Source organism: Meles meles, chromosome 2, assembly GCF_922984935.1.
Source record: "Meles meles chromosome 2, mMelMel3.1 paternal haplotype, whole genome shotgun sequence".
NCBI classification, from domain to species: Eukaryota; Metazoa; Chordata; class Mammalia; order Carnivora; family Mustelidae; genus Meles; species Meles meles.
The window spans coordinates 74,637,383-74,781,561 of NC_060067.1; the positions used below are offsets into that span (position 1 = coordinate 74,637,383).

Genomic DNA, 144,179 nt, shown 5'->3' on the forward strand with positions numbered 1-144,179 from the left:
TGGGAATCTATCTTAAGACTGTAGCCCATAAATATGTAAGGGTACATACAAAAAAAATATGTGAATCATCACTGTGTTCTGTGATAAAAACTGAAAACAATCTAAATTAATTCATCAATAGAGAAATGTTGAAAAAATAATGCTGTAGTTTCTGTCCAAACTGCAGAATATTACATAGCTCATCATAATACTGACATCTATGAGATATTAGTAAGAAGAAAATAGATGCAAGAAAAAGGCTAATTTGTAGAACAAAAGTTCATACTTTCATAAAAACAGCAATAACACATTCTAATGTTTAGGAATCCACTTTTATTAGTCTGTGTTAACATAGAAGTTAGGAAGAAAATATGCCAAGTTATCCAAGCTATTGATATTGGAATCTTAATGGAGACAGTGATAAGAGAAGACAAGATATGTCATATTTTTCTTTACTTGTATTTATGTTATTCTCTATTTAAAATAAACATGTGCTGCTTTTGTGGCTTGAAAATAAATTCTAATAAGGCATAATCATAATAAACACAACATATGTGAAGGCCCAAATTCCCCAGTAATCAGAGATTTTGTAGTATGTAGTGAGTAGTGATGTGTTGTCTTATAAGGGTAAGACTATTCAAATAGAGCCACATTTGTTTATTAATGATGATTGACATTCATTAGTTTATAATACAAGTGTGTATGAAACTATTTTTCTAAAATTAAGTTCTTATATTCGTATCACATGTCTGAAGGAGCTCTTGTTGTATTTCTGTTTTTTGAAAAGTTTGCAAATATATCAGACTAATCTTAATACAATTCCTTAAAGTCTTGCATAAAAATATCTTTTTGTTAACATTTCCATGACTAATTAGAATATTCTCAAATCATTCCATCAGATTTACTTATACAATTCCTACTTTTTATTATACCATTCTTTTTATGATAAAAAATAAAAACTAGTCTCTTAACATAAACCGTAGTCTGAGAACAGCTGCGCAGATAGAACACAACAAATATTGAGTGATTTATTAGAATACTTTGCTAAAATGGTACAGATTTGTTTTATTTTTAAATTTATAATAGACGATGCAGAAGTTTAGAAAGAATAATCATTCTGAAGAATAGAGAATGTGGTTAGTGTAAAATAACATTAAATGAGTTGCGTATTCTGTGCATACAACACTGTTTCCTTTCATGTTCTTCAGAAACCTCTGTTTGTTAATTTCCTTTTAGAAAGGGTGGCATGAAATTGTGGAGAAGTTAATTTCCAAATTCAATTATTTTTCTTAACTCTAACTTATTTAGTATTGTTTGCAAACCTGGATGATTTTATATTTTCCTGTCATGTATATGAGTTTTCTCTGACTGCTGTTAGCAAATTACCATACTTGCTAGCTTGAAACAATACAAATTTATCATCCTACCATCTCATTGTTTGGACTTGTGGAGGTCAAAAGTCCAATATAGGTCTCCCTGGGCTAAAACCAAGATGAGGTCAGGGTTGCATTCCTTTTTGGAGGCTCCAGGACTGAACGTGCTTTTTTGCCTTCTCCAATTTCTAAAGGTTGCCCCACATCACTTGGCTCAGGCCCACTTCCGTCTCAACGCTGGTAATGGCTATTTAAATCTTTTTCATATTGTGTAATTCTGACACTGACTCTTCTGCCTCCTTGCACACTTAAGGACCCTTTGTGATTAAATGGGCCCATCTGGATAATCCAGGATACTCTCTCTATTTTAAAGTCAGCTGATCAACAACCTTCATTCCATCTGCACAGTTAATTCCCCTTTGCCATGCAAAGCAATACATTCACCGGTTCTGAGGATTAGGATATAGAACTCTCTTGGGGACCCATTATTCTGCCTACCACATCATTTTGTTGTATAGGAACCATAGACTGAAATGGAATAGAGAGAATCAGAGAGATGACCAAATTTTTAAAAGATCACACTCTAAATTGTCAGTTCTTATATTATTTGTTTAAATTTTGCTTTCAAGGGAGAAAACTGTGCTCCTGATTATGAAATAAAAACAATTAAAAACAAGAGCTAATTATTTACAAAGATACTAAATATTCTTTGAGATATAGGATTTATAAAATTTACTTTGAGATGTTGACATCAGAACTATGCATAGTCCCAAGCTCTGTAATTATTCATATTGGTGATTATCCCTGAATTATTGCCCCCTTTTAACCAACTTATATTTTAGAAATTTCTTTTACTATATATACTTAAAAAGAAGATATATTTGCCCTTCAGATAAAAGGGTGATTTAATTCAAAATGAATAATTACTTTTTCTGAAGTACATTCTGTTGGCAAAGAATTGTTACAAACCTGTCCAGAGTCTTATTTATCTTCTCCTCTCATCACTGGTTACTTCTGCTGCGGATACACTGAGCTAGCTATAGTACACTCCCTTAGGCAACATCTACACAGTTCAATGTACTCTCAAAAAAAGGGATGTTAAGCACCCCCTGCCCCAGTTTTTCTGTTGCAAGAAATAAATGGATGAAATGGAAGGCTGTGCTTGGACACCATTTGTGCTCCTCAGGAGCTTGTTTAAACTACACTTGGGAGCAGTACGAACTAGGGGGATAGGGCACAAAACTTGTGGTCCTTACACCTTCTAAAATCTTACTATTTAAAGATCTCTCTCTTTTTTTTTGAAGACTAAATTCTACTTAGTCTAGAAATTGACAGTTATGATCATAGTTATCTAAATAATTCTTCTCACTATGACTATATCATCCTTACTAATTGTCAGTGGGAAGGACTACCGTCTTCTCAAAAGCCAGTGATCTAGGAGGTATTTTTTTCCAGGTAAGAAAATCCCAAGCATACAGAGTACCCCTTAACATGTTTTGAGCAATGGTTTTCTTGCAATTTCATGGACACTATTCCATGCCTTTGCTTCCCTAAGCTCACCCTACCTCTGTCAGCCCAGGTAGCGACAACACCTACCACTCATAGAAGGATCTCTGCCCTGCAGGTCTTTAACAAAATCTCTCTTGGTGAAGCTTGCTGCCTGTGTGTGCTTTTCCAGAAAGGAAAGCTAGCACATCCTGCCTTGAGGGTAATATTGGTCTCTGTGTGAGAAGATAAACAAGGAAAAGTTTTCAGCTTGTTTTTGGAGTTACTTGGTCAGTGTCAACAAATACATTTATCTCGCTAAAATACACACACAAAACCCAAAAACCATAACAGAAAAGAAACTTTCCATTATTCATGGGAAGAAACAAGGGGGCTTTTCTATATACTGGTGCTTTCCCAGTGTGGAGCCATGAGGGGGTGGGGTGGGTGGAAATCTCTGTTCATCAGCTTTCTGGGAACCTAGGGAGAAGTATGACTTTGTTACTTCTCACATTCATGTTGCCTTTCTCCAAGATTTTAAATTCTTTCCTTTCTGCATGTTCCAGGGATTCATTTTGCTTTTCCTTCCTGTCAGGAAAAGAGCCACTACTCACTTTGTACTTAGAGGATTCCTTTCTTCACAAATTTGACTGATAGGTGGAATGCAAATATCCTTTATAGTAAACACACATTTATTCACTCATTTATTCACTTGCTTGTTCAGCTTATAACTTAACTCCCTAACTCCTTTGAGCCATTTGGTCTCTCACTACATTTTCCCTAAATGGATTTCTATTCAGGGGCGCCTGGGTGGCTCAGTGGATTAAGCCTTTGCTTTCAGCTCGGGTCATGATCCCAGGGTCCTGGGATCGAGCCCCACGTCTGGCTCTCTGCTCGGCAGGGAGCCTGCTTTCCCCCTCTCCCTCTGCCTGCCTCTCTGCCTACTTGTGATCACTCTCTGTTAAATAAATAAATAAAATCTTAAAAAAAATAAAATAAATGGATTTCTATTCATACCTCAAATATGTCAAGGTCCTTTTCACCTCAAATCATATCTCATGCTATTTCAACTGTCTGGATTGCTCTTCCCTTTTGGTGTTTGCTAAGACTGACTTCTTATCCTAAATGCTACATTCTTGGGAAGGGCTTCTCTGACAACTTTGCGCAGTACAATTTATCTCTATCCCTACAAGTTAGGCCTTCTATATTATCTTTCACTTTCAGGTAGAATCCTATCAGTTCATAAGATCAGCCAGGTTGGCATCTCATACCTGAACACTCACTCAAGGAAGCAGGGTCGGCCTGTCTGATTTACTGAGTCTTAAGCCTTTGAAATCATCCCTGAATAATGTTCCGAGAAGTACTCATCTGTTGCACTTAAAGCCCTGCCAGGGATTTGTGTGACCGTAAACTCTTTATTTTTTCCCTCTTTCCATCTTCAGTGACTTTGACCTCCCTCTCTTCCTCTTTCCAAATTAGCTTCATTAATTTCAGGAATATAGTGGGGTTGCATCTCAACAAACTGTTCTAACTAGGGCTCCAAAATTTCTTCCTCTGGGACAAGTTCAGAATTACCTATAATTTTATGTCTTCCTGGTTTTCACAAAAGACTGGACAGCACACTCTTCTGACCCTTCTATGAGACAAGCCTGTTTATCTAGTGGTGTGCCCTTAACACTTTAAGGAGGTTTGTCAGGCTGTAAGAGGTAGACCATTCTTACATAGTTTTTCCTTTCTTTAAGAAGAGGTTCAGTCTTAAAAAAACAAAAAAACAAAAAACTGAGTGTCTGAGGTGGTGTTTAAATATCACTTTCTATACATCCTTCTTTACAAGAGCTCCTTGGAGACTACAGAGGAATCAGGATGGTCAGAAGCTCTATCATAACTGCATTCATTTTATTCCCACTTGATCCTCTCGTCAAGTGCTTTATGTCTGCATAACAGCTTAAAGAAGAGACTGGAAAGTCCCCATATTCGTCACCATCTCAACTGTCTGGTATTTCCCAAGCTTGGACTAATGTTTGAGAACCTATGTCACAACTCTTGCCTCTATTCTCAAAGAATGGCATAGACATTATTTCAAAAACTCATTGCAGCTATTTCTAAGGATGGCAGTCATTAGTCCCTGTGTAGATAGATATGCTTCACATTAGAATTAAGGATAGCCCAAGATTGAATTTGGACGTTTTATCAAGCTCTGGGATTTAGTTGTCTGGTTCAACAAGCCTGAAATTGATGGGGCACAAAAACATGAATATGTTTTACTTTTTCTCTTTATCACCATTTAAAGAGGTTTATGTAGACTCTACAACTTTCCCAGTTTGATCTAGTCTGATCTAGAAGAGTCTAGTCTAGTCTGATCTAGAAGAGTTTAGCATTTTAATCTCATTTCTGATCTAACACTCTCTTTTCTCCTCCCCTTACTGATCAGCCTAAAACAATGGTATGTGAGGGTAGGGCTGGGGAAAGCTCTAATCAGAGACACTATCGCCTTCCTATTAGGTTGGGAAGACAGAGTTACCAAAAACAAAACTAAACTAAACTAAAAAATGCAAAACATCTAGTAAGATTTGAGTTTAGTACTTCCTAGTACATAGTTACGCTAATTGTTTTGTTACTGTTGATCCAAAATTCAAATTTAACTGGGCATTCTGTGTTTTATCTGGTGACCCTACTTTTATAACCTCTAGATCCTCCAGAGTATTGGCCCTTGGAAAAAGGGAAAGGAAAGAGAAAAATATCTTTTGTGTAATTGAGCACATGTTAGGCGATTTCTTCTTGATAGATTCCTTAGGTTCTTCTTTGCTTACCTGAGTGGCAGAAGCTCATATCGAGATCCTTTCATGGAGCACATGCAGAGTCTTGGAGGCTCTGCAGGTGATGTCCCAGTGTTCAATTCCTTGACCCAGGGAGTGAGTTCTTGTTTGACACCTGCTGAGTTCCCTCAGGTCTATCCTCTGACAGGAGACCCCACAGCATAGAGGGAAGATAACAAGTCCACTGAAAAATCAGAAGTCCGAAGTTGTTCAGAAACCCATTTCCCTTATTGACTGAATCTAATCTCTTTGAGTGGTTTTCTTAAAGTCCCCCTCACATGGTTTTGGTAGACATTAGTTTAAGTGACAATAAAAAATAGATATCACATTCAAAATGGTCAAATGAGAAGTTTACAAAATTTAAAAAGGGACAAAATAACTATTTACTCTATATTTAAGGTTGATGATATTCCATTGTGTGTGTGTGTGTGTGTGTGTGTGTGTGTGTGTGTGTGTATAACATTTCATAGTATTTAGCTGTGATGGGCATGTGTGTGTGTGTGTATAACATTTCATAGTACTTAGCTGTGATGGGCATGGGTTGTTTCTATGTTTATTTTAGCTATTATAAACAGTGTATTAGAAACATGGGTATACAAATATTTCTTTGAGGCCTTGCTTTCAATTCTTGTGGGTGTATACTTAGAATTAGAATGGGTACATCATATGGTAATTGTATTTTTGATTTTTTAGGAGCTGTCATATGTTTTCCACAGTGGCTGCACCATTTTAGATTTCTACCAACCGTGCACAGCATTCCAATTTCTCCACATCTTCACCTGTACTTTTTTGTTTCTTTTTTTTTTTTTTAATAGCCATTTTAATGGGTTGTAAGGTGATATCTCATTGTGGCTTTTCATGTTGTGTTTGGTCATTTGTATATGTTCTTGGGAGAAATGTCTAAATGAGACTTTTGAGGGTTTTTTTTTTAATTGAATTGTCTGTATTTTTGGTAGTGAGTTTTTATAGTTCTCCATATATTCTGGATATTAATTCCTTATCAGATATATGATTTATAAATATTTTATCCCATTCTATAATTGCTTTTTTAAAAAAAATTATTTCTTTGACAGAAACCACAAGTAGGCAGAGAGGCAGGCAGAGAGAAAGGAAGGGAAGCAGGCTCCCCTCTGAGGAGAGAGCTAGATGATGAACTTGATCCCAGGACCCTGGGATCATGACCTGAGCCAAAGGCAGAGGCTTTAACCCACTGAGCCATCCAGGCGCACCCCTATGATTGCTTTTTTAGAGACAGGAAGTAAACTGGTGGTTGCCAGGGTGGGTGGGAGGAGGGAAAAGGGACAGTTATTGTTCAACGTGTAGAGGGTTTCAGTTTCACCAGATTTTATGTAAAGAGTTCTGGAACTGTATGATGATGATGGTTGCACAATGACACAAATATATTTGAAACCACTGAAATGTACACCTAAAAGTGATTAAGATAGTCAATGCTGTGCATTTTATCACACACAAAAAATTAGAAACAAAAACTCTTCTGGGAAAACCTACAGATGAGAAAGTAAAAATTTAACTTGTTATAAAATGATCAAAGTAAAACAATAAATTTCATTTACTCATTAAAACATGACTATTTAAAAAGATGTGAAAGGGATATGAGAAAATCAAAAAGAAAAATTCAGTACCCTTAAATTCTTACAGTCACTATCCCTAAGACTGAAATACTAAGGAGAAAGTGGTTTGTTTTTTTTTTTTAAAGATTTTATTTATTTATTTGACAGAGCGAGATCACAAGTAGACAGAGAGAGAGAGAGGGAAGTAGGCTCCCCGCTGAGCAGAGAGCCCGATGCGGGACTCGATCCCAGGACCCTGAGATCATGACCTGAGCCGAAGGCAGCGGCTAACCCACTGAGCCACCCAGGCGCCCCAAGGAGAAAGTGTTTGCTGAAGCTGGTCATCCAACATGAGTTGTGTCCTTCACCTGCTAGTTACAGTCAGCTTTTGGTAACACAATAACTCTCCTTCCTCTTGTCAATTTCATGCTCTTTGTTCTCAAGAGTGGTACCCAGCAATAGCCAGAGGGCACGAGAACCCATTGATGTAGTCCACACTGGTCAACCTCTCCAGGGTAGGGGTTCTGGGGTGGAGAGGAGGGGCTTGGTGATTTGGGAGTAGGGTGGAGAAGGATTGGAAGGTGGACCTGCTGGGGAGGAGAAAAGCACATTATATTCTCTCCTTAGGCAAATGACTCTTGATTCTTACTCATTCTGTTTGAATTTTTTAGTCTGCTTTTATGTAAGTCTGTAAGGGTGTGTAATGTTTGGAACAGCAGACTGAACCTTTAGTGGACACATGGAGATGTGTATGTTGGCAGTCTCTACAACGTGTGATCTTAGTACTGATAGTCCTCAGCTTTGGGACATTAGCAGAAATCTCAAACTATTGGAAGACCCTTATTCAGCATCCTGATTCAGGTAAAAATTAAAAAAAAATATATTATTAATACACCACTTGGAGCAAGATAGAAGTTTTGTGGAGCCTGAAGTTTATCTAATTTTGTAGAAACTCTTTATGAAAAGGATATAAAAGTGTGAATACAAATGTAGCTATGAAAGAAACTACTGATATGGAATTCAAAAACCACAACACATTTTAAATAGTTGACTGATGCTGAGGACATTACAAAATCCCCACACCACTGAGATCTTGTTTTCTGTCCCTTTGGGATGAATACTCTGAACACTTTTTTATTTAAGAAATATTATATAGGGCGCCTGGGTGGCTCAGTGGGTTAAGTCGCTGCCTTCGGCTCAGGTCATGATCTCAGGGTCCTGGGATCAAGTCCCGCATAGGGCTCTCTGCTCAGCGGGGAGCCTACTTCCCTCTCTCTCTCTCTGCCTGCCTCTCTGTCTACTTGTGATCTCGCTCTGTCAAATAAATAAATAAAATCTTAAAAAAAAGAAGAAATATTATATAGTATTTTCTATAAAATACAGAAAGACAATTCAGCCCTTCCTCTGAGATAGTTGATTAAAATTTGTTTTTATTGATATTTTCACCACTTACCACTGATACCATCATGCCAGTTTTTAGAATTTAAGAAAACCATTATATTGTATTTATAATTGTATGCACTTACCCATCAAGCACATTCTTGACATAAGTCAATTCTTTTTGACTAGATTCAGCCCTTCCTCTGAGATAGTTGATTAAAATTTGTTTTTATTGATATTTTCACCACTTACCATTAATACCATCATACCAGTTTTTAGAATTTAAGAAAACCACTATATTGTATTTATAATTGTATGCACTTACCCATCAAGCATATGCTTGATGTAAGTCAATTATTTTTGACTAGATGTCAAAGTGAATTAAATTCTCTGCCTACAATTTTAACTTATGATTAGAAAATTTTCCCACAGTCCACCTTCTGGTTGTGTACACTTCACATCTTGCTTCTTTCCTGCTCAAATACTCTGGTTCCAGGTGCTATAGAACTTGCTCACATTGTGATTTGTCTTTTGGACCTGTATGTTTGTGTTATGAAACTAGGTGTGTCTATATAATAGTGTGTTCCTAAAGGCCTTTCCCAGCTGTCAATAACCTAATCACACACATGAATGACTGAGAACCACAGAAATATATCTCATTGAACTCAGTGTACCTGACTCAACTTCTACTTCATTGTATCTCAAACATGCCTGTAACCACCCCAACTCCAGAGAAGGCTGGGATGTAAGGAAGTGGCAGTCTATAGTAGTTGAGGTTAAATGTCTTATTTGTGCTAAATTTCCCAAAATTCATGACATCTGAACACTTCTTTAGACTCTTTCAGCATATTGAGGGCCCTCGAAGCTTAAATCTCATTTGCTTCATGGTAAACCCATCTCTGTTTCCTGATCTTTTAATCCTGGAGCACGCAATTGCTTCCTTTATGATTGGATGTGGTGAGTTCTCCTGCCATGTTGAGGTTATCTTATTAAATCCAGCATCCTTTGGTGTCTTCTTCAGCCTTTATAAAGTCAGCTCTCTCAGAGAAATAGCTTCTGTGAGTATTGGGTCCCTTGGCTCCCCTGCTCCCAGCCCCATAGTCTTTAGCAGTTATTTAGAAGGACAAAGTTGTAAGTTTCATTTTTCCTCCAGAAGGCATCTCAGGTCTCAGGTAAACCTACAGGTATAACTTGATACTTGGGGGTGAAGTCACCTATATAATGCAGAGATTTGAGTCCCAGTCTTCTGTTGGCCAGGAAACCCAGGCACATGATTGACATAGGAAACCTCAGGATGACTAGGACCAGGATGCCTTAGACTGTCTATCTGCTCAGGTGACAACTATCAGGAGGGCTCTTGAATAATATTGGCCAATATTGCTTATATATTGCACATCTTTATATTAATTTCATTTTTAGTCATCTGGATGAAGACTTAAATCTTGAAATCACTTCAGACTACTGATGATTTTACTATTAAGTCGTTTGAATGCTCTGATAATGCTTGTAATTTTAAGTGAGACCAGCATCTAAGGAATCTCAGATTAAAATTGTTTCTTTATTCCACCAAATTATGGGAAGAACATCAAAGTCAAAAAGTCTTTGATTTGGAGAATGGAAATCTGCTGTAGCTTATTTTGCATTTTTAAATTTGTTATTTAAATAGTTACAAATATGCAGATGTGTGCTGCATATATGACATGCATATAAAGGATTTCTGTTCTTTCAGCCTTTTAAACAAAACCAATATTATGTCCTTACTAGCAGTGAATGGTCTTCCCATACAACTAACCATACTAGTGTTCAGATATTTAAGACAGAGATTAAGGTTAGACCGCTAATACTTCAACTATAACTTGAGACACATATTCATATAAAGTGAATTCTTTATGACTTCCCTACCAGGTTAAGGTCGACTTTTTTCTTTCATTGTCCAGAGAAAAGAACAAGCAAAATGCTAGATGACAGCAAAAAGAAAAATTAGAATACAGGGGATGCTTAAGATGTATAATAATTACCAGCTTACCTATAATATGTGGGTGTTGTGACAGTCCAATAAAGTGGAGTACATTAAAACATTTTGGAAAATGTTAAAATGCTATAGCCAAACATAATTATGTTTGCGTTTTACAATTATGTTTTGCTCTATATAAATATAAATATTGACCCAATAATCTGTGCATAGCAGGAGTTCTTATTTTAAAAATTCACAAAGACTTAAATGGATTCAAAAAAATTTCTTGGAAACCTCATGGTTCTAATTATTCCCATTAAGTTGAATGTGGTTTTCTAAAAATACTGCACTTTAGAACTATGCAGATTTTAGCAAATATTATGTTTGAAGATCGTTTTTACTGGGAAAAAAATTAAGACCAATAAAAACATACTTTTGAACAGTCTTGAATAAATCCAGTGGAATAAAATGCAAGGTAAAGATTTACTTCAATACAGTGTTAGCTTATGTTTTACCTTTTCCCTCCATTCTTATCTGCCTCTTGTTAACAATATTGACAATGTTAATTTCCCATAAATTTTATTAAAACATTCTTCTCTGTAATGGAAGACAGTGATCACAGATGTTGATAGTTCCTGGTTACATCTTTCCCCAAACTTTACTTTGATATTCTGAATGAATTCCACAGGATTAATACCCAGAAAAAAAAAAGAAAAAAACTCCAATTCTGATTATTGTATATGCCTATATGCGGTTCATATGTATACAAATTGTCAAACTTTGGATTTAGCTTACAAACTGTATAATATGCACACTATTGTTAACTTTTAGTGTGCAACATAATATATATTTAAATGTGGATGGATATATATGTATATATATAAAAACAATAAATGTCTACCTATATTTGTGTAAATAAATTTTTAAACATTGGACCATAGAAGACGAGACCTCTATTTTGCTATCTTAGGATGATGTCCCAGTATCAAGAGTAGGGTATAGTTTATAAATAAAGCATTTTATTTATCAGATTACTTGAATGGTGGAAAAAAATATTCCCTTTGCTTAAAATTATTGAGGTCTAACACCTGTAAATACTTTTTAAACCATAAAAAATATAACAGAGTTGCTCTCACAGCTGAAGATCAAAGGAGTATATCAAACTAAAAAACAGACATCACATCTGATTTTTAATTCTAGCAAGACACAGTCCATATTTTGGTTTATGTTTTTTCTGATTGATCCAGCAGGCCTGACGCCGAATAGCATATAATATCACCAGTTTGATGAGGTGTGACCTCTCCTAAGGTCACTGAATAACTGTAAAAAAAAAAAACTCTGCACATACTTTCTCAAGTCTTGGGCTTCAAAATTGGATGGTATTATTTGAAAATATATTAAAAAATGATGTTGCCAATTGCTATGCACTTTTAAGGTTTCCTTTGCTGAAAAGAATATTCTTTGGAGTAAATAGCAATATTAGAGACAGAACCAGGGAACATTCGTAATAGGAAATATTGAATTACTGTAGTGCAGCAATGATTTTTGCATTTCATTAATGAAACAAAAATTCCTTTGCTCTAAAATAGACAGTTGAGTTAGAGAATTATGTCATTTTCTTTCTAGCTTTCAAAGTCTGTAAGTAAACAATAAAGATCAATACTGTAGAAAGGAAAGCAGCAGAGCCCAATGGAGGCTTCCTTCTCATACATTGTAACTTGGATCTTTGTTCTGGCTTTCCCTTTCAAATCATGTTTCCTGTCAGTGTATTAAGTCCTAAACAAGATCATCAAGCTTAAATCAAGCAAAAACGTGGTAATGAGATAAACCAGGAGATATTCAGAAAGGTATCTGATGTGTTTATAGTCATATCATTTTTGTTCATTCTCCTTTGAAAATGGAGTTATTTGTATGTCACTAGCAAAATCCTTAGCAAAATAACCTCTGAATCTGTTTTAAAGTGTTGAAAGGGAAGAGCAAAAAATGATTTGATTTCCACTCTCTGATATTTTCCCTTCCATTAAAAAAAAAATCCATTAAAAAAGTGTTTAAAAGCTCTTGTTTTTGACAGCATTGCCAAAGCAGGTCCTACAGCTGCACTCACACAACTGTTAGAGAGCAGGACCTGGGAGCATCTGGTTGAATAAATCTCCAGAATGATCCAAAATGATTATTTGCAACAAGTCATTTTTCCTCCCTAGCATCCTGGTCTGTAGTGTAGAATGACTTTCCAGTCTGAAGATGTTTTCTAAAATCATTGATAAGCAGAGGTGATGTGGGCAGAGTTCCTTATAAAAAAATAATCTTCATAAAAACTGTGCTAATGGTGTGTGCTGTGAAGTGTGTAAACCTGTCGATTCACAGACCTGTACCCCTGGGGATAAAAATACATTATATGTTTATTAAAAAAAAAAATTTGGAAGGGGAGGCGAACCATGAGAGACTGTGGACTCTGAAAAACAACCTGAGGGTTTTGAAGGGTCAGGGGTGGGAGGTTGGGGGAACAGGTGGTGGGTAATGGGGAGGGCACGTTTTGCATGGAGCACTGGGTGTTGTGAAAAAACAATGAATATTGTTACGCTGAAAAAATAAATAAAATGGGAAAAAAAAAAACTGTGCTAATATCCATGCTTGGAAATGGGTATGATTTGTGTTTGTGCTCTGGTATGTCTCTCAGTTCATGCAACATTTCTAAGTGGAGCATAGAAAACAGAGCCCTAGAAGCAAAGGGGAGGAGAATTTGGTAGGAAAATTTACATCCTAATAATAGAATAAAACACTCCCGCCTCTCTGAAATGTATTTAAGTTTTGTAACCACTTTTAAGAAATAGTTAATTTTTAAAAATGCCCAATAGAAAGTGATGTGCAACATTTGCACATTTTCAGTTTCTTCCCTAAAGTTTTCTTAATAGAGAGATTATTTTTCTATAAAGATCAAGGGAATACTTATTATAAATATATTCCAAGTAGGATAAATTACAAAACTGCTTAGAGTAGCATAGCCTAAAATATAATTTTATCAAGAGTATAACACTGTAGCACTAATTTTCAATTATGAAAGTTTCAGTTATGAATATCATAGATATTAAATATACAATCTGGTAACTAAATTAAATCATCCTTAGGAATATTATTTTACCAATCTTTTGAAAATTATACAGAATATTTAGGGATTTTGATAGGGTTTGGAAACGAGTCGGGATTCTGTCAACCCACCCATTTTGTAGATGAGAAAATTGAGATGGTGACAAGATAAATCATCTGCCTCATATCCTAACAGGACTTGTAGAATGGGCAGCAAGACCGTTGGTCACGGATCACACTCATGCTCTACAGCAGGAATCCTAGGATGTAAGACTGACATAGTAATATGTATCAAATGTAAATCCAGTGCCAGGAAATTTTTACCTAACTTCATATTGAAAACGCGTGTAATATTTCACAGTCACTCTGATGTAGCATAAGTAAAATATTTTATGATTCTAATGAGGGTTTTGATTCATAGCACAATACTTTCTAAATACTGAGGTGATTTGTTATTTGAACATAGCACACTCCTCATGTCATTGCACATTCTATTTCAGTTATCAGATGCACAGCATAAATGTGTTAGTAGATAGAAGGTATGCTTTTGCTTTTGAACTTATACCTGTTCAATGGAGAGAAAAAAAATAATTTTATAGTTATACAATATTTAGTATATTTAGGAATTTGAATATTGCAATCAAATTTTTAAAAATCGTTTTGTTTGATAAGAGTATCATTTTGAGGACATGTTGGCCAAATTGTAGCTTCCTGATGCAGGTGTCCTCAGAAACTTACAATCTATAATAAATTGGAGCTTTGTAGAGAACAACAACTGAGATTTCAGATACAGTTGCTACTTCCTAAAAATCCAATAGAGAGAATAATAGGTATGTTTCCAAGCATACTTCTCAATACAAAAGGAAAAAAAAAAAGAAGAATATTAAGAGGTCAGGGATTATCCAGTTAGGTTAGATATTGAAAAGAGGTGAAGTAATCTTCAGAAAGCTGAAAATGGGTGGATGTTGAAACACACAATTAAGACATAAGATGGGAGATGCATTCCTGGAAGTAAGGAAGAGCTTGTGAATGGACTCAAAGGTGTTAGAAGCAAGAAAACATACTGTCAGAGAGGGTATGAAATGGAGGTTAGTGAGAAAAAATATCACGAGAATAGAAGTGTATGGGAAGGGAATTGGATGTTAGAGAGATGGTCATCCTCTCTTATGCTCATGATTTCTAATTTCATACAATTCACACTAAACACAGAATTATGGACAAGATCAGATTCTGGGAACTTTATAACTTAAGTGCTCTCTCTGACTTTAAAATGTGGAGAATAATTCCACTTACGAAACAGTACTTTTTGAAATCTTATTATGAGCCAAGATATAAACACTTTTCACTTATCAATTTGTTAGACCTCAGGATAACTCCCTGAGGAAAGTTCTAATGCTCTTGTTATGAAGATTAAAGGGACAATTAAATTTCCTGCATTTAAGTGAACGTAAAAAATTGCCAAAGGTTAGCAGTTAGGGTCATCTTAGTGAGATGATCTTCAAATTATAAAAGACATACATTTAATTTAAATCTAGTAAGTCATTGTTAGTCATGATATTGCCAATGTCAAGAGAGTAAATGAACAGTTACAGCTAGAATTATTTGTGAATTTGAACTTCATTATAGTATCTGAAGATCAAAATAAATCATCCCATCAATGTGGTGATGCTCCACATTTGTAGGTCAACTATTTTTATTTGTTCCTCGTTTTTCAGGAAGTGTTTATTTTCACTGTACACAGATATGCCTTGAGGATGGGTTTTCTAATGAAAATGTTCTTGGCTAGTTGCTTCTGTTTAAAATAAATGTAATTTGTAATAAAGCGTGTTAATCTTATGGTGGAATTTAGTTGATTCCTTAAGGATTTACACTTCTTGTCCACAGTTGTTTTGATGATCTTTCCTCACTGTGGCAAGGCCTATCAGAAAATCTCAATCTTCATACCAGAACTTTGCGAAATAATTTGGGCTAAGGTTCTCCAACATGTTGGAACAGGTGCTGATCCTAAGGGACTGAAAGTTAATGAGTTTAAAAAAAGCTGAGACTTGCTTCCACATCTCCCTGGTCTGTGACATAGAGCAGCTAGGGTTAGGTAAGGTAAATATACTAATCTACTATAACATACATGAACTGGTGATTATATCAATTGCAAATGAAGAAAAGGGCAAAGGTCAATTCCTCCTGAAGAATTACCTTAGATAAGAAAGAAATAGATTTGTCTTTCACGTTAGATTTTGTGGTTTTTTTGATTGAGGAGTAATTGTCACTTTAAAATCTTTAGCTTTTTCTTGTTTTGAGATATTGGTATATTATAATTTAGTCATCTTAATAGCTGTTAATCAATAAATGCAATATGAAGTGCAAGATAAAGTGATTTGCCAATTAGGTACATGATTACTCTCTTGGAGAAAACTGTAATTGTTCAAATATTAGGGATATATTTTATTTTATTTTATTTTAGAAGAATGAACTTTTTTACTTAGTTGAGAGAGAGCACTAGAGAGAGAGCAAGCATGAGTAGGGTACAGAGGGAAAGGGAGAAGCAGATTCCCTGCTGAGCAAGGGAGCCCAACATGGGGCTCCATCCCAGGACCCTGAGATCATGACCTAAGCCAAAGGCAGGCATTTAACTGACTGAGCCACCCAGGCACCACAGGATACATTTTAGATTCCTTTCCTAAGTAGGGGAATAGTATGAATCCCTGGCTACAAAATATCCTTGGAGATTGTTGGGGGTTAATTTATACAATACATTCAACTCAACATGAAGGTCTATTTCTGTTATGATTATGTTGCAACTTTTTTTTTTTTAAGATTTTATTTAGTTATTTGACACAGAGATCACAAGTAGACAGAGAAGCAGGCAGAGAGAGAGAGAGAGGGAAGCATGCTCCCTGCTGAGCAGAGAGCCCGATGTGGGACTCGATCCCAGGACTCTGAGATCATGACCTGAGCCGAAGGCAGCGGCTTAACCCACTGAGCCACCCAGGTGCCCCATGTTGCAACTTTTTAAGGCTTAACTATTAAAGATAATATGCTAACCTGAAGAGCGTATTATAAAAGAGGAGAAATTAAGCTCTGATACTTTTCAGAAACCCAAAAAATGAAGAAGAGGAAATAAATTTTGAAAGATGTTTGGCTAAAATAATGATCTCAGTAAAAATGCATGAATAAAATATAGGTTATGTTCCTATAAACTAGTAACCTCCTTGGCTGGGCTTCAAGTAATGCTCTTTCTGATTGAGTATTTTTTCTTTTACAAGATGTAATATACATGTTGACTTGTCAGACTAATCAATCCCTCTAGAATCCATTGATAAGGATTCAACTCTTAACTCTGAGTGTTAGGGCCAGTTTAATGTTAAAACCTGTTTAACTATTAGGGCCTGCTTAGCCAGAGCAACTCCATATTGCCTAGGTAGCCATATTGTTTACATCCATGGACTTCATTCTGGGAATAAAGGCCCGAGTAGTTCCTGGTATGGTTCCGGGTATCGATTCCGGGAGTAAACGCCTTAACAATAGAAGCCACATACCTTGGGTCTGCTGTTATGCCCTATAAAACCAGCCTGTGAGATCAGGAGGGGGTCACTCTCTTCAGAGGTGGCCCTGGCCGGTCAGTCTGACTTCTAATGGCATAGAATAAAGCTTCACATAACTTTCACTTTGTCTCAGTCTCGTTCCCCTGGCTGGTCAGTCTAACTTCTAATGCTTGGCATAGAATAAGTCTTTGCATAACTTTCACTTCGTCTCAGTCTCGTTTCTTTGATATCAGACCCCAACACAGAGCATTATATGAGATCTGATATATTCATCCTGAAGGTTTCTTTTTCATACAGAGGATGTTATCTCCATTCTTATTTTAATTTCTTTCTCTGTACAGAGAATCTATTTTGACCCAAGTGGGTTTTTTTTTTTTTCTAGCCTCCTTATCAGTGTGGTCTATATTCTTTTGAGAGTGACTCTTTCAGTTGTTGACTCACTAATTAGTCAACTTTATAAGTCAGTTTCTACTTGGAGTCAACTTGAATTTTAAGTGTATATACTGATGATTTTTATGCCATCCCTTTAACAGCAGAAGGGATGACTGCCTTCTGCCGTGATACAGAGAATGTTTTGCTGCAAAGCTGTATTTGAAGTTTGTACATTTTATAAGAAACAAAAACAAAACATTTGTCTTTATGAGAAATTGTACAGAATAACAATACTTTCACACACCTGAATACCTTTGACATTGTTCTAGGTAAAGGGATAGGGCAATGAATAAAAGAGACAAAATTTCCTGATTTCTCAGAGTTTATATACAGATGAAGAGGATAGACAGTAGATAAGATAAATAGGTAAAATTTAATGTATAATAGAAATGGAAGAAGTTCTTTGAATAAAAAACTGAAGGTGATAAGGAATGCTCAAAAGGGAAGGCCTTTTGCTCAAGATGTGAAAGAGGGAAGGCACTGGTAAATCTCTGGGGCTAAGTGTTCCGGACAGAAGAGCACAGGTCAATGCTCTGAAGCACGAAGGAACTGGCATTCCCATCATTAGCAGGAAGGTCAACAGGGGGAGAGGCTAAGGGGGATGAGGAGTAAATGCCCTCAGAGAGACTGCAGAAACTTCTAGGCCATTGTAAGGACTTCTGCTTTCACTTGGCATGAGTTAGAAACCAGAGGAGAGACCTGATAGGACTTAACATTTTCACTTAACCACAACACTCTGGCTTCAGTGTTTCAGATTCTCAGTGATCTATGAAGATGATAGGGAAGATGATTTATTTAAAATCTTAAAATTTGTATGGCGCCTGGGTGTCTCAGTCAATTAAAAGTCTGACCTATGGTTTTGGCTCCGGTCATGATCTCAGGGTAATGAGATCGAGCACTGAATTGGACTATGCTCATTGCAGAGTCTGTTTGAGATCCTCTCTCTCTCTCTCTCTCTCCCTCTGCCCCTCCCCCTGCTCATGCTCTCTCTCTCTCTAAAATAGATAAATAAAATAAATCTTAAAAATCTTAAAATTTAAAACTGAAGAGTAAATGATAAGAGTAGTAGTATGTATTTTTTGAAAGATTTACCCGATGGTTAAATCTTGCATAGATTTCATGTTACATAATCTCATTTAATCCTCACTAATGTAAGAGGTGGTGCATATATTATCCCCATTTCACAGAGGGGAAAATGAATTTATAACTCATTACAACTAAGATCATAGTGCTAATGAGTCACATGGAGAAGATTTGATTCTAGAATCAGAACTTGAATATGTCTCTCTTTGTAGGACATTAGGTGGGATTTTTTTTAACATATATCACTATTTTTTTTTCTTTTCAGCATAACAGTGTTCATTGTTTTTGCACCACACCCAGTGCTCCATGCAACACGTGCCCTCACTAATACCCACCACATTGTTCCCCCAACCTCCAAACCCCCGCCCCTTCTAGACCCTCAGATTGTTTTTAGAGTCCATAGTCTCTCATGGTTCACCTCCCCTTCCAATTTCCCTCAACGCCCTCTCCTCTCCATCTCCCCATGTCCTCCTTGTTATTTGTTATGCTCCACAAATAAGTGAAACCATATGATACTTGACTCTCTCTGCTTGACTTATTTTGCTCAGCATAATCTCTTCCAGTCCCATCCATGTTGCTACGAAAGTCGGGTATTCATCCTTTCTGATGGAGGCATAATACTCCATCGTGTATATGGAGTGTATATGGAGTGTATATCTTCCTTATCCATTCGTCCGTTGAAGGGCATCTTGGTTCTTTCCACAGTTTGGAGACCGTGGCCATTGCTGCTATAAACATTGGGGTATAGATGGCCCTTCTTTTCACTACATCTGTATCTTTGGGGTAAATACCCAGCAGTGCAATTGCAGGGTCATAGGGAAGCTCTATTTTTAATTTCTTGAGAAATCTCCACACTGTTCTTCAAAGTGGCTGCACCAACTTACATTCCCACCAACAGTGTAAGAGGGTTCCCCTTTCTCCACAACCTCTCCAACACACGTTGTTTCCTGTCTTGCTAATTTTGGCCATTCTAACTGGTGTAAGGTGATATCTCAATGAAGTTTTAATTTGAATCTCCCTGATGGCTAGTGATGATGAGCATTTTTTCATGTGTCTGATAGCCATTTGTATGTCCTCACTGGAGAAGTGTCTGTTGATATCTTCTGCCCATTTTTTGATATGATTATCTGTTTTGTGTGTGTTGAGTTTGAGGAGTTCTTAATAGATCCTGGATATCAACCTTTTGTCTCTACTGTCATTTGCAAATATCTTCTCCCATTCCGTGGGTTGCCTTTTTGTTTTGTTGACTGTTTCCTTTGCTGTGCAGAAGCTTTTGATCTTGATGAAGTCCCAAAAGTTCATTTTTGCTTTTGTTTCCTTGGCCTTTGGAGACATATCTTTTTTTTTTTTTTTTAGGTTTTTAAATTTATTTATTTATTTTTTTCAGTGTAACAGTATTCATTGTTTTTGCACAACACCCAGTGCTCCATGCAATACGTGCCCTCCCTATTACCCACCACCTGGTTCCCCCAACCTCCCACCCCCGCCCCTTCAAAACCCTCGGGTTGTTTTTCAGAGTCCATAGTCTCTTATGAGTCACCTTGGAGACATATCTTGAAAGAAGTTTCTGTGGCTGATATCGAAGAGTTTACTGCCTATGTTCTCCTCTAGGATTCTGATGGATTCCTGTCTCATGTTGTAGTTATTAGTTTTTAATAAAATACATTGTCTTTCATATTAATGAACATGAGTACATGAAAATATTTTCACATTTCTACCTAGTATATTTTGTCGCAAGGACTGAGGGTTAGCAGTTTTCTGTAAGTCACATGAGATATTACTTAAATTAACATACAAATGCTAAACAAAGATATGTAAAACATTGATTCATAAATGTATGCTCTTTATGTCTTGACAGTCGTTAGCTAGTATAGGTGAAACAGACATGCTGGGTTTTGATGTAAAGTGTATTCCTTTTTTTCATTTTGACACACACTTTGGCATCCTAATTAAGCCTTTCCAGGAAAACAGCAGATTTTGAAATGGCTTGAAATGAATAGATATTTGCCTTTAATCTAAACCTTGTCTCATCTTTCAAATGTCTTCTGCTCAGGTTCTAGTGTTATAGTTAAATTCCAAAGTGCAGTGACTGTTTTCAAAACACTAAACGTTTTTTGAGAGCCCTGAGAAAGTGGTTTAGTTTATTTCCTAGTGAAAATATGAACATAATAACCCATCATAGCTTTAAACAAGTGGAAGACGTATCTTACTTTGGCCTTCATACAAAAAAGTTGGTTCTTCATGTGCTCTGTGTGATAGGCTGAATAATATCTCCCTCAAAGGTGTCCAAATCTTAGTCTGAACTTTGTAAATATGTTACCTTACACTGCAAAAAAAGACTTTGAAGATGTGGCTAAGGATTTTAAGATGGGAAGTTTATTTGGGAGTATGTAGGTGGGACCAATGCAATCACAACAATCCTTAGAGGAGGGAGTCTGGAGATCAGAGAGGAGTAGTAGATGTGATGACCAAAGCAACAGTTAGAGTGAACAGAGAGTAGCCATGAGCCAAGAGAAGAAGGTGGCCTCTGGAAGCTGAACAAGGCAAGGGAAATGGATTTTCCCTTGCAGTCTACAGAAAGAACCAGCCCTGGTGACAGCTTGAGTTTAGCCCAGTGAGGCTGTTCTGACTTCCAGAAATGTGAGAGGATAAATTTGTATCACTTTAAGCTAGTAAGTCTGTAGCAATTTACTATAGCAGTTTTAGGAAACTACCACACTCCTGTATTTCTTTCCAGTCTCTGTTCCAGTGTTCCCTCACCGCTGAAGCTTTTCCTGAACTCTCTACATAGAACAGCCATGCTCTTCCTACTAACCCACCACCTCCGTAGCACCTTTCCTCTTCATTTGGTACTCCCTGTGGAGTCTCACTTTAGTGCAGTTTAATCTTGGAAGGCAGCTTCATTTGGTTGCTTTCAGGAGTCCATGAGGTGAAGCTAGCTCAGCACAGTCACAACTTATTGTGACCCCATTGCTGTCATCCATAGAGCGAAACCTGCAGAGCCCACTTGAAGTTTTGTGGCTGTTTATAGCTGGCCTTAGGAAGCTTTCCAATGAGTATTTCTTGGCAATATTTGATTTCTCAAGTTCTCAAGGCCTTCAGAAATCCCCTGGGCCTTACCTCTATTTTCTCCTCAACAGTTTCAGATGCCATGTGGTTCTTCCCACTTTTGATGGTCTTGGGGCCACTGACTCATATTTTGGGATTTGTAATGATACTCTGTCACTTAGTTTTGTTGTAGATATTGTCTGAGGGTTTTGAGTCTTTGCTTGTTGTTTATGGGGGATTCAGGGAGATTCCAAAACTATGCCTCCACTACCATCTCTTCCCAGAATCTTCTAATATCATTTTAAATATTCAGAAATCTGGGAATGGAGCTTTGTATTGTTGTTTTGCTTTTTTTTTTTTTGTTTTATTTTTTTAAAACAAGTTTTGGAGAAACACAGAAAAAACAAATATGTATTACTTAGAGATTTTGCACCTAGAATTTTTGATTGACATTTACTGAATAAACTATTGGCCCAGTACAAACTTCTACTTAACATTTTCTTATGACAGACCACTCTTATTTAGAAGGGAAGTCAAAGCTATTTCATTTACTGTATATTAGGTGCTGTGTGGAGTAATTGGTGTACATTTGGTCACGTATTCTACATAGCCTTATGAGGGTATGTTAGCCACATGATACAGATAAAGAGACTTGGGCCGAGTATGTTTGGTTTGCTCAAGGTGGTCAGGGGGGATGTTTACAGAACCCTGGCTTCTGAGTGATGCAAAGACAAGGGCTCCCAAGAGAGATGTAGTCAGGGTAGGGCTCTAATTACAGCAGAAGAGAACATGTGGAGTAACAGGCAGAAAATTATTTGCATGGGCTGGGCTAGCATGTTTCAGGTTTGGAACTTTAGTAACAGGTTGGGCATGTGGATGAGCAGGAACCACTCTTGCTGGTCTATGGGGAAAATGGGACAAGGCTTTCTCATTCTAACTCCTGAGTGAGTGAGGCTGAAAATTCACAATTTGTCTTCTGTAGTGCCTGGAGTGATTAAGAGAGGGACGAGTGCTGTGGAGACAAGACAAGGCCAGTGTGCTGCAAATAGAATGATATATTATTGGTTTTTAGCAAGAATTAACAACCTGTTAGAAAATCTATTGAATTAAAAAAAAAAAAACCCTATTGAATTACTGTGTAATTACTCTTAAAATACATGGAGTGAGACTACTCTGTCAGAGTGAGCAAGAGGTGTTTTGGAAGTTTCCAGGCCAAACAACAAGCAAAAACAAAACAAAATGAGACAAATAGACAAAAAGACCTTCCGACACATGCCATACCATCAATTGATTTTAGTTAGAAAATATGCCTTTAATGTCTGGACTTGTATCAACCCCATCTGTACTTAGTATGAATGTCTTCAGACAGATGGCTTTTTTGATTGTTATATATAAAAGAATGGGAGTTTTCATTGGAGAAAGGATTATTTTCTGTTATGGGACTCTTTAGTGAAAAGTGAATTTAGCTGGGGGATTTCAACAGATCAAAAATGTAACAAAATATTCAGCTAAAAGAGGGAAAAGGATGACCAAAGGATGCCAGCAATAAGTTTTTTCCTCATCTACCATTTTCCTAAGTGCGCCATGGGGAATTTTCTCTTGGGAAGACTCTGTATGCCACAGTTTGCCTGTACTTCATCTTTGAAACCAGCAAAAATATTTTGATTCTGTCAAAATTATAAATATGGTTGATTATAGTTTCTTTCTCTCATATTTAAAAAGTGTTGGAGATGAATGAGTTATTATAATTAGACACTTTCCTCATATGGCATTCTCAATGAAAATGACCACAAAACATGCAGTCATGTGTATATTTTCAAAGAATGAGCTGCTTCATTCTTTCTTTCCTCTTTCCCTCCCTTTCCTTCCTCCCTCCTTCCCTTTCTCTCTCTCTCCCTCTCTCCCTCTCTCCCTTCCTTCCTCCCCTACTGTTCTTCCTTTTTCTTTCTTAAAATGCAAACTAACATTGATTTAGTTTGTTAGAAAATGATATATGACACTAACAGGTACTGTTTGAATCCTTATTTCTTTGGCATGTTGAATACCAAAACTTCGAAGTTATCATTGGTCAAATTTCGTATCATTCTTATTGAGAAATCCACGACACCAAAATGTGAAAATAATTAGTTATGACAAATGCACTGAATGTTGCAGCTGGATACATGCATTCTGACTCAACACTAGTGGAGGGAAAAGGCTTCTTTGCCAAATTAAAAACTTACTTCCAATTTACAGGTATGTAAATTTAAGTTATTGCCAATCATGCTGCATTTGAGTATATAATCCCTAAGCATAGCATAACTACCGGTATTAATTCAATATTTTTAACCTACTCTGAGTCTGAAGTCAGCTTTACTTCATCTTCCCTTTTTCAACCATATCATGAACACCTGTCAGGTCTTGATACTTTTTGCTTTAACAATTTTCAAAAAGGGTTGGTTCCGGATTCATTGACACTTTCCCAGGCCATGATACATGTTTGGTTAGCTCCAGCCTGGCTTTCTTTCTTGGTTCTTTCCCAAGACATTGTGCATTGGATCACTGTAGGGTTGAATGGGACAGACTGCTAGGTTGTGGTTTGCTCATTAAGTTGGGTGATTAATCACTTCAGAGTTTCCATGGAAGGCGGCACAAATGTACCACACTGGTGCTTCGTGTGGTTGTCATTTCAGTGGTTACTTTAGCTATTCTCACATTTACTACCCTCACCTTTTCAACCAACACCTCTCCGCCCGCCCGCACACCCCCCCCACACCCACCCCACCAACAGACTTGGACAATGTATTTAACTTGCAGGAGTCATCATTATGCCTGTATTTTTGAGGTTTCTGCCATGGCTTGTCTGTTAGCCGAAGTCTTAACATTCCTTTTCTTTTTTCCTCATATTGTATTTTTGCCATATATTAGACTTTTTATTGCTATTTTAGAAAATGATGTGTACACACCACACATATATAGTGTTAGATATAAAACTGTATTTGTTGGAGGGAATTCCATTATAATAATAATAATTATTATTATTATTTCTTTTTTTTTTAAGATTTTATTTATTTATTTGACAGAGAGAGATCACAAGTAGCCAGAGAGGCAGGCAGAGAGAGAGGAGGAAGCAGGCTCCCTGCTGAGCAGAGAGCCTGATGCGGGACTCCATGCCAGGACCCTGAGATCATGACCTGAGTCAAGCCAGAGGCTTTAACCCACTGAGCCACCCAGGTGCCCCCATTATAATTATTTTAATAAAGCACTGTTACTACAAGGCCCTAGCCAGAACTTTTAGACATACTTATTATAGCACATTTTTCCTTTCAGTATTATTCCTTTGAGATTGATTTATTTGATTTTGTTTTATTTTTATGTACAATTATGCTTTCAAAATTGTAACAAGGAGGAAAAAAGAACCTGTTGGCTTAAGGGCGAGGAAGGAACTCCTCTGCAGTGAAACAAATAAATTTCTTAAGTGTTGCGCAGGACCATTTGGTTTGTAGAATTATGTCTTTCGGTATAAAAATAGTCTGAGCAAGAGGTACCTGGGTGACTTAGTTGGTTAAGTGTCTGACACTTGATTTCAGCTCAGGTTGTGATCTTGTGGTTGTGGGATCAAGCCCCATGTCAGGCTCTGTGCTCAGTGTTGAGTCTGCTTCAGACTCCCTCTCCCCTGACCCTCCCTGCTTGAACTCTATCTTTCAAGTAAATAGATGAAATCTTAAAAAGGAATAGCCTGGGCTAGGATTGAGGCAAAGGCAAACTGGTGGCTCTGAATGACAAAATAAGATGTTAGAGTTTCTCTACACATCCTGAAAATGAGACAGAAGATGAAACTAGGTGAGGAAAGACAGGACAGTTAGCAATTTTCCATGTGGAAGGAGGGTGGCCAGGCAAATTTTCCAGTGCCAAGAGTACCTAAGAGATTTGAAAAGCATCTATGTCTAATGTTTGATTTCAAGTTGTTCTCTCTATTGCTCTGATCAGTAACCCCCACCTCCAACTGTGATTGCATCAAAATTTCACTCTAGTCTGCTAGATGCATGTAAGTAGATAACTTTGGGTGGTTGATATTTGGGTATGTGTGTGAAAGGGTTAAGGCAGTGTCCAAATAGGATGGGATGAAGAGGGGAGGAAAATCAAAATAATAAGCAAAAGCCGAAAGGTGATGTAAAATTCAGCAGAAGTAACCAGTGCCAATGGCAGTTGGCAGAAATATAAGTGCTGCCCTCTTCTCATTCCAAATCTGTATGTGACACACCTGATATGAGAGCTTTGGTAGGCCTTACTTAAGGGACAAGGGGACCTCAAAACTCTGAAGCAATTCTTGCATCCAGGGGCTGATGTTTGCATTGCTGTGCAGTCTGTATGGAGGAAGATGTCTGCTTCTAGTAATACCATGATACAAGTTTTAAACTGTGCATGTATGTGTACTGAGGCCATAGAAGATAAAAAGGACACAAGGAGAAAGGTGAAAGAGAGAAGGGAAAAAACAACAGGAGGGAGGAAAGGGCATGTCAAAGTTCTCCCGTACTTTTAAAATTGATCCTGAACTTGCCGGTGATGCTCCTCTCTCCTTCCACTTTTATTCCTTTTTAACTTTCTCTTCTTTATTCTCTTCTTTCATTCCCTCCTCTTCCATATGCTTCTGCTCTCATTTTCTTCTTTGCAATAAAAGGGAACAGACTGAGGGGTAGGAGTCACATGGAAGAATTTGGAAAGAAGATAACCTTCCATTGGCAATCGCTGCTTCTCTTGGCTTTTTACTTAAACGACACAAGGAAATAACTGTGTCAAGCGCCCATAGCAGTCTCTGTATATTAAATGGATGACATATATTTGGAAAATTTGAAGATGGAGCCAGACACGGGCTCATTATGAAAGAATAGATCAGGATGTGGGGAAGAAAAGGGTAAGAGGGAGGAAAGGGCTGAGTAAACCTATAGGGGTATGGCCTTGGCTTCCTGAGACAAGCTGTATGGTGCGACTGGAGCAAGGTAAAATGATGGCTGGAAACCGAGAGTGTTCTTGTGCCTTCTTGGGGGACCTCACCCCAGACTCAGATCTCTCCCTTGTTATTTTGACTCCCAGAAGATTCCTTTTTGGTATGTATTATAATTGTAATTAATTTATTAGTTGTTCCTTCTCTACTAGCTTGTAATCTTCATGAAAGTAGGAATTATGGAGTGCTTATACAGTCTCTGGACATAACATCACCATCATCCACTAAATATTCCCACCTAGTATGTGTATCACATGGAGAAATTTACTGAATATTTGCTGGAGGAAGAAATGAACGGACAGAGGCTCGGGAGGAGAGCACAGATTGAAGAGGTGAATGAATGGGCCTGGGTCTTCCAAAGTGGATATTCTCATCTAAGGGCTGTATATAGTCAGGTATGTGACTGTATGGTATTTATATGCCTTCAAAGGATGTTCAAAGTGAAAAAAGGATTTGTTTAGCAAAATCAATTCAAATATTTACTAATATAAACATATTTAAAAAGTAATTCAGTTTTAGCAAAAGAATTTTATATTTTTTGATTTTACAATTTATTTATGGTTCTTTGTGACACCTGCTATGATGAGTCAGCCATTTTATAGAAATTGTTTAGGCAAATTCTGACCTCGAATCTCCTGAATGGGGATTTTCATATAATTTCATGACTGAATTAGCTAGGCTTGTTTTCACAATTAATTAGTTATTTTGCTTAATAGATGAATATGTACATTTATTTATGTTCTAGATAGGATTCCACCTTACCCTCCCTTCAGGAATGCTTTCATTTTATTTGTAATTATTCTCTGGCAAATTCCTTTAATAAGCTTTTTTCCCAGTACAGAATATGAAGTACAGCATCTCTAAAAAATTATTCCAGTGAATGCTGGCATAAACCATATTGTAGAGATGCCATCAGTAGTAATGCAGGGTGTATCCTTTTCAGAGATTATAAGATTTCCTGCTTCTTGAAAGAGGAAGGAGTAGAAATCCAAGTTGAGACTTGCCCGTAGCTATTGTGATGACTCAATATCATGGTTGAAATCAAAGCACATATTTTTTTTTTATAGTATCAATTACTGAAATGGAAATACCGTGAGAATCATGGTAGTTCAGTTGTACACATGACCCATATTTAAATGTATAAGTTACATTTATAATTTCCCCTCCATTGCTTCTGAAATTTTCTCTGGAGCTCATATATTTTCAAAAAAATTGCAATAGAAAAATTGAAGATTTTAATTACTTTAAGTGTTTTGAAATTGCTCATCTATGAATGATTTTAGTTTGTTTAGTTTTAATATAACCTCAACCATCTGTTATAAAAAAAGTATTTTCTGCTATTCCCTGATGACTGATAAAAATTTATATTATAGGAGGACAAGTAATCTTACCAAAATCTCTTTCATGTCACAGTTTAGGCTAAGTTGAGTCAAATAATTACTAACAAAACTGGACATATCGTACCATTCCAAGGATTCCAGTGATTCCCTTCTGTGTGTGCTACAAATTCTTAACTAGAGCTAATCATGGTTATTGGGACTTTAGGTAAAGGTCAAGATGTCAAATTATTTTGTTACAGAATTCAGTGAAATTTTGTTGTTGAAATAATTCAAACCTACAGAAAAATTTAAAAAATAATGTAACAAACACTGGGTACACAATTTGGATTTAACAGGTATTATTTTATCATACATATCATACATATTTATCATACATATCATTTTTTCACACCTTATTTTTATTTGAGAGAAATGAAACATTAAAGATCCCCACAAAGGGAAACCACTCTTCTGGAGTTAGTTGTATCCGCCTATGTGTTTTTGGTTTTCTACAACACATGGACTAGATTCATAAACAATATGCAAAATTGTTTTGTGCACTTAAAAAAATATTTATTTGAGAGAGTGTGTGAGCTGGGGGAGAGTCAGAGGAGAGAGTGGGAATCTCTTCCTGGTGAGCACAAGCCCAATGTGGGGCTTGATCTCATGACACTGAGATCATTGCCCTAGATGAAACCAAGAATTGAATACTCAACTGACAGTCCCCCAGGTGCCCATGCATTATGTACTTTGAAACTTTACATAAAGGGAATCATACTGTGTGCATCCTACTGCAACTTCACTTTTCTCATTTAGCTTATGTTTTGGAAATATTAATGCATGCAAATTTAGTTCACACTTCTTACCAGTTGTGTAGAATAAACTGCAATTTATCCATCTCTTTGTGATGAATATATGGGCATTTCCACATTTTTGCAGTTGTAAACAATAGTGCAGGGAATGGTCCCCTTGTACTTGTCTCCTTTGAGCAGTTGTGAAATGAAATTTCTAACTCATAGGGCAAGTGCGACTTTAAATTTTTTAGTATTTCTATATAGTTCTCTAAAATTGTATAAATTTTTGCTCTCAGATTAACATTAAGGTTTATTTTCCCCCTTATCTACACCAACATGTGGATGTTATCCGTCTTAAATATTCGTCAGCCTGGGAGGATTGAAACATTAACCCCCCTTTATTTCATTTCCCTGCATAAAATATCTGCTTAAGATTTGTTCTTAGAAGAGCAGAAGATAGAGCTACTCCCCTTTATTTCCTAGGATCTTAGACTGAAAGAATTGCATTTATTATATTCCTAGGTTCATGATACAAAAATCATAATTAGTCCATGCCTGATCATATTTTTATTTGCCTGTTTATTTACAGATAATGTTGTGGACACTGCTGAACTTTTAAACCTCTCTGTCTTCTATAACCATGAATTTTAAGGTGTTTATCATTTCCTTGTTTTTTAGGAAATGTGCATTTGTGTGTGTGTTTGCTTTAGCTTTTTTGAACATCATGAAGAGAGTATCATATTGAACGATTTTGGAGACTTAATCTTACTTAACATTAAATAAGATTCATCCATGTTGTTGCAAGCAGTTATAGTTTCTACTTTCTCACATTCCATTGTGTGAATAAAATGTAATTTTATTTTTTTTATAAAATGTAATTTCAAAAATATTCTCCAGCAGAGGGAATTTGCACTGTTTGTAACGTTTTGCTTTTTGATTGTTTTTATGAGCATCTCATAGTGCACATGTGTGAGCAATGCTCTTAGCTAAACTGCTGTGAGTAGAATTGACCAGTTGTACCGTATGCAAGTTACCAACTGTACTAATCTTTGGGAGTTTAGTAAGACTCACCTGTGAAACCATCCTGATCTATGTTACTCTCTTAAGATTTTGCAACTCTCCGGTTTCCTTAATAGTTACAGTACCGTTCAGACATTTCATGTCATCACAGATTAGTTTCGTTAGGCTAGCTTTCTCTAATATTTGTCACCTAGGTTTTCATTACATTTGAATAAGGTTGTTGATAATATTCTCATATTACCTTTTTATTTTATTTATTTATTTATTTATTTAAAAGGTTTTATTTATTTATTTGACAGATCACAAGTAGGCAGAGAGGCAGGCAGAGAGAGAAGGGAGGAAGCAGGCTCCCCGCTGAGCAGAGAGCCCGATGCGGGGCTCGATCCCAGGACCCTGAGATCATGACCTGAGCCGAAGGCAGAGGCTTTAACCACTGAGCCATCCAGGCGCCCCGGCATATTACCTTTTTAATTTCAATTGTATTATTAGTATTCTGTCTCCTTTATCATTGATATTATTTATTTTTCCCTTTCTCGTCTTATCCCTCAGTATTACAAGAGGTTATACTTCCATGTTGTCACCTTTCAAAGATCTGACTTACACAGTGTATGGAGCATTCCTATTTCATCTAATGATTTCCTTTACTTTCTGTGAGCTTCTTATTTGTTTCTAATTTTTTTGTTAGATGTTTACTCTAATTCTTTAGTCTTCTTTTCTAACATGAACAGTTAAGGCTGTGTATTCTCTTCAGTGAGACCTTAACCAACGTCCCTAAGTTTAAATATAGCATTTTTATTTTTATTAATTAATTTCATTTTTATTAATCTCTACAAATTTTTAAATTTCTTACCATTTATGTTGTGACTAATGAGTTCTTAATGGGTCTTTATATTTCCTATGTGCAACTTCTAACTTAATTGTGTTGTGGTCAGAGAACATGACCTGTATTATACCTTTCATCTGAAAAACTGTGGGATTTGTTTTACGGCCTAGTGTGTGGTCAACTGTGGTAATCCTTGCATATGTATTCAAGAAGAATGTGTTTTTTTTTCCTTCTGATTCGATTTTGGATGAAACTATGTTAGCCTAGGGTGGGTGAGGAAGCTGGATGAAGTTAGTTCATGTCTAGGCGTAACGCAGGGTAACTTGCAATCATATTGTAGATTGTATACTTCTGAGATTGATGAGATAAACCTTGCCCAGATGAGGTGGTTTTGACACTTACCCAGATTAGTTCACATGTAGAAGTAGTCCAGGATTATTTATGTCAGGCGAGGTCTGGAGAGTGAATGTCATGCAAACAGAAAGCCAGGGGGTACCTCTCTCATTCATATGTTCTGTTCTGTCCCTGGTAAGCTGGAACCTCCATCGCTGTTGAAGAATGTAGCTGACATCTCTGAAGTAGGTCTTGGGTGCACTCGCTTCCTTCTTTGTGTTTTAGGTAGGTAAGCCTCACTTGATTTTTCGAAGCAGTGCTGGAAGTGGCAAAATTACTATTACCATTTGTCAGTAAAGTGATTATGTACCTAACGTGGTACACCATGTTTCTTGCCTGGTGGATCTTCTTTTCTGTGACTAGTCTAATTAAATCTTATCTTTCATCATTTTTCTTTTCTTATAGATTTGCACATATCTTTATATATTTTGGACTTTAAGTCCTTCTCTTAGGGGGGATGTAAATATCTTTCAGATATGGCTTATTTCTATGTTTATGAAGATTTTTATAGAAAAATTTTAGCTCACTGTGGTTAATTTATTAATACTTTTTAAAGCTTTTTTTGTATTTTTATAATTCTACAAATGTTATTGAGAGAATATATGAGCTACTAGATCTTGGGAAGAGAGGACTGAACACTATAAAGTTCCTACTCCCATCTCAATAGTGCTACCAGTTTCTGTGATGACAACTAAAACAGGATAATAATATTAGAGAATATCAAGCGTCAAGAATGGGGGCCAGTATTCTATATCTGGTGGTCAAAGAAGGCCTTTATTATAAGGTAACATTAGAGCAGAGAACTCATCAAATGTGGAAGGAAGCCATGTAGATATCTTTCTTGTGTAAGAAATCTGTCACTATGCGGTGACATAAAATTTACTCCTATACATTCTTGTAAAGTATTTTTTAAATTTTATTTTTATTGTTTAAAGCTTTATCTGTTGAAATATTGTGTGTGTGTGTGTGTGTGTGGTGTGAGGTAGGGGTATAATTTCAACCTTTTCTGCATAGATATCTTTTCCTACACTGTGCATTAAACAGACCACTCTGTCTCCACTGTGCTGTAGTGCTACCTGTCAAATACCAATATATAATATATTTATATATGATATATATATTATATATGATATATATGATATATGATATATATAATATATATTATGTTTGTTTGTTTGGTTTATGTTTTTTGTTTGTTTTATGTTTAGAAATGTAATTTTTTATATAATGATCTTATATCCAGCAAGTGAACTGAAAATTTTTATTACTTTTAATATTCTGATTTGTAGGTTCTCTTGGGCTTTTTGTTTAGACAGTAATATCACCTATGAATAACCAGGATTTTTTTAAAAATAATTTTTATACATTCAATTTCCTTTTCTGTCCTTTTGTGTTGGTTAGGAATTCCAATAAAATACTGAATAGAACATGTATGTGTATATTTTACTATATAAGCATATATAAATATATAAAATAACATACATAAAAATGTGAAATTTATAATTTTTAGCATCCACTAATTACATAATTTAAGATTTGCACTGATTTTTCTGTTGTTAAACTAACTTTATATTATTGAGATCACATAATTCGATTATTATGAATTGTTTAACACATTATTGATTATAGTTAACTAATATTTAATGATTTATGTTAATACTTCAGCATGCATTCATCAGCATGCATTCATCTGTGTTTCAAGTAAAACTGGACCCTCATTTTCCTTGTTTTTACTGTCTTTTTTTTTTTTTTTTTTTGAGATTAGTTTTTCTCTTTCTGCTTTGGGAAACAATTTGCTTAAGACAGAAAGTATTTTTTTTTAAGATTTTATTTATTTATTTGACAGAAATCACAAGTAGGTGGGGGTGGGGGGAAGCAAGCTCCTTGCTGAGCAGAGAGCCTGATGCGGGGCTCGATCCCATGACCCTGGGATCATGACCAGAGCCAAAGGCAAAGGCTTAACCCACTGAGCCACCCAGGTGCCACCACAAAGTATGTTTTATTTGAATGTAGATTTTCCTATATTTACCTGTATATTTTTTGTTCATTCTTTATATATGATTTTTAAACTGCTGATTAGTTTCTAACTATTAAAGAATTCAAAATTTCTATTCTTGAGTCATTTTGGTGATGGTGATTTTTCTGAAAAGTTGTGTTTAATGTGATTTTTTTCAAATGAATTAGCTTGAATTAGGACCACTTTATTAGTTTTTAAGCCTGTATTTTGTTGGTAGTTAAGACCCCTATATTTCTTTCATGAAGATTTGCTTTTACCTTGTTTGTTTATACTTTAATCCATCTTGTCAAAAGTATGCTTAGCTTGTCAGTTTTTCATAGAATCACATAATGTTTCCTTTGTTTGTTATTATCATCATTTATGCCAATTTCTGTTATTGCCTTATTATCTTCTTTTTTTCTACATTTTTTTGAGCTTTCTCCATTGTACTTTGTTAAAATTGTTGTTGTTGCTACAATAAGTATTCATTCACAGTGATTAAATATCAAATGGAACTGAAAAAAGCATATAGTGAGAATTTCTTTCCTACTTTGACCCCATCTACTCAATTTCCATGCGGAGATTTTATGTAGTCATATTTATACACACATCCACACAATGATTGTTCTTCCTTTGTTACTTATTAGCATATATAATTTAGAAATCTATGTATCTTGACATTAAGAAATTTGAAGGTTGGAGTTTTTAAAAATAGCTGGCTAGTATTCTGTTGTATATTTGGATAATTATTTGACCATTCCAGTTCCAATGGGCATTGATGTTTTGAAACATTGGCTACCACAAACTATAACACAATGTTAATATTTTACTGCATTTCACTTATCTCTCTATACACATATTTTTGCTGAACCATTTAGAAATACATTGGATATATCGTGATACCTTACCCATATATATTATGTATTCAGTCGTGAAGAAAAATTATATTCTCCCATGTAATCACAATTCTATTGTCATACTTAAGAAAATTAACAAAATTCCATATATTATCCAAAATATAATTGCTATTCAAACTTCCTCAGTTGTTGCAAATATATTTCGTATAGCCTTTTTAAAAATCTGAGGACCAGTCAAGTTTCACAGACTGCCTTAGGTTGTAACATCTCTTCAATTTCTTCTAATACGGAATAGTCCCCCACCTCCCTTGTCTTGTATCATCTTGAATTAAAAAAACAAAAATCATAGGTTACTTGTTAATAAATGTTCTCTGATTATGGATGTTTCTAATTTTTTCCCCATCACTGAATTCAGGTTAAATATTTTGGGCAAGAATTCTACATAGGTAATATTGGATTATCAGTACTGGTTACATCTCTAGGCCCTACTGATGTTATTTACTTTGAACACTTAATTAAGGTAGTGACAGTCATATCTCTGTGTTTGTAAAAGGTCTGTTTCCTTCTTTGAAAATTATAAATATTTTTTGGAGAGATAATTCAGGATTATGTAAATATTCTGTCTTTCAACAAGGTTTCACCTGGTGGTTTTTGCACTCATAATGATTGTTATATGAATCAATTATTGCATTGAATTGCAAAATAACTGATTTTCTAATTCTTCCCTCCTTTTACGTATATTAGCTGTGATTCTTTAAAGAACAAATTTCCTTTTTTTTTCTTCTCTCCCTTCTCTCTTTCTCTCCTAGGAAAACTACACTTAATCATTTTTAAAAATGATTTAAAAATTTTTTTAAAAATTATTTCTCTTTGCAATCATTATCTTTCATGATGCTCAAATTAGTCCAACTTTTAACAATAAGAGCTGCTTCAAGAAAACTTCTCTTCTTGACCAGCTCTACTTATTATTAAGCACACCCTTGATTTATGGAATTGCATTTCTCTCAATATAAGTAAGCTTGAGCGTCTTTTCATATGTATGAAAGCCATTTGTATTTTCTTTTCTCTGAAGAATTTATTAATATCCTTTGCTAATTTTCCATTGGGTTTGATATCTTTTTTCCTATTGACTTGTATAAAGTTGTTAAATTTAAAGAGACTAGATCTTTGGCTGTAATATTAAAAATATCATCCCATTTTCATTTTTTATTATTTTTTTGCAACATAGGTTTTAAAATTTGTATTCACCTAATATTATGATTTTTTTAATGGTTTCTGGATTTTGTGTCATTTAGATAAACTTTTTCCACTCTTAGATTCTACAGGAATTCTACTATGTTTTGTTATAGGACTTCTGTAATTTCATTTTTACATTGACATCCTGGATCTATTAGGATTTTATTTCTGTTGTAAGATGTGTAGGACTCATTCAACTTTATGTTTTTCTAAATGATTATCTAGCTTTCTTCACTTCATTATTGAATAGTTCATATTTTCCTTTCTAGTTTGAGATGAAACTTTCATCACTTGATAAAGTCTGAATGTATTTAGGTCAATTCCTAGGTTTTGTATTCTATTCTAATACTCTGTTTTTAAAAATACTGATGCCTCAAAGTTTTAACCACTAAAGAGTTATAATACATCTTGATTGATCCCTCAATGCTCTTATTTTTCAGGATTAAGAAACAACATTCTCATATAACTGCAGAATCACTTTTTCTAGTTAAACAAATATTTGGCATTTTCACTTGGATTGTTCTATTTTCAAATTAATTATAAAAATTTGCAGTTTTATATTAGTCTTCCAATCCAAGAACATAACATACTTTTTCATCTGCTTAAGCCGGTTTTTTAAGTGTATGCTACCAATTTCTTGTTAATTTCGTTTTAGTTTTAAATTCATCATTGTTATTTTAAATGACATAAGTGCTTTTCTTATTTCATATAATTGTTTTTGTATATAAACACACATGTATACAATGTATGAAATTTACTGCTTTTCTGTTCATTTATTTTTATTCATTACCTTACAATACTTTGATTATGGTAGGAATTTTTCATTGTTGTTGTTAAATGTTTTATTTTTTCCAGGTAATTAAAAAATAGTGAGGATTTTTGCCTTCATTTTTCATTTTTTTAATGCCTAAGTTCTTTTTCTTATCTAATTGAAGTGGCTAGTACCAAATAGATATTTAATGATAACAGTAACAGTGAATTTGTCTTATTCCTGACATTAAGAGGAATGTTTCTACTGTTCCCAAATACCAAAGAGCTTGTGCAAGGCATCCCTTTCCAACTGTGCTTTATCCCAGTTCACCTCAGGGGAAAGTCTTAGCAATTGCAATACAACAGCCTGACAGTTGATGTAAGTATTCTACTTGCCTCTAGTGTTGGGATCCTTACTGCTATTTGACAGGTGAGTTAAACTAATGTAAAATCTCTTTCTTAGAATTCAGATTCTAGACTACTTTCAATATCAACCATCTTAGATCAGATTCTCCAGACAAATACTGTGAGATGAAGAATCACATACAGATGATCTATTAAAGAATGTGTTTTTTTTTTTGTTTTGTTTTTTTTTTCCATTTTATTTATTTTTTCAGCGTAACAGTATTCATTCTTTTTGCACAACACCCAGTGCTCCATGCAAAACGTGCCCTCCCCATTACCCACCACCTGTTCCCCCAACCTCCCACCCCTGACCCTTCAAAACCCTCAGGTTGTTTTTCAGAGTCCATAGTCTCTTATGGTTCGCCTCCCCTCCCCAATGTCCATAGCCCGCTCCCCCTCTCCCAATCCCACCTCCCCCCAGCAACCCCCAGTTTGTTTTGTGAGATTAAGAGTCATTTATGGTTTGTCTCCCTCCCAATCCCATCTTGTTTCATTTATTCTTCTCCTATCCCCCTACCCCCCCATGTTGCTTCTCCATGTCCTCATATCAGGGAGATCATATGATAGTTGTCTTTCTCCGATTGACTTATTTCACTAAGCATGATACGCTCTAGTTCCATCCACGTCGTCGCAAATGGCAAGATTTCATTTCTTTTTTTTTTTTGTTTTTTAAAGATTTTGTTCATTTATTTGACACAGAAAGAGAGAGAGAGATCACAAGCAGGCAGAGAGAGAGAGAGGAGGAAGCAGGCTCCCTGCTGAACAGAGAGCCCGATGTGAGACTTGATTCCAGGACCTGAGATCATGACCCGAGCCGAAGGCAGAGGCTTAACCCACTGAGCCACCCAGGCACCCCCTAAAGAATGTTTTAATGAGTACTCATAAGAACATACAGAAAGGAGGTCAGGGAGGATACATAAAATAAAGATACAATTTTAGATAAAGTCCTTGCCTGTTCCTACAGTAAGAATTTTAAGTCTCTTAAATAACTTCTCTAAGAAAGAAATTATTTAGTTCATGAAAATGTGGTAGGTCTTACATGTAAAACAAATAGGGCCTAATTTTTATTTGTTGTTGTTGTTTGGTTTTCTTGAGTCAAGCATATCTTTGATTATCACTTTAAACTGTTATTCAATTTTTCTTATTTATTCAATGTTTCTATTTCAGTGTCATTTCAAATTCTAATATTTGTTTTCCAGAATATGTCCATTTATATTAGGTTTTCATATTATTTGCCATATAGTTGTTCATGATATCCTTTTGTTATTTAAAACCTTCTAGCTCTCCAAGATATTTTCTCTTTTTCATTCCAGACATAATTAACTTCCTAATTTTTTGTTGTTTACTTTTGTCAGACTTTTATCTATATTGGTCTTTACAAATAATTAAGATTTGCCTGTGGGAATATTTTCTTTCATCTTTTCATTCTTAATTTCCTGATTCCTTGAATTATCTTTTTCTTCTTTAAATATAGTCTTTTTCTCCCAAATTTTGTGTTGGATATTTGACTTATTTGATCTAAATTTTTCCTATTTTTAATTTTTTAAATTAAAAAAATAATTCCAGCATAGTTAACAACAGTGTTGCATTAGTTACAGGTATACAACATAGCGATCTAGACATTACCCAGTGCTCATCCTGATAAGTGTGTTTTTAATCTCTGCACTTATTTCACCTATCTGCCCTTCCACTTCCCCTCTGATAATCTTGTTTGTTCTCTATAGTTAGGAGTCTGATTTTTAGTTAATCTTATTTTTTTTTAATTTGTTCATTTGTTTTGTTTCTTAAATCCTGCATATGAGTGAAATCATGGAGTATTTGTATTTCTTGGGCGATTTATTTCACTTAGCATTATACCCTCTAGATCTATCCATGTTGTACAAATGGCATAATTCCATTCTTTTTTATGGCTGAATAATATTCTATTATATATATTATATATAGGTATATATGTCTCCTATATATATATAATATATGTATATAAACATATATGTTAATATATCCCCTCTTTATCCATAGACATTTAGGCTGCTTTCATAATTTGGCTATATGAAATAATGCTGCAGTAAACATAGAGGAGCATATATCTTTTTGAATTAGTGTTTTCATATTCTTTCTGTAAATAATCAGTAGTCGATTACTGGATCCTTTGGTAATTCTATATTTTAATTTTTATATATTTAATTTTTTGAGGAACCTCCATATTTTTTCCCACAGTGTTTGCACAAATTTGCACTCCCCCCAACAGGCTTAAGTGTTTCTTATTTTTTGATTAATGTAACTTACAGCTTTAAACTTTTTTCTGTCTTTATTTTTTACTGGGTCTCACAAATTTGAACATATATTTTCTTTTTTTAAGTAATTTGTATATTTTTCTCATGTTTCTTCTTCAATGTAAAGATACATTGATAATATATTTTTTAAATTAAATTAAAATTAAATTACTATAAATTAATGTAAATTTTTTACTTTCACAGTTGTTATTTTTAATTTTGTTGCATTGTGATAAGAATGTAGTGTTGGCATTAATTCTTTGGAATGTATTAGGGTTTCCTTTTATCATAGATCTACACAGTTTCTTCTGTGAAAGCTTTATATACACTTTAAAATAATCTGTATTTTCTATTTGGTGGATAGGAAGTTCTCTATAAAGCTACTATCCTAAGTTTATTAATTATATTCTTCAGATTTTCTCATGTTTTGCTTATTTAATCTGCTTCATCTGTTTTTGAGAGGCTATTATAAATTTTCAACTGAAATGCTTATTTTTTTTGAAAAATCGAATTTTGACATAGATTCAGTAAAGTACAAAAATGCAAGTGTACAGCCCAGTGAATTGTCACAAAGTTGAAAGACTACTGTAATTACTACCCAAGTTGTTGAATAGTACATTACTAGGACCCTAGAACTGCCTTTGTGTCCCCCCCTCAATCACTAGAATCCAGTTATCTCCAAAGACAACCATCAAAGTTTTTACCCTATAGTCATTTGCTTGTTTTTATAAATATGTTAATTAAATTATATAGTATTTTATTTTGAATACATTGTCTAATATTATGTGAGAGTTATCCATATTATTGTACATAGCCATTGTTCCTTTTTTACTGTCTTGTTGTATGTCACTGAATAAATACAACAATACATCTATCCATTCTACTGTTTGTGGATTTTTGTGTTATTTTTATTATTAGGCATTATGAATAAAGCTACTATGAATATTTTTCATCCATATCTTTTGGCGTATGAATGTCCTTCATTTTTTGGTTTATATAGAAATGGAATTTATTGGTCAAAGCGTATGTGTATATTTAACTTTAGTAGGTTTTACTAGTTGTGCCACACTCTTACTGTTCCAGGTGTTGTCATCTTTCTCATGTGGGCCACTATGATCGTGGGAATTAATACCACATTGTAGTTTTAGTTTTAATTCCCCTAATGACTAATGCGGTTTTGCAGTTTTTAAAAAAATTTATTGGCCATTTATCAAGTGTCTGTTCAGATTTCTTGTGGATTTTCTATTAGGTTGCCCATCTTATTCCTATTGATTTGTAGGAATTTATTATTTATTCTGGATATGAGAACTTTGCCAGTTGGAAATACTCCCTCTTATTTTATGGTTCACTTTTACAATCTCTCAATATGTCTTTTGATGAACTGAAATTCTTAATTTTAATATATTTCAATATATCTTGTTTTTGTGATTAGTACTTTGTATGTCCCTTTTAAGAAATCCCTTCTTACACCTGTTGAGAACATATTTTATGTTTTTTCTAGATCAGCACTGTCTATTAGAGATATAATGGGAGCCAGATATTTGTACCACGTATATAATTTTATCTATCTATCTATCTATCTATCTATTTATTTATTTGAGAGAGGGAAAGAGAGAGGGCGTGGGGTTGCGAGGGGCAGAGGGAGAAAGAGAATCTTAAGCAGACTTCTTGCCTACTCTAGAGCCCAACATGGGGCTCAATCTCACAACTCTGAGACTGTGACCAGAGGTACAATCAAGAGTTGGACGCTTAACAGACTGAGCCACTCAGGTGCCCCATGTACCACATGTATAATTTTAATTTTAATTAGCCTCTTTAAAACAATGGGAGTAGGTGAAATTAATATGAATGATACAATTATCAACCAGAGTTTTTTCTTTTTCTAAAAATAAAATTTCAAATTCTAGTGACTGTTTTACATGTATAGCGCATCCCAGTTGGCCTAGCCATGCTTCAGTTGCTGATAATCCCATGTGCTAATAATCCTATGTCTAATGAGCATCATAAATCAAACCATTTGAGAAGCTTTAATGATACGCCATTTACATTTAGCTCTACAACCCATGTCTCTGTTTTGTGTGTGTGGTGTGAGGTAGCATATCTAACAAGGAAACTATGTAGCTTCTAGAATTGAAAGAAAATCTTCAGGACCTTGAGCCAACCTGGGTCCCTTTGGAACAAAATCAGGCCTTGATGATTCGGGACTTTGAAAGTGTCTCTCATCTCTGCATATTCTCTTTTGTTTCATGAGGACTTACTCAACACGGCAGAGCACATGGCCACCATTTGTTCTGGGTCATCTTTACAACTTCTGCTGGTTGAGAAAAGATAAATCTCGTTTTGTTTAGTAATGTCCTGGCTCAGGTTACATTCCTATACCTGGTAGGCAGGAAGAGGATGATTTTTGGCCACATCATTACATGCCCATATTTATAATCATGGGACAGAAATTATTACCAGAAAAGGGAACCAACTACAGTATATCACATTTGTTTCTTTCCTAAGATACTTATAGAGAGCTGGGGGTATCCATTGTGCATAGAGAGCACTGGCTAAATATTTGTAAATAGCACTAATTTGACAGGAATGCTTAAAATGAAGCCTGAGTTAGGAGGAATATAAATGCACTGGCTTAGGACTCATTTTTATGATACACACGTATTTGAAGACTATAAATTCTTAGTTTACAAAGTTTAGGACTGTAGATTATAAGAGTTCATTAATGTTGATGTTAACTCAACATTTTCTTTATAACCTGAATTTTCTGCAAATTTGTGGGTGGTTGGAAAAGGTATATTGTGTCTTTGGTGATTATCTGAAGCTTTGCAAAATTTTTGAATATGAATATGGCTCTCTTATATGATAGTACAGTCTTTTTGGTCATTAGTCAAACTTCAAGTTTTTTATAATACTACAAAAGAGGAGAAAGTTATTTGATATTAAAAGGACAATTTTTCTTCTTTTAGAATTTACCTGACTTCCTGTCTGAGTGGGGTCATAGTCTCAATTTATTAGTTCAGTCATTTAGCACAAAATTTAAAATCAAAGTGTTGTTCCCTGTGAGGTAAAGATGAAAAGTTATTCCCTGGGATTTCTAGTGTCCTAATTTTAACTTATATTTCTTCAGCACTAATCAGTTCTCTATTTGGGGGAAACACAAAACTCTATCTTCACTTGTGTGAGAGGAAGGATAGGTAGGGAGAGGGGAAGTGAAGAAGAATCTTCCTTTAGCTTCCTTTTTTTAAGGAGTGTCCACAGATTGAATGGGGGAAACTACCCATTTTTACTTCATGAAAGGCGTGACAACTGAGAAAAACTATTTATTTTGGCCGTGTAAAAACCCTGACTTGGGATACCTAAAGCAAATTACATAGGATTTAGGTGGGATAATATACAAAAGAAGTGATAAAAGCTCAATTATTTGGATGGAAGAGCATTGAGGTGGTTGAATTTTCTCAGGTGCCAAAATAACAAATGATTCTGACCTTCTCTGTGCTACTTTCCTAGTGGCTATTTCTTTCTTGCATCCTCCTGAACCTCCCAGCCACCTCATCTCTACTCTCTCTCACATTTTTTGTTTGTTATTCTTGTTCAGACATTTAGAAGTGTATTTAATAGTGTTTGTACATGTAGTTTCAGGGTAATGATAATGTTAAATTCTCACTGAATCCGAAACCTATAACCACATCCAAAAGGAATCTAGGATTTTCTTTCGGTGTTTGTTTTATGGACACTAAATTAGGAAAGTTAGTGGGGTTTAAAATGTTTTGTTTTTCTTACTGTTTTGAATAAACATTTTAACATTAACTTATATTTCCAATTCATTTTAAATTTATAATCATGCTATAACAAAGTTTATACACTTTAGAAAAAAAAAAATCATACATATCACACCTTCCCAAACTATTATTCTATGTATTCCTTTTCAGGTTTTTGCTATATGCATAGTTTAATGTCATTGTAATCATTGCTTAATTTTGAAATTAATTTTTTTGGAAATTCAATGAAACAACATGCAAATGAAGAATATGTATCTTTTACTTAGTTTAGGAGATGACTAGAGCTTAGGAGAATCAGAAAATGGCTATTTTCTGGAGTCATGATTTTTAAATCTCTTACATTCAGGTGGTGGTTTTAAAAACACATTTATTACAGGTAGCAAGAAATCATTTTTATCTTTTAATGTTGAGTAAGTCTCACAATTGCTCTGTGTGTGACAGCAGCTACGCAGAATCATCCTAGCTTCGTAAAAACTAGATTTGTCTATATTACTCAGAGACCGTCCCCCCCACCAAAAAAAAAAAAAAACCAAAAAAAAACCTCAGCAGGAAATGTTATGAAATCTAAAAACTTTTTGTCATAAACAATGCAGCTTTGGGTTGTGTTCTATTATCAAAGCTGTTGCATGTGAAATGTTTCACCCGTAAGTTAAAAAAGAAACTCCTCACAAAGCAGTGATCATTTCCTGTTTCATTTTTCATTTTCTTTTCGCATGAAGAGCTTTTGTCCCTCACTAAGAGTTGCTTTAAATCTCTGGGAAGGTCTGTTCCGAATTTACTACTTCTGGATTGGTTAAGATCCCTTTAAAGTGTGTGCTTTGTTCTCTGCAAAGCTTAGGTCAGTTGAGCAACATGCTGCTGTGTTTTTTTTTTTTTTTTTTTTTTAAAGAGCTGAGTAATGCTGGAGCCTTCTCATGTGGCTGATGCAAACCTGGAGAATTTGCATCATCATTAAGCTGGAATAAGTTGGTGTGACAGGCAGGAGCTTAAATACCAGCCCCTGAGGAAGCTGAGCTGGTCTGTAATCATAGGGCGGTAACAGCAGCCGCAGCAGCAGAGGTAGTCTGAGGTGGTGGAGGAGCGGGAGCACCATGAACACACAGGTGTTTCTGAGGAGTAATTAGATAGCTGTGAAGGGGAAAATACACCTTTGAGTTCCCACCTGTGAACACAATAGCGCTGAAAGAGACAGTCTGAAAGCAGAGAGGAAGAGGTTTGGTCAGTCCCACCAAGAGACACAAAGTTGAAAGTTTGGGGGTTTTATTTTTATTTTTTTTCCTCCATTTCATTTTTCCTGTGTGTCACTACAATGGTCAGAAAGCCTGCCGTGTCCACCATCTCCAGTGGAGGTTACCTGCAGGGGAATGTTAATGGGAAGCTGCCTTCCTTGGGTGGCAAGGAGCCCCCTGGGCAGGAAAAAGTGGTGCTGAAGAAGAAAATCACTTTGCTGAGGGGCATCTCCATCATCATTGGCACCATCATTGGAGCAGGAATCTTCATCTCTCCCAAGGGCGTGCTCCAGAACACGGGCAGCGTGGGCATGTCTCTGATTATCTGGACAGTCTGTGGGGTCCTGTCACTATTTGGTGAGTGCAGCTTCTTCTCTGGGGGGTATGTCTGTGATGCTGGGCAGTTTACTTTCTGAGAAAGCAAAGAGTAATTTTTAAGGAGTGAATGAATGGCACAGACTACGTCAAACTTTCTGATTTTTGTTTAAGTGTGCGAACTACCCAAACACGGTGTTCACTGTTGGCAGGACGCTGAATTCCACCACGTTGCTTCCTGCAGCCCGAATTCCCCTTTCCTGACTAAGACAGACTGTTTTCTGACTTCCCTGTGGCGATGAGAGCGAAAGCTAATTGATGACCCAGTAAAATCCGTGCGAACTTTCTGTACCAGGCAGTATGCTTCGTTACGTATGTTTGAGGCGTCTTGGAAGCCGGCACGCTGAATGAAACACCTGTGAAGTGAAACCCGGCGTGGCCTATTTCGACACAGAACTGAGCATTCAGCAGAAGTGTTATCATGTTTTTATTGCCAAAACAAACCATGGGGGATGGGGTGCAGTCTTTTTAACTTTTTAACCTCGCGTGCTTGTCAGTTCCTAATGTCTTCTCAACAGTCCCTGCCATGATACCGTGTGTGGTGGCACATAACTTGATTCCTGTGATATTGTTATCACAGGAATATTGTAAAGGTCTGAGCATATTTCAAATTTTTTTCAATCTTTCACCTCTCCCTAACATCTGTAAACTTTTAAAGTATAAACAGTGAAATTGGAATTGGGTGTTAGCTTGCCCAGATCTGTTTCCTTCATTTATAGTTCACTGGGTCTCCAGGGACATGGATAACCTGTCCACCTGTCCACCTGTCCGCCGAGTCAGTCTGAACAGAACTAGTACTAGAAGTATGATGATCAATTTTGCTTCCAAATCTAGATCTCTTTTATTGATTGATGTTAATAGCAAATAATAAATGTCTTTTATGGGGTTGGCAAATTACTAGAAACCTACCTGAGGTAGTTATAAAGGTGACAAAAACTGGTGGACGGTCAAAAAAATTTAAGTTTTGCTTACACTGTGCGGTAAATGTCTAAGATATATTCGCTCTTTTGTGGCAACTAGTGTATTTTAATTCTAAAAGGCTCTACTCTGTAAAGGTACTAACACAAAGTTTTGCCCCAACTCTAGGGCTGAGTCCTATCTCTTGGTCTTATGTGTACCCATCTCTCCATTCTTAAGGCCTTGTCATGTTTTAATGTGTTACTTTGGGTGTTCATCTAGAGAACCTAAATATCCATTATTAGGAAGAAAGTACTTCAAGGAAAACTTATCAAAACAGAGCCTTCGTATAGAAAGATCTGTAGAAGAATTGTTTTTCAGGTTTTAGAAAGTTTGTGGTATTCTGTATGGGTCTGGCATGTACATCAATAGACAAACAGAAACCTAACTCTTGTGCTTTTTAAATGACTTTGTGCACACTCAGCCTTTAATTGCCTACAAATACTTGGTAAATTGAGAATAAATCGATGTCCAATAGGAAAAAACCAATTTCCTGGACTTTTCATACTTCTATACATGCAGCTCCTACTCTGTGATTTGATGTGTGTACAAAATAAAAAGTTATTCAGGTATAATAAAATGGATTGGGCTGAGGATTGAACTAGTTAAGATGCTATTGTGCTATGAAAGTATGGTTCTGTGTAAGTATACCAACTCAAGCAGATGCTCAGGGGAAAAAAAGTTAAAAGGACTCGCTAGGTGACACTTGAGTTATTCTTTGGTTACTAATCACAGGGCACATGCTCCTGTATTAATCTACTTATCTGTATTTACATTTTGTCATTTAAGTTCCTAGGAGTTTTTGACAGAAGTGCCTTCCTAACAGGAAGCAAAGCAAACTGTAAGGAAAACAAATCTTTTTCTTAAAACTCTAGAACTCTGGGACTAAGAGTAAAGAATCTGTGTATTTGGTTTACAATTTTTTTAAAGCCAGGGTCACTACATGGATTTTTACATCCTGTTCTGCACCTACGGCAACTATCCTGGAGTTTCAGCAAAGCATACACAGGTCTAGGTATTGATTCTCTGGCAATAAATTCTGAGGTACTTAAGACTTTCCAATAACATTTTGTATTGGAAGCTTTTTTGTACAGGCTACCAACATGGCGACTGGTTTCCAACAGAGTAAAATGCAGGTTGTTACAATTAGTTACAAATAAACAAGCTATATTAGTGATCCTCAATATCAATATCAATCTGTAGATTAGTTACCTTTAAAATCATCTGTACAAATTTTAAAATAATAGATTTCTCTGGATCCCTCTATTGGAGATCTGGACTCACTTGGTAGAGAACAGCTGTGGGGCCATAGAGTCATTCCTTGTGTGTATTTAAATAAAAATTTACTTCCAGGTGATTCTGATACAGAGCTAAGTTCAAGAATAGGATAAATGATAGTAAGATTTCACTGAATATCCAAATTTCGCTCCTTTTGGACAGTTCAGCCTGAAGCTTTTCTGATCAGTAATAATTTCCCACACTTTTAGACTCTGAAATAGCTCAGCCAAAAATTGTGTTACATTTGAGTATTTTGCAGTATGAACAGAACCTTTTACATAGTATCAAGATGTATTTTTCATTTTCTTGATAGTTGGTTACTCAAATTAATAAGTATATTTCATGAGGTGTTCTCAATGTATCAGACCCAGTACTGTCTTTGGAGCCCATTATCACATAAGTACTCACAACTCTCTTATGAGGTGAGAATTGAGATTTTCCTTTTACCAAGGAAGAAATATAGTTGTGGGGAGGTTACATAACTTGCTCAGGTCCATGTGAATTGTATTGATAAATGCTGAAATTGCTAACTGTTTATAATTAATTTTACCTAATATACATAAGTTATAACATCTCTTTTAAACAGTATGTTATTTCAATAACCCAGAAGTGTGCACTTCAAAAAAGTCCAAGAAAACCTTTTCTAGAAATAGAATATGGGAGTCAAAATTCATTTTGTTGACGAACCATATCCTACAAATTAAGTGAGGTCTTGCAAGGCCTAGAGTCTATACTTTTATGAAGAACAAATTAATCTTGTTAATTTTGATGTGCAACAGAAATATCATTAAAAAGGATTCTTAATATAATGAGGTCAATTTGAGACAATTCCTTGTCTTGGTGTGACTTCCTTTAAAAATAGGTTAGTGTTACTGGCATCTATCTTCCCTTTTCCCAGGTTTGAGATTAAAAATTCTTAATAATATGATGCTATTTTAGAAGTTTATCTTTACCATTGCAAACAAAATTATACTGTTTGAATACAATGAACTAGATCTCAAATATGAGGAAGATATAAAAAGATTTTGGTGGCTTTTAACAATCAAATGACTGTTTCTTCTCCTGAAATAAGGATCTCATTCAGACCAAATCATGTAGGAACATCTCATATAACATAAACATTATTATATAAATTCTTCTATCGGATGACTTGGTACTATTTTAACTTCGTACCTTTTTATTATGTACAATTTCACAGGAGCCTTGTCCTATGCTGAATTGGGAACAAGTATAAAGAAATCTGGTGGTCATTATACATACATCCTGGAGGTCTTTGGCCCATTACCAGCTTTTGTACGAGTCTGGGTAGAACTGCTCATAATACGGTAAGAGCATAAATAAGAAAAAAAAATATTAAGGAAAAATAAATCCATTGATTACATCCTTTCTAAATCATCTTAATTATTTTTAACTGATTAGGAATATGCATGTCATGTGACTATGTTGTAAACATGTCTGTTTCAGGGTTTGAAATGTGTATGAAATACCTCTGTCAATTAATGTTAGTTTAGGCAGTTTTGTCACTGGCAGTCGTTCTCTAACCATGCCAGACTTTTAAGGTAACTAATTTTCTTTAATGTTCAATTATTCTCTGACATTTCTAGAAAATATGTTGACCTGAAAGGATATGAAGCATGAAAATCTGACTTGATAAATCATACCTTTTGGCTGGCCAGACAAAATTGAATGCTGTGCCAATACTTTTCTTCTTGCAGATTACGTCGTTCTTTAACTTTACTCTGTATCGTGACCAGGAAACTTCTGTGCCTAACAACTTACTGTGTCACTGAGTTTACTACTTTATAAAAAACAAAACAAAACAAAGCTTGAGTGACTCACTTCCTCTTGTTAGGCAAATCAGTGAACTACAGTTGCGAAAAAAAAATTTATTGCTGTAAGATACATTCTCCTTTCTAATTATCTTGGCTTCAGTTCAACCCAAATAGTGCTAAGTCACTCTGAATAGCAAATTTCCTTTACCTTTGTGGGAAGTCTTTGATAAGACTTCATCACACACTGAGAAGTGTGGAGTATCATAGTTCTTTAAGCCTGACTGCTACCATAAAATGTGACTTGCACATTCTGATTACAGAGTTTAACAGAAATAACTGAAGAAACTTGCTCTTACTGTAAACTTATCAGACATATGCAGCCGAGAGCTCCTGTGAGCTTTTATCCTAACACTTGGGGCATAAGGGGAAAATGCCGAGTTAATAAGTATCAATTTCACACTACGCATGATTTTTATAGTCGTAAGTATCTCTTTTCTAACAAAGAGCTTAGAATAGTATTTACTTCTATAAGTCTGTTCTCATTTTAGACAATTCAGCATTATTTTAAACTCATTATAATGAAATAATGATAAAGAAGTATTTTTGTCCTTTTCTAAAATCTGGGATTTGCCTGGGATATATACCTTCTGCTCTTTTTTGACTTATTTGAATACTACTCTTCAAAGGTTAACTTAAATCCTGTCTTTTCCATAGTTCATTTTCTGTTCACCCTAGTTTATATTTCTTTTCTCTCTTAATTCTTCTGAAAAAATGCAGTGTCTCCTTTGACATACAGCATATCTTGTATTCTTACTTAGTATTTCCAGGTGTCTATGTTCTGTTTCTCCCATCAGAACTGTGGGCATTTTAAGTACATAAAACCAACTCTCACACTTTTTGAAACCATTATACTTCTTAATCAGTGTCCTGAGTATCACAGATAGCAAATTCTTTTTGAGCGGCAATATTAAATTCTTTTCAAATAATTTAGTTCTTTTTGACTGAAGGTTTAAGTTTCAATATTTTGAATACAAACATTCTCAGTATTCAAATGAGGGCACTACTTATTCTGAGCAATGGCCTATCAGGATGGTGGGCTTTGTTGCCTGATGTAGCTGCACCTGAATCCCTCTGCAGCTATGTATTTGTTGCATGGCTTTAGCTCATTGCTTAGCATTATAGTGAGCATGATCTCTCTGTTCACAGTAGCACAGATACAGTGCTCATTCACTTATTTATTTATTCCTTAAACAGCTACTGAGTGCTGAATGGTATGTTAAAGAGATCTTAAAGTGGAATGAGCCACAATTCCTGTTCCCAAGTAGCACATAATTAAACCTTAATTTAACTGCAAAAGAGCTGCTTCATGATGTGTGTGTGTGTGTGTGTGCACGTGTGTGTGCATGTGTGTGTGTTTGTACTGACAGAGGAAATAACCTAGATATATTCTAGAAGCTTATTATGAAGGGTTCATATAGTCCTTTGTAATAAGGGACTCACAGTGCTTAGTTGTTCTTCCAAATAAGCAGAGTAATCAATGACTTGAGGATTGACAAGATGCCTAGGTACTTTAATATTTCTCATCTGTTGACAGCACCCATGGTGTCTAAATACTTAAAATGATGCTTCAGACTTGCCAGGAATAATCTGTAGAACACAGATTTCAAGAAAAAAAATCATACATCAGTACATAGCAGGGGTCATTAGAGTGAACTCACACATTAACCATATATTCAAATATTTATTGGGTTTCTATTTAGGACAGATACTCTATTAAACACTGGGGATAAAACAGTGATTAAAATGGACAGAGTCTTAGAGGCACCTGGGTGGCTCAGTTGTTAAGCATCTGCCCTCAGCTCAGGTCATGATCCTGGGGTCCTGGGATCGAGTCCCATATCGGGCTCCTTGCTCAGCTGGAAGCCTGCTTCTCAGTCTCCCACTTCCCCCTGCTTGTGTTCCCTCTCCCACAGTGTCTCTCTCTCTCTGTCAAATGAATAAATAAAGCCTTAAAAAAAAAAATGGACAGGGTCTGGAATTCACTTAGCTCAGGGTCACATGAGGGAAATAGTTATCGATCAAGAATCACATACTGAGGATAAAGTTGCTACTGCGATCAGCACCATGAAAGGGAAACCATGAGACTCAGTAAGAGGGTGTACTCATGGAGCTCTCACCCAATCAGAAGAGTAAAAGAACTTTCTTGAGCATAAAAAGATTGAACAAAGATATGAGGTATAAAAACATTGTCAATGAGTTGCAGGGGCTCCTGGCAAGGAGTATTCAGGTCCTTCTAGCGGGAAGAAGCAAACCAAGAGGAAGGGAAAGCTTAGACCAGATGACGCTGTAACTAAAGGATTTTGCATATCCTGAGCATGTTTTAAAAGCACTAAAATGATGTGATCAGATTTTAACTTATACATTAAAAATTTGCAAATGATATAGAATAAGAAAAATCATCTTTTGAGGGTGGAAGAGGAGAGGGTCTTTAGGAAAAGAAGAAAATCAAAAACGTATATGGTGCTGTCTAGTACAAGCTGGCCGACATTGGAACATAATGGTGGTTGGTTTTTCTGACAATCTAGGGATTGAGCATGGGTGCTGAGGAGCTATGAGGAGAGAAGCTGAAAGTGAAGATTGGTATGAGAAATTAGATAATTCCATGAACTTGCCTGTGTATCTAAAGAGCGTGCATTCTTCTAGAAGTGTATTTAAAGGCATATGCAATTTTCTCTTAGGAATACTTGAAGAATTAAAGTAGAATGGTTTGTTACCTCTTTTATTATAGACCTGAACTTATTTAATTTTCTTGTCTCATGGGTATTTTCTCAATTGTGTAAAAGCACAACAGCATTTCTATTTTTCAACTTATACTTTGCATCTGAATGTTTCTATGAAATTAAGAATAATCACTTGGCTCTTCAAGTTTTGTCCGTACTGGAAAAAAATAGGAAGAATAGAATACAATGTCAAGGTCAAAAGCATATATTTTCAATGAGCACTTATTAATAATAATTTTTGAAGTTGGGTTTTGTATTCATTCTCCTGACCATGGTCCATTCATTAGCACTGTACCCTTACCCCATTTGTGCTTGAGGGTGGAGTTTAGTTGTTGACTTATTGAGAAGACTGCTTCTTGTAAAGCCCAGCTCCATCAGGATCTCAAATAATAAACTAGATTTTTAAGGGGGGGGGGAAGTCAGATCTAGGAAAGCAGGGACAAAATTGATAGGACCCAGTCTTGCTTTCATGCATCTGAGAAGTTTAAACTAACCACCAATGTTATAGGCCATATTTTACTCGAAATGTCTGTGACAACCTAATCAAGTATGAAGTTTGGAAAATTACAGGATTTTATATTTAACTTGTTCTTTATGTTGAATAACATTACCTCAAGGTAGTAAAAGTTTAATGAAGATGCTATTTGTTTTTTCCTTTGTTAACCAATATTTTTTTCCCCCAGCCCTGCAGCCACTGCTGTGATTTCTCTGGCCTTTGGACGCTACATTCTGGAACCCTTTTTTATTCAATGTGAAATTCCTGAACTTGCAATCAAGCTCATTACAGCTGTGGGCATAAGTAAGTATCATAGATATAAATAAGAAAAGGAGAAAAAAAAGCAAAGGTGATTAATGATGAAGTTTCCATTGACTTTTTGCATGATAGGACTGCTCTCCACATCCTGCTCCTTTGGCTTCAGTTCCTTGCCAAATTTGTGTTGGAAAATAAAGAAAAAAAATAAGTGTTCAGAGTGATCCCTGGTATTACATTACATGCTAGTTTTGCAGTGGATCAATAGATGTGATGGGTAACCTTCTGATATGGTCAAACAAAAACCACCTTGTTCATAGAATTTTAAAGATGAAAACCCAACGATTTAATGGATTTTTGAATTAGAAATTATCCTTCCTCACGGATAATATGTTGAATGATACTCCTTTATCTTCCTGGAGTGCTGTTCATGTGTTGGTTGTGTATGTTGTATTCATGCATTTTATAGTGTTAGCCGACTCTCACTCTCAGTGTTGTGGTTTTAGCTGCCCATGGATGGTCATGATAAAATTCTACTTTTAATATGTGATTATTAGTACCACTTCTTAGATGAGGTCTCCAGATTGGGAATTTATTCATTTTTATCAATGTGCACAAATATTAGACAAATTTTGAAAGAAATAAAAAAAAGGAAAATATACAGCATTGCATAAATGATATGAAGCCAAACCTTTGAATATTATGGGAAACAATAAATTAAGTCCAGGTGCTAATTAAATCAGTTTTAAGAATCAATATGGTCATGTTTGAATAAGAACTGTCTGGAAATAGTAAACAACGCAAGAATAACTGAATTGCATACTCATGAAAAAAATTTCAGTTATGCATGACTAAAGTGTTTCAATAGAACAATGAAGAGAAAAATGCATATTTGCCAATAGAGAGGTGAGTGTTTTGTTTACAGGAAAGAGCTAATTACATATAAAAATATTTTATGTGTAGATACATATATTTTGAACTTAGGCTCATTCTGGATTTGTACTTTATCTGCAAAACATGCACACACTATTGTTCTGTGAAATCTTTGAAGAAAGAAAAAAAAAAAATACTCGAGGTAGACATTTCTGAGTTCTGGAGAGGTAATGGCAAACTTAACTCATCATTCCCTTAACACACACTACAGATGTGAGACTCAGGGACAAATCGTTGAACCTTTCCACACCTCAGTATTCTTACCTGTAAATCCTCCGGAGTCTTCATAGGGTGTTTTGTGAGGATTAAATGATATTAACCGAGACAGTATATGTTTAGTGGTTTGGGTAATGCCTGCAATTTCTTAAGAACAAATTGCAAAATGGTAGCTATTGATACTTTTGTGAGAAAACATCATTGGATGTTCCATGAGACCAAGGGCCCTTTCACTGCTGTATTTCCAGCCCTTCACATGGCTCTTTGTGTGGTGTTTGTGTTTAATAAATATTTGTTGACTGACTGATTCTATGAGAAGAGGTCTAAGAATTTTTCTCTAGCAGGAAAATCTACTTGTTAAACCTGGAGGATTAAATATCTTCAGTTTTCTCAGGCAGCAGGACAATGGTGGTAAATTAAACAGAATTTGTTCAAAGTGATCTTCGGATCTAATACCATAAGCTTTTGTGGGATGAACTGTCTTAGCATAGTAGTTACAGCTTTGGCTCTGAAGGCAAACAGGCTGGAATTGAAATTTATTTGTGACAGTTTCTTAGTTTTGTGATTTGGAGCTAAATATTAAAGCGTCTTAAGCATTACTTTTATTTATTGGCAAAATATCTGTGAAAAGGCAATCTGTCTTAGATGGCCACAGAAAGATGAAATTACATCAGATTTTTAAGGCCTTTAGCAAAGTGCCTTATCTGTAGAAAGTGCTTGATAAATCTGGTGTCCCACTTGGACTAATAGCCATTATTATAACCATTATATTCTTGTCCCTCAAATGACTGAGGCAGAACCATACCAATGATTATTATATGAAAAGAAGATAGAGGTAATGTTTTTGAGAGGTTTGTAAATTTACAATAGAAGTTTTAAAAACTATATCTATTTTATGCACATGTATTTATGTATTTATCAACTTAAGTAAAAGAATTAGCAAACTTTCAGTAGATTTTATGTAAACATTTACAAGTCTGCAAATACTTTGGACTTCAAATGAGATGGATAATCACTACATACTACTACATGCAAGAGTCTGGAAGACTCTTTTTGTTTATCCCAGTGCTATTAACTTTTTGAAGGGAAAATTTGCATTTTGGAGGAGAAAATGGAAACTGTTCAAAGCAAAGTTTTAACGCATTTATAGGTAAGGCTAACTAAGCAAGTTGCGGTTTATCAAACTCTTGAAGTAGAGATTCGTGATAGAAGAGTTCACAAAGCCTGAGTAAATCTTGGATGAACCTGAACATTTTCTTCACTTTCGCCATTAGTTATAACATTAGCTTATAAATTTTGATGTTCTGGAAGTTTGCAAGCTTGAGATGCTGAGTAAATATATTCCTATAATTAGAGCACTGAAAGAGAAAACAAGGAATTGGTATGATGCAGTGGTAGGTAATGTAAGTCAGTGGCCTCACTGGGAGAGCGAGACTCTTCTTTAAGAAGAATTTAGCTTTAATGGAGTAACGGGGTAGACATGGAGATGGAGAAGGAGAAATTTACCTGGGGCAAGTCTCTCCTATTCTGTATTCCTGAAAGTGAGTTTCAGTGATTTTCTGCCTGTGAAGGATGGAAGGTTAGTCAGATATGGAAACAGAGCTTAATTTCCTGAATTGCTTCCCTGTATTTCTTAGGGGAAGAAAGGGTTTGTGGTAGTTTGAAATCTCTAGTTCAAGCATAGAAGAAGCTCAAACCTGAAGGATCTTGTTAGAATCAAGTCACAGAAAAAAAATGGATTTCAGGTTTTGTGAAATGTTAACCAACCATTTGAGAAATGATAGTGGGGTAGGAGTGGGTAGTTACTAAATGCTCATTTATCTGCCCTTTGTCGAAAGTACTCGATTTCATTTCTGTCAGTTTAATAAAGATGGAAAGTTTTTGCTTAACCGAACTCCTATCCATTTGGATAAACATGTCAGGCACAGGGATGTCTAGCTGGGAAATCTTACACATTCACACGAGGTGCTCTCCTCTAGCCCAGTCTGAACATCACACCTGTGCAACGCCAGCAAGTTTCCCTGTCCATGGAGCTTTGGCAAGCACTGAAAGATGTTCGATATGTAAAATGATATCCAATCTTCTGTTCTGGTCTCCTAAAACTCTTCCCTATATAGTATACACATGAATGGCAGAATATTATAACGAAAATACTTTCTTTTTTTTTTTTAAGATTTTATTTATTTATTTGACAGAGAGAGATCATAAGTAGGCAGAGAGGCAGGCAGAGAGAGTGAGAGGGAAGCAGGCTCCCTGCCGAGCAGAGAGCCCGATGCGGGACTCGATCCCAGGACCCTGAGATCATGACCTGAGCCGAAGGCAGCGGCCTAAACCACTGAGCCACCCAGGCGCCCCAATACTTTCTTTACCATATGAAATCTCATCCCAGATCCATTCCTAACAGTCTCCGAGCATCATTTCCTTCCTCATTTACTGTGGGTATAGGTGCGTAAAGAGCCCCACCCTGCTTCTCACACCTGGTGAGAATAATTAGAAGAAGCAAAGAAAATAACACTTGTGACTGCATTATAAGAAAAAAAAATAAGCCAGTTCTATTCTATATCACTATACTTGCTTTTCCCATACCATTTTCCTGGCATTGTTGAATTACATGAAAGAAAATGAAGGATCAGTTCTGGGCCAGCATTTCAAATACAGCATGGGGAGTGGTTTTGCTTAAATATTCTGAAGTCTGGCTCTACCCATCCCTTTTCTACCATACCTAGTAGATATACATGGTATTGAAATATATAAGCACTGAAAATCAATAACCATGTCCTTCAGAAGGATGACAAATAAAATGTAGGATCAAAGTATCTTGAAATCCTTGCCAAGATAAACATGTATCTTAACAAAGAGGCAGGGCCACTAGGAGTTTGAAGGAACTAGGTATACTAGTGAGATCATGTGTGTCTTTTGAGCGACTTCCTCATTGTTACTTGTGAGCTAGGGATAAAAGTGTGGACTCTGAAGTCAGTTTACCTAGGCTCCAGTCCTATCTTTATGCTTATTCTGTGTGAATGTAAGCCTGTTAAATACTAACCCAAGTTTCAGCTTCCCATCTGGAAGCTAAATTCAATGATAGTATCCCCATCATAGAGAGATGAGGATTAGATAACATTTTCCATGTAAAGTCTTTGTACAATGACTGCCACATTATAACAGTTTGCAATTATTTAATGCTTACCAATTTTATTCTTAATATCAAGATCCTCAATATAGACTGTCTGTCCTTTATAAAGATGTTTATGGCTAGAGGTGTTTATCAAACTCTCTGAAATCAATACATCCAGGAAATGACTGCTAACAAAGAGAAAGGTAACCCAGGCAGCTGTTGTAAAAAACCATGAAATGATGACTTTAACCCACCATATGGCATACCTATAGTGTCCATATATTTTATCAATTTAGCATGAAGCAGTCAGAAGTAAGAAACCAGAGAGAACCTGAACCTGGGAGAAAAACCTGTATATCCAGGCTCAGTAATCTTATTCAACAAATCCAAAGACGGACTTGAATTATAGAAGTACAGAAGGAAACACTTGCCAGTCCTTCACATTTCCTTAAAGATCCTTTTCAGAAACAGCTCTCTTCAAATATGTATTTCTTATCTCCAGGATTTATACATATAGCTTTCATGACTGTGTTTCAGTTCTTAGAAAACTGCACTATAAATAAGTAAATAAAAATTATGTCTCCCTGTATTTTTATTCTGGTAAGAAAAAAGAGGCCAAAATTAATATAAATATAGTTTTTAATGTGTGAATTTTGCATTTATTATTCAAAGGAAGTAAAGCTAGGGGGGACCACAGAACTTACTCAAATTTCTTTTATTACAATGTGGGTAGATAGTCTATAAAAAACAAAATAGATATTATTCGTTGCAGAAACCCAGAAAGCTCTTGCATTTTGTGAATCCCAAAGTCCCTTTTCAATATTGTTGGATAAGCGACATATGTAGACTTAAATTTCTGTGTGAAGACACATGATGAAATAACATTTCTAGTCACTTGAGGGCCTTCATGGTCCCTCTCTACTGGTTGCCTTGTTACTTGTTAAGCCATATACTTCAGCGTCATAGACGTACATCTCAGCTAGAATTAGGTGTACCAAACAATTAGTATTCCACTATTCCACTCATTATTAAGTATCCTCCTTCACTTCCTCCTTCCTCCCCTCCCCTCCTCTTCCCTCTCCTCTCCTCCCCTCTCTTTTCCCTTCCTTTTCCTTCCTTTCCTTTCCTTTTTCCTTTCTCTCTTTCTCTTTCCTTTGTCCTTTTTTTTCTCTCTATACAACAGCTCTTTTCTATTGTGGAGTACTTTCAGAAATAGTGTTTTAGGTTTTAGGAGCTCTATTTAAAAGGAAACAGTGCTCTTTTGTTGGTGGTGGGAAGATGAGTCCAATTTTTTCAGGCCAATGCTGAATCTCCTTAACTAAAAAAATAATGCTTTCATATGATGACTCATTTATCACAGAGTCATTTGCATAGAAAAAAATAAAAGAATAACTGGATGATGAAGTGGAGAGCAGGGTTGCATTAAATTATTTTCAGCACATAAGTGCTTTATGCTGGAGAAAGAAAAATAATTTTATTTTTTATCCTTCCTCTGATAAAGTAAAGCACTCTGCCATTAACAATAGACCTGTCTTTCTTCATGTGTTTAACTTCAAACATAGGCAAAATATTTCTGTTAGCCTTCCATGGAGATTATTTGAGGTTCCAGCCTTTCTGATCATTCTCATCATTACTTCTAGAAACATTTCATCATTAGTAAACCCTTATTTAACTTTGTATGGGATCTTCTGATTTCTTATTTTCCCATCCTTGAATTTTTCAAAAGTTAAAATTGTTTTACTGATTTTCACTTAAAATGCTGTATGTTCATTATAAAAATTATTAAATACAGAAAAAATAAATAAAAATAAAACAAAATGCAACATTCTGTCATCTATAGATACCTTCTGTTAGTGTTTTGGTAAATACTCTTTCAGATTTCTTTCCTTTCATTTCTCTCTTTCTTTGTGTCCTTTATCTCTCTCTCTCTCTCTGTCCATCCATCCATCCATCCATCCATTCATCCTTCTCTCTGTAACTTGTTGCACTGATCAGTAATATATCATGAACACCCTTTCATTCAATACATATTTAGCCACATCATGATTTTAAATGGCTGCATAGTAAATCATTAAAAAGCCTTCCTTTAGGGGTCTAGGTTATTTTAAAATTTTCGCCATTACTGTATATGTTATGTGTTGGTAACATATGCACTGATTCCAAAGTTCTGAAATGAGCTAGTGATTATACAAGTCAATGGAGACTATGAAGATAATTGATGACTGTATAATAGGAAAACTTCCTATTGCAACTTGAATTATAAAAGTCCTGTGTGTTGTTTTGTCCCTTGAGAAATATGTTCATACATTTGTGTTATTTATTTAGGAGGGATACACCTTTTTAAAAAATAAAGCTTATAGATGATAACTGCAATGTCAGGTAGTTTTCAGGAAGTAGCTTTGGCAGGGGTGGGAGAGCTAACAATGAATATAAACTTCTGGAAAGAGCATTAAGTTGAAACCCATGGTCTAGAAGAACCTCTAGAAGTCATTCCAGCTGAGTATAGAAGTCAGGTCTTAGAATATCATCATTCTTTTCATGCCTTCTTAGCTGAAAGATAGTTTTTTTAAACTGAAGATCCAACTCGTTCATTTATTCAACAAAATTGTGTTGATTATCTTCTTGGGCCAAGTATGGAGATGGACACCAGCAATACAGAGAGAGAAAATGCTTGTTCTATCCTCCGGGTTATCATGGGCTACTATGTGGGGAAAGTGGATAGTTGAGTGTTATTCCGGAAACTGTAGACGGCATCATTTAAAAAGTCTGCTGGCTTCACACTCAAGGTGTGTCCTAGTCTGGGAACACTTTAGGACTCATTACATATAACTCTTTTTGTCTAAGTCCCTAAACACATCTTGGAAGCCTATATTTTTAGGGTAGTTTTAAAGTCTCTCCTTCATGTGCTGATTGGAAGGTGGAGTGGAAAACCAGAGGGCTCACTAGGGCTAGTTCTGAGAGTGAAGATTAAGGTACTAGCCAAATTTTTGACATCTTTTGTGAGTCTTTCCATTCCTTTCCATTCTGGCAGGTGCATATATGTAACATCATTACAGGAGGAAAGAGTTACCTGACTTACCAGGCTGGAGAGTCATGTTCAGCAATTTGATTGCATATTATGATGACTTCAGGATTTGGTTCGAAGATATTTTTATATGATTTTTAGGAAACTATAGTATATGACCACTCTCATTGACATATACAAAGACCAAGAAATGAAATTTTACTGTCTGATAGTTTTATCCAAGCTTCTCAAACTTCAATGTGCATAAAAATCACCTAGACATCTTGTTGAAATGTATCTATTAGGTCTAGGGCAGTGCCTGAAATTCTGCATTTCCAAAATGTCTCCAGGTAATGCCAACTTTGCTGGTTAATGGGTGGCATTTTGAATAGCAAGGACTTAAGATGTCTTCATGCCAATGAGAATTCACCTTCTGTAACTTCATCTGTTTGTTTGCAGCTGTAGTGATGGTCCTAAACAGCATGAGTGTCAGCTGGAGCGCCCGGATTCAGATTTTCCTAACCTTTTGCAAGCTCACAGCAATTCTGATAATTATAGTCCCTGGAGTTATGCAGCTAATTAAAGGTATGGACTAGAAAGTAAATGCTTTTTAAAACACGTATCTGCTTTTGATCTTTCCTAGCACTAACTTTCACTTGTACTAGCAGAATCTCTTAATTAGTCTCTGTTTGTGGAACTTAGACTCTATACTGTCATGTAATTGATTTGAAAGACTGCTGCATTGGGGGTGCATTGGTATTTACAGCTGAATGGCAACAAGGGAATTAAGACTGGGCCAAGCAACAAAATAAGGCATCAGTGAATTCTCTCCAAATAAATGCTTTGGAGTGAAAACTCAAAGTGGAAAAACAAATCTGCCATTAGTTTTAACTACAGATAACCATATACTCTTATATTTACTTTAAAATCATTCACTAATAGTAATAAAGACTGAAGAAAAAAGGATAACTGGAAAATAAGATGGCCAATAATTCTTTTACTCTATGGCTATTGTAACTTTTACTTTGAGAATAGTCTTGAATGACGGGGAGGCAGATATGGGAGTAACATTCCTAAAAATCAAATATCTGACCAAAAAAAAAGTTGTAAAAACTTAATTTTTATTGTTACATTATTTTTATTTTTTTCATTTTATTTTATTTTCAGTGTTCCAAAATTCATTGTTTATGCACCACACCCAGTGCTCCATGCAATACGTGTCCTCCTTAATACTCACCACCAGGCTCACCCAATCTCCCACAACCCTCAGTTTGTTTCTCAGAGTCCACAGTCTCTCATGGTTTGTCTCCCCCTCTGATTTCCCCCAACTCATGTCTCTCATCTCCCAATGTCCTCCGTGTTATTCCTTATGCCCCACAAGTAAGTGAAACCGTATGATAATTGACTCTCTCTGCTTGACTTATTTCACTCTTCCTAATCTCTTCTAGTCCCGTCCATGTTAACAAATGTTGGGTATTCATCCTTTCTGATGGAGGCATAATGCTCCATTGTGTATATGGACCATATCTTCTTTATCCATTCATCCACTGAAGGGCATCTTGGTTACATTATTTTTTAGGTAAAATATGCATTTCTATGGGAATGTGATATCATTTTGGGGGAGTATTTGTAGAGTTGACTAATAGGTAAAAATAAGATGGTTGAGCAGGTGATGTTAGAGCTGTTTTAGGAACATGTGATTGCTTGGATTCAATGGAAGTTGTTAGAAGAATAGGAGGTCCAGGTGAATTATTTAGTTAACAATGGGTTTGATAGTAGGAATTAGGAAAGTGAGATGAAATTATGAAAGAGTGACATATAACTTGGGCATGTTAAGTATGTAATGTTTACATTGATATGGTCTGTTCCAGGAAAGGGAATTTAGGGAGAAATTTTGTGGAGTTGCAGGAGAAGAATTACACAAGACAAAAGGAAATGCCAAAATTTAGCAAAATCATGGCTGATGGTAGAGACATCAAATAATAACACTGAAAGATCTGTCATTCTGCAGTTAGGAAAAGGGAGCTGCTATGGTCCATTTGCTAATGGAAGATCTTAGAACTCTCTTGGCTAAATGGTTGTATCAAATCCAGCAACTTCATCCAACTCAGAGTAAACACAATAAAGATTTTAATGCTATGGCTTACACTAAAGAGAAGACGTGAGCTTGCTCTTCTAATTCACATTGGCTGCCACAGAACTGGCCTGCTCATTTTATCTGATCCCTTAGAAATGTAGAGAACATTATTAGTGCTTCCTTTTTATGGGCTAACTCTTTAGTCTTTTCTTCCATTTGTGTAAGGTGTTTTATCTATTTTTGGAAAGTGCAGAGATCCTGACTCATTGACCCTACTTAAGTTCTAGTTTAGGTTCCAAAAGATGATATACTATCCTTTAACTAAGAATTTTTTTTTTTTTTTTTGTCTAATGTAAGACTCTAGTCATTTTTTAACCACCTATTTATATATGAATGTGAGATGAGGTGAGGTTTCCCAAATGTTATTTTATTGCAAATTCCTTAAGAGCAGAGATCATAATGTATCTTTTGGATCTTTTTCAATACTTAAAACAGAATGATACTTTAATTAATACTTATGATACCTATCAGTGTTTAATGTCAACAGGCTTCCTTTTATAGCCCACCTAACAGAGAACAGCAGTAAGAATATTGCTACATTTAAAGTAAATTTTAATATTTTGGAGAATATTCTTAGCAAGCATATTTACTCTATTAATACAAAATATTGATTTTTCTTTCTAACTTAATCATAAATTATTCACATTAATTTGTAACTCTAGGAAGAGAAAAGCTTTACTAATCCAGAGAGTACATTTATTTCCACTCTAATCAGATCCTGAAAACAGTTGTATGTTATGCATTTACTTAAGAGGATTTGTTGAACTTTCCCTTTGAATATTATGACTCTCATATTCCTGGGACCTCTGTTATTCATCCAAAATATTCCTGAAGTCTAGAAAAGCCTTTCTTTTGTAATACTCTCAAAATTACTTTTTTTTTAAAGGATTTATGTTTTAGGACCTGATCTTTAATAATGTTTGGTTTTTCTTATTGCTTATTCAGTACTCTACTCTTAGAATATTATCTCTTTAGGCCAAGGAGACCATATGTCATGATAAAAGAATATTCAACAGATGTTTTTATCTGAGCTCCAGTATTTATATTTCCCCTCTACGAGGATACAGAGATGGTTTAGTAAAATAGGCATTTTTTAATTCATTGTGTCATTTTTCTTAAATGAACTATATTTGGAATTTGATACTTTGAGGCAAAATTATTTATTGTACAACTCAACTTTCTCCATTTTTGGTCTCAAAGCTCATACATATTGTATTAATAAAAATTGTTGTCTGTACAACCCAGGCAACAACTGAGGTTTCAATGAAGAGAGAGCATCATAATCAGATACATTATCTACCTTCCAACCCTTTTTATCCCCAGATAAGCAATGGATTTTATTTTATATAAGTGTATCTCAAATATTACATGGGACAGTTAAACTAAAAAAATGATTTCTATAGAAAAATAACATAGTGATAAATATTCTGAATCTTTCATATACTCACCCCTCTTTTATTTACTTGAGTGAAGACCAATTTTGAAACAAAGTAACATTTCCCATTTGGGTGATCTCATTTGCTATTTTTTTCGAGAAAGAGACTTTTTATGCCTAACTTTGAATATTGTCTAAGTTTGAATTTTTTTATAATTATCCAAAGCATATATAAGAAAATGCCCAGTATGATTACAAAATAGGGAAAAATGTTATGAATTAAAGCATTCAATCTACATGTTGATGTAAAATTTGCTAAAATCTATCTGTTTCAAAAATTCAGTATAATTTCTTTTCAGTGTTTCTAGGAGGAAACCATGCCATTCTCTAAGACAGAGTCAGTGGACTTCCCCTGTAAAGGGCCAATTAGTAAATATTTTCAACTTTGTTTGCCATACAGTCTCTGTCACAACTATCCAACTCTGCCATTTCAGAGTGAAATCAGCCATAGACTGATAATATCAATCCTAAGACACAACTAAGTGGGCCTGGCTGTGTGCCAATGAATCTTATTTTTCAAAAGAAGCTTTGGAAGGCAGATTTGGTCCACAGGGTTTTCTACCACTGGGCATACTTAATAGACTATAGGGGAAAACAGAAAGCAGAATGAAAGTTAAATGATATGAGAAGGTGGTTCTTGGGTTTTTTGCTATCTTCTCATTGAGAGTAGACCTGTTGATATTTCTTTCCAAGTGCAGATGCCAAAGACAGTCTGCCCCAAGATGGGCCACTTTGATATAAACATTATTTTGAGTTAAAAGCAATCAAAACCCAGCAGATTCAGGAAAAGCTCTTTACTTCCCCCTTAACTACCTGCTTATACCAGGAAGAGAGCTAATAACAGAGATTCCTCTTTACTTATCTTATGTAAGACTCATCTTACATAGTAGGGCAACTTTTGTTTTCCCAAACTCTCCTTCTACCTTCCCACTAATGTTCTTTCTCCTCTTTATACCCTCAGAACCCTACCCTCTTCTTAGTTCATGTAACTATCATATTGCTTCCCTGTTTTTGGAATTTCCATCTCTGTGGGGGTTCCCCATATGTACAGTATTAAATTTGATTTTCTTTGGTTAATCTATCTTATGTTAGTTTGATTCTTCGCCCAGCTAGAAGGATCTTGAAGGGCAGAGAAAATTCTTTTTCCACAACACAAGCATTATATTATCTTTAGTTAAAAGAATTCTATCGTACTCCTATCAACTATAGCTTACAGAGTATTCATTAGTCTTCTTTTATGCTCGAACTCTGTAAGAGTAGAGGCACACTCAAACAGGAACCATTTTGGCTTTGCTATAATTTTATTAAAAGAGAAATATGAAATAGCATTAGTGGTGAGCAATATGCTTTTGGGACTCCTCCTCTAGAATGGACAGTTTTAATAGATGAATCTGGCAATGGTCAGGGATGAGAAATATGAATCTGAAACAGTATAGTTCATCCCCAGCCCTTATATTTCTTTCTCCATGTTTATGGTTAAAGTATGAATAATAAACAATTCTTTGAAAAGTCCTCAAATCTTTCTGTTCTCATTGCAGGGCAAACACATCACTTTAAAGATGCCTTCTCAGGAAGAGACGCGAGTATTATGGGGTTGCCACTGGCTTTTTATTATGGAATGTATGCATATGCTGGCTGGTAAGTTGATATCTCTAGATCTGGTGGTTTGCATGGTTCATTAATTCCTTCATTTACTTCAGTTAAGTGCCAAGCAAGGTGCTAGACGAGTGTGAATAGCCACAATCGAGCACAATCCGCCTTTCTTGAAGTGGGAAGGATGGTGCAGCTCCCTCCACCTGGCCAGTTACTGTGCATATGACTTAATGTAAGCATAACTGAGTTTTTCAGTCAAGTTGACCTTTAGATTTAGCCCTATATAAAAACAAACACATATAGGTCTTAATGTTGCCAAAATATCTGTTACAGACACTAACTCAGGAAACAAATGGGGAGCCCTGGTGCACATTGCCAGGGCCAACTGCTCCATCCTGGGGAATCCGGAGGGGACTGGGCAAATTGGAAGCTGCTGGCTTCCAATTCCAATTGCTGGCTTGCCAATATCGTTGTTGAACAAACTCTGAAGAACTTGTTGCTAGAGAAACCAACAACTCAAGCAATGAGGGTTTGGAAAAGGGAAAGAGAGAAATTTATTTCAGATGCTGGCACCTGGGGGAGGTAGCAGGCTCAAGCCTTAACAACAGACCTCTCTGTCTGTAAGATGGACACCTAGAGTTTTACAGGGAGAGGTTTGGGGTGGGGGGGTAAGTGTGAGAGCAGACAGGGTACACATAATCATGAATGGGTTGGGAATGTGTTCAGCCCATGATCATGGGTAGGGAAGAAGATGTGTGGGTTTGTGGTCTTCTAGCATTCTGTTGCTATCAGGACTTTTCTGGTCCAGTGGTTAGAATGTTCTGGTCATTACAAAATGTCTTGTGCCTCAAGAACGTACAAGAAATAAGCAAAATAGGTTTTAGTTAGAGCATGAGTTAAGTGGTTTTATTTCTGGTTTTAACTGTTAGGGTCTACAACTGAGCAAGGGAACACACTGACATTAAAAACCAAAACAAATCACTTATAAGTCTATATCAGTGAAGATATAATAGTGCCATGAGAAATTAAAGATTAATTTTTTTGCTTGTCAAAAACCTTTCGGTCGAAGCTCCAAGGGTATTGGTGAATAGTGATTAATTGATTTTTCTCTACTTTCTTTTGAGAATGAAATAATTCAGATATAGAAATAAGTAAGATGTTCCCAGGAGGTAAAATGATACTCTAAAAGCAGGGTAGGAAGAACTAAGATAGTGAAATCAGGTATACTAGATAATGTTACATTAAAGGTTCTTCCAAATTCTTTAAAATTTCCTCAACATTTGAAAGACAAAATATGCAGCAAAGATGATTAAAATCACTATACCACGGGTTCATTTCCTTTGTGCATGTTCAACTGTGATAATCATTCTGGTTGATGCATTAGAACTTTGTATTTATGACTTATTTTATTCAGGAATTTGAATAACAATAATCATGGATAAGAGTGTGATTTTTTTTTTACTAATTAAATTTTATTGACCTAAGATTCAGTGGGAATGACTGTTACAAGAAAGCCCACTAGGTAGAAAAGTGTTGCTTAAACATCAAAATCATTGTAGTAAAATTATATTTCACTATTTTGGAGTAATTAGTAGCCAAATCTCTTTTTAAAAATGATTTATAGAGCTAATACTTGTAGAGCTTTAGCTGTGAAAATGTTCTATGAACATAAAAATAGTATCAAAACCACACTAACTCAAAAATTATACAAAGCATTTAATATAAAATCTATTTACTTCTGTTTCCTTAGTTTTTAGATTCTTACCTTCCAGCTAGTGCATGGAATCTAAATATATGTTTCAAAATGAATAGAGTACTTACCCTATTAATCTCACTGAATTGTGAAAATATAGCATTAAAGAAAAATTAAGAGGGTATAGGAATTTAAAACTTTAACCTAGCTTTTGAAGCAAAGTACGTTTGAAAGGTGTCAGGAGATTGTAGCTCTAAATGATATAGTATAAAATATTTGTATATTCAAGAAATATTCTTCCAGCCATTGTGTATAAGTATTAATCTTGAATCACACAGTACATTTGAAGTCTTTTTATTTTTGTCCAAAGCACAATGTGGTGCTGGGCAGGGAAGAACAGAGTTGTGATCACAGGGTTAGCAGCAGAATCAACTATTCTATGGCTATTCAGTCTGGATCAAAGCTCTGGTGCCCTGGGGCAGCAGCCAAGCTACTGGGAGGGTAACCCAGAGACCAGAGTGAAGTGGGGAGGTGGTAAAAGCTTTCAGCTAGAGCCAAGTGTTGGGAGCCCAGCAATATTCAATCAGGAATGTGGAATGTGGAGATAGTCACAAGGGAGATCTGATTAATTCTATTGAATGAAGTTTCTTTTGCCTGTGAGTGTCGTGCATCTGTTCCCACGGAATCTTAAAATATTCTTCTATCCAGCTCACTCTCCTGCTCCCAGCACCAGATATTCAGGTCAGCAGCTTCATGTTGAGAAAACCTTCTCTACTTCTGTCAGCTTTGGAGCGCTGAGAGAGTTTCCATTTCTCTCACTCTTTACACTTTGAATTATCTTATTATCTTAATATTTCATTTTATGGATGCTGAACCTAAAGTGCTACTCATGTTAAAATGATTTAAAAAATAATTTAGGTGATATAGGCAGACTTTATTTAACAATTCATGAAGTGGGCAGTCTCTAAAGAATCTCCAAAACTACAAAATGGGGTGGAAGACAGGAAGCTTTTATAGGCTAGGCTTTTATAGAATTCTTTCAAAGAATAAAGGACAAGGAAGAGAAAAATAGAAATTGAATAAGGAACAAGGAAATAAGTATAGATCCCAGAGTTGGCGTTTGGGGACTAAGTGGCCCCATTTGGGGCCTAGAAATGTATTTCAGCACTCTCTTTACAGGGAACGCGGGGGTTACGTGAACTTTTGTTTATACTTTCACCCATGTGATCTTTCTCTCCACTCCCTATTTTAAAGAAGAGAAAACTGTTGATTTCTCATCAGTTCCTCATCCCTCTCTAAGGGAGGTTCAATTACAGTGCGGTAATGAAGGCTGGGATTTTAAATGAAATGTTATCTGATACAAGTGCCTCGTGCAGAGACAGAAAAGTAACTGCCTTTCTCTATCAGGGTCGTTATGCTACCGGATGATGATTTGTGGATAGGTAGAAATAATCTGATTGTTAATCTACGGCCATCAGTTTTAGAAAAAAGGAAGCCATGTCTAGAAGAAATGGTTGGTTCAGAGTTCCAGAGGAAAAGCTAATATCTGGTTGTAAATGGAACAAGATGGAGATGAAAGGAGTTCACAGAGAGGGTTATTCATTCCCTTCCCAAATGTGATCCTGCCTGTCTGACCTCTCTCTGTCTTTCACAGTATAATGACAAGACTAGATGGTGGAATTATAAATGGGGCACCGTAAATGAGTCTTCACTCCCGGTGCTGCTGCCCTGACAACGTTTGATGCAAATAAAACGTGTGGGAGGCATTGCAAATAAGTCAGACAGAAGCAGCTACTGTCATCAGAACTTAACCACCTAGGGTGTAAGTAAAAGCAGCTAGACCTTTGTTTTCCAGGAGGCCTTGCTCTGTTAGCAATTCAACTTCTACATGGTGAATTCAGGAAAAAGACCCTGCCAACACTTGGGTCTGAATAGAGCAGGCTTTTGGCTATGAGGAGTGCAGAACCTTTTTAGAATGATTGAAAACTCCTTCACAGAAACATGATTAGGGGGAAAGAAATCATTAACCCAGCCAGGTCACCGAGTTGGGTCAGAGCAACTTTAATATTATTGCCAATGTCTGCATTCAGAGAGATATGTCTGCTAGTCTTCCTCGTGGCCCAAGGGAACTCAACCAATTTCAGTCCCATATCCTGATCCAAAGCTAAATATTGCTTCGTGGGGTTTTTAAAAACTGTGTAATAGAAAGTTTTTCAGTGTCTTTTTTCCTCCCTTTTAAATCCTATCCTCGGTAGATTTAGTCCTTCTAAAGCACCTGCTGGGATTATTTTGTACCATTGTGTCAAATCTAATCTAAAGAATAAGCTTCTTTTTAAAAATAATTCACATAGTTGGGTACCGGAATGCGTTGCCAGCTTTGTGGTACTTTTTATACACCATTATGGAAAAGCTAAAACAATAGATCTTATGAACGTTCTCTAGAGGCCTTGAGGAGATGTAAAGCAAGGAGAATGCTATGGACTCATTGCTGGAGACTAGGAAAGCATAAAGGTGTATTTCCCACAGGATGTGAATGTTTGGACCAAAATAAGAAGCTTTCTCCTTCACACCCCCACACTGTCCCAAGCCTTTTCCTTTTCTCTATTCTCTGGAGCTATGGCAAGTATTTGAAATTGTGTTCCTTTTTTCACAAATATTTCCTTTCTTGCTATAAACATCGTTGGAAAACACCAGTTTTTAAAACAACTATTAAGAAGGAACTGGATTATTTTTGACATGAGAAGCCTGGAAACATTTGTGTGTGTGCACGTGTTTATTTTATGTTTTTTTTTCTTTCTTTTTTTTTTGCTTACATGTTCTTCCTGTACTTCCCATTGCTTAAGCCTTATACAAACACATGAAATCCCTCAGAGTCTATATCCCAGACATAAGTATTGATTGTTGCTTGCCTTCCTGATATAACCATAGTCTCTATCTATAGAAAACTTACTTTCTAGTCATTAAAAAATACCCTTGATTGCTAACTTTTATATCACCTTACTACTCCTGTTCTGTCAGCTATTCAAATATTTCTACTTAAGACATAGTCCTTAAAATATTAGATGCCTTAACCTTGTTAAAAGATAAACTGAAACATATTAAAATGTTTAAGAGTTTATTTGAGCAAACATTGATTTGAATCAGGCAACATTTAATCTAGCAGATAGAAAGGAGCTCTGAGGAAATGTACAAAATGAGACTTTTATAGGCAGGAGGGAGCAGGAACAAAAAAGTTTGTGTAGGCAAGAAAGCAGGTTGGTTTTTGCAAGGTTATTTTCATGTAAGCAATGGCGGGGATCTGTCAGATAGATTACGTAACTAGTACCAATCAAGTGATTCCTGATTGGTTTACAATTCCTTTACTGGGAGAGCAGAAACTGTAATTATCTTGGTTTAGTGCTGCAGGGATTAGCATAAGCACTCCATTTTGGACTTATTGTCTAGTTTTTCACAAGCATGAACGTCAACTTCCTAGTTGTGAATTTAGATGGGTTTTATAAAAAAGGAGATAAAACAGGTTTTCTATTTCTTATTTTAAATTATGAGATACTTTAAATATATTTAAGTCTGTTGGGCTAATATATTAGCCATTTGGTTTTAGGTAGAAGAAAATTCATACTTACAGACCCAAGCTTCTGTGTACATACATAATGGCTGTTTTACCTTCTGCAGAATGGTAAGAGCACAGAAGAATGTTTTGAAAATATGACTTTTTTATTTTGTGGAAATGGCCTAAACCTATCAAACAAAGAGGTAGAAATGTCTTTGTCTTTATATGTTTAGCTTTCCCATTATGAGCCCTTGGTTTTCCCATCTTCATAATTCAGTCATTTATGAATGCTTATTTGAGGATGGAATCTGCCTCAACTGTACATCTTGGAACCTTGAAAAAGAACTATATGTTGGCTAACTGAAAATAATAATAATAATAAAAAAGAACTATAAAGGTTTCAAAGAATCTCCAGCCATCCCTTTTGATTGGAAAAATAAGGGTGAAAGGTGGTAGACATTTTCTGGGTGGGACAAGTAGAGTCACAAAGTGAAAGAAAGGAATCTGAATTTCTCTAGGGTCATAACTTCAGGGTAATAGTTGTAATCTTATGAAACTTGAAAGTGAAATATTGTATGTCTAGAATACCTTTTGTCATATAAGGGACCCATAAAAGTCTTCAGAACTTGGCAAAAGTTCCAAAATGTTTTGTTCTTTACTTATCTACCAATAATGTAATGACTAACAATGTGTCAAAAAACAACTTCATAATCTTGTGAATTGAGGTTATTTGGATGAGCATATACCAGAAAACAGTGCATTGAAAGGAAAAAGTGCATCTTGAGACTCTAATATCTTTGATACCATTGTCGGTTCCTCCTTGCCTTTTGTGTTTATGTATTGCCAACTCCCTAAAACTGAGAAATGCTATTGTGTTGTAATACTTCTCTTGCCCTACAAGCTTTGGCTGACTCGTCAACACCACTAAAATCTGCATTCCTGGAAGCCAAAGGCCATCTGGTACTTAAATTCTGTTCTTACGGCTTCTGCCACACTTTGCACTGCAAAATATTGTACATTGTTGCTCACACCCCTGTGCTCATGCCGTGTACTGAGTCTCAATGGTCCTTACACCACTTCACTAGGGCTAGATGCTTAACAGCATTTTTGGAAACTCCATTTGGGTGATGCCTTCTCTAGAAAACCTTCCCAACTTGCCATTCTGGGTTAGGCCGTGTCCCTGGCTCCCATTGTGCCCTGTGCTGCTGCAGCACTGACGCCTGCACTGTGTCCCACTATTCTATAAACTGTGACCTCCTTGAGGAGAAAGACTGTGGGTACCCAACTTTGTCTTCCACTGAAACATGACAATCTCCTATATTGCTGGGAGTGTGAAAATGGGGAAAAAAAAGCTTGGTAGTAAACATACATCTACCCCATAACCCAGTGATTGTATTCTGAGTATATGTTAAAGAGAAATGATTGCATGGTCCCCCCAAAACATGTACAGGCATATTTATGGTATCTATTTATAATAGCTCTAAGTTGGAAGTAATCCAAAACCATCAACAGTAGAATGGATGGTGTAATAAAATGTGCAGTGTCAATAAAAATAATGAATTATTGTTACATAAAACAGCATGGATAAGACTCTCAAAGAAAAGTCCAGAAAAAAAGTCAGACACATACAAATAATTATTGTATAGTAGTAATACAAGCAAATGTTTAGTCTACTTTTTTTTTTTTAAGATTGTATTTATTCATTCAACAGAGAGAGAGAGCACAAGTAGGCAGAGAGGCAGGCAGAGGGAGAGGGAGAAGCAGACTAACAGAGAGCCTGATGGGGGACTCGATCTCAGGACCCTGGGATCATGACCTGAGCTGAAGGCACACACTTAACTGACTGAGCCACCCAGGTGCCCCAATATTAGTTTGTTGTGATGAAACAAGTAAAACTAATTAAAGGTGATAAAAGTCAAAATAATGGTTGCCTTGACAACAAAATGGTATTGACTAGAAAGGGCCATAAGGGAAACTTCCAGGGTTCTAGGAATGTTTCATCTCTTGATCTTTTTGTTGGTTCTATAAGTGTATAAATATGTGAAGATTCATAAAGTTGTAGAGGAAGATTTGTGCACTTTACTGTTCATGTTATACCTCTATAAAAATGTTAAAAAATAAAAAAAATCTCCATACATATGGTTTAATAGAAAAATGATTTGTGGGAGCTTTGATTGTTGGAGATTTTTATCTTATAATAAGTATTGGTTTTTAAATGTTTTATAATTCTGAATTGGAAGGTTCATGTTTAAAATTTGACACTTTGGATTATAATTGTAAAATACATTGATGATTTATAATTCATTCATATCTTTTTAGGTTTTATCTCAATTTTGTCACTGAAGAAGTGGAAAATCCTGAAAAGTAAGTGACCATATTACTCTGAAATATTTATGAGGAATAAAATGTAAGTTTAGACAGTTGAAAAAACAAAGCTAAAGAAGGTCCTCAGTGTGAGCTATTTAACTTCATCATTTTCCTCCTCCTCCACATCATTTTCTTAGGTAGATAAATTTTATTTGCCTGTGTTATAAATGAGATGTAAAAAACTTTATTGTATATTCCACATTCAAAACTAAATTATCTGATAACGTGAAAGTATGAAATAATAAAGTTATATTTTAGGTAATCCATTTCATAAAAGCTTGCATACAACTTAACATGGACTTTCAGTTGCCCACAAATGTTCCATAAGACATGAACTCTAAAAATTGATTATTTTTAATAATTCATGTAAATTTTTTCATAACTGTTCAATTAAAGAGAATAATGCAATTAATGAATAGCTGGTTATTTGAAAGCCAAGAAGTAAGTGCAGAATACTGTAAGAACTTGTAAATTTTTATAGCTGGATGATTGCTTTTACTTTTTGTTTGTAGGTAATACTTTTGATGATGAGGTAATTTAATGATGATTTATATATTGCTCCTAAATTGAATTATTTTTTAACTCAGAACTTAGATAAGTGAATTTTGTGATTTGTATAAAAACATTTGACGCTATACAGGAAAGCAACATAATCTATGGGCAGAAGAGGGAAATTTTAAGAAGTGCCGCATAAGCTATGGACTGAATTATAAAGTAATTTAACTCATCTGGCATTCATTAAACATCTACCATGTTTCAACCATTGTGCTAGGAACTTCTTACCTGATGAATGAGACTTGTGTTTATGGTTTCATGGTCTAGTCAGTTAGGCAAATGTAAAAACAAATGAAAGTAACATCATATGATGCCATAATAGATTTTTAACTTAGTTTGACAGAGTAAAGGGGTAAATACTTAACTCTGTCTAAGGAGATGTGCTTATTCTGTAGAGTATCAAATGATGAACAGGTGTTTCTTGGTAAAAAAGAGTGAGGAAGAGTGAGGGTGAAAGAGAGAGAGAAAAAAAAGGAGAAAGACGTTCAAGAAATAAAACATGTACAAAAGTGAGTCAGTGTGAAATTGCCTAAGTATCAGAGAATAAATTCAAGTGTTCACAGTTCACATTAAGGTAGACAAATTGTGGCACTAAGTATATCAGGAGGGAGATGGTAAGCCGGTTAGATCTGGCCACGTACCAGGGTTGTCAGAATTTTGAACTTGCAAACCAGCAATTGAGGTTAAAATGATATTTCATACTATCTGATTCAACTGTTATGCAAATCAATATGTAATTTAGACATGTGAAAAGTTTATTTTATTGAGAAACATGAGAAATTTATGACAGTACTTTCATATTTATAACTGGGATTGTGGTAGAGAACACACATTTACCAGGAACTAGTTTCTTTTAGCATTACTTTGAAATAAGCCAGTTGATGACTCTAAATCTATTAATTATGGAGATAAATAGGTTGCTCCATTTTTACTGTTTTTGAGAATAAGTGTGTAAGTGGTAATACGGAGAACATACTGATCATTCTAGATTTTATGTATGTATATGTAAAATATGTATTGAGTTTTCATTTTATAAAAGAGATTACTATGGTTTATGTCTTTTAAGTCTAAAGATTCTTTAAAGAGCCCAGTTACTAAAATCTAGTATCAGAGAATATTTCTTGGGGGAAAAATGGCAAGCTGTAGATTTGTGGATGGGACCTATAGTGTGATATTTGCTATATGGTACATCAGTGGTATAGATATAGTTTAGATTTTCTTGTAATGATATTTAACAGGTTTTTTTTTAAAGATTTTATTTATTTACTTGACAGAGAGAGACCACAAGTAGATAGAGAAGCAGGCAGAGAGAGAGGAGGAAGCAGGCTCCCCACTGAGCAGAGAGCCCCATGCGGGGCTGGATCCCAGGACCCTGGGATCATGACCTGAGCGGAAAGCAGAGTCTTTAACCCACTGAGCCACCCAGGAGCCCCGAAGTTCAGGGTTTTAAGCAACTTACTCAGTGTCTTAATTTTAAAAATAACATTTTCCTATAACATTGACAATCAGTCCAGGTCTTTAAAAACTAAATCTTATTTTTAGACACAAGAAACAATTTGGGAAATATTTATGGTTGAACATAGAGAACAGGTGGTAAAATTACATGAACCTCGTCCAGATGTGTAATTTGTATTATTTTGTACGTAGATACAGCTCCAAAATATCTTTAGTTACAAGGCAGAATAATTATAATTCCATCTCCTTTGTGATATGCCAAGATAAATGTGCTTTCCAATCAGTCACGAGTGCGTGTGTCCAGGTGTGCTGCAGCGTGTAACTTTCTGGCAGCTGGTGAAATGTATCATCCCTGAACATACAACACCTCTTACTCTCCTCCTCCACCTAGGCAATAAAATTTTGCTAAAATTGAGACCTAATAGGAAAAGTGATCATTAATTTATATCACTGAAAATAACAATGTGATTTTTAAATATACAGAATGTAGAATAAGGTTCCATGATCGCAACTGACTACCCTTCACATATAATTTAATTTCAGTGGAAGTCTTTCAGATTACCTAACGCTACTCTCTGGAGTAGTTCCAGAACTGCTATTACAAGCATGACTTATAGAACAGTTCCCTTAGCGTTAGAACAAGTGAGAGGTAAACTGAGAGATTAAAAGAATCAAAATAACTAGCTCATGACTTCTTTCTTGTATTATGTCTCACTTTCTCTTTAAAGCTTGTAAAGCACTAATCTTAAAAATTGGGGCAAAATTCCTGCTAAATGTTTACATTTATAAGGCTATAAATGTTCCCAGTGTATTTTTTTTTAAGATTTTATTTATTTATTTGACAGAGAGAAATCACAAGAGAGGCAGGCAGAGAGAGAGGAAGGGAAGCAGGCTCTCCGTTGAGCAGAGAGCCCGATGTGGGACTCATTCCCAGTACCCTGAGATCATGACCTGAGCTGAAGGCAGCGGCTTAACCCACTAAGCCACTCAGGCACCCCTCCCAGTGTATTTTTATAATGTTTTCTTATCTAAGAATAATTTTGGGTCAATGGAAGTAGCAATCCTTTGAGGGGCATTTAACATATTTATGTAAAATGGCAGTAATTATCATGGAAATTTTTGTAACAATTTGTAATTATCTATAACATGGTGGCTGACTCCATAAGAGTAAAAATAGTATATTGAGGAGCAAGTATGTTCAAAGTTTGGACCGGGAAGGTGATAGGATCCCAAAGAATATCTGAATTTTGAAATTTCCCCCCATCAAATGAAATGCTCAGTAGTAGTAAGGATGGCTAATGTGTACCTTTGTTTTTAAAGAGTAAAGTGTTTTTCTTTGTAAATATAATGAGTTTTGCCTTATGATATTACTCGCATGGCGACTGCACAATCTATCATTGTTCCCGAAGTTACACAGTGCAAAGAACATATCATTGAGATGTATAATGTTTGTAGTCCTGCTCTTTGATTGATCAATCATGTCTTGTGTTGATGAAAGCCAAGAAATGAATTGCTTTACTTTGACCTTGGAGGTCTGAGATTAGTCGGTTTGTCTATTACACTTGTGCCAGTGTTCTTCTCACTTCATTTATTCCCTCTGTCTTCAAGAGTTGGAAACAGTCGACTTGGTGGAAGTCAGTAAAGCTTGATATCATCAGTCATTTTTAAAGAACAGGCTATCAACATGGTCTGAATAATCAACTTTAATAGACGGTTTAAATAATCAGAGTGTCATGTTTAATTAATACTTTGCCTGCTTCCAATTTATATTAATTGATGCCTGAAAGTCATCACACCTTGTACCAATGATAACTTAGAAGAAGAGAAACTTGGCTTGGGGAAGATGTCCAAAGACCTTTATTTAGGGCAGTGTGATAGATAAGACTGGATCATAAAAGGTCCATAATCATGTTATTTGCATTCAGTTCAGATATAGTCATTTTAAATTCTTAGTATATGTGTTTCTATCCTTATTGATTTGTATTAAGTCTGTGTAAAGTCATTTCTTAATAACAGTATACTGTTTTATAAGGCCTATTGTTTATAGGACATATAAAACTGTTAAACTGATTAAAGACACAGCAAAACAAACCAATCTAAAAATCTTACCCAAATGCACTATAGCTAGGTTGCAGGACAGAACATTAAAGGCTGATCTGAGGTCTTTTATTTTGCATTTTGTCATTTTAGGGATTTAGTTTTCTATGAGAGGCAAATCTTCATCTTTATATACATTGTAGCTTTCTAACTTAACAGTTGCTAGAAAATAGCATTTAATGTTTTGACTATATATGTGTGGATTACAGAAGTATTGTGTGTTGTGATTTTTTAAAATTACAAAACAATGTTATCTGCATTCTTAGAATATTTCTAAAGTTTATTTTACAAATACTCAAGTGATATATGTTCTTGAGGAGTGTAAACTAGTTTTCACAGAAAATTAGCTCACTGCAAATAAATGCATATAGAAAAATCTGGATTATTAAACAGAATTAATTTGTAAAAGTATTTGCTGAATGAATTTCTTAAAAGTGATGTCTCCTAATTGAGTTAATTTATAAACATTTTTAAAAAGATTTTATTTATTTATTTGAAAGAGAGAGATAGTGAGAGTGAATGAGCAGGGGGAAGTGGGAGGGAGAAGCAGGCTTCGCGCTGAGCAGAAAGCCCGACGTGGGACTTGATCCTAGGGTCCTGGGATCATGACCCAAGCTGAAAGCAGATGTCCAACCAAATGAGCGACCCAGGTGCTCCTAAATTGAATTTATACTCAAGTTACAAAGATTTCTTTGGCAAAATGAGGGAATTCTTTATTAATGACAATAAGGAATTTTTAGAATTATCTTAATATGTGACAATGGTTCTCTTCAATTGTTGAAATAATTGATGCCTAAATTAAAATAATTATATTTTGTGCATTTCTTTTGGAAGTATGTTTAAAAATTTGGCATATCCATTTTTAAGTATGTTTCAAAATGCATATATAATTACACTGGTTGAGCCACTGATGTCACAGAGAAGAGATGGTTCTATGTTCAGAGAACAAGGTCACTAAGTTACTCTTCCTGCCTTTGCTTAGTCTAAAAATTTGTCAGTGATGGAACATATGGTTGATGAAACCTGGGATCAAAATTCTTGCATTTCTCATCTTCACATATGCATAAAAAATACATTTGGCTCAAACATAGTTTGTTCATATAAAGCGGAAGTGTCAAATAAGTGGTGTAGAAATTATAGGATTATATTATAATATTTTATCAAGCAGTAATTAAGGAAGACAGATATTAATCCTTCAAGAGCTTTGTGGAAGCCTTTTAGTTGTTTAGGTTTTGTTTTTTGTGTTTTTTGTTGTTGTTTTCTTTTGGTTTTAAGGATTATAATCCCACTATGTGGCAAAAATTTGAAGGTCAGTGCTTTTGATGGTTTTACATCCTTTCATATTACTTGTTTCTAAATTTTAATTTTATTGACGTTTATATTTTGAGTTTAGAATCATGAACTAATGTTTTAGGTGAAGTAATAGTGGCTGATTTAAATTTGCCCTATGTTTCTGTTTCCTTTAATTATTCATAAAATAAGAGACCAGAAATGGTATAATGAGTAGAATAATGAAGTTTCAGAATTAGGAGGGCTCCTGGACACTATGTAATCTAGCTTTCCACTAGAGGCATGAATCTCCTCTATAATATCTTTAAACAGATGTAACTTACGTAAAGTTAAATGAGAAACTGGCTGTACCATCCGTAAACTGAACTACCAATTTTTTTTGCTTTCACATGTTGATTAGCAACCTGTTCATTTCTGTGACCATTTTAAGTTTTGATAAATTGTAGGTTGGGTGGCATAGAGAGGGTAGGGCAGATGTTTTGACGGTAATAGGTACAACCCAAAGGAAAAATTAAATGACACACATCAGAGGTTACAGAGTTAGAATCCTTTTATCTGAAAGGAAATAGGTTTTGCAATCAGAAGTAAATGTCAGTCATTAGATTGTCTCCTGCTTTTGAGTTCACAGTTTAGTGATTCCCTTATCCATATTCTCATTTATGCAAATAAGCTACTTTTCTCTGTGCCTGGATTTGAATGTTAACGATTGTACCCAAAAAGTAGCTCACAAATACGTTTTACATGCTGGATTATACTTGGTGAACAATTTCTTTAGACCACTAATAGCTAGTGTGTGGGCTGCTGCTGGCATTCATTCAGATTCAGTGTTGTGTCAGATTCTCTCAAAAGTAGAATAATAGCCCATGTTGTTCTTTATGCACAGAGACAAGATGTATCCAGGCATTGTATTTATACTGGTCATGCACTGGCATAATTTTGATAATTTTGTTCTAGTCATAATCAAACATTGACTCAGCTTATCGATCTACTCAGGAAAATGAGTAACTTTTGAATTTGTATGGGCCCAAGCTAAAACTGTATTACCAATGTAAACATCTAATATGAAGCAAATGAAGTTGAGACTTTCCAGTGAAGAAAGATTTCCTTCAGTTTTATGAACTGTGAAAATATTTACTTATGTTCTTTGAAAATAGCACTAGTTTAGAAAATCAAAATGCTAAGACTGTCTCCTCTTAACTAGTTATTTGACCTTGGGCAGGCCTCTAAGTTGCCTCCGAATCTTTGTTTGCCAGTTTTAAATAGAGAGTGTTAATCCCCATATTAGAGTTCTCATGGGTTGTGAGGATAAAATATATGAAATTCAAAAATGTTAATGAGCTTGACAAGTAATATGCAAATGCCATCTGCAACCCAAACCTATATTCTTGAAAGATTAGAATATTTTTTAATTTTTGAAAAAAAAGTTAGAGGATTAGCATAATTGTTTTATGAACAGGGGTGCCTTTTCTACACAAATGACCTATTAATCAGTTTGAAAAGTTGTTGTGCATCATCAGCAAAGTACCCAATTATTAATAATTAAAAGGTTCAAAAGATGATGAGCACTGCTTTTTATTTAGTAGTCTTTAATCTCCCTTAGGTGGCAATATGCTCACGCATCATAATCAGGGTAAATTTCTTGGCAGATTTTTTTTCCTTCTAAACCAAATATTTGTGTGCCCACACCCACACTGTCACCAGCATACTGTGGGCTGATGGTGCTGATATAGTGGACGGACTGTTTGTATTTCCACTGCAGTCACTTATTTTTAGGTTCACTGTCTTACCAAGAAACTCCTTTATGAAATCTGACAAACAAGGGTTGATCTGAGTGACTGGTGTCATGTATTTAAATTTTTATTCTTATTTCCAGAAAAGAAGTTATTGAGTTGGTATGAGACAGGAGGACACAAGTCTTAGTTTACCCCCCCCATATTTTTTTTCTTTAATGGATTTTCACCTAACTGAAAATGGATAGCCTTTATTAAAAATATAAATAGTATTTGTTATCTGAGTAATAGATGGATTATGAAGTAACACTTCAGATTATTTTCAGTAATATGATGTATATTGTTTCATTCTTTTTTTTTTTTTAACATGAGACCCAAATCATTACCCCAAAATCAAGAGTCAGATGCTCTATCCACTGAACCAGTCAGGTGCCCCTAATTTCCATTCTTCAGTTGAGAAAATTAAAGTGAAGTGAAGTAATTTTTCACAGCTGTGTAATTAGTGAGAAGATTAGGATTATAATCCATGGTTAATATAGTGCATGGACTCTTCAGCTTTAGAGCTCGTACTCTTCACAGCATGTCCGCTGGTGTCTTTAAGAGGCAAAGCAGAAGTGACTCATGTGTGTACAAGGTGTTGTAATGGCTAAGAAAGTAACTTTGCTGTAGAAGAGGAAGTTGGAAGAAAAGTAGGACTTAAAAGGCAGAATAGAGAAGTAAAGCCATCTCCGTTGGGGATGGGCATACACAAATCCTAGTTTCAAGTAATAATGTGTAGACTTCTCTAGGTTTAGTAAAAGATTGTAAAAAAGAGTAGAAGGCAAAATGATAGTAAGATGTGGATGCTAATATGGGGTGAGCCTCCATTGTAAGAATTTTAGACCTGATCCAGTAGCCAATGGGATGGGGTGAGTGGGGGTATGTTGTAAGTTTGGGGTATATATGAAATGTTGTTTAGGGAAGATGAAACTGTTGGTAGTTTCAGTGGATTTTCTTTATGCGACATATGTACAGTTTAAAGAGAGTTAAAATCCACAAAGTCACATCAGTTTTCTTTTATACATTTATTTTCAATAAAAGCAAATATTTTTGAAAAGTTAATTGCCTTCTGGACCTGAACACTACCCTAGTCAGACATGGTGACAAATAATGTGCCAGAAAATTCTAGCAAATAGTATCATAATGGCCACATTGTCCCAGCTCAAATATCGGAACTAAACTGCTTAGAGAAAATGGATGAGACAACATGATGTTTACATACTTTCTTAAAAAATAGAGTGGTCCTTTTTTTTTTAAATGAAAAAAAAAATGGGATCATTTTTTCTCTATGCCAGAAGAGCAAATGAGATCAAGTTAAATGAGAAGAAAGTTCATTTTAAGATAAAATTATATTCAAAAGTATTGAAACAGGAGAATTTGGTTAGGCATTGGGAATTGCAAAAGAGAGATCAAAGAAATGATCATTTAGCCATGATTCTTTAGATACTCAAGTGGAAAAATGAGGGAGACCATTGCTTAAGCTTCTTCAATTCTATAATATTTTGGTTCTATTTTTGTATTGTGAGTATATGGGAGCCAATGTGGGGAATCACGTACTACCCTACAGGTCTATGTTACCAGAGAAAGGTGTTGTATGCTAGGAAATTAAAATTTAAGGCCAAATAGAATCCTCAGCCAAAGTTTGGAAATATTTCAAATAAGATGTGTCAAAGCTCTGGATTTCAAACATTTAGTATGCAAGGAAGGGGTAGGTTAAGGAGGAGAAGGAAATAGCAATGCCAGTACAGGGAAAGATTTGGGCTGGAAAGCAACTGGCACTACCAAGCACAGTGAGATTCACATTGGTGTTGTGGAAAGAGCTCTGTACCTGGAGTCAAGTACTAAGGCTCTACTTCCAGTTCTGGAGATACGTAATTTTGTGACCACAGCTATGTTCTTTATCCTCTCGGGGCATCTGATTTCTCAGTTGTGGAAATGGAACGGTAGAGTATGAAAGTCTGAGTTTCCTTCCAACTCTAGTATGTTCTTTGCTTCTTGTAGATGACTTGCAATTACCTAGATTGACATGAAGATATCATTTGGGAATATGGCCAACGAAGAGAAATCAGACAAGAGACCTGTCTCAGGAAGAAAAACACACACAGAGAAAGGGATTTTACAGCCAGTTTCTAGATATCATGATGATTGGGAGATTAGGTAGGACTAAAACTTTCTAAGTTATTTCAGGATAAGAAGTTTGAATGGACAAATGGTCAGGGTGGGGAGAGGGAGAACAAAGCCAGAGTGATACTCTACCACATGAGAGATTAATTTTTAGATCTGAAGATCAAGGATTAGAACCAAGCTGTGGAATCTAATTCAGTGGGATCGCATGAAGTACAAAATCTTGTGATATGTGGAGTGCACCAAGAGGGACATCGGTAGGTGCTAATATACTTGTTAATGTACAGCAATATGTGTGATGGTGAATCCAGGATTCTGCTTGCCATTTTTATCCTATGTGCCTGTAGAAGGTATAAAATGGTCTATAACCTTCTGGGGTACATGCACAATGTTGTTCATACTAGTCTTTTTCTACGTGTTTTATATTTTCTCAAGAAAAATTAAACAGATATTGTGAGGGAATTGCCTGTGCAGAGAGGTATCATTTCTGATAGGTCTACTACTTTAAACATTAAACATTTCTAATAGTCTGGTTAGGATTTAATTAATTAATTTATAATAATAAATATTTTATGTTGCCTACCTAAGGAAAGAAAGAAAGGGTAAGGGAGAGTGAGAGAGAGATTTGTAATAACTTGTAAAATTGTTTGTTAATTCCTGTAGTCATTTGTTAAATGGACATTCTAATGTTTATGTTGCAGAATTTTTATGAGAATTAGAAATTATATACTGATGTCTCTGATAATACTTTGCTCATAGTAGACAAGTTGACATAGTAGACATAGTTTGTTCATGACAGACCATTTACTTTTTATTTTTATTATGAAATGTGTCATTAGCTCATTTGTAATCCAAGAGGGATTATCAGATCAAGATTTGGTGAAACTGTTTCTTTTTTTCTGCACTGCTTAAATGTTGGATTTGAAATTCACTATGACAAGGGAAAAGATACCCTTGTTTGAAACACCTTGCCAAGGAAAGCAGAAAAATTATCTTAGTCTCAGAAGTAGGCATTTTTAATCTCTTATATTGAAGGTTCTTTTTCAAAACATATAGACTTTGTTGATTTTCTAAAGAGATGAGCTCATAGCTTTTAATAGATGATTTTCCCAGCTAATTGTTTACTACTGTGTCATTTTCTCCTTTGTCCCTTTTCTCATCTCTCTCTTTTAAGTTTTATTTTTTTAAGATTTATTTATTTTAGAGAGAGAGAGAGAGTGCAAGCAGGAGGATGGGCAGAAAGAGATGGAGATAACTAGACTCTATGCTGAGTGGGGAGCCAGACAGAGGGCTCAATTCCATGACCCTGAGATCATGACCTGAGCAGAAACCAAGAGTCAGCTGTTTAATCGACTGAGCCATCAAGGCACCCCCCCACACACACCTTTCTCTCTCTTTTAAAGTTAGATATGTGGAACAGATAGGGAGAGCTATCTGTGACAAAAGCTTAATAATAATCAATACTAATGCATATTAGTTGAGAATGCAGTGATAAAACATCATGGCCACTGTTTTATATGGTAAGATATTGTATGGAAAGGGTTTATGAAATTAACTCTATGGCATGACATTCAAATATTTCATAATATGTAGAACTAAAGTTTATAATATATAGTCATACAACACAAAATAAGAGATTAAAAACTATAATGTTTGACTTTGTAAGCAGACTTATTTCTAGAGTCTGGTTGGTTGGCTGTCACAGAGCTTTTTATAGACATTTCATGTCCCACCTTCTCCAAAGTGTCTCTCCTGTTGGCCTTTCATGATGTCATTTTTTTTTTTTTCTTTCCTTTCTTCCCGCATTCTACTGTCATGGTCATTCTCTCAGGGATAGATAGCAAAGGACATGATAATGTCTCTAAATTTCTAAATTGTTTCAGTTTTCATGTTACCTGTGTCGACAAATAGTTCTCCACGCATTCACCTTCTACCAGTCACACATTGGTATGGTTGGCCTAGTTTATTAGACTACCTACCTATTATAATTAAAAACACAGTGGACTTGGGGCGCCTGGGTGGCTCAGTGGGTTAAAGCCTCTGCCTTCGGCTCGGGTCATGATCCCAGGGTCCTGGGATCGAGCCCCGCATCGGGCTCTCTGCTCTGCGGGGAGCCTGCTTCCTCCTCTCTCTCTGCCTGCCTCTCTGCCTAGTTGTGATTTCTCTCTGTCAAATAAATAAAATATTAAAAAAAAAAAAAAAAAAAAAAAAAAACACAGTGGACTTGACCTTGAGAAAATATATCACAAAGCCCGAGATTTTTGAGTTGGGAGGGAAGTAGCCATCAAATTTCCTATCCCTTTCATTGCAAAGATAAAGAATCGAAGCCAGAAGATGGGTTAATTTGTCTATGTTTATGTTTGTTTATATTTAAAATACTGATCCCTTTCTCGTCCTCTTTTCAAACACTTAGTGTTGTTGAATAAAAATCTAAGGGTGATGGATATGGCAAGATTTTAGCCTCGAAATTAGCTGGGGGAAGAATGTAATCATTAGGAGTGACCTGAATGTTATTTGAGAATGGAACAAAACTGCTTTTAAAAATGTATAAAAGCATTAACATTTGCCTGCATTCGCCTTTCTAAAGCTGTTTTTCAAACACATAATGAAAGGGGTCCTAGGCTAGCTGAATTAAATAATCTATTCCAGGTTGTTTATTGAAGGTCATTTGGTTACATGATTAAAACAGAAACTTTATGATGAGGAAATGCTGAAATTATAGGATATTGTAAGGAAATAGTTGCTTTTATTTTCTTTAAGATTTTTACTGACATGCTGATTCTCAAAATAGTTCTGATATTTCTTTGGGGAGCAATATTTAATTTTTCAAATTGATATTATCAAACAATCAAGATCTCACTTGCATATTCTGGCCTGAGGCAAACAAAAGAGAAATTGGTATAGAAGACAGGATTAATTTTGTTTTGAGCCAGAAAACGACAAAAGAAATGAGTGAGATAGATCTTAAAAGGAGTTTATGCTTCTAAACTACTGATTTGTAGCTCTCCAGGTTCTGGTGGAGGAAAGGTTAAATGTGTTTTAAATGTACATAAGTATTTAGCTATTTGATCCTCTTCTTGCCTGGCCTCTGGCCAAGGAGAGGTGATCAGTGGCAAATGCTCGGAGAAGACAACTGCAAATTGAACTCCACGATGTCCCTCTCTAGTAACACGGAGCCCTTTGTCTTTTTGTGGAGCCACAACCTGAACTCTGAACTGCGGTGAGGGAGACAGCGTCAGCCTGGGCATGGAGGTGTTTTCCAACTGTCAAGTTTCTGATGCAAGTCTGTCGAGGCAGAACCACAGGTTCCTGTTCTCCAAAAGACAGGGCTGCTTCTGCTCCTGTTGTTACTATTTTGAAGGCATCTCCCTGCAGACTTCCCTTCATCTCTTGAGCCTGGCCTCCCCCGCTCCACAGCTCAGATCCGGGGGCTCCCGGGAGCACAAAACATCCTGACCATCTCCTTCTCCTATTTCTCCTAACAGACACCTCTTGTTGGAGCCGTTTTTAAATGACTAGGGTGCAAATTTCCACCTAGCAGTTATGGTCAAACGATCTATTTAATCAAGTTATAGAAACGAAAACTTCTTTCTGTGTTTTCTATACCCTGCTTGAGAAAGTAAAACTTTATGATTTTCATACTATTTTCATAAACAGTATGGGGTCTTTCTCCCTTTTATTTTAATAATAGTAGATAATCAGATTTTAAAATACCAAAAACTATGTAGAAGAAAATGAAAATCACCTGTTATCTCATAATCACATCACATAGAAGTCCTTCTTCTATTTTTATGTTTTGCTTTTCTCCCCTCTGTATGTAATGTGCCTCTGTTTGTGCTTTGCACGTATGCATTGCGTTATATTACTTGAGATAAATGTCCATATGCACTTTTCTTCGTCACGCTGGCATTACATTGTGGGTTTACTTGTTTATGTATTATCTGTTTCCCCTGTGAGGGCCGGGCCTCCATCTGTGTCATTCATTGCTCTATGTCCAACAGCTTGAAGGCACCGGGAAGTCCGTCCTGCCATCCTGATTTGTTGGATCTCAAGCTCAGCTCTAGCGCTTTTGATTCATCTGGATCTATGCTGCTTTTTTCATTTAACATCATTTCATTAGATTTTCGTAGCTCTCATGAATTTTAGCAAAAACCGTTATAATGGTGGTACAGTACTCCACTGGGTAGGTGTACCAGCATTTACTCATTTTTCTGTTGGTCGTGGAAAATGTTTCTAATTTCTTTTAGTGTAATAATGCTGTGCTATACATTTAATAGATAAATCTTTGTACATATTCAATTATTTTCTTAGGAAGATTGCTGGATCAAAATTACTACATCGAATGCAATAAACTTTTAGAAAGTATCCCTTTGTATTATCAAGATACTTTCCAAAGCATGTACATTGGTTTCCTCACTCAATAGCAATAGTTAAGAATACTTAATTAGCATTGAGTGTCATTATTTACAAAAATCTTTGTTAATTGAAAAGCAAAGGTCTTAAAAATCACATATGAAGCTTAATATTTCCCCCATGTTTAGTAGCTGGATGTGGTTGACATTTTGGGGCATGAATATTTGTGATTCAACAGAATTCTTTGTATAGTATGGGTACTAATTATTATATTTGTTGCCAAATTCTGTCACAGTTTTTCATGCAGCTAAGTTTTCTTAATGATTCAGTTAATAGGACTTTGAATTTATATATCATAATTTAATTAGTTAACTATTTAAGTTTACTATATTTAAATATGTTTTTAAACTATTTCTCTGTATTGGTTTTCTATTATAAATCTTTTTGCAACATCACTCATATTTTTTGTTTGTTTGTTCCTGATTTCTTTTTGACATTAAGCTTTTTCACTTATCTGGAATGGATTTCTTTTAGCATGATATAATGTAGGCTTTTGATTCCCCCCTGCAATTTTTCAATATCTCTGCATTTATTGAATAGTTATATTATTCCTTAGTTTATTATATTTACTTACTTAGCTTATAATGCTAACTCATAAGTTATGACAATTGTTGTACACTGTTTTTATGTTATATACTAAGTTGTATTTTGAGGTAATTTATTCTACTTGACTTATCTTTCTATTGATATGTCGGCCAATTACTATATAATTTTTATTGAAAGTTTTAAAACTCTTTCTTATCTGGACAGAAAGATGGCCTTACTTACTACTTTTTCTCTCTGAATAAATCAATATTCATTATAACATATTTATACAAATTCATTTTCTACTCTTGGCTTTTCATGAATAGGAAGAAAACCTGTAAAATGCTTTGAAATTTAAGACTCAGTTTTTCAAATTATCTTGATAGTATTATCTTATAATATAATCTGCTCTGTATATAAAGATATATTCTACATTTATGGCTAAATCCTTTATAGTCCAAACATTTCTTTTCCTGTATCCTACAGTTAATTATTAACTTGTTTTCTTCTCTTTCTTTTTCCACATTTTGAAAATACTAATTAAAGTAACCTGCAAGGTACCTGTCAGAGATATTAGTCTCACTCTTCTCCCCTTTTCGCCTTTCTTTTTTAATCCCTGAACTCTACTAATGGAGCTCCTTTTATAATGATTTTTTTATTTCCCAGAATATTTTTTTAACAAAACAGCAAATGTCAAAATATTAATGCAAATAGCAATGGAAACGTGCAGAAAAATTTCCTCATGATCCTTATAATTGTTGAAACTGCCCTGTAAGGGATTAAACATAAATGAAGTTAATTATTTTATATATGTATTTTTATATTATGTATATTATATTGTATTATATTTGAATCAGTTGAATTTATATTCCTGAGAAAAAGTCCTCTACCACATAGGTTATAAATATGGTAATAAACACGGTTCCTAAGCAAACATACATTAGAAAGAATAAGCTACATTTTTTTCTGTGACATCTTTCTTATCTCTGAACCAAGTATCTGTTGGAAAATATTGGAGTCACATTTTTAGACATCTTTTAGGTGTTTACTCCTTTTTTTTTTTTTTACAGAATGAGAATGGCAGTGTTGGAATATTTTATTACTAGCCTCTGTTTTCTTATGCTGTTTCCCTTTCACTTGGTATATTCTAAATTTATGCGTCAAATTCAACACAAAAGCCCAATTGGCATTTCTCTCTCAAGTCTAACAGCCAACTGGGAAGCTCAGTGTTTTGACCAGGACTGTGAGTTGGCTGCTGTAGTATATTTAGAAAGGAGTCTTCCTTGAGCCCCTTTGCCTTCCTCATTGACATCGGCTCAGTCTGTCCATTTCCATTGGCTGCTTCATCTTGATTGCGAGGCCTGATCCCTCCTATGGTTCCAACACCCTGTTTGTTTGTTCTGCTGACACCCCACTGATGGCTGCTAGCCGATTGCGCGGTGCTGTGTTTGTGTTTTATGGGGAAATGTTCATGTGTGGCTGCTGTGTTTGATATTAAATCTGAGATGAACTTCAGGAGGTTTCCTGCTTTTTATTAAAAATGATTTTGGCTAGGGGCTGTGTTATCCTGTTCGTAAATCAGGTGTTCTCCGAGATTTAATAATTTAGAATTCTCATGAGGTTTTGGTGGAATAAACATTTCTTTTCTCTGTTAAAGCTGCCTCTTAACTTTTTTATTTCCTTTTTCCTCTTCACTTCCATTTATTCCATTTATTTATTTCCATTCACCTCCATTCATTTCATTTCATTCCATTCATTTCATTCACTTCCATTTATTTTTTTAAAGTCTTCTTTTGGAAGGTTTGTGCAGTTCTATCTCATGGCTGTGAAAATAGTGTAAAAGAAATTCAAAATGATAGCTTCGTTTGGATGAAGTAATTTAAATTTGGTAACTTTTATGAGTCCTCCCATCCCTATTGTAAACAAGTTCTATTTTAAAAATTTCTTAAATCCTATGTTGTATCTTCCAAAGTAGTTCTCTTCTCTCCCTATTTTAATGAACCACATGTCCTAGAAATAAAAGATTGATTAGAAAAAAAAAAAAAGAAGAAGAAGAAGAAGAAGCCAAGGAAGCTGGGAACTCTTTCCATATGTGGTTACAAGCTAAATGAAAAGCAGAGGTATCTTTGAGGGTAATAAAGAGTTCTGTCAATTCCTCTCAAAAATGTTTGCACTACAGATTTAAAGGGAACACTTTGAGGGCACTTTACAATGCTCGGTGAATGACCTTAATTTTTTTGTAAAATTAGGCAAGTATGAATAGATGGAGATTATAAGTGATAACAGTACTACAAATGTCCTCCCAAAATTCAGATGATTTGTAAAAATGTATTTACAATAAAGTTTTCATAAAAGCTGAGGCATAAAATATAGTGACTTGCAAAGACATTTCATGAGTGTCTGTGATAAAATGGTCTTATAAGGTGGCCTTCCAGAGTTCTGACCTGATCTATAGATATCATTTTAGAATCTGGAAGAATGGACAACCACTTTTCCTTTAAGTGGTCTTTAGTAATGATCAATATTTTCAGCCAGGGTGACACTTTGAAGTTGCAATGATAGAAGGTGCTTTGATGTGCTAGTATTCCTGGCTGAGGATAGAATCATAATCTCCAGAGCCCAGGAGAAGAGATTGTAAAGTAGGCGTCATCCTATTCCTTCCTCCAAACAACAGAACAAGGCAATGGCAGGCATTTCCTTAGAATGCTCTGGTACATGAGCAAGTGCTCCACTGAGTTTTTAAAATATTCTGTTGAACAATCTTTACGGATTAGCTTTATTTGCTAAAGTGGTTGAATAATAAACTTTCAGGTAAAATGGACTTTAGACTCTATTCCCTCAATACCCTTTAAGAAAAAAATAAAGATTTACTTACTTATTCGAGAGAGACAGAGAGAGCGCCCACATGTGCAAGTTTGTGGGTTCATGAGTCAAGGGAGGGCGGAGGGAGAGAATCTTAACAGACTCCCTGCTGAGCATGGAGCCTGATTTGGAGCTCAGTCTCAGGGCCCATGAGATCATGACCTGGACCAAAACCAAGAGTCTGAGGCTCAAATGACTGTGCCACCCAGGTGCCCCAATTCAAGACTCTTTTTAGCTGATATGGAAGTTCAAACCTAGAGAGATCCAGGTATCTCCTTGAGTCCCTGCAAGTGATTGGAATGTGATTAGACCTAGCCTTTGGATTGGGGTCCAGAACATTTTTCAAAACTCTATGAACTGAAGGCAAAATCAAAGGCAAAACTCTAGAGAAAAATTGTTGTGAAAAGGTAATTTACAACTAGGATGATACACACACACACACACACACACACACACACACACACACACAGGTATATATATTCATTGTAGGATTTGGGGAAATGGAGCTGAAAGTGTAAAGGAAAGGGGAGATTATAAGGGTGGCAAATGTGAGGACTGCTTGTATTTTCCTAGTCCCTCAACCACTATACAATATAGTTGACTTAAAAAACTATTCCTAGAGAGAAGTTTGCCTAAGAATCCTTGTAGTCTAAAAAGAACATCAGTAAATATAAACTACAACACAAAATCTTATTGTTCAGAGGGTTTAACTTCTGAGCCAAAAGATAAAAGATTACAAAATTTCCATTTCTGCTGTGAGTAGGAATCTCTGTGAATTGACAGCCTGCAGAGAGGAGAGGGACGGCTTGCAGGAAATTCTGCCATTCTCTGGGCCTTTGTGACCTTTTCGGGGAGCTGTGAACTGTTCCAATCAGGAGTCTTCATCATCACTTTCTTGAAATGACCTATTACCTCTCTCAACTGGCAGGGTACTTGGCCCATCAACTCTATATCTTCTCATCGTTGCCTTTCTCTACTGCTTCATCAGCCTTCTGTGTCATGTTCTCATGTGGATTTATGTCTTACTGAAGCCAGGCCATAGTTCTTGGCTCATCCATCAACCTTGTACCCTTTCTACTAAGAAGGACCCTATGAGTAAGGAGTATAAATAGGAACTTGTTACAGTAACAAACATTAGTTTCAGCCTTATAAGGTCAAATATATACATACATACCTGTATAATCATCCATATATAGCTACTTTATGAAAATAATCCATATATTTTCAAAACTGTACTTTAGGAAGCCAGTATTGGGTCCAAAAAAGAATCTGAAGACATAATTCAACTTGTAGAATATAGTACAGTGATCTTAATACTGTTCGAAATCCTCAGTTGTGTGGCAGAATATCAACACATAAAACAAATAAGAGGGGACAGATGTGGTTGGAGTGAGTGAGAACAGGGTGGTCTGTAATCTTTCCAGGTGTCCCATTTCTGTTCCGACTCCCAGAGCACCCAACTGGAAAGTCACTTATCTATATGACCACCTGATACCGATGTGAAATTATTACTAAGGATTAGATTGGTCATTGTTGGTCGGAAATGTCGAAGGCAGTTTTTGGTGGTAGGAGCAGTAGTTTATTCGTCATGGCTGAATGTCTCCATGTTTACCTGTTCCATTTCTTATCACGTGGCTGATCAGAAATGCGCCTGGACCTGATTTATGCATGTATAGTAGGAGAAATGTTGTCTGTTCCTTCCAAGATAGTGCTTCTGGCCCGAGGGAATTCTGACTCTAATTCTCATTTGCTATGCCAAAGTGGGTATATTTATTTATGTGGCCTTTTCCTGGTATAAAATTATATTTATTTAACATTGCATTGTGTTATTGTATGTCCTTGGTCAAAACAAGAAGGGATTGTGCTTTGATCTTTGTTGGATTGGTGGCAAATCCAAGTGCAGGAGATTTTATATTTTAAAGTGGCAAACAAGGCGATCTATCTTTGCTCTGTTTCTGGGAAGTTTGAATAATGACTAATTTTTACTATTCTCAGATATGAATGTTTTCATTTGGCTTATGTAATTTGGGACATTGTTTGAAGAATTTTGTATCAGATACTGATCCCTTATAAAACAATGTAATATAGGAGACAATTTAATGAGGACCCATTTCAACTCTTATACAAAAGAATTAATTAAAATCTTGATATAATGAGGACTTCCATTCTTTTATTAGTTAGGATAATGCCGACTTCTACAGTAGACACACTGCAAGTTTTTAATGGCTTTAAACAATCAAAAATTTAATTTTTATATCCTGTAACAGTCCAATGTTGGTGTCTCTGGCAAACTGATGGGCCTTCATCCACATGTTAGTTCTGTGACCTAGATTCCTCTCATAGTGTGGCTTTGCCTCTCTATAGATCCTTTGCAATTAGCAGGTAGTTAGGCAAAGTGGGTGACCAGGTGGCCCACTTCTTATGCAGCTGGGTCTTTAACTGCCACATCAATTGACATCAAGGTTAAGGCACCGTCTCACCTAAATACAAGAACATCTGGCAAATGTGGCCTATGTGGGTAGCTCTTCTCAAGAACAATTTGTACGGTGGAGGTATACAATGGTGTGGTAGGTAGTTAATGTTTCAGCCATACCTCTGAATTTCAGGGACTCTGTTACAAAGAATGGTTCATTGAGATGTTGCGTTATTGCAGTGTACACCAGTTCAAATCCTGAGGAAAATAATGAAATTTTAAAAGGCATATCATAAAAACAGTTTTACAAAAATAAGAATTGAACATTCGTGTGAAATTTAATTTCTTGTTATTAAAAGATTTTATCTTTTCAGTTATTTAGTTGCTAACATTGTATTGGAAACCAATCATGTTTCTATACATTCAAACTTGCCTTCTAATATCTTTATCATTACCTTGGTAAACATGAATAATTGTAATGTATCTGAAAGACATACTCTAAATCTCTAGAAAATGAGAAAAAGTGAGATGTAGACCATGTTACTTTTTTTGAATGAAATTTAAGCAAATGAAAATTCACTTTCAAGCTTAATTTTATTTAGTGATGAATTTAAATAGGATAAAAATTTAGGTGTTTTTAGGGATTGAATGGTTATACTAATGCTTCTAATTGCTTCTCACCCTATGTTTCTGAATTGTAAGTTTCCATTTTAGTTCTTTGTTCTTGGTGTTGCTGTACCTACTTCCCTCCTTACATTTTCCCACAAGCCTCCTTCAGCCCTGCAGTCTTTTAATCTGTGTCTGTTCATTTCTTACATCTCTCTACAGGTCTCTCTGTCTTCTCTTTCTGTTTATGGACTTCTTCATCTGTGGACAATGGAGAATAGTGAGATTTAGATTAGACATCAGTGGTATTGAAATTTAAGATGTTTCAATGAAAACATCCATAGCCTTGCTGTGATCCTGTAAGGAGCAGAGGTCAGGTGTTTAATGCCTGAAATCAGTGGGATGACTGTGTACCTTTATGTGACAATCTGCTTGTCATATCTCTGCCTTCATCTTTGGCCCAGAAATTGTCCTTAAGTTAGATTCTTCCTCTTGCTATATTTTTTTTTTCTTTCAGTGACAGCCCACACATTTCCCTCAACTACTTGCTATGTCTTCTGAAGTGCATTTCTTTTATGTTACTAACAGCCCAACTCCTACTCACCATGGATAACTAGAGATATAGTGATAGCACTAAATGACAATGAGGCAAAATCACTGAAAACACACAAAGGAATTTATGATTCCAGCCATCTGTAATCTAATTGTTTCAATTCTGGAAAGCTATCAAAAACACTTATTTGTAATTCAATCCCTGCTAGAAATGTCAGAAATCACATAGCCGGGGGCTCCTGGGTGGCTCAGTTGGTTAAGCCTCTGCCTTCCACTCAGGTCATGATGGAATCCTGCATTGGGATCCCTGTTCAGAGGGGAGACTGCTTCTCCCTCCCCCACTCCCTCTGCTTGTGTTCCCTTTCTCGCTGTGTCTCTGTCAAATAAACAAATAAAACCTAAAAAAAAGAAAAAAGAAAGAAATCACATGGCCAGATAGGATGATTCTGTGCCCAGAGCTCTCTGGGGGATTTGGTGTGAGCAAGAGTCAGGGAAAGTATACAAAAATACATGGGGAAAAAATCATGTGAATGAAAAATATGGATTGTTTTTCTTTAAGATACACTATTACTTATCTTTTTGTCTATAACAGATGACTGAAGTTTGAGGAGTGAGATAAAATTAACACCAGTGTATAAACAGAGTGATTCAGCAAAAATTAATTAATTGATTGTTGGATACAAAAGAGAAATAAAAGAGGTGCTTGAGTCATTTCTGTGTCAGAGCTATAGGAAAGCTTTCAAGGTCTTTATAGTGTAATTATAATGAAAATGTGAAACAAGTATGATTCTTAAAAACTTGGAATCAAGAGGTACTTAATATAATTTTAAATACTTTGTGTTGAGATGAATTACAGTTACATTTCAATTTTACATGAATAAATAGTGCCTAGTTTATTAATAGAAATGAAAAATATTTTGAAAGTTGTCTTACTTTTCTTTTTGCCTCTCACATATTAAGTTTACCATTTTCTTACACTTCTGAATCCCTCCTTCCCCTGTTCCTTTTTCCTGAGTGTCACATACATGTGTTAAAATATTAATGATTTTTAAATAGAAAGTGTGAAGCATCAGTCATTTCCCTTAGAAGATTCTTGAACGTAAAAGAACAGGCTTTAACAGAACTGACTGTTCTCACACCCAGTCCCCCGTCTCAAAGACAGCTTTAGATGCCCCAGGATGAGTGAGTTCTGTGGTCCCCATTGTACGTATGCAACACTAGGGAGTGTGTGGAACTTATTTTCGTTCACACCAATCTTAGGAAATTTTGATCAAGGTATAAAACGATGTTAGGAATATTCTAAATTCAAGTGATGACTACATGACTCATATGGTTTGAAAATCAGAAATCCCTGAAACCTTCAGATGTCCTCAAATCTCTTCTGGAGAATCAAGCTAGCTTGTGACTCATTCTGTGTCTGCAGCAAGGAGTCTTTCTATCCAATATAAAGCATTGGAAACAATGGTCATTTCTGATGCTCTTTCATACAGTTGCAAAGCATATTAAAGAATGCATCCCAAGCTGCATTACTTGTAAGTTTATTTGCAATGACTATTCCACGCACAGAGAAATACACTTGGCATAAAACCTGTCACATTGTTACATTCAGTCATCAGGTATTTCTATTACTTATACAAAATAAAACACATGTTTGTCAGCTCATGAGAATCCTAGGGACCTTATCCACGGGGTTAAAGCAGGCACAAAGCAGCCATGATATCATGACAGGATATATGGTGAATGTGGAACTTAGAGCCGGAAGACCAGGCTCAAGTTTCAGCCCTCCCACTTAACTATTTTTATGACCTTGGCCACATCATTTAACTTTTGGAGTCTTGGTTCCCTTATTTGAAAATTGTGTGAACAGCTTCAGCAACCTCTTGTTTTGTTCAGTTGATGTGAATTTTGTTTGTTATTCATTCATACTCTCTCTCATTCCATAAAGGATTTGGAAAGGCATGTGTATATTTGAAGATAAAGTGTATTTGTCAGTGCTTTGTACACATATAAGCTACCAGCCATTACTTTTGGGACCATTTGGATTCCTGGGAAGGTCTATTCCTTAGAATGAAGTGCTTTTAAGCAGATGTTGCAAAGACCTCCATTTAATAATTTCAAAGAAAACAAATATTTATCCACGTGTGACATAGACGGGTTATGGGTACCTATTTAAAGTAAGCTGACAGGAAAAGAGGACTATTAAGACCTTTTGATTGAAACTAAGTGCAGCTAATAATGTGATTGGATTCTCACATACTTAGTGGCCTTTAATTGAAAAGACTTCGTATAATGACTAGAGGTCTTAAGGATTAAGTAACTCCTTTTAATACATTTGTATTTTGTTAATCATAACAAATGTACACAAACATTCAAAAAAATAGACTTCATAGGTATGGGTTGTTTTTATTCCGCTTAAAGACAGTGCTTTTGTTGCACTTAGAATTGGAGGATACCTCACAATAACACAGAGGCTTTAAAATATCAGTGGTCTACTAGTCCCTTTAATTCATTTTATTATCCTGTGCCATTTGCCTTAATCTTGAGTTACTAACCGTGCTTATCTGCCCTCTACATCTAAAGCCTCCAGAAAGATTGCTCTGGCATGGCCTAATAGCTTTTATCAGCTCACCCAGTGGCTCTTAAGCTTTGATGCTTGAAACCCAGGAGTTAACCACATGGTGCCAAGCCCTTCTGAACACGTCAACTGCTTTCCTTGGTAATTGATTGCTGTTTATGCCAAGGCAGCCACAAACTCTTCTCCTCCTTCCCTTTGTCGGAGTGAAATGGGACCTGGGGACAGAAGATAGTGGCTCTTTTACCACACCCCTTCCAATTCTCATGGCTTCATTTACTTAGAGAGGAATTCCTGGGCATGTTATAAATTGCAACAAGGTTGGACCCTTTCTCATTTTTGTCTTGTATTTTAAGCTCCTTTGATTTTTTTCCTCTAGTATCTGTATAGTATATCTGGCTGATGATAAAATTGTTAATAACCTGTACATTTCAGCTTCTCTGACAAACATGTCTGCTCTTCCTTCTTTCCTGAAAAAACTGTCTAGGGAAATTTACTAAGTGAGCTTCTGTTGTCTTTTAAATCTAAAACAAAACAAAACAACAACAACAACAACAACAAAACTTTTTCTAAAAATTGAAACTTTTGAAAACAGTCACTTGACATTACAGTTCATGTCACACAGAAAAATGATAAAAATCACGGAATAACTCTTTTTCCTCCTTTATAGTAAATAAAACTGCATTTTCAGTGACTACATGAGAAATACAGTCTTGCTAGGAGATTTGCAGTAAGCATATTCAACAGTTATGATTTCTCTGAAAACTAAGAGTTGAGAGATTGAGGATCCACATGCATGAAAGGGAGAGAGAGAGTACGGTTTCATGGTTAAAATGCTGTGACTTCCTCGAGGATCGATCGGCCCACTTCCGGGTTCCCATTTACCAGTTGTATATCCTTAAAAAGCTATTTAGACTCTCTAAGACTTCATTTCCTCGCATATAAGATGGTGATGATGCTCCTAACTCACAGCATTTTCCAAAGATTAAATGAGGCAAATATGGAAAGTACCTAATAAAATATCCGGCACATAACGGCCACCAAGTAAACGGCAGCAGCTATTTGCTATAGTTTTTGTCATTGACAAATGGAGAAAAAAAACGTTGGATTTTTTTTTAGGATTCCTTCTGCTAAAATCAATTTAGAAAACTTCCCTCAGACGTACCATACTCTTGAAGCAGGAAGCGGGGAGGTTTCCTTGGAAGAGCTGAGCGGAGGCTAGAGTATGCTGGGAGGGCCACAGCCCACGTTTCAGACTGACTTGTCCCTGCTAATTTGCAGCACCGTACCATGTGACAGGACTACCTGTCCCGGACAGGTTAGTTGCTTCACTGCACTTAACAATGTCACCTCAGTTTTTATTAACAGAAACTTTACACTTCTTAATCCCGAATCCTTGCAAGGAATAGAGACTCTCTCTCTCCCCCTCTCCCTCTCTGCTTCTCTCCTCCAGAGAAGGAGCTTAACACACCATTTGGGATGTTATAAAAACAGAAAAGATTCAAGTTTAAAATAATACTGTGAGTGGTTGAAAAGCTGCACATGTACCTTCATGTTTGCCTTTCTTGCCCTTGCATTTACATCTCGTCTTTCTTTCAGAGAAACAGAATTCATCTTAAAATGCCTTACGCCACTCACTCCTTTGTATTTAATTGGCCCGGTGATCGCCTCTCCTTAAATTTAGCATTTATCAATCACAACTAGCAATGCATGTTATGGTGTTACCAGAAAATTCCACAGGACCCTCTTCACACTGGGGGAGGGAGCATCTGCTACTTTTATATTAGGATGCCAGGATTTAGAGGTCGATGTGTTTCCCCATCAAGGCTTAAGGCTTTGGGGATCCGGGGAAGTGTCAGGCTCCAAGCAGCATAATGAATGGCAGTTGCTGCCTGGCTAGGGGATAGTGCTGTTCAGCATAATGAGCTGGGACTTCCTGTCCTAAACACACCCAGCTTGGGGAGTGAGGCAGGTTGTGCCTCTTTTTCTCTTCTCTCCCCCCCCGCCCCAGTTCTGAACTGTATTTTCATCTTGGAAGAAATGATATTGAGGTCTTCATTAGTGGCACCCAGCAGGGTTAAGGCTCCATGAGGGCCGATAAGCTGTATGGCTAAAAAACCCATCAGCCTTTGTGCAGGGAGCTGAAGGTTTAAGTTGCTTGAACTGGAAAGAGTCTGAAGAGGTGATTATGTTAAGCAAGTAATGTGTATCGGTAACATGGAATCAAATTATTAGGGTCAGTAACTCCTGGCTTTCCCGGTGCATTAAATGAAGACATAACATTGCATTTGTGCCCGGTATTTGTGGCTGCCACAGAGTGTCAGCACGGTCCGGTCATATGTACTTCACAGCATGTCACCTCTAATTTCATGGGATTATCTGCACTGTTGCTTTAATAGATACTCATGATCTTGAGCTTCCTTTGAACTCACAGCAGGGCAGTGCAAAGTCATTATTGCGAGCCCTTCTGTGCTTTTTGTGTTATATATAAAATTATCATTACTATCATTTGGAATGGTAGATACATCTTGCTCTCACACATTCAGAAATGTACAACTTATTTGCTGATAAGGGAAGTTACTGAAGGGGAAAAGCTGAATGCGAAAGACTTTCCTGGGGTCTAGGATTAGAAAGGTGTCGAGGCAGTAAATTAGTATTAGAAAGGTATATGAGCCCATGGTTCTCAAAGTTTGGGTCTCTGACCAGCAGCAGCTCAATTGCAGAGGAACTTGTTAGAAATGCAAATCCCACTGAGTCAGAAACTCTGAGATGGGATCAGCAAACTGTGTTTCAACAAGCCCTCTAGGTGATGCATGATCAAGTGTGAGAAAATCTGTATAGCATTTATGGAGCACAAGAATGGGATGGACCCATGTGTTTTGGGGGTAGAGCAACAGACAAGACAAATGAAGTATCTGGTCCCATTACATTATTAAATTACAAAGGACTCGGTAGTACTTCACCCTGATAAAATATGCATACCCAACAGAGCCTATAATTATCATACATACTATTTTATTCTTTGAATTAGCCTGTTATCGGATCATCTTTGCTGTCAGAGAATGGCTAACAAAAGATGACTAATAAACAATTCCTTTATACGTTTCAGAAACATCCCCCTTGCCATATGTATATCCATGGCCATCGTCACCATTGGCTATGTGCTAACAAATGTGGCCTACTTTACGACCATTAGTGCCGAGGAGCTGTTGCTTTCAAATGCAGTGGCGGTGGTAAGTCCAAGTGGAAAAATGCCAGTTTGAATTTAGGCTAATGAGTTGATGCAATTTCATAGTAGTTCCCTCCAGCAGCAAGTGTTTTGGAATTCAGTAATCTTTTCTTGACCTGAGTGATCATGATGAGCATTTAAAACATTTAGGGCACACCTTGGCATACTTCATTTAACCGATACAGCCCAAATCCTATAAGATTTCTCTGCATTGTTCATTTCGTGTAAAACGTTTCCCCATATTCTTGCTTGAAAACACATTTTCATGTGTGCGTGTCGCATGGAAGATAGTGTTCTTCCAACATGACTTTCAGCATAGGTGGGCAGTTCCTGACTTTAAATGAAGGTATTTTTGGTACGTAAATTGTAATTTATTCTGTACCCTTTCCTGTTTGTAAACTTTTCAAATGCTAACTTAAAGTCTTTTTTCCCCAAAGTACCACTTAAGAATTTCCAAGGGATGACTGTACATATTTGTTTGTTCTAGTATATTTTTTGAATACCAGTAATGGGATATTATTAATTTTTGGAAATATTGAGTTATTCAAAGTTAAACAGATGTCATTGCCATAGCACTTATCAGGATATTAAGGATAGTAATGTGCAATTTAGCTCTGTAAGAAGTGGATACTCATAATTTTACAGCATTTTCCAAAATTTATTTTACTTCAGGACCGTCTTTGCTCTCAAAGTTCATGTTATCAGACTGTTTTTCTGTGACACATACTTTTTTTTTTTTTTTGGTATAAAAACTTAGCTGGTAAGGGGGCATTTATTCATGACCTCATAACAATGAAGGGTGAAAAAATAACTTCCCATCACTAGATGTCAGTTCTTTTTAAAATAGTCACTATTACCTCATATTGGCAATACCCACAGGGAACAAATTATCTCATTTCATGTGAACCTATGTACGTGTCCACTGTATTAAAAAAAGACTTTGCCATTGGTATAATTCCTACCAGAAACCCAGTGTCCAGAGCTTGCTGATGTCAGGTCAGTCATCTCATCTTAGTAGACAAAGGGCAGCATTTACTCTGTGAGCGTAATGTGGTCCATTAATTACACAACACCAGCTGCATCAAGGACAACTCAAAGAATCCCGTAGTTTTTTTTTTGTGTGTGTGTGTATGTTTTTTTTTTTTTTTAATACATCCTTTATGGAAATTTGCAGTGTTGCCTATGCCGTGGCATAAAAGGAAATTCCACAAGTTTTGTTGTTTATCTTTCATATTTTCTGTGGCTTGATTTTCCCAGACTTGTATTTGCATTCTAGCCTTTTTATAGGAAGCCACAGAAGGAACTGACGAGTACCTGAGAGGGAGGAAGGGACTCAATAAACAGACATTCAGCTACTGTGATTATTTGGAGCAAAAGATTTTCAGAACTGCTCGTGTATGCAGTATAAATGATTGAGTCATCAGTTATGTCTCACTGGTACTTCTGTGTCATAACAGGAGGGCTGGTGTAAGAAACAAGTATCTGTGATACTTCTCAGTGAACATTTGTATTTCACTATCAAAATGTGGCTTTCCAGGCTAAAGAGAAGGCATTTTGCAGAAGGATTTCTGTCTCCAATAGGAGAACTTCTGAACTGAGCTTTTTCTACTTACCAGAATCAGAGAATGTGGATACCACAGTTGATAAAGATTCAATAAATGGATCGTTGCTTTTTGAAAGTAGAGAGAAGGTGCTTGTTTAGACCTTTGCCCATAGTTTTGCAAGAAGCAATGCCATGGTACTTGCTTTTGATTATTGTCTAAGAAGTTAGTCTGACCCTAACCAAAAAGAAGAATTATAAAACATACACGTATCAGCAGGCTAAAAGAAAGTCATAGAGCGAGTTTGGCCTAAATTGCTTCATTTTATTCCACTTTCTGGCAGAGCATTAATTTGCTTCGTTCTGTCTTTCACTAGACCTTTTCTGAGCGGCTACTGGGAAATTTCTCATTAGCAGTTCCGATCTTTGTTGCCCTCTCCTGCTTTGGCTCCATGAATGGTGGTGTGTTTGCTGTCTCCAGGTGAGTGAGTTCAAGCATTTCCAGAAATGCATTTCTGTTTTTGAGATTGGATATGATAAGGGTAGGTTTAAAAAGAAAAGAAATAGTGCCTCCAAACCTGTTGTTTTTTTCTTTTTTTTTCTTTTTTCTTTTTTTATTTGTTTATTTACAGCGTAACAGTGTTCATTGTTTTGGCATCACACCCAGTGCTCCATGCAGTACGTGCCCTCCCTATTACCCACCACCTTGTTTCCAAACCTGTTGTTTTTTAAAGAAACATGTAAGATCGAAGTCTTGGTCCAAGTAGCAACAGCACGTCCCATTCTGCCCATTAGAGGGCACTGCTTGTCTACTCATAGCCCATGCTGAAGCCATGCGTGGAGCTTTTCTTTTTCTTCTTTCTTTCTTTCTTTCTTTCTTTTTCTTTTTCTTTTTTTTTTTTTAAATAGTATGTCTACAGAGTCTAACAACAGCATTTTATCTCTGGTGATAAAATCTTTCGTTTCTCTAAAGGTGACAAGAAAAAAAGTAGATTAAGAGATACCAGAAATCACCACCCCATCATCCCTATACCTTTTGTTTTGATGCCAAAGTCCCTTTTATCTTAACATAAGATTAAGATCCAATCAGAAAAATGTAAATGGTGTGTATACATGGGCATGTCTGTGTGGTACGGGAGTGTGTGTATGTGTGCATGTGTTTGTATATTGCGCTGGATTGGATTGATAGCGCACATACAATTCTAGGAATCCAGAGCTATTTATGTGTAGCGAGAGCCATGCTGAGTCGAATGTTGCTATTGTTTCTCCTCAAGGAATAAGAGATTACGTTGGCAGATTTTATACAGTTTGAAGTCAGATTTCTCTTGATGATTCTCTGCCTTCCCTGAACAGTGAAACAGAAGTAATGACCTCAGAAATGCCAAACCATTCGGTATCGAATTAGATGCAAGTTTTCTCATAGATTTCTGGATTTTTCCCTTTGAAATGATCAATTATACAGTCAATTCCACCCACATTTTTCTCCCATCAGGTTATTCTATGTTGCGTCTCGAGAGGGTCACCTTCCAGAAATCCTCTCCATGATTCATGTCCGCAAGCACACTCCTCTGCCAGCTGTTATTGTTTTGGTAATGCATATTAAAAAGTATACCTAGATATAAGCTTGAATAACAGGTTAGCAAAGAGGATTTCAAAGCAGACTTGAATAACAGGTTAGCAAAGAGGATTTCAAAGCAGACGTTAAATAGTGCTTTACTTTCTCATTCATTGCTGAACTAGCTGTGTGTGTATCTTGGTGGAGTTTGGGAGGCAGGATATTTTCCATCGCTTCCCTTTATTCAGTATTTCCAATGCATATTTGATGCTATAGGGCAATAACCACACCACTTCTTTTTCGCCTTTGTCGAAATTTGCGAGGTCTAAGAGAAGTGATTACCTAGGCTCCTGTCAGTGATCCAGAGCCGCTCATGAAATAATATAGAGCAACAAGTCCCAATTCTGTGTACTGAAAATGGAGCTAAAAGCCACAGTCCCCAAACACCTAGATGTACATCACAGTATCACAGACCCCTTATAAGGAAATGCATGTAAAATTAACAGAAAAAATTGCTTGAAGTCCTAGACAGTGCAGGAATTCCATGATTAAAAGTGAGGTATTTGAGATCAACTCTTAAAGGGAAGAAATAAAAGCACCAAAACTGAAATTTGCACAATTGTTAAAGATTGTCGAGTTTTAGAATTCTTAAAGTCTTTGTGACGCTTGGGATACAAAAAACTGCGTAAGGTATAAAAATCCGGTCTAATACCCATTGGCAATGTTATATTCATTTTCGCCTACTATTTTTGTAACATTTTTGTCAAATGGATTCTGCTGTCAGGAACACCATAGAATACATTGGACATTTTGTTTCATGCATTTAATCTGTTTCAGAATGTTTCCTTGAAATCTCTTTGTAAAGTCTGCAGACTCTCTGCGTGGAATCTGGAAGTTAAAGTCACTTGTGGGAACAGAATGTATTATTCGGTGGAGAGGGCTTTCATTTTAAGCCTCTCCTATCAGTCGTGCTGTCCTTGGCGTGTGCAGCTGCAGAGACTTGCTATGCTGATCTCTGAGCTCCATTCTTTTCTGCGGTCTTGAGGGTCACACATGGCCAGCACATGGGGAGAGTAAGTGTGGAGGAAGGAAAGGTCAATATTTTGCATTTAGGGGACGACAGAGTCACCTTGAAGTGGCTGTGTTTCATGCGTGTGCGTAGCCAAGGCCTTGTCAGTAACCATTTACAGAGGGCTCGGCGAATTTTCTAATTGGGTACACTTTTGATTCTTTGTATTAGCTATTTGCTAATCATCTCAATCTCTGGGTCTTTAAATTTAAGTCATCGAATATCCTGTATTTCACTCTTTGAAAACATGCTCTCTTCTCTCAAATGAGAAAACAACTAAGAACTAAATATCCATTTGACCTTCCATCTGATTAAGTGGTAATGATGATGACCTTCTCATGCTGTCACTGGTGTGTAATGGGGTATAAGAGCAGAATATAGATAGGAAGTTAGTTGAATATAGGTTTTAATCACTGTGGTAGTTTATCAGTATAAATATCATATGAAAAAGATGATCATAATGTGTAGTGATTTGATTGTTTTATCAGCTGTGCTCTCTTTTAACTCACCCTGGTCTCTCTCCTCCTTGCTTCCCCCTAGCACCCTTTGACGATGATAATGCTCTTCTCTGGGGACCTCTACAGTCTTCTGAATTTCCTCAGTTTTGCCAGGTGGCTTTTTATTGGGCTGGCGGTTGCTGGGCTGATTTATCTTCGATACAAACGCCCAGATATGCATCGTCCTTTCAAGGTAACCTCAATAATCTTGATGGCTTTACATAAATCTTTTTTCTAAAACCTAGTCCTCCCTTTGTCATAACTTGATGATGAGGAGCTTGGGCGGGGGGGCAGCATCCTCTGGAACAAAATGTTTAACTCTTACAGGTAGTGCCTTCATGTTGAATTTATTTGAGCTTGGAAAAATAATTCATCCTGGCGTTTATGTGATGGACCCAACTCTGTATGTCACATCTCTGCAAAAGGGTAGATACACAGGGTATTTGTTATGTTGCTTTTTCTTGGATGTGTCGAATGACCTGATGTGTTCAAAGTGTGGGATACTTGTATCTTTATGCTGAGTAACTGTGGGTAACCATGCTGAGAAAGAGGAAGGCAGACCCGTGTGGAATTGTCACTAACTGAAACTCTAGAAAGGATGCTGCTTTACAAAACAGGCGTTTTAAGTATTCTTAAATGTTATGACTTGGGACATTGCTCTTTTCTACATTATATGTTCTAGAAGGAATAAAAGTGTAACTACATAGGAAAGTGAAGTGTATGAATGTGCCACTTAATAGAATACCCTTTACTATAACTAAGCATTTCCTTTTGGGAGAGCTGACGAATATATTTCTCATCTCCTTTAGCCATGAACGTTCATGGATTGATTTGACCTCACGGTTTATTTGCTTTTAAGAAATAACACAGATACCGTTGTCAGTCATGTTGTCAGAATTTGTTTCTAATTACATCCATTGTCTAATGTGAGCAACATCTTTATTAGCGGTTGAATAGGAGTTGGTCTGTTTTATTCCTGTCAGTTCTTATTGTGAGTCTCCAACAGAAAATCAATATGCACTGTAAGGCTTTAACATGTAACAAGCAGCCCGTGCTCTTGACTTTACATTAAAGCAGATTCTAATCATAATTATCAAAGAGCCAACCTTTTAAAATCAAAAACATAAATCATAATTGTATGTCAAACCATTTAAACAAAACAGCTCTAATGAAACATTTTATTCTATTTAAAGATTTAAAAAAAATTTAAGGGAGTATGTTTGCTACATTCTCTGTGCCCTATCAAAAGCTGTTGCTGTTAAGGTAAGCTGGGATGGTGCCTGTTACCTGCTCACGTGACCAGTGGGGCTCATCCAAAACTGACTGATGTCCTTCTCTTGAATCCATTTTCTGTCTCTGGAACTGTTTGAAGTGATTTTTTTCCCCCTTTATGCTGTGTTCCAGGTGCCGTTGTTCATCCCAGCTTTGTTTTCCTTCACGTGTCTCTTCATGGTTGCCCTTTCCCTGTATTCGGATCCATTTAGTACAGGGATTGGCTTCATCATTACTCTGACTGGGGTTCCTGCATACTATCTCTTTATTATATGGGACAAGAAACCCAAGTGGTTTAGAAGAATGTCAGGTAAGACTTTTATACAGTTTCAGGACCTCTTGAGGGGCCATGTTGTAGAAAACCCATTGGTGTGTACATCCCCTCCCCTCCTTAAAGTTTAAAAATATAAGTAAGGCAATTGCTAGTTCAAATACACTATTGCATTTTAATTAGAACTAGGAGATGAAAAGTGGGAAAGATGTTTAGGGTACAGCCACTCAATTCTTTCAGGATATTTAGTTTGAGCTGGTCTGATCATGTCTGAAGAGAACAGCTTTTTTAGATAGAATTTTATCAGCAGTTCTATAAATGACCTAATTGCTTTCCTAAATCCCTTACTAACCTATTTTGGGTTGAACTCAGTTTATTGATTCTATATCATAACATGCTATTTGCTGAGTGATTATGAGACTTGGTAGGGAGTGAGACAGAGACCCATAGGGGTCCTAAATATTAGGGTTATGACACAACCCTATTTAATAGGCATGTGAATCACAGAAAGGTCATAAGAGCAGCAAGAACGATGAAGAGAAGAATAACAATTCACATTTATTGTGTGGTTTCTGTGTGTTAGCACAGAATATGACCTTATTTCTTCATTATAACAACCTTCTGAGGTAGCAAAAGTTCTCATCCCCATTTTAGAGATTTTTGAGTTATACCATGGAAGAATTCATGTGAGTTGTTCCTAGTCATGCAGACATTAAGTAGACCAGCTAGAATTCAAACTCAAGTAGTGTTTTATTTTATAAAAATCATGCTGGGTACAGTGAGGATGGATTGGAGAGGATCAAGGCTAAAAAGACTCAGGATTGGTAGTAATCACAGTGACCCTATACAAGGGTCAAGAAGGGTCTGAACATGGATGGTGTTGGCAGGGTCCAAGAGAAAGTGAAAGCTGTTAAAGAAGAAAAGCCCAAAGGGCTTGGTGACCAGGTAAGTTGGGGAAAGAGGAAATACAGATATGAGTAAGTAGAAAGGGTGCCTAGGAGCAGTCTCTGTGGAAAGCCTGCCTCTCTGTCAGGGGCTGTGCTGAGTGAGGCCTTTCACTCATATCAGCTCATCCCATCTTCCACAGTTCCCTGTGTGAGATACTGTTTGTTCTTTCTATACCTGGTGGGAAACCAGGACTCAGAGAGATATAGAATTTATTTTTAAGTGTACAGATTTTAAACCATTGAGCTAGGATTTGAGCACATATCTGCTGGACTTCAAAGTCCATGCTCTTTCTAAAGTGGGTGCCTGGGGGACAAGAAAGAAGTAAAAAAAAAAAAAAAAAAAAGTAGCCAGAAGAACATCTATGTTCTTGCCAGTCAGTTTGGTGAGTTTAGTGAGTTTAGAAAACAACTATTGTTCTTATCTTTCATTTTAATTTACTTCTTTAATCATAATTAATTTTTAAAAGCCCAGTAAGAAGTTGAGAGAGGTTTCTGATATTTCTGGTAAAACTGCTAATAAATAATGTCAGTGTTACTAAAACTAAAAAAAAAAAAAAACCCGAAATATGTATATGTATCTCTTGACCCTCCAGTGTGTTACCCAAACTCATTTAGAAGTCAGCCATTTAAAATAGACTTTTGCTACTACTCTTCATTAGCTTTTAATTGGTATTTGGTATCTTTAGACCTTATGCTACTATTTATATCTGAATTTTGTTTTCTAGCCAGCAACACTGACTCCCTGAAGAGGTATTACTCTAAAAGTTGGGCTCCTTAAGGTTAACCAGGGCACACTGCTTGTCTGGCAGGGTATTTAATCTCTATTTCCTGTTAGATCACACTAGTTATCTGTGGAATATTTTTAGTTACATTTTCTCTGTTGCAGGCAATAGATATAGAGGCTTTCGTTAAAAAAAAAAAAAAGAATCTAGTTTAACAATAACTATCCTGAGAATTGCTGTCCTCATTACCAATGTTGGGAACAGATTGGCATTCATCATTTCGAGGTCTGTGTCTGTCTCATATCTTGGCTAGAGACATTTGAAACCCCTGAGCACCATGGGAGAGCAGTTGAATTGATGAAGAGAGAGCTAGTAGCCCTAGAGTTGGATGAGGAGGAGGCAGAGGGTGATGGGAGAGCAGATTCTGTGCTTTCTCCCACGTAGTAGGCATTGTGCACCTCCCATTGGGAGGCTGCCAACTCTAAACATCCTTTCCCATCACTACCATGTACATATTTTGTACCCTTTCTTTGTCAGTGCCTACCAGCTGCCAGTTTTCATACTTGATCCTTCTTTGATGGTTTTCCATGCTTATGTGATTTTGAAGGTTTTTGTTGCTTTTCCGTCTCTAATGATGTTTCAAACATCTCCAAGGACTCCAAATTTAGTGTAGCCATTTGTGAAAGCAGCCGCGATGCAGTAGTCCCATAATGGTTATTTGGATCTCAAAATGCCATTAAGTCTTACCAGGGAGCATGGCAATTCTGCCTTTAAATTGCGAGCCTTGTATCCCTTTATCTTTATAGCCGCCTTGAAAGTGAGTAGCAAAAAACAACAATCCTTCATAATTTTGTTTGATTTTCCTCTTAGGCAGCATTCTTGTAGGAAAATAAAGAAAATTCATAATATTTATTGCTGCAATAGCAAGTAGTTTCCTCGCCTTTGGCCAAAACAAAACACTCATACATAGACACACGGAACAGCGGAGTCCTGCCCACCACCTTGCCTCTTTTCCCAACTGCCTCCTTGTTAGGAAAAAGCTCAGTGTGAACTTGGAGAGCTTCTGCGATTTCATATTAGGTTTTTGTTGGTGTTGTTGGGTAACAGTTTCTAGACTTTCTATTATCTTTTTTTTTTTTCACCCTGATGTATATGAATGCATTAGCCATCTGAAATGAGAGTTGATCAAAACACATCTCACCTAAGGGGCTTTCACAAACAATGCGAAGTGGATGAACAGCCTTCAGGAAATGGTGAAGAGCTGCTTGGTGCAGAGAGCCAGGCATATTCAGAACCGAGGATCTGAGATTTTCCGAGATTTGATGACTTTCTCTGGCCACAGGATGCCAGTATTGAACCACGGTTTGTTTGATAGCATTCCTAGGGTGAGGAGAAAATGTGCTCCTAAGGGAATAGCCAGATACACAGAACACAGTTCTCTGCCATCTGTGACAAAGTAGTGAATTTTTCTAGGTATTTATTTTTTTTTTATAGAAACATGAGTTTCTCAGCCAAGGAAAATTGGGGCGGACACCCCACTGACATACTCACATGCATGGAGGTAACTAGACCTGACAAACTCTGGTGAGGGCTTGCGGTAGGTGTTTGGCTTGGCTGCCTCCCTTATCAGCCAGACCTTGTCACAGCTGAAATGAGTGGGATGACTGGAAGTCGGTCCCTCTTGCTAAAGCAAGATATGGGGGACAGCTGTATTTAGGCAACATCTGTGATGACAAAGAATCATACTGGGGAGCACCAGCAAAATTGTCATAATCCATTTCTGTAGACAATGACTTTGCAATTCCAGGGTCCTGAAAGCATATGATGCTAATGGTGTATGGGTAACTTAGTTTATGAGAGATTCCGTACTGGAAGCTCCTGAATGCATTCGACTGGCTCTTCACGAAGTCTGCAGTGCAATATTTTAAATTAGTTAAGCTTGCCTACATCTCTTGGGGGCCTAAACCATCTTCATTGTAAAGATCAAAGGAGACCATACATGTGAAAAGATTTGGAAGCTTTTTTTAAAAAATAGAAAAACAACATATGTACTATTATTTTCACTATGACCTGTGGGGAAGATTGGTTTCGTGCTAATACTTCACAGAGTTACTCAGTTTGGCTGTAGGTCCTGTGCTTGTACCAAGTGTGGTTGGGTAAATCCGATTTTGCAAGGTCAGTTGTTTGAGATGATTTCAAAAACTACTTTACGACCGAAAAGTAAAGCTGAAAATACCTCAATTGCTATTTGTTCTAGTAACTTGCCGTTACTGAAAACACCGAGTGTAGACTCATTAGCTCAATTTTATTTAAAAGAATAGTATCATGGAGGGAAGCCTGGGAAGCTCATTCAATTAAGCGTCTGCCTTCAGCTCAGGTCCTGATCCCAGGGTCCTGGGATTGAGCCCTGAGTGGGCTTCCTGCTCAGCGGGAAGTCTGCTTCTCCCTCTCCCTCTGCCCCTCCCCCTGCTTGTGCTCAATCTCTCTCTCTCTCTCTCTCTTGCTTTCTCTCTCAAGTAAATAAAAAGTAAATAAAATAGTTTATATATATATTATATATCATATATAATATATATTATGTAGTATCATGGAGTTGATTATTCCCAAAGTCAAAACGTTTATATGAGCGTGGATGCAGTTGAATAATACATGCACCACATTTCTCCTGGGCAAGAAGGAAGCTTCCACAGAGGCTTATTTGGGTCTGCTGAGTACCACTATCTGACCCCATCCCTGTAGATGACCTGGAAGAAAAAGCTGGTATAGTTCCAACAGCTTACTCAGGGCCAAAATCTTTCACTCTGGCCAAACCTCCATCATAATGAAAATTTTTCAAATCTTGAGATCCCAAGAGAGAACATAGGAAAGTCCTAGGAGAGAATGTAATAAGACTGATTGAACATGGGAGAAGAGAAAGGGTGTGGAGAACCGGAAGACAGTCTTTGGTCCCATATGTGCTGCTGAATAGAAAATCTAAATTGAAAAAAAAAAAATCTAAATTGAGCTCTCAAAGGAGAATGTCACACAAGCAAAGCTTCAAGATCTCTAAGTTGGTCTCCATTTCTCTGGAACTGATGCAGTGTTGTGACATGGGTAAGGAAGATATCTAAGAAAGCAAAGAACTGGGGGTCTCAGAATACGGAAACGATTTCAGAAAAGGCTTCTGTTCAGTAGATACATGCATGAATAGTCACACACACACACACTACACACACACACAAACGCACTCAAAAGTCAGTGATTTTAGAGATGAGTTCAGGCAGGAAGAGATGAAGAGGATATAAACTTAACTCCAATGCTTTGCAGTCCAGCATTGCAGATGCCTAAAATCTCCTACTGTTTCAACCTATCAGATAGCCCTGGCTCCTTCTCATATTACAAAATTCACATATTCCATACTATTGGTTGATACTTACTTTTCCACCATCTCTTTTTCTCAGATGATTTTACCACTTCCCTTTTCTGTAAACATGGACTTTTATTACTCTTGAGCACTCCCTTGTGTTCCACATGTATCTCAGTGTAGAGTGGGCTGTAGTAAATATTCAAGAAAGATTTACATGGAGTTTATCACTTGCCTGCACTGTGCTGAGCTCTTGATAATTAATGTACACTATAAAAATTAGTGTGTGGAGAAAAACAACTTTGGAGACCACTGTTATAAAACAACAGATGAAAAATATATCTTCTTTTAGTGATGTGAAATACTGCTTGAAAGGGACCATTAGAGATCACAAGTCATGAAAGAGGAGAAACACTACATATCTGGATGAAAGATGATGTGGGTCTGAAACTGTTAAGAAGATAGGCTCCAGAGGTTCCAGGATCAGTAACATTTTAAGGAGATTCTGTAAGGATTGATTACAAAGATTAGAGATGAACAAGAACGAACTCTCTTAAACTAGCATCGCAGAGTTCTAGGTCTGCCAAGATAAAATGACCTTAGGAATCATCCAGCCCACTGGTTTCTATATTTTAGTGTCTAGTAGAATCACAGATTTCTGAGTCCTGCCTTCAGTTTCCGATTTAGTAGATCTGGGATAGCACTTTGAAAAGTTGCATTTCTGATAACTCAGGCTAAGTTCATGTTCCTAGTCCAGGGATTACACTTTGAGAACTACTTTCTAGTTCAAGCCCCTTCTTCTTTTCTCAGTTATCTTTTTCATTGAGAGATGATTTCCATTATGACATTATGTAAGTTTAAGGTGTATAATGTGCTGATTTGATATAGTTGTATATTGCAATATGATTACTACACTAACATTAGTTAATACCTTTTATAATGCCATTTATTTATCTTTTTTTTTTTTTTTTTTTTAGTGTGGAGAATGGTTCGGATTTAGTCCCTTAGCAATTTTTGTGATTTATTATATAGTATAGTCACTATGTTGTGCATTATATCTCCATACCTAAGTTTGTACCCTTAAGCAACATCTCCCCAATTTCCTAACCCTCTAGTCCTCGGTAATCATCATTCTACTCTCTACTCTCTATTTAACAAGTTCATTTTTTGGATTCCATAATGTAAGTGGTATTATACAATATTTGTCTTTGTCTGAAGCATCTCACTTAGCATAATGTTGTTGCAAATGGCAGGATTTCCTTCTTTCCCATGGCTGAATATATTCCATAATCACATCTTTTTTTTTTTTTTTAAGATTTTATTTTATTTATTTGACAGACAGAGATCACAAGTAGGCAGAGAGGCAGGCAGAGAGAGAGGGGGAAGCAGGTTCTCTGCCAAGCAGAGAGCCCGATGCGGGGCTCGATCCCAGGACCCTGAGATCATGACCTGAGCTGAAGGCAGAGGCTTAACCCACTGAGCCACCCAGGCGCCCCCCATAATCACATCTTCTTTATCCGTTTGTCTGTTGATGGACACTTAGCTTGTTTCCGTATCTTGGCTACTGTGAATAATGTTGCAGTTAACCTAGGTGTGAAGATATTCCTTTGAGATACTGACTTCAACTTCTTTGCACACATAACCAGGAATAGGTTTGCTATATCATAGGTAGTTCAATTTTTACTTTTTTGATGAACTGCCACTATGTTTTCCATAACGGTTATAGCAATTTATATTCCCTCAAATAGTGTATAAGGGTTCCCTTTCATTCACATCCCCACCAATATTTGTTATCTCTTGTCTTTTTGATAAAAGCCATCCTGCCCGGTGTAATATCACATTATGGTTTTGATTTGCATTTCCCTGGTGATTACTGATGTTAAACATCTTTTCATATACATGTTGGTCATTTGTATATAATCTTTGAAAAAATGTCTATTCAAGTTTTTGCTCACTTTTCATTGGGTTATTTTATTTTTTTGCTATTAAGTTGTATGAGTTCTTTATGTATTTTGGATAATAGCCCCTTATCAGACATGATTTGTGAATATTTTCTCTCATTCAGTAGGTTGTTTTTTTCACTTTGTTGATTGTCTCTTTTGCAGTGCAGAGCTGTCTAGTTTAATATAGTCACATTTGTTTATTTTAGTTTTTATTGACTGTGCTTTTGGTGACTTATCCAAGAAATTATTGCCTAGACCAATGTCAAGGATCTTTTCCCCTGTGTTTTTTTCTAGAAATTTTATCATCTCAGGTCTTACATTTAAATCTTTGATCCATTTTGAGTTCATTTTTGTGAATGATACAAGGTACAGGTACAAGTTAAGGTTTCATTCTTTTGCATGTGGAGATATATATATATATATTCTCTATTCCATTCCTCTTTGTGCTTCTTTTTATGCCAGTACCATACTGTTTTGATTACTGTAGCTCTGTAATATGGCTTGAAATCAAGTATTGTGATGCCTCTGGCTTAGTTCTTCTTTCTCAGGATTGCTTTGGTTATTCAGGGTCTTTTGGGGTTCCAAAGTAATTTTAGGATAGCTTTTCCTATATCTGTGAAAAATGTCATTAGAATTTTGATGGGAATTGCATTGAATCTGTAGATCATTTTAGGTCATGTGGGTATTTTCACAATATTAATTCTTCAAGTTTAGAACATCAGATATCTTTCCATTTATTTTTATCTTTTCAATCTCTTTCATCAATGTCTTATAACAGTCAGAATACAGGTCTTTCAACTCCTTGGTTAAATTTATTCCTAAGTATTTTATTGTTTTCAATGCTATTGTAAATGGAATTGCTTTCATAATTTCTCTTTCAGATAATTTGTTGTTACTCTATAGAAATATGATTCATTTGTGTATATTGATTTTGTGTCCTGCAATTTTGCTGAATTCATGTTAATAGTTAAAATAGTTTTTATTTAGTTGAGTTTTTAGGGTTTTCTGTATATGAGATCACCCATCTGTTTTCTGTATATGAGATCACTCATCTGTAGGGTTTTCTGTATTTGAGATCATTTTACTTCCTTCCTTCTGATATGAGTGCCATTTATTTCTTTTTCTTGTTTGATTGATCTGGCTGGGACTTCCAGTATATGTTTAATGCATCCTTGCATCCCAGAGATAAATCCCACTTGACCATAAGTATTTGATCCTTTTATTGTATTGTTGAATTTTACTTGCTAATATTTTTGAGAATTTTTACATCTATATTCATTAGGAATATTGGTCTATGATATTCTTTTCTTATAATGTCTTTGTCTGACTTTGGTGTCAGCATAATGCTGACCTCATAAAATGAGTTTGGGAGTTTTTCTTTATTTAGAATTTTTGGGAACAGTTTGAGAAGGATTAGTGTTAATATTTCCTTGCAGGTTTGCAAGAATTACCAGCACAAACTATTTATTCCTAGGCTTTTCTGTGTTTGGAGGTTTTTAAGTTACTGATTGCATCTCCTTACTTGATATTGGTTTATTTAGATTTTCTATTTCTTCTTGATTTAATATTGGGAGAGCATATGTTTCTAGGATTTATCTAGTTATTCTAGGTTATTCAGTTTGTTGGTATATAAGTGTTCATAGAAGTCTCTCATAATCCTTTGTATTTCTGTGGTATCAGTTGTAATGTCTTCTTTCTTTCTCTCCTTTTCTTTCTTTCTGAAAGGGGGACAGAGGGAGAGAAAGGGATAGTGAAGGGGCAGAAGGAGAAGGAGAAAGGGAATCTTAAGTAGGCTACATGACCAGTGTGAAGTCCAATGCAGGGTTCTGTCTCATGACCGTGAGATCATGACCCTAGCTGAAATTGAGTGGGATGCTTAATCACCACCCAAACACCCTCCTCTTTCTTTTTGATTTTATTTTTTGAGTCCTTTTCTTAGTTAATCTAGATAAAGGTTTAGATTTTCAAATAATCAGTTCTTAATTTCATTGATTTTTTTTGTTGTTTTTCTGTCTCTATTTCATTTATTTCTGCTCTGATCAACACGAGAGTATTTTGGATTTGACTATAGATTCATCCTCACCAGTGAATTTTCTACTTTTGTATATTTTCATGTTACTATACATATGGTTGAAGAACTCTCTTTAGCATTTCTTTTAGGTGGGTCTATTGGCTATAAATTCCCTCAGCTTTTGTTTGTCTGGGAAAGTCTTTATCTCTCCTGTGTTTCCAAATGACAGCTTTTCTGGATGAAGTATTCTTGATTGATGCAGCTTTTTTTTTTTTTTTCCTTTGAGTACTTTGACTATATAATCCCATTCTCTCCTGGCCTGCAAGTTTTCTGCTGAGAAATATGCTGATAGCCTTACTGCGATATTTATGCCCATGGGAGGAAGCTCTAGTTAAGGAGTCCCTCCTTGGCCCCTGGTCAGTCATGCTGACCCTCAGAGCCCTCAGAGCATGGAGCTGCCATCCTAGGATCAGATTTATATGAAACCATCACAGTGCCGGATCCTGGGGCATAGGTGTGCTTTCTGTGGCTCTGACACTAATGTCTGGAGTGTGAGACTATGCAGATGTCCCATGTAACTGGTACCTGGGTCTCAAAGACTCACCACTGTGACTCATCCTGGTAGGAGGGAATACAGCAGTGGCAAGCGTCCTGGAATAACCAGACGTGATGGTAGCATAGCCTAAGGATGTGGGTGAAAGCCTCAATTCTGGCACCAGGGCAACAGCACAACTCTGGTAGTGGTCTTTTTAAGGTACATGTGGGGACCCAGGGATCTGGGCACAAAACAGTAGCAGCACTGCCCTGGCAATGACATTTCAGAGCTGTAACCCAGGACCTGAGGGGTAGGGTTAAGGGCAGCAGTAGCCTTGTCCCAGCAATCATGGGTCAGAACCCCAACTTGAAACTTGAGAGGTGGGGCCCAGGGTAGTGTCAGTGCCCATAGCAATGAAGGATCAGAACTGTGACCTGGAACCCACAGGACAGAGATCAGGGCAGCAAGAGTCCATCTCAGGAATGACAGCTCAGAGTCTTGAGTTGAGATGGGGGTTCTCAGAGCAGCACAGTTCTGATAATAGTAGGCAAAATATGACTCAGGACATACTAAGTGAGTGACACTTAGGGTAGTGGCAATGCCCATGGCAATGGTAAGTCTGAGCGGGGACCTAGAACCCAGGGGAGGATTCAGGACAGTAACAGACTGTCTCAGTAATTATGGTTCAGAGTCTTGTTGGAGGAGGGCTCAGGGTGACAGTAGCACAGTCCCAAAAATGACAGCCAAAGAGTAACTTGGGATCCTGAGGGCAGGGCTCAAGTGAGGAGAGGTTGCCTCAGTAATTAAGGGATAAAGCCCCAGTCTGGGGTTGGAGTGGGCAAAGAATAGTAGTATCTCCAGTCTTGTATAAGTGTTGTGCAGTGGCACCCAGGCCTTGAGAATGGTCACATCACCAACCAAGACCCCCAAGGGCAAATCTCACCTCAGCAACAGCCCAGCCTCTGGGACCACATGCAGAGTGGGGGCACTCTAGGCTACTCCATCGGCTGGGACCAGTGTCATTGAGGAGTACTGTGGAAGACCTTTGTAGCAAAAGCTGCACACATCCACAGCACTAAGGCTTGCTGGGGTTCCCCAGCTTCTTTCTGACAGGGATGGGGTGATGCAGGCAAAATTCTTTCTTTACTTTTCTGGGCAGACATCCTCAATTTTTTAGCTCTGCCAGACTTTTGCCCCCCTTTCTTTGTTGTTTAGAACATCCCCGATCTGTTATCTTCAGTTTATATCTGTTTGTTTATTGTTCTTGGTGTATTTTTTGGTTCCCTTGTCTTTTCTTTTTTTTTTTGTTTTGTTTTGTTTTGTGGGGAGGCAAGTGTTGGGACCGCCTAGCCCTCTATCTTGCTGATGGCACTCCCAAGTCCTTCATTCTGCAGATGAGGAAATAAGGCCTTGGCACATAACATGTTTCACTCAGTAATATGTGACGAGTTTAAGGCCAGACATTATAGTATGAGTCTTGATTTTTCTGAGGAATTGTTTGTAATCTCATAGATACTGAAATAATAAACTAATTTCAAAGGGAATATGAAGTGTATTTTTAAAATTTATTTATATCTTGGTTCTATTGCCTTGAAATATTTTCAGCCTCCTGGTTTATGAATAGAAATTCTTATTTGAATACAAAATATTAATGTATTCTTGCTGAGAAGTCATCATGGGAAGTTACAGAAGTGACAAATAATTAATTGAGCATGATGGGATTCTAATGAAGTAAACAATTCCTGAAAGTGCTCTATGAAATAGGCGGTTATGTGTTTTCAGTATTCAACCCCAAATAATTCACATTTTGCTGTTTTTATGCATTTCTGAGTTCTGTGCATTTTTAATTTCTCCTTTTTATTTCTTTGTAGACAGAATAACCAGAACATTGCAAATAATACTGGAAGTTGTACCAGAAGAAGATTGTCGTAAATTATGAATTACTGCATCTGAAATCTTGGCAATCTATTCTTGGCCTTGTGTCTGCCCAGAGGGCTGAAACAAAATGTGCATCTTCAGGCATTTTATGAAAATCCAGAGGATTGCAACTTTGGTGATGAACTAAAGGAATCAGTCGTTGCTATTCATATCTTTTAATGTGTTCAAGCTGGTTTCTAAGAAATTTAGTTATAACTCTAGGTAGTTACTGAAAGCAGATGTGTTATGTAAGTATTCATTGAGTTCACATGATTTTGGAAGTTCCGAAACTTACGTGAAGTGAGAGGAAAAAGACGACCAAGTGAACAATTCCTTTAGTGATCTTTATAAAATATCTAATCATGAACACCGAGTTGTTTTCTGTGTATATGACTTTTATAGAAATAATTTTTACATACTGTAGATGACTATACTGTGAAAAGTGTTTTCTGCTCTTCTGGGGGGAAAATTGTACGTCATCATTCTGAACTGAGGAAAGAAAGAAATTCATTTTATGTTGGCATTGCATTGCTTCCTCTTAGACACCAACTTAGATTATCACTCATCTTTTACTGCATTACACCCAGAGCATTCTGAACAAACGACAGAGAGGAAATGCTAATTTAATGAATACATTAAAGAAGAGTTTCCAGGGGCTACTCTTTATGAGAAAAATCCAGGAATTATGTCTAAAAATTCTGATAATTGATTATGTTAAGTTTTTTTTTTAACTCTTTATCAGGAAAACCCACTTTGTTTTCATGGAAGCCCACTTGATCATGAAAGGATGTAACATCTTTCTTAGAGAAAGCAATAGTCAATTTGTTATTAAAGCTTCTTAAGCACAATCATTTGTTTCCCTAATAACTTACCCCTTGATAAAATAGCTAAATACATGCATTTTTAAACCTTCAAATTGCAATTTCCTTATAAGACAGAAATCAACAAGAGAGAGAATACCCAAAATATTATGCCCAACCCTATAATCATATCTATTTACAGTGTTAGCAATTATGAACAATTTTTAATCTCATAGCTATTTTTACATGGTAATAAATTTTGACAGTTTGTACATTTCCTTTATATATTTTATATTCTGTTAAAATATCTCTTCAGATGAAACTGTCCAGATTAATTAGGAAAAGGCATATATTTACATAAAAACTGAGGAAGAAATGTCACTGCTAAATAAGATTTACAAGTGATGTTTCTAAAAATTTTCCACTTTTTTATCTTAGCTTTGTCAGTTATTTCCTCACCTTAATTATCATTCAGCTTGCAAAATAGATAACTGATAACAAATTCACTAAAAGAAGGAGAAACTGTGTGTGTGTATTCAGACAGGTGTTTTTATGCTATGTTTAGAAAATATTGTGGAATTTTCAAATAGGGTAATATCCTGATGGAATGTGTAAACCATTATTTACATACACCTAAGATCAAATAGTCATGCCAGCGTATATTTCATCCTCTAATTTTATTTTATTTTATTTTTTTTCTTTTTTTTAATTTATTTTTTCAGCGTAACAGTATTCATTCTTTTTGCAAAACACCCAGTGCTCCATGCAAAACGTGCCCTCCCCATCACCCACCACCTGTTCCCCCAACCTCCCACCCCTGACCCTTCAAAACCCTCAGGTTGTTTTTCAGAGTCCATAGTCTCTTATGGTTCGCCTCCCCTCCCCAATGGAGGTGGGATTGGGAGAGGGGGAGCGGGCTATGGACATTGGGGAGGGGAGGCATCCTCTAATTTTAAAAGTAACAATTTTTGAAAGAACTACAATGATTAAAATCATTGAGCTGATACAGAGTTTATAGAAAATTGACCAAAGCAAAATGATGATTTATAATTTGAGGCAATTCCAAGTCACTAATTTCAGTTTTTGCTCTTGATAACATTTAATACACATCCAAGATTGACATTATTTTCAGCCAAACCTGGTGTTTGGGTCTTTAAGTGAATTCATAAAATTTCCTTCCCTTTTCTTTTACCATCTGGTTTTCAAATTTGATCTGTAGTCTCTGCTTCTTATATCCATTTGTCTGTATCTCTTGCCACTCAGTTGCTGAGGTAGAAATAGATTGTGTTTATATCCCCCCCCCTTTTTTTTTTAACAGTCTAGGCCCATGTAATATAAACCAGAAAACTCTTTTTAAGGGTTTTTATGGGGTTTGTTTGTTTTTTGTTTGTTTTGTCTAATGAAAAAAAAATAGTAAGATCTCATGGAGAGGTTTACAAAGTTCTTGATTCCTGAGAATTATGTGCTTATAACCACAGTGACAGATAGGTCTCATTTTATTTCTTTATTTTTTGTTTTAATTTCTTTTCAAATATAACATCATAAGAGCTAACTAGGATGCATTTCATTTTTTCCCCATCATTTTAAAAAATGATTTTTGCATTGTTAAATTTCTAATGCTACTATAATTTTTAACCCGACAGAGAGTAAGTCGGTCAGTAATTTTTTTAAAAGTAATAAAGACTAAGTTATACTTCAATTTATTTTTAGGATACACCACGACAAGGTACAGGGTTTCAATAATCTGGAAATCTATATTCATAATTTTTATTCAGATAATATCAAATCAAGACAATTCTATTTGAAAACTCTCCTGAACACTAATATGTATATTTTTATTTATACTAAGTAAAATTTTTTCTCATATATTTAAAATTATATATAGAGACAATTATATATAAACCATTACATTATACCTGTACCAGTGTGGATATTCAAATGTTTATATACATAATATGAGTTTATTATAACACAAAAAGTGAAAGTGGCCAATACAGTTTAAGACAACAAATGTACTATTTTCAAATGTACTACTTTTTGGGTAACATGGAGTCTCAAGTATTTAATTGCGAATTAAACAGATTTAGTAAAGATTTCCAAAGCTAAAACAATTTGATTAAAAAAATGGACTGATTCTCCTATGCAATTACAAATATTTCAGTAAATATTTTTGACTCACTTTTAAAAATGTTAGATTATTTTCCTGGGATATTTCTTTGGTCAGTTGAGGAAAATTGGACTATTATGAATGTTTAGGTTGGCTGGAAATAGACCTTGTTCTTGTCTTTCTTCAGGAGATTAAAGATTTGTCTTAGAAATGATGGCGGACTCCAGTACCCAATATAAATGTTAGGTGTGTGCACCCACAACTATACATGTGTGCTTATACTCTATTCTTTCCCATCTCTGCTGGGACAAAAATAGGATAGATTATTAGGTTACATTAGCAATGCATAGCAGTTTCTCTAACACTAAAATAGGTACGTTGAAACAAATTTCTGGATTAGTTTATGTGTCTGGTGAACGTTTTTCCCCAGTTGCTGTTTGGTATATTAACAGACAGTTAACCTGAGTATAATTACTTAACTCAACATAATTTTTATGAACCATAATCAGTCTTCAGGAAACTCATTATTTTACCTCTATTTGTAGATGAATGTAATACCAACCAAAAAAGAGGGCATCTTTGACCTATAGAGAATTTCTTATAATTGAGGTATAGGTTATGAAAATATAGAATACTGAAGTCCTGAGTAGCAGGAAATGAAAGATAACATGTGACTGGAAGTAATGATATTTTGATGTAGCTTATTATGCAGCATGGTCAGAGAAGTATTAAAAATTGTCTGTTGTGCATAAGTGGATATCCCAAGTAGCTAATGGAATATAGCTTCAGTGCCCCTCGCTGAGACATGTCCCTTCCTAAGGTCGCATTTGGAAATTTATATTAATTTTTTTGAAGAAGATCAGAAAAATTGTATACATTTCTGGCCCTACAAAATCTGCATCTGTCCCTGTGAGTATAGTAAAATAACTTCCATTACTTTTTCTAGTAGAAATAAACACGGGCCATTTATAGAATATATCTTTAAATAATAAAGTTTTGAGTTAATTGAAGTATCTATCTGTAATTATACATGGCTCTCATATATTTTTATATTTTGCGATATATAAGGAGAACGTTCACTTGATATATTTTATGATTCAGTTCGGAGTGACAGAAAAGCAACAAATAGGGTTTTAACTGTAACTATTTTTCTTAGGAAAGAAATATAGTGAGATTTGGAATTGGAATGCAGATGAATAAAAGATTGATTTTACTTAATTGTAATCTTGCTTCATTTTACCCAACATGATGTGCTGTATGTTGGTGCTGATAATGTTTACAGAGTCACATTTTACTTTGTTAACAGTTTTAACAATTCAAAGTCGGGAATTAAAACATGACATTGTGTAACTGGCAAGAAACTCGTGGTGGATATAAATTAGAGTAGGTAATGAGACATCTTGACAGCTTCTGTTTACATAATTTGTATGTAAGGAAAAATTTATTACCTATAAGTGTATTTTAGGTTAATTTTCTCATAAACAGTATTTTAAATGTATCTCAATATATATAATACCGCAAAGTGTAAACTCTAGGTAGTTTTACTACTGTTCTTAAAAAGTTATCTTAACAGCCACATTTTGAAGATAATCCTTACTTCTTTTTGTTGCATTTTCAAATTAGTTGGTGTCTAAAATAAATGCTTGGTCTATTTCCAGATTCACAACAAATTCACAAAGGTGTAAATCCCAGTCTCACAGAAAGTTCACCAGTCTCCATGTTGTGAGATATTGTCTGTCTTTACAACCTCCTAAGGATATTAGCTTGATCTATTTGAACCATTTCTGTTTTTTCTTTTAAATGAATCTATGATTTCCTTTGTTTTATTTGTCATATTTTGAAATGATAGCCTCGAGACGGGAGTGAGTCTTAATTTGAACTTACACAATGACCCTAGATATCCTTAGTGTGAAACTGCCCCTTGGTTTATTTCCTTGAGAGTCCTCACCTCTCTTGTCTTTGTTACCATTGGCCTTAAAATATCAGTGGGAGATGGTTATCTCAATAGTATCTATTACATGTGTGTATTTCAAGTACTTGGATCAAGGGTACATTTATGGTACCAGTAACAGCCTTAACAGTTGTATGGAGAAAAATTCTCTCAAGAAAACTGTGGAGTAGTAGGCATCTGAGAGCCATGCAGATGGACACAATGGTTTGAAAATGAATATACTTCTTCTTCCCTCCACCTATACACTACTGACTTTTTTTTTTAAGTATGACTTTCAAGCACATTAATTTATTGGTTAGAAGACTTGTTTGCTGAGTCCTTCCTTATTACCTCTTGAAGTGTTTAGAGGTCATGCTGAAAGCTACAGAAACAAACAAAAAAGACTGAATCACAGTTATGCCTTTTGCAGAAGGGATTGTATTTTGTGCACCTTAGGTGACAGTGTACTTTGCACAGACTCTTATGGGAAAACTTATTAGGCCTTTGGGTGTTACATCTGTATAATTGGTTGAGTTGGGAGGGATTTGACTTAGATGATGATTGTGAAAGATAGACCTTACTTACTCCTACTAGTTAGTAATCTTCAGTACATGCTCGAAAGCTCATTTGTATCAGACCTGGAGGCAATGCAATGTGGTTCCTTGTTTTTTGGTTTGAACTGTCTTATTTCAAAAGATTTTGGAATAATTTTTTTCTGTAGAATTTCTCCTTCATTCAAAATTTTCATTTACTGACTAATGTAATATAAAGAAAATTATCTTAAAGTAAAATAATACTTTGGGGAAATAAAACAGATTGTTTCAAATGAATGTATGTGCTTTTAATAGAATAGGAGTAATCTACATTAAACTACTGTTGTTTTAAGGATTTCATACACTACCATATAGCACTTTTTAATTGCTCTGGAAGCAAAAAAAAAAAAAAAAAAAAAAAAAAAAAAAAAGACCCCCATATATATCTATGGTTATCACATAAAGCTCAAGAATCCTCCAAAAATTTTAAGTAGTCTTGGGTTTTTTTAAATCCTCTCCTTGAAGAAATTTTTTACTTAATAGTTTCCCCTTTTGGATAGTATTACCAATGCTATAAATCCGGAACTAAATTGTTGATACTTAAATGTTGAAAACCAGGTTCTTCTTTTGACATTATCCATGAACAGAGAGCGATATATGACTTTACTTTTTCAGGATATTTGAGGCCAATGTTATTTTGAACACAAGCATGAGCCTCAAGTTTCTATTTCTTTTTAGATGTGTTGCAATGTAATAGTAGTGAGTTTTCAGTGGTACCCCTCAACATTTTGAAAACTGTGGAAACATAAGCGCTAGATGTGTTAGGAGTTCATTGTTTAGTACCATGAAATATAGGCTTCTCTCTGTGCCAAATTGGTGAACAGACATGTAGTTGTGTTTTACTAATACTAAATGTTCGCTACCTGTGTTTTCATAATGAGCACAAGTCAGAAAAAGGCAAGATAAATGGCGTCTTGCATTGAATGCTTGACAAACTTTATTTGTCCTACTTTTCTGACAAATATTTGACTCCAGATTTCATAGAGTTTTGGTTTTTTTTTTTTAATGTATTGTAGGGTGGATTAGTTGGTAGTGATGCACTGGTAGAGATGGCGTTTAGTTATTGACTCAGAATTCATGTCATGATGAATTTTTTGTGTCTTCTTATTGTATGTATATCTGTATTTACCTTATATAAAAATGGATTTAGTGAGCTTTGTGCTAAATCTGCCTAGTAACAGTGACTTCTTTTTCAATTATCAAGGGATAGAAAATATGTGTGTTGGTATGTTCATATTAACATATTATTAGGTACTGTATATGAATGTGTTTAAATGCTTCTGACATTATATATGGCAAACATCAATAATTTGCACCCACGGAATCAGGTGAGACCAGTGGAAAAAGTGGTAGTCAAAATCCTCTGGAGGATTGTGCTGACAGCCATCTTTTTGATATATATTTCAATTATAATTTATAGACCAGCTCTAACCCCTAACATGAATCTGTAATGCATTTGTTATGACCTTGTACCATTCCACTAACTGAGGGGTTGGGGTATAGCATTTGGCCTGGTCATCTAAAATACAGGAACAGAACAATCCATTTGGGGAAGAATGAGCCTCAGTATCCTAAATGGTCCTCATCTATGGTGGGGTTTCTTCACTCTGACAGTATGATGATGAAACTTGGTAAAGGGGTCTGTGTGTTATTTTGTGCAAATTTTACACAATGTTTTATATTGATAAATGCTTAAATAGAAAAATCTCTTTTCTGTGTCTACATTCCAACCATATTAGGAGTACTGATTTATTTAGATATTTAACTATGAAAATATAAATGTCACAAAGGGACTTTCATGTGTGGATTGTGTTGTGTTTCTTAAGGTTCTCTGGCACTGATGCCTATACCATCATGAGATATGTGAAATAAAATGGATTTTTGTACAATTTAATGATTTCCCTCTGGGGAGAGTTCTGGTGCAGCAATTACACTGCCAGATGGTGTTTATGGGCTATTTGTGTGAGTGGTAAGATACTATGAAATAAGAGTGCTTTCATCTGATGGAAAGTCTTGACGTGTGTTTTTGTATGGAATAAATTTTGGTGCAATATGACGTCACTCAATTTTGCAATGAATTTAATTTCATTTGTATTTATGTATCTGTATACCCATCATGCTTCTAGTTGCTTCACCCTTTGTATATGTATTTTTGTCTGTATTTTTTACTTGAAAATATTTTAAATGGAAATGAAATAAACATTGGATAGTTACATAAGAAAAGTCATGTTTTGCTTTTTTTTTTTTTTTTTAAAGCAGTGTACATCCCAACAAGTTGAAGCCTTTGGTTTTGATGATTGGATTTATCTATCATTGATTCTATGAATTTGTTAGGTATTTCCCTGGTCATCAATTCTCTATACAAGAAACTGAAAGTGGTGGCAAACACTACAAAGGCTACAGACATTCTTCTTCCTTAATGGCTTATGTCCATCTGTGCTCTGGTCTGAAATAGCGTATCAACGTCTCTCTTCTATAGTCCTCTGTCGTAGTTCAGTCTTACTTCTTGCCTCTTAGCAGTCTCACGTCTTGTCTGTCTCTATGTCAACCTTCACATGTTTCCCCAGAATGTTCTTCGGAAACACAAATACAGTAAAAGTCTTCAATGGCTTTACATTTACTTATTTATTTTTCTGGATAGATAAATCCAAACTCCTCTGCATAGCACAGTGTTTTGCATGATCTGCTGTCCTTGTCTCTGCAGTTACAAATGGCCACTTCCACATTCTCTGCAGCCAAAGAAAATGTTCTTTTTTCCCAGTAGTTTAACAACAACAACAAAAAATGCTATTATTTAATTTGACACACTGTAGATTATAGGAATTATATTTTTCTTTGCCCATTCCTATCTTCTACATTCCACATAGCAAATTTCTACCCAATATTCGAGACCAAGTTTAAAAGTCACCTCTTCCAGAAACCTTCCCCAAGACTGATCCTTGAATACCTTCACCATCTTAGGGGCACATTTTCTATAGAACTCATCTCTTCATTGAAGTTGTAGTACTCAACTCCCTCCTCTGCCTAGATTTGAAATTGTCCGTGTATGTGTGTGTGCCTTTCACTGACTAAAGCATAGTAGGTACTCAATGTTTATTAAATTAATATATTCAGTGAATGAATGAATGAATGAGTGAATGGCTTATATTCGTTAGGTTTCATGGTAAGTTTTTCTTAGATGCGGTTTTTATTACCTCTAAATTTAGCAATCCGTTAGATTCTATGGAAAGAATATTTCCACAGACTATCATAACATCAGAATGTAAGAAAACTAAGGAGTTTTGGTCTCTGCCATCCTATCTTCTCCCCTCCCATTCTTTCTTTTTCTCTTTCTCCCATTGCCCCCATCTCCAGTTCATGTCAGTAAGTGGGTCCTGATAGAGGAAATGAAGAATCAAATGACCTACTATGAACTTTTCCTGTGAAAAGACATTTAGGGTTTTTTTTTTTTATTATTTTCAATAAGGTATTGTTTTCATAATAAGTTGAAAAAATGCTCATAAATGTAGAGCAGAAGGAACCTAAAGTTTTGATGACCAAAACTCTCTTTGAAGTAGACACCCGAGGTTGAGTAGCACTTTCCCTGCTGAAATGCTTTGGGAGAACAATAAAAAAGTAAACTAATAACTTTGACACCTGTTAAATTAAAACTATTTTGAAAAGAATTATAAACCACCTCATATGCCATATACTTTAAAGTTAATGAATGTGACTGGAAATGTGTTTAGTAAAAATATACAGAAAAACTTAGATATTACATGATGGGTAATAATTTGCTTTTGAACTACCATTAGGCCCTTAAACCTGCTGGTTTAGGTTTGCAAATCCTTTTGCTTCTGGAATACCTCTAATAATTTTCTACTTGAATTTTTAGGTTATGTCTAATTTATAATGATTTGAGATCATTATATATGCTGGGATGGGGTCATTGGGCCATGGATAACTACTGTTGCTTTTGCCCTCACGTGCCCTAAAAATTATATTTGCAGACTTCCTGGATATCTGACTTTGAAGGTCAGGTCTTTATAGCCATCTTATTGTTTTTATAGTCTTAAGCTTAAGAACACCTGGTCACCAGTAGTCATGGGCTCATTCTTTCAAGAAATGTTTGATGTTGAAAGAATTCAGAAATAAAACTGTAATTATGATTCAATACTTTTAAAAACTTTAGCTTTGAAGATTTATTAATCTCTGAAAGATGTGAAACAGGGTTTCAAAGTTATTAATTCAGGTTAAATACTATAAAAATCGAAATACCCTCTAGCTATAATAAAGTAACGAAGAATAAATGAGGATAATCCTAAGAAAAATGTGAGCAAGCTAGTTATTTTCCCCTCATTTTATTTTTTCTTAAAAATAAGAGAAACTAATCTTATTTCTGTCATAGTAATTAACATTGTGATTCTATAACTGCATGTTCTTTTGTCAGCATGCATTCCATTTCCTAAAATCTGAAGACACCATAAAAATTTCTTTCATATTCTGAATTCTGCCTTAAACTTATATTTACTTCTTATTCTCTCATTGTTACATTTCTCTCAGAATTTGTTACTTAAGTAAGTAAAGTCAAAGTTTTAAGCAACTACCCAGTGCCAGCCATATGGTTGGTACTAGAGATACAAAACAGTTGACAATTTGTATTACCTCGGCTTCATGAAGCTGGGGGTACAAATTTTTTTTTTCTCCTAGTCATTCAAATGTATTGATAAAATTCAGGTCTCAGGTGCTATAAAATAATATACCCAGATGTGATCAAGTCCAAGGACGTTGGTGAAGGCTTTCCTAGAGATGTATTATTTGATATTGAAGGATGGGTTCACATTAACAGGTAAAGTAGAATCTGGATGAGGAGTGTTATAGGCAATGCAAACTGTGATAAAGGCCCTGAGCCAGAAAAAGTAAGGCTTGTTTAAGGAAATAAATGCAGGTCCAGTGGAACCAGAGCATGGGGACAACATACATAATGTATCTCTAGAGAGGAGCACTTGTGGAAGACTCATTAGCCAATGTGCAAGACATTGGTTTTTACCCAGTGTTATGGAGATGGCTTAGATGAATGAAAATCACACATAATATGCACATTGAACTTAATCAAAATTTCAAATCTTACCCTCTGCTAACATCTCTGAATAGAATCACTTCAAATAGTAAAACATAATTTCCATTTTACTTTATTATTATTATATTTTATCTAATTAGTTTAGACTGCCCAAAGTGTTTGTAAACTGAAATAAGCTCAGGACATATATTTTGAAAAGGAAAGTAACTGCAGGAATTACATAATCAACAAACGGAAATCTTTAATTTTTTTCCCAAGAAATTTTATTGTTGTCTCTCCTTACCATGTTTTCCTTCCTTTTTCAAGTTAGATTACATCTGATTATACTGTTAAGTGCTCACCAATGTTCATCTCAAGGCCAATTTGTAATTTCTTTTTTTTGAGAAATATTTCTCTGGTGCTATAATTTTTTAACCTAATCTTAACATCTAATTTTTTTTTTTTTGCTCAAGTGAAAACATTAAACAAAAACTACTTTTCATGACATATTATTCAACAGAGTTATTATCTTAGAAGAAAAGAAAATCTTCATTTGACTGTAATGTTTTATTATGAAAAAAGTGAGTACAGTAAAATTATTTGAATTTTTTCTGGTTTTGTAGAAATAGAATGGATTTTTAGCGCTTTCTACTTGTTATGATTCACAATGGATAAAAAGTGACTCTTCTAGCAAGATAACATTTGTTTAAGGAATTAAAGAAATACAGAAATTTGAGATTATTTAAAGAACACTTACTTGGAAAACAAGAAATTATCTGATACAGTTCCCCCACACACTAGCTTTATTAAGATTTAATTGACAAATAATATTTTATAAGTTTAATGTATATAATGTGATGAAATGACGTATGTAGATATTGTGAAAATGATCACCACATTAAGGTTAGTTATCATATCCATCACCTCACATAGTTACCACATTTTTATGGCAGCAACATTTAAGATTTACACTCTTAGTAAATTTCATTTTCATCATCCATTCATCTGCCATCAGACACTTAGGTTATTTTTATATTTTATCAATTATAAATAATGGTGTAATGAACAAGGTTGTATAGATATGTCTGAGAGATTCTGGTTTCTTCTCCTTTGTATGTACATCCAGAAGTGGGATTGCTGGATCATATTGTAATTCTCTCTCTCTTTTTTTAGGAATCTCCAAACTGTTTTCCATAGTGACTATACCAGTGTACATCCCTACCAACAGTGTACAGGGACACCCTTCCTTCACATTTTCATCAATATTTGTTATTTCTTGCCTTTTTGATACTGGTCATTCTAACAACTGTGAGGTGGTATCTCTTTGTGGTTTTGATTTGGATTTTCTTGATGATTAGTGATGTTGAGAATATTTGCATGAGCCTGTTGGCTATTTGTATATAATTTTAGAAAATGTCTATTCAGGTCCTCAGCCCATTTTATTTTGTTACTTTATTTATTTATTTATTATTTTGAGAGACTGAGAGAAGAAACATCAGTGGAGAGAGGAACAGAGGGAGAGAGAGAATCTCAAGCAGACTCCACTGAGCATGGAACCTGTCATGGGTTTCCATCTCAGGACCCTGAGGACATGACCTGAGCCAAAATCAAGAGTTAGATACCCAAACGACTTAGGCACCCCATGCCCTCTCTTTGCTCATTTTAAAAACATACCTTAAAATATTTGGGGGAGATATTTTTGCTATCGAGTTATAGGAATTCCTTATGTATTTTGTACATTAACCCCTTATCAAATATATGGTTTACAAACATTTTTCTCCTATTTCACAGGTTGTCTTTACATTTTGTTGATTATTGCTTTTTATGAGCAGAAACTTTTATTTTATTGTAGCTCCACTTGTTTAATATGCTTTTGTTACTTCTGCTTTTGGTGTCATCTTCATAAAATTTTCACCAAGAACAATATCAAGGAAATTTTGGGACTTTTATGGTTTCAAGATTTACATGTAAGTCTTTAATCTATTTTGAGTTAATTTTTTAAAAAGATTTTATTTATTTATTTGACAGAGAGAGCAGAGCAGGGTGGGGGGGGGGGCAGAAAGAGAGGGAGAAGCAGATTTCCTGTTCAGCAGGAAGCTAGACCTGGGGCTTTACCTCAGGACCCTGAAATCATGACCTGAGCCAAAGGCAGATGCTTAACCAACTGAGTCACCCAGGTGCCCCCTTCTTGAGTTAATTTGTGTGAGTGGTTTCAGATACAGGTTAAATTTCACTATTCTGCAAGTGATTATCCTGATTTCTTGGCACCATTTATTGAAGATTATCTTTCCCTATTGAGCATTCTGGGGTTCCTTGTCAAATACTAGTTGGCTGTATCTACATGGATGTATTTCTGGGCTTTTGATTCTATTCCATTTGTCTATGTGTCCACTTTTATGCCAGTGCCATACTATTTGATTACTACAGCGCCATAATAAAGTGTGAAATCAGGAGTATGGTGCCTCCAGCTTCATTCTTCTTTCTCAAGATTACCTTGGATATTTGGGATCTATTGTGGGTTCCATACAAATTTTAGAACTCATTTTCTAATTCTGTGAAAATTGGTATGAATTGCATTGAATCTATAGATTGCTTTGGGTTATAGGGACATTTGGCAATATTAATTCTTTTGATCTAATAACATGACATATCTTCCCATTTATTTGTGTCTTCAGTTTCTTTAATTATTGTCTTATAATTTTCAGTGTACAAATTTTTTATCTCCTTGGTTAGTTTTTAGTGTTTTCAATAATATTGTGAATATGATTGTTTTCTTTATTTTATTTTCAGATAATTTGTTGTTAATATACAGAAATGCAACAGATTTTTATGTATTGATTTTTTATCCTACTACTTCACTGAATTAGTTTATTAGATCTAATAGTTTTTTGATAGAGTATTTAGAGTTTAGTGAATATATGATCTTGTCATCTTCAAACAGAAAATTTTAGTTCTTCCTTTCTGATTTGGATACCCTATATTTCTTTTTCTTGCCTAATTACTCTGTCTAGGACTCCCAATACTATGTTGAATAAGAGTGGTGAGAGTTGTTGCTGGTCTTAGAAAAATTTTCAACTTTCACCATTAAAGTGACAACTATGGTTTGTCATATAATAGCCTTTATTATGTCAAGATGTTTCTTCTATACTCAATTTGTTGAGAGTTTTTATCATTGAAGGATATTCTATTGTCAGATGCTTTTTCTGCATTTATTGAGATCACATGATTTTTACCTTTTGTTTTATTAATGTGATACATGACATTTATCAATTTGCATATATTATACCATCTTTGCATCCCAAGAATAAATCCCACTTGGTCATTGTGTATGACCCTTTCAGTGTGCTTCTGAATTTGGTTTGCTAGCACTTTGTTGGTAATTTTTGAATCTATGTTCATCTGACTTGGCTCCCCAGCCAGATGTAAGGTGCCACTGGCTAGACTCTGTGTCCAGGCTGGGCTTCATGATTGGGCAGTCTGCTGGCTATGCTCCACTCTTTGGCAGGGCGTCTGGCTGGGGTCCCTAGTCAAGCAGGGCTACCAGCTGTGCCTTACACTTGTATGGGGCTGTTGGCTATGCTCCATGATTGGGTTGCTGGCTGGTCTCTGTGTCTGGAAGAGACCACAGGCTGTGGCAGTACATCAGCTCAGGTCCAAGTCTGCCTGGGGACACTGTTGGGGCTCCATTATAGACAGTGCCAGAGGTTATGCTCTGCAGTTGGGCAAGCCTGCTGACTTGACTCAGTCTGAGGAGGGCTACAGAACAGACTCCACAGGTGCCCAGAGTCTCTGGCCAGGCTTGCTGGTGAAGCAGGACTAGAGACTATACTCAGCAATTGGATGGGGCACTGACTTTCCTCCCTGACCAGCAGGGCTTAAAGATGTGCTTGGTGGTTTTCTACAGTACTTGGATAAAAGATTTAAATCTTTGTCTGAGTTTTGTCTTGATTGGAGATATATAAACTTAAGTGTTGTATAGCAGAGGTTAGTACCTGGAAGAATAGGATTATTAAGAGTCACATAAAGTACAGAGATTAAGAAATGGAGAAAAATGTTTCCTTGGACTTTGCAGTTCAAGATTTGGGGCCCTTTCTGAGGCCAAACTAATAATGGTTCTTTAAGACATGGCTATTTCCTTATCATATTCTCTCTTTTACTTTAATTACTTGAATTGGTTTCTGTTACTTACATCCAAAAGTTTTAGATAATATAATATAATACATCATAATGAACTTATTAAGGCTGAGAGTATGTTTTTGAATGCTTCTGGTAGCAGAAGATAATACAATACAGTAATTATCATTGGGCATATTTTCACTAACTACATACCTGAAACTACAAAGTCCAGGATAGCTGCCAACTTGAACAAAATATGAGAAATAGAGGATGACATCAAAGAAATGCAATATATTGTGTCATCATCCCAAACAGACATTCATCTTGTATTCAAATTCTTAGTAGGTTCTCACTGCTCTTTTCCCTTTTAGTTCCTCTGCTTCCTTCCATTCCTCTCCAGATCATGCAAGCTTACTCCATGGTAGTTAAGCTCTTCTCTTTTACACTCTTCAATGGAAAGCCATCAGTTCCCATCATCTCCAATGTCAATTTTATTTTCTTGTGTAATCAGAAAGTATTTGTTGAGTAACTGACATTTTCTAAGTACGAAGCTTGAGTTAGATTATGGGTACAAAGTGCAAAAGGCATGTTTTCTGAACTCAAGGTGCATTTCTATTCAGAATACTCCTAAATGTGATGGATGGGGGAGAAGAGGAGATGGTTCTTTCTTATATCTGATGTGTACTTCCATGTGGAAGCAACCATGTTAGGGAAACACTCTTAGCCTCATTCTAGAAGAGAAGTGTCCTAATTTTATTTGTGAGTTTGGAAAGGAAAAAAAAAAAGACTAAACTAATTATGTCTTTTCTCTTTTGGGAGCCATCTGGACCTCAGAGGGCATTAATTCTATCATGCTGCTTCATATCTTTCCAGAGTCAGATATCCTTGAGATGAGGTATGAAATGGCACAATGCTTGTAATAGGATGGCCAAATCTTTCTAATACTGGAGTTCAATATTAGAAAGTCCACTTGCCTTTAGCTATGAATCACACTCTTCTACATTAGCTGTATTAGCAATAAATGTGATTTTTTAATGCTCCTTTCTGCCTTACAATTTTGACTTATGGCTTCTTGATTTATAAGTCAAGTGGGGAAGAGAAGTGATATTTATCAGCTTCCCCAGGAATATTAACAATGTGTATCTTGAATCATCTCCTCTCACTTGAGCTCTTGCCTGTAAACATAATTAGGAGCTATATCCAGATGGAATTTTCACTACCTCAAACTCAGCGCTTTGTCAATGGAAATGTGTTCAAATTTCCAATCACTTCATGAAAAGAAATCAGAATTTTACCACCAAACACGCCTTATTCAGTGACATGCTCCTCTATCCATCAGCTCAATCAGGCTTGAAACCTAGGAGTCTCCTTGGACTTCTCCTCTTCATCCTTCATGATAAATCAAGAACAAACACTTGTTTTTTTCCTCCAGAATTTCTAATTCATCTGCCCTTTTATCTCTAATCACAATCTGGGCTTTATGCCTATATTTTGTAAAATACTCATCACCTAGATTTTGCTGATCCTAGATTTCTCCTCATAAACTCTCTAGCAGAGCCGACAATATAACCTTGCTCAGTAGCCGCTTTGACAGAATGATTCCTTTCAGAAATGCCTTCCACGGCTTCGGTCTTCATATCAAACTCACTTTCCTAATCTAAAGGCTTTGCCATAAACAGACATGATACAATCAACTCTTCTGTATCAACAAGCCTTGAATTTACCCAGACTTAACTCTTTTAGAAACCAAAAACATGGTATACCTGGCATACATATCTTTTCCCAATGCAAACCACATACGCACATTATTGAAAATGAACTTCTACCCTCCTTACCATTTTCTCCAAATATTTAAGGACCAATGCAAAGCCCACTACTCATATGCTTTAGTGCATTTAGAGTTGTAACCCACAGTTTCATAATCACATGCTGATTTAAATTGTGCGTTTCTGTGCTTTATCACAGATTCTTCTTTATCCAAGCTGAATTACTGTGAGTTCCTAGGGCTGAAGAATTATGGTATATTTTCTATATCATAAAATGCATTATTAATTACATAGCAGATACAAAATAAATATTTAATGACTAATTAACTTACAAATAAAACAAAGTAATTGTCTTCACCTAAGATGTTTTGATTTAATAGCCTGAAATTTAAGAGTGACTTGATAATCTTAATTTCTACTCTGACCTCTTTGACTTTCTCTATTGCTCTAGGCAAGTCTTTTAGCTATTCTGGATGCATTTTCTTAATCCTAAAATGGAAGTCAGACTTGTCATCTGTCTTATTCAAAAGAGTGGTGAGGAGTATTCTAGTCAATGCAAAGTACATGGCTAATACAAAGTTTAATGAAAATGATACATAATGTCTATTACAAAATTAAACCATTGTTCAATTTCTTCTGCCCTTTCAGTTCTTTGATTCGATATTCTCTCACTGAAATCTGAGAGCTTTAATTTGAAAAAGTATTTTACTAATAATCATAGACTTTCTACATTAACCTTCTCTTAACGTTAGGTACACCTGGATGATATCAAATTATTCTCTTAAGGAAATAAACATATCACTATAAGTGCATAGAGAAACATCTGCTAATGGAACTTCAGGTAAGGCAAACCTGGGTGTGAAAAGCTGTATTAGAGCAAGATGACAAAAAAGATGATTCCCAACTTAAATTCTCTTTGCAGAAAGAACAACTAGCAACTGCCTATAGAAAAGACGCCTTTGGAAGATTCCAGAACCTGACGGTGAGGCAGAAGCACTCCCTTGGATAACAAAAACCAAGGAAAATCACATGAGAAGGGTAGGAGGGCTGATTTCATTTTGACCACATCTACCTTTCCTCAGGCCAGTGCGACACCTCATGTAGGGTGGTCCCCTGGCCTACGATTTCTCTAGTGAGCAAAGGAAAGCCCAAGGTGGACACCTCATTTCCCCATCATTCTGGGAAGTTTCTTATGAGCCCCACTTAGGTATTAACTCACAGGGATCACTGGGGAAATCTGCTAGAAATGGAGAAGGGGAGCAAGACTCACAACAACAAGCATGTGGATCTTGGCAGACAACGTTCCTATCCGCAGTGGTGTCCATTTGCAGACCCAATCCAGTGGCTCTGTCTAGCCATGGAGCATGGTTGGCAGTCTGCCTAGTTCGGAGCCAAAGCCATCAGGCTGTCCCAGTGCAGAGTCCACTCCATGACTCTACCCAGACACTAAGCAAGTTAGCAGTTCCATTTAAGTACTGGACATAGCTTCCTACTCTGCCCAACCACAAAGACTCAAATCTTTTGTCTGGCCAGATACTTGGAGAAGCCACAGGTCTTTTAGTCACAATGACATGTAACTAATTTTAACACCAAGCAGAATTCATTAATGGTCCTCAGGTCCCTGCACAAGTGCATGGGTTTTGAGGAAGCAGAATTCCAAGTCACTTTACTAACTGTAAAAGGTTTTCTCTGGACACATGTATACTGTCTCCCCTCCCCCCACCAAACACAGATGTACATGCATATATAGCATGAATAAATTAAAAAATTAGAAAGAATAGAAAGTGTGAAATACAGCCAGAGACAAGATAAAAATAATTAATGTTTAACAAGTGTGTACTATGTGCCTTTAGCACTATTCTGAACACTAAATAAAAAACAACTAATTTAATTCTCATGACAATTTTCTGAGGTCAACACTTTAAAAAAATATTTTTATCTATTTATTGGAGGGGAGAGGCAGGGAAGGCATGGGAGAAACAGACTCCCCCGAGCAGGGACCCTGTTATGGGGCTCAATCCCAGGACCTGAGGTGATGGCCTGAGCTGAAGGCAGATACTTAACCAACTGAGTCACCTAAATGTCCCAAAGATTTATTTATCTATTTTTTTGTTTTGTTTTTCTTTAGGATTTTTTTTCCATTTTATTTATTTTTTCAGCGTAACAGTATTCATTGTTTTTGCACAACACCCAGTGCTCCATGCAAAACGTGCCCTCCCTATTACCCACCACCTGTTCCCCCAACCTCCCACCCCTGACCCTTCAAAACCCTCAGGTTGTTTTTCAGAGTCCATAGTCTCTTATGGTTCGCCTCCCCTTCCAAATTTTTTTTTTTAATAAACATATAATGTATTTTTATCCCCAGGGGTACAGGTCTGTGAATCTCCAGGTTTACACACTTCGCAGCACTCACGATAGCACATACCCTCCCCAATGTCAATAGCCCCCTCCCCCTCTCCCAGTCCCACCTCCCCCCAGCAACCCCCAGTTTGTTTTGTGAGATTAAGAGTCATTTATGGTTTGTCTCCCTCCCAATCCCATCTTGTTTCATTGATTCTTCTCCTATCCCCCTAACCCCCCACGTTGCTTCTCCATGTCCTCATATCAGGGAGATCATATGATAGTTGTCTTTCTCCGATTGACTTATTTCACTAAGCATGATACGCTCTAGATCCATCCACGTCGTCGCAAATGGCAAGATTTCATTTCTTTTGATGGCTGCATAGTATTCCATTGTGTATATATACCACATCTTCTTTATCCATTCATCTGTTGATGGACATCTAGGTTCTTTCCATAGTTTGGCTATTGTAGACATTGCTGCTATAAACATTCGGGTGCACATGCCTCTTTGGATCACTACGTTTCTATCTTTAGGGTAAATACCCAGTAGTGCAATTGCTGGGTCATAGGGTAGTTCTATTTCAACATTTTGAGGAACCTCCATGCTGTTTTCCAGAGTGGTTGCACTAGCTTGCATTCCCACCAACAGTGTAGGAGGGTTCCGCTTTCTCCACATCCTCGCCAGCATCTGTCATTTCCTGACTTGTTAATTTTAGCCATTCTGACTGATGTGAGGTGATATCTCATTGTGGTTTTGATTTGTATTTCCCTGATGCCAAGTGACGTGGAGCACTTTTTCATGTGTCTGTTGGATGTCTTCTTTGCAGAAATGTCTGTTCATGTCCTCTGCCCATTTCTTGATCAGATATATTCAGAACATTTCATCCCAAAGCAACAGAATACACATTCTTCTCTAGTGCACATGGAACCTTCTCCAGAATAGATCACATCCTGTGTCACAAATCAGGTCTCAACCGGTATCAAAAGATTAGGATCATTCCCTGCATATTTTCAGACCACAATGCTCTGAAGCTAGAACTCAATCACAAGAAGAAAGCTGGAAAGAACCCAAATACATGGAGACTAAACAGCATCCTTCTAAAGAATGAATGGGTCAACCAGGAAATTAAAGAAGAATTGAAAAAATTCATGGAAACAAATGATAATGAAAACACAACAGTTCAAAATCTATGGGACACAGCAAAGGCAGTCCTGAGAGGAAAATATATAGCGCTACAAGCCTTTCTCAAGAAACAAGAAAGGTCTCAAGTATACAACCTAACCCTACACATAAAGGAGCTGGAGAAAGAACAAGAAAGAAACCCGAAACCCAGAAGGAGAAGAGAAATCATAAAGATCAGAGCAGAAATCAATGAAATAGAAACCAAAAAAACAATAGAAAAAATCAATGAAACTAGGAGCTGGTTCTTTGAAAGAATCAATAAGATTGATAAACCCCTGGCCAGACTCATCAAAAAGAAAAGAGAAAGGACCCAAATAAATAAAATCATGAATGAAAGAGGAGAAATCACAACTAACACCAAAGAAATACAGACAATTATAAGAACATACTATGAGCAACTCTACGCCAACAAATTTGACAATCTGGAAGAAATGGATGCATTCCTAGAGACATATAAACTACCACAACTGAACCAGGAAGAAATAGAAAACCTGAACAGGCCCATAACCAGTAAGGAGATTATTTATCTATTTTATTTTGAGAGAGAGAGAGAGAGAGAGAGAAAGAGAGAACCAGCTGTAGGGGCAGAGGGAAAGAGAATCTCCAGCAAACTCCACGCTGAGCTCAAATCCTGATGCAGGGCTTCGTCTCATAATCCTGAGATCTGAAACCAGGAGTCGGTTTCTTAATTCACTTTGCCACCCAGGCACCCCATGAGGTCCACCCTATTAGGAAGAAACGGAAGTAAGTTGGAGTCAAATAATTGTTCAATGTCACATAGGAAGTGTTTGGTACACTTTAGGTGTCTTTAAATAAAGAATTTAAAATTATTCCTATTCTCCAAACACCAAATGTTTTATTTTCCACCCTGTTTTTAAGTATTGAAATTTCTTTGCGTACTGGGCAAAGGGAAAAGAAAATTCCATCAACAAAAGTACTGCTGATGAATATTACTGATTTGTTAAGATATCCATAGGTAATGGGACATACTAGTATTTATCTAGACAATGCCTTACTTAGCTGTGGGGAGATGTTAGGAGTGGAAGTGTAATTTGGGGCATTCTCTCATCACTGAAAAATCCTACAAATAGTGATGGAATTCAAGACAAATTACAGTCATCATTTCCACATCCTGTCATGAAGCCATAACTAGTATAAATGATTTCACATCTAATTAACAACTCCACATTCTTCTTAGTTTCTTGCTTCCAGAGTGATTTTGTTTTTGTTTTTGTTTTGTTTTGTTTTTGGTAGGATACAGGTGACCTGTGGATAGAACAAAGGGAGATTTGGATGAATTACCAATTTTAGTTGGAGATTTTTAATGCTTCTTCAGAAATTGTTTGGTTCAAACCCACAAGACAGGAAGATATAGAATGTTTGAAAATCATAATTAATTATACATGTAATCATGTATTATATGTAATTACATATAATTATATATAGGTTATATATTTATGTATAAAATTATGTGTATATATATGTAATACCCAGTAGGGAAATATTATTTATAATATTTATTTATATTATTTATAATAATATTATTATTCATGGACCACTCACAAAAATTGAGTTTCTGTTGAGACTTGATGAAAAACAATTAAATTGCAAAGAATCAATATTTGGGAGACTATGACAATATATAGCAAAATTGGAAATCAATAATAAAAGGATAGCTTTAAAAAGTTGTATATCTTAAAAATAGATTGCTAAGAAACTCCCAGGTGGAAGAAATTTACAAAATACTTGGAATGAGATAGTAATGAAGAAAACAAGCCAACATTTTTGGGCTGCAGCTAAAGCACTCTAAGGGGGAAATTTGGAAGGCAAGAGGAATGTAGAGTTAGGTATAGTGGAAAATCGCAAGGACAGCACAGCATAACAGCAGTGATAAAGCCAGGAGACTGACTGTCCCTTCTGATTATGAACTGAAGAACTAGCTAATAGTACTTTTGAAAGATAATAATTTTGTGCGAATTAGCTGTAATAATGTTAATAATATGTTCCATTAAAATCAGTTTTTAGGGGGCGCCTGGGTGGCTCAGTGGGTTAAAGCCTCTGCCTTCGGCTCAGGTCATGATCTCAGGGTCCTGGGATCGAGCCCCGCATCAGGATCTCCACTTGGCAGGGAACCTGCTTCCCCCCAACCCCCTCTACCTGCTTCTCTGCCTACTTGTGATCTCTCTCTCTCTCTGTGTCAAATAAATAAATAAAATCTTTAAAAAAAATCAGTTTTTAGAAAAGAAGGGAAGTTGTTTAACAAGAAATTAAGGAGCGCCTAGGTGGTTCAGTTGGTTAAGTGACTGACTCTTGGTTTCAGATCCGGTCATGATCTCAGGGTTGTGAGATGAAGTCCCACTTCGGGCTGAGCACTGAGCATGGAGTCTGCTTGAAATTGTCTCTCTCCCTCTCCCTCTGCCCTTCCCCACTACTTGCACTCTTTCTCATAAATAAATAAATACATAAATAAAATCTAAAAAAAAAGAAATTAAAATGTTGCTGAGGTGCAATGATGGAAATTCATTTACCGATGAGATCATTGTCAAGATATGTGGTGAAATACCCCATTTTTTTCAGTTATTCATGCATCTGAGATCCATAAATGAGTAAGGAAAAAGTAAAGAAGAATAAGGATGGTTAATCTACTCAGCATAATCTCTTCAAGTCCCGTCCATGTTGATACAAAAGTTGGGTATTCTGCTGAGTGAAATAAGTCAAGCAGAGAGAGTCAATTATCATATGGTTTCACTTACTTGTGGAGCAAAAGGAATAACACGGAGGACATTGGAAGATGGAGAGGAGAAGTGAGTTGGGGGAAATCAGAGGCAGGGAGATGAACCATGAGAGACTGTGGACTCTGAGAAACAAACTGAGGGTTTTGGAGGGGAAGGGAATGGGTGGTTGGGTGAGCCTGGTGGTGGGTACTATGGAGGGCATGTATTGCGTGGAGCGCTGGGTGTGGTGCATAAACAATGAATTCTGGAACACTGAAAAAACAAAATAAAGTTTAGAAAAAAAGGATGGTTAATCTATCTTACCTGTAGATCAGTGCCATCTACTATTTCACTGTCCAGGGAAATCACTACGGCTTTCCAGATTTCAGAGAAAAACCAAGTGTAGAACTTACTTCTTGGTTTCCCTGACAGAATCTCTGACCTAATAATTAGAAGTTTCTCTGTAGTATAATTTTTAAGTACTAATATCATATGAATCATAAGATATTCTCCACAATTTACCTTTAATTCTATAGTAAAGGAAAAAAAAGAAGCTTTTGGATGGGTTTATTAACTTTTTAGCTATATAATAGACAAATGTGGTAGTGGAAAATCATTTCAGAGACTTTCATCTGAGTTCCAGTATGAATATGGATTTTAAATTACTGCTTTATCCTATAAAATCTTTTTCCTTCATTTACCAAACTTGAGTCTTATCTCCATAATACAAGTGCAAAGATAATTTATACTTTTAAACTGGAAATGTACAATTGCAACCCTGATTTGCTTTATACAACATTTCCTGTCATAAATGAATTTTCTAGGTTGTAAATAACAGAACAAGTTGTACTGTTTTATAACATGCATTCAAATTTCTTGTGCCAATGACATATCACAGTTTCTCAGTATTATTCCAATTTGCTGCTAAATAAGCCCCTTCCCTTTGCTAGAAAATGAGAAATGTGCAATATGATGTAGTTTAATTCAAAAATTTAATTCATTCAACAAATAATAAACCACTACGATGGGTCAGGTTGAGTGTTGTGCATTCAAAGGTAAAGCCCAGTTTTGCTCAAGTAATTGAGTCTGACGATGAAAGAAACCCATAAACAGATCTAAGATAATATTTTAAGGGCCTGGTAGAAGCACGCATGGACATTATAATACTAATACCTAATCCCATCTAAGGAGAGTAGAGATGAAATCCTGGAGGGATGATTCGTAAACTGAGCATTAATGGCTAAGAACGCAGAGGGTTACAGGAAAGGTTGTGTTTGTGGGAAGCATTTCAGCATGTGTACTACCAAGGAATGGGGGAGGGAATTGTGCAGAGTGCACGGGGACTTCAAGCTGAGTTTGAGGCAGAAAGAAAGACATGAGGCTGGAGAGAAATCGGCAAGGGGCAGGTTGTACAGGACCACATAGGCCCTCTAACAATGGTGAGCATTGTTTATGTGACTCCTTTGGATAGTGAGCAAAGGGAAGCTTTCAGAAATCTCTATATCGAGCAGAGGCTAGATTCTAGAGAATCAACATGTAAGAAGGGTTACAAAGAAGAGATTACGACAGTGTTCCAGTCATGAGGAGAACAAAACCAGGGCTGTGGGCATAGAGCTTGAGGTAAGGGGATGTATTGGTTTCCTACTAGAACTATAATAAATTACTGCATACTTAGTGGCTCCAAAACAATACAAACTTACCGTTATCTTACCATTGTGGTGCTCAGAAGTTTGAAGTGGGTCTTAGGGAGCTTAAATCAAGGCGGCAGCGGAGCTGTGTTCTTTCTGGTTGCTCTTTCCTGCATTCCTTGGCTCGTCTCGTGGTTACTTCTTTGCATCACTCTGACCTCTGTTCTGTTGTCACATGTCCTCCAACTGTGATCGTCCTGCTCCCCTTTTGTAATGACTGTGATCACGCTGGATTTGGCTCACCCACACAATTCTGGATAATCTCCTCATCTCAAAATCCTTAATCACATCTGCAAAGTCCCTTTTGCTAGGTATGGTAATGTATTCACAGGAGTGAGGGATTGGGAGGCAGCATCTTTGGCAGGCCCTTATTCTCTCTACTGAAGGGAACACATTAAAGAAGCATTTGGGAAGACTGGTCATTTATGGAGATGGTACGGGATGAGGGAGAGACAAAGTGAAATCTCTCAGGTATTTAACTTACATGATTTTAAGAAATGTTACCAACTGAAATGAAGACTACTGGAGGAAAGTCTCATTCAGGTGTGAGGTGTGGAGCACGTGGAGTTGGGGATACCTGTTACACCTCAAGCCAATAGGAGATGTCCAGCAGGTACTTTGCTATCTGAGTCCGAAGCCTGGAAGAAAGCTGCATTGAGTTTTGGATTTGCATGTTCTCAGTCTCTAGAGAGTAGAGATGAATCTATGTTGGAGGAAAATACACAGGAAGAGATTGATAATAGGAAGCACAAGAGGAAGCTAGCATTCAGGGGTGTTTGGATAATGGTCAGCTCTCAACGTTGGGTGAGGAGGACTTGTCAGAAATGGAACATCTGGATAACAGTGTCTCAGAGCAGAGCAATGGTGTTTCCCCTGTGCTCCCCAAAGTCCCACTAGGTGTCGCTGCACTTCACAATAGAAAAGGGAAGGAATAGTTGGGACTCCACAGCTCTCACCACAATTAGAGTAGCTGCTTTTATTTGGGTAATTGGTTTCTATTTTTCCTGGGGTTTAACTTAAGTAACGCGTTTTGCGATAAAACTGCATTTACATTTGTAAAACCTCTAGAGAGTTTGAAGTAGAGTGAATGATGAATGTCCCATGGTTGTTTGGCTAGAGCATCCTGCCAAAACTGTGCAGCTACTGATTGCTTGTATATATCTATATAATTGATGACGAGTGTCACTGCTTCCCTGTGTTCTCAGAGCATCTTGGCTACAGTTCTAGCATGGCCCTTCTCGCACTCTTATTTTCATTTTTGGTTTACCTTCTCTGTCTTCCCCTGTAGACTGAAAACACACTAAAAATCTCTCCAGTGACTTTCCTCTTTGTATTCCAAGTGTAAAAAGATGAATATGTGTTCACCAGACCTCATCTTAACAAGAAAACTACCTGTCTTCAGATAGAGAGAGACAGACCTCATAAGCATGCTCAAACGCGATATGATGCTTCCTAAACTGCTGTGTCGGAGAAACGTTTTGTTCCTGAGGCAAAGGGAGAGGGAAAGGAAGAATGAACAAAGAATAAAGGAAAAAAGCAAGATCCTAAAAAGAGAAGGCAAATCTGATGATGCTCCTCTGGTCCGTAAATTGTCAATAATGTTTCTATGCTTGTAAACCCTTCTCTTTAAATTAATACTGATAGAAGCAATGAAGTTTTGGCTGAGCTGATATGGAGCAAAATAGAAACAGTGTGTTCGGAGGAGGTATTTGACAAAGGCGCCATGAAAATGTGATATACTGAGAATTTGAAGAGATTGTGAAGAGGCTCTGTACTGTAATAGGTGAAGGGTATTTGAAATAGGATATTTTAGGCCAGTGTTGCCCAATAAAAATATTATGTGAATTACAAAAAGCAAGCCACATATGTAATTTTAAATTATGTTACAGTTACATTGAAAAAGTAACAATAAAAAGTGGAATTCATTTCAATAATAAATTTTATTTAACAAAATATATCCAAAATATTTTCATGTAAGCATTCACTCATTATAAAAATTACCAATGGAATGTTTTACTTTTTTTTTTGGTACTAAGTCTTCAAAATCCGGTGTGCATTTTATATTTGCTGTACATTTCATTTTGAACTGGCCACACTTCAAGGGCTCGATAGCCTTACGTGGTTAGTGTCTTCCATATTAGACTTCTAAACTCTAGAGCTCCATAGTATAGATAACCTGCAGCCCACATTAAGATTTCATTTTCAGTGCTCCTCTGCAATTGATGAACTGAGACCAATTATGGAACTGCATCCTGTATGGTGCTTTTATCATCTTTGCAGCTGGGCTGTCAATGATTGCCTTTGGCAGTCTGTGGAGTTTTGGAGAATGGAATCTATGGATGCATGGACATGGCTTTCTAGGCAATGTCTTAAAAGCTGTTTGGCATGAAATGTATATATTTCATAATTAAAAGAGATTTCTTCTGTGCAAGGAGTGTAGTTACATACATCCTTAGTGACATCATATATAATCAGTGCCAGAAGATATTCTGATATGATGACAAAGCACGAGGAACCACACCAAGGATTTTTTTTTAAGATTTTATTTATTTATTTGACAGAGAGATAGCACCAGTAGGCAGAGTGGCAGGCAGAGGGAGAGGGAGAAGCAGGTTCCCTGCTGAGCAGGGAGTCTGATGTGGGACTTGATCCCAGGACTCTGGGATCATGACCTGAGCTGAAGGCAGCCGCTTAACCGACTGAGCCACCCAGGCACCCCCACACCAGGACTTCTTTTTGATTTGCCTGTGCCATGGTTTTTTTTTTTTTTTTTTAAGATTTATTTATTTGAAAGAGAGAGAGATCACAAGTAGGCAGAGTCAGGGGGAAGCAGGCTCCCTGCTGAGCAGAGAGCCCAATGTGGGGCTCAATCCCAGGACCCTGAGATCATGACCTGAGCCGAAGGCAGCGGCTTAATCCACTGAGCCACCCAGGTGCCCTGTGCCATGAATTTTTTTAAGAATTATTTTCATTAGCTTATAATGTATTATTTGCCCCAGGGGTACAGGTCTGTGAATCATCACGCTTACACATTTCACAGCACTCACCATAGCACATATGATCCCAAATGTCCATCACCCAAACACCCTCTCCCTCCCCCCCCCCCACCTCCCAACAACCCTTAGTTTGTGAGATTAAGAGTCTCTTATGCCATGGGTTATTTTAAAACTCAAAATTATTACTAAAGCTTGAAATTCTGATTCATGTGAGTCTGGTTTGATAGTTCAGTCCTTTTTTTTTTATTAAGGGGATAGAATATTTAATATGAAGAAAATGAAGTCTATGAAGATAAGGCTAATAACTTGGTTGTTAATATAGTCTCAATTATTAAGCAAGTACTTGACTGCTTAGCAAAGCTTACTTCAGCTATAGTGGTGCTGTTCTACATGGTAGTCATTAGCCATATATGGTTATTTAAATTTTAATTAATTAAAATTAAATAAGAATTCAAGTCTTTACTTGCACTAGCCATATCTAAAATATTCAGTAGGCACATATGACTAGTGGCTATTCTATGGACAGGATGAATATCCTACATTCCCATCATAGCAGAAAGTTCTGTTGAACAACACTGCTCGATGAATTAAAGAAACAATTGGGAAATAGAATGTCACAAGCTAAAGAGAGACTTTGTTTTGAGTTAGAACATTCCAAAAAAATAAGGCAGAGATGGCAAGCATGCAACAAGGAAAATAATTTGTTTTGGTTTGGAGAGATGAAAGTGCAGGGAAGGTGAATGTTCAAATGGGGAGAGAGGCAGGGAATGAGAGAGCTGGGAGAAGCCATATGTTCTGCCATATCATTCAGTTCTTGTGGGTACTAATGTTAAATAGCATTGCTGAATTTGAGAATAGGCAAAAATGTGTGTGTGTGTGTGTGCATGCATGCATGTGTGTGTAAATATGTGCATTTCCTGTTAAAGCATCTAAGTTTCAGGTATGGATGGGTCTGAAAATAGATGGTGCCAGGAATAAGGAGGGCTCTGGAATCCCAGCAATTGTAAGAGTGACTTGACTTTCCTAGGTTTTCAGAATTTGTGATTCAAGCCATGTATCTAGGTTTCTAATAATTTTAATTATATTAATACATGACATGGTATTTGGCATTAAATAAATCCTCAACATGGGGAACCTGGGTGGCTCAGTGGGTTAAACCTCTGCCTTTGGCTCAGGTCATGATCCCATCGTCCTGGGATCGAGCCCCACATCGGGCTCTCTGCTCAGCGGGGGGCCTGCTTCCCTTACTCTCTCTCTGCC

General features: G+C 36.1%; 1 protein-coding gene across 1 annotated transcript; it reads left to right on the forward strand.

Annotated features, from left to right (window-relative positions):
* The first annotated feature begins 43,413 nt into the window (after window positions 1-43,413).
* SLC7A11 (solute carrier family 7 member 11) lies at window positions 43,414-115,924 on the forward strand. The gene is made up of 12 exons (XM_045997678.1): window positions 43,414-43,962; window positions 47,414-47,540; window positions 51,451-51,566; window positions 59,246-59,371; window positions 63,897-63,996; window positions 71,514-71,558; window positions 97,904-98,027; window positions 99,941-100,044; window positions 101,056-101,152; window positions 102,728-102,877; window positions 104,089-104,266; window positions 115,600-115,924. The coding sequence occupies exons 1-12, from the start codon at window positions 43,686-43,688 to the stop codon at window positions 115,665-115,667; spliced, it is 1,512 nt and encodes a 503-aa protein (XP_045853634.1). The 5' UTR covers window positions 43,414-43,685; the 3' UTR covers window positions 115,668-115,924.
* Window positions 115,925-144,179: the final 28,255 nt, after the last annotated feature.

Excerpts from the sequence above, each read along its gene's own strand:
- SLC7A11 (XM_045997678.1), top strand. The coding sequence starts at position 43,686 with ATGGTCAGAAAGCCTGCCGTGTCCACCATCTCCAGTGGAGGTTACCTG. Across the intron at positions 71,559-97,903 it reads GAAGTGGAAAATCCTGAAAA|AAACATCCCCCTTGCCATAT; the intron begins GTAAGTGACCAT and ends TATACGTTTCAG. Across the intron at positions 100,045-101,055 it reads GGTGTGTTTGCTGTCTCCAG|GTTATTCTATGTTGCGTCTC; the intron begins GTGAGTGAGTTC and ends TTCTCCCATCAG.